Source organism: Lytechinus variegatus, chromosome 14 (assembly GCF_018143015.1).
Source record: "Lytechinus variegatus isolate NC3 chromosome 14, Lvar_3.0, whole genome shotgun sequence".
NCBI classification, from domain to species: Eukaryota; Metazoa; Echinodermata; class Echinoidea; order Temnopleuroida; family Toxopneustidae; genus Lytechinus; species Lytechinus variegatus.
The window spans coordinates 26,662,995-26,804,786 of NC_054753.1; the positions used below are offsets into that span (position 1 = coordinate 26,662,995).

Below are 141,792 nucleotides of genomic sequence, written 5' to 3' on the forward strand. Positions count from 1 at the left end.
GCCCACTTGTCATTTGGTCTAATGCCAAATGGGCTAAACCCATTTGGTCAACTAAATTGCCATTTGGTCTACACTTGGTCTAATTCTCATTTAGTGAAATGTCCAGTTGGTCTAATTTCAGCATAACCTACATAATTATATATTTTTTTTACTTTGTCAAATACTGGTACATAAAATTGGCTTTATATCATGCAGTTCCACATTGTAAATACAATGTATGTATATTCATTTGGTTCACATGCAATTTGCCCACTTCTCATTTAGTCTAATGCCGAATGGGCTAAACCCATTTGGTCTACACTTGGTCTAATTCTCATTTTGTGAAATGTCCAGTTGGTCTAATTTCAGCACAACCTGAAATTATTTTTTTTAACTTATATACATATATTTAGTCTTTATACATATACCAAATGGGCTTGACCCATTTGGTTTAAAAAAAATCTAATTGCCATTTGGTCTACACTTTGTCTAATTTACATTTGGTCTACACTACACTTGATCTAATTTTGAGTCCAGTCCAGGGTCTAATGTCAACATGACCTACATCATTATGATTTTATACTTTGTGAAATATATATTTTTTTCTTTATATAATTTCATTTCACCTTATAGTTTTAGCATTGGTTTCCAAATAAATAATACTTGAACAGTGGCATAATCATGATAATGGAGCCAAAAGTTTTGAAAGGTGTATCGGGTAAATTTATAAAGTTGTAAGCAGAAGCAAACAACAAAAAAAATGTTGAAGCGGGGGGGGGGGGGGGGGGGGGCGGTGTTAATTAATTTCCTTTTATTTTCCAATGCCAGATCAATCTTTGTTTTTGCTTGCTAAATTTTTAAAAATGATATGTTCTGTTCTATCTACAATTTTTACTAATGATCCTTTTTTTACTTTTTTTTTCAGACACATTCGCACCCGAACCGACTCTACAAGGGAAGAGAAGGAATTATTGAACCCCTTGAGAATATACAGGTCAAGGGCTGTAATAGTATACAGGGGCACTTCCTGGGAGTTTAATTTCATTTTAATTATGTGTTTTCAGGATTTTTTTTTAGGATATCTAACATTGCAGTGAAAATTATTGCCCCTGCTGATAGTTTTTCAGCTGTGCATGCCCCTCCTTAATTTCAGTGAATAAGGTGTGGCACTGCCCTCTATGATTCATTTTGAATTTTAATGGGCTCCAAAATGCAGTAATTTGTAAATGAGGGCATAATCTTATTTTGATAAAGCATTTTACTTAACGGGGGGGGGGGGGGTGAATTTGACTACTAAACCAGCCCCTCCCCATGTCAAGGATTAAATTTTTGGAAAAAAAAGCATATATAAAATAGATATAGTTATTGCATATCAGAATATTATTTTTTCTTGATGTTTTCTCAATAACTCTAAGCTGTTATTGATGAATTCTTTCTTGAAACAAAAATAAGCAATTTATCCAAACATGTCAGTTTCATTTTGTAGACATATGCATTGAATTTACCAATTCAGAATATAAGGTATGCAATCTTTCATAAATGTTGATTTTTATCACTGGTGGATCTGGGGGAGGGCACATCTAGCTCAACCCCCCCCCCCCCCTTTGAGAGCTAGAGTCAAGATGTAATGAAAATATGCAATTTTCATCAAAGAATTCCCCCCCCCCGTAAGGCCCTTTTTTGCTTGACAAATTTTCATCCTGAAAATGTGCCCCCCCCCCCCCCCCAGGATAAATCCTGGATCCACCACCCCTGGTTTTGATTAAGTTTACATGTATTTTCATTTTGAAAAAAAAAAATCCTAGAGATTTATAAACAGCATGATTTACACTGAGCATTTCATACAATTTGTGCAGAAGAAATATTATCTTGAGAAATTTGGTTATTAAATTATGGAAGATATCTTTTGGAAATGAAATTACTTTATTGCAGTTATGTCTTACATTGTATTTTCATTTTACTTGATAGAAATTCATTATTTTTTATAACCATGACAGTGTTATAAATTCATATTTGCTAAATTGTAATAATCATTTTGATGTTCCTTCATCTTCATGAAAGTATGAATTCTAGTCATCTGCTTCAGTCTGCCCAATGAAATGGTTACAAAGGGCCTAAGCATCCCTTGTCATTTTTCAATAATTAGTTAAGTCAGTAGTCAAGTAAGGGGTCAGACAGTTTGGCTGTATTATATTTGTTTGTCTTACTAGTGTCAATTTACTAAACTTTTTCTGCTTGTGATTGAACCACCAAATTGCCAGATAGTACCATTTTGTTGGGCAGACATTAATATTGACTAGAGGACTTACTTTCCAAACCAACCTAAAGATAATATGATACTTCATGTATTACAGGGGTATATTGCCTCCATTCCATTGTTGGGATGTATGCTATGGGCTGGGTAATATCATCTAACTTGTCCTGAAATAATCATTCTCTATAACAAGTTCACAGACAGAGATTCCACTTCAGCAACTCTCAGTTAAACATCAACATTCCTGGCATTGGTGGGGGAAGCCAAAAATTTTAGGGGGGAACCGCCAAAATCTTTTGACCCCCCCCCCCCGAAAAAAAGATAGTGACCAAATAATATCTTGGGGGGGACACAGGAAACAAAATTGAAAATTGACAAGCCAAAAAAAAATAAAAAATAAGGTTATCAACAAAAAATCGAGGGGGATGGAATCGTCCCCTCCCCACCTCAAATTTAGGGGGATACCCCCCCCCCCACTTCCGCCGCCTATGATTCCTGGTGCTTGGAGATCTGCGAAAGGCATGCTATAACATCCACTTAAGTTCCATTTCCTTTCATGTTTTTTCCTCTTAGTGAGCATCTCCAAGTGTTCATATTTTTTCAGTGTCCTTTTTTAGATTTATCAAACTCAGTTTTATTACCTGATAAAATTCTATCCCAAGAATTGAACACTTTGATCAAATTTGGAAGTTCAACTTAATGTAACTGACAATATATAACTGAAAATATATAATAAAAGGCAAAATAATAATTATGAGAAAAATAATAAAGAAAAACAGTTACTCAAATCAAATTCACTCAAAACCATACACTAATGTACTCTCCTCAAAAATCAGTTCTCACTTTTAGGTATTGATCATTCATTCAGTCAATAAAATAATAAAAACAGAGTCAGGAGGTCCTCCTCAAAATAAACACAAACACAGTGTCTCACATACACACTATACATTAAGAGTAAAATCAGTTTGTATCTTTCGTGGGATTTGTTTTTATGTAAATCTGGATTCTTCTTGTTAGTAGGGCCTTAGGTCACTCTGACTTGAACTTAAAACTTCCAATCTCAAGAAGGCAAGATATCTCAGTAGATAGTCATTGTCAAGATGTTTAGGAGTTCAATCTGGAGGTGAGGTTATTCATGATGGCATCTGATATTCTGGCAGAAAGAATGAGAAATAAAAAAGTGCATAAATACAATTATTTATTTTTTCAATGCAAATTAAATAAACGAGTCATTCAAGATAGTGTGTATTTTTTAGAGGGGGGGGGGGGGGGTTGATGGCATATTTTAGTCCAAATTATTTTTATCTTCATTTTTTTTCCACTTATTACCATTTATTCAAAAATTGCAATAAACATATTAATAAATGAGTTTTAATCTAGTTGGCAAAAGAAAAACCAGTGGCGGCGGCAGTGCAAAGAAAATGCCAGTAAAAGGCAGTAAAGCACTGTGTCTGAGTGACTGACAGTGACACCACGGGCACGGCACTGACAGTGAGGTGAATGGACTTCATTTTCCAGTGCATGCACATTATTGCCCCATCATATTCACTCGTTTTCAGAAAATATTTAGTTATTCCTCATATGACCATGATTATCTCCTTCATGTCATTACTCTGGTGTTTATTCATGATTTTAAATTCAGGAAATCATTTAGCAAACAAAGAAAACAAAGCATTTCTTGACTGTGATTCCGTGTGATTCAAGTTCTATTTCATTTCTGTGTATCACACGTACGCACGTACGTGACGTAATCTTGATCTCTAATCTGCTAATTGTTATGTTAATTAATCATCCCGTGCGCGCGATTAAAATGGCTCGAAATTCGACCAAATTCAAGGGCAGCTCAGCTTGTAAACCTCACTGAGAAGGGCTTCCACAGCCCTTGCGATTCCCCGCGCTGCAATTTAACTGCAAGACACAGAAAGGAAATCAATTCAAGTTTCACAATCAACGGAAAATACAGAACCCTTCGAGACCCATTTTGCAAGAAATACAACTAAATAAGGTAAGAATTGAGAGCAACTCACGACACTTTTGACTTACCGACACTTTCATGGTTATTTTTGGAAGATTTCATGGAATTTGCGGCACGAAAATGACTTCGGTAGCTCGCGAAAGTCCTATGCATTACGATGACATATTTTTCATCGCACGGGAGGACAGTCACAAAGAGAAAATATCATATTCATCCGCGCTGACAGGGGCTTAATTTTGACGATATCGCATCGCTATGCGATTTCACTCATTGACAAGCGGACGAAGCTTACGTACAAATTTTGAGCACTTCCGCGACAGCGCCATCTAGTGACTACGGCCGTGCCTAGCCTTTACCACACACATGACACAGCCACAGGGTATAGGCCTACAAAGAACAAGGTTATGATTCATTAAACTTTGTTCATTGAATGAGTGGTACTGGCAAGGCCATGACATTGGCAAATTAATAGCAATGCAAGGAGTGGGATCAGCGCAACAGGCAGCAGGGCCAGGGTGAGGCAGGGCAGGGACACCGCCCCGTCCGTCAGTCCTTCGCCTGGCTTGTCGGTGCCTCGTTGAGTGTTCTCCCGCTCCCGAGCCCGTTCGCTAACGAAGTCCGAGAGAGAAAAAGGCCTGGCCTTGCCCTGAAGTAGGGCCTCGCCGAGGCACAAGCATTTTGGAAAACATATCAATTTCGGTGTCAAACACATTTAATCAAGTTCAATTAATGTATCTACTATTCTTAGGTGGTTAAAATGCTTGTATTTTTACCTTGAAATTGACAGTTTCCGCAGTTAGCTCCTCACGTAAATTATGGTGTCTCTGAAAAATCAAATAAGGTGGTCGCGTACAGTACGTACCAACGAACGTAGAGGGCAGCAACACACAAGCGTGTTGCTCTAAGGAAGGTCAACTCCGCTCGAATTTTGTGACCACTCTAAAAAATAAGGGGGACTTTTCGGAAATTTGTCGAGTTGATTTTTTTTTCATTTGTTAATTTCAAATATTTTTTAATGAACAATTATTAGATCGGTTATTCTGGGTAGAAATATTAAAAATATTAATTTTAATTTTAAAGAAATTATTTAGCTTAAAGGGATCGTTTAACTTTGTGAGAAGCTGATTTAAAAAATTCTCAAACTAAGATGAAATATGTTTATGAGTTTATGTATTTGTTCCAAGAAACCCTAGAAATCATCTTTATTTCGGATGAAAAGTTGTTAGTATGTGGGAATATGTGATTATATTGGATCGCGTCTACTAGACGATTTTTCAAATCACTGAGACTTCGCCAATTTGAACGCCTCCCTCTGCCGTTGAGATCGTACTAGTATTAACGGCTACGCAAGCGAGAACTGTCAATCAACCAACAGTGAATAGTGGGGGGGGGGGGAGGGCCTCTACGGCCGGTATCGGCGGCTGCACTGAGAATTGTAAACATTACATGCAGCGCATGTTCCGCTGGCCCGTGCCGTGTAATGTAGCGCCTTGCCGGTTCTTGGGTGTCGAAGCAGAGAAATTCACTTTCAAAGAAGAGAAACAGAATCTGAGCGCAATACAAGATACGTACAGACCCTTTTAGATAAGAAAAATTGCGGACTTACTGATTCCTCGCCGGGATGATAGTAACGTGGCAAATTTGGGTCGATGTATTACTTGAAGATAAATCTAAAGTGTAGCATAAGAATATGTGCGATCCAAAACATATCACACATGTACTTGCGAATGGAATAAGGACATGTGGCCTCTCGAGCTCTGTGTAGTATGTCGTGAACTGAGGGGAGGATCCGGGGCGGGGGGAGAATGCCTTCATCCCATGCATGAACGTTTCATAGTTGATGTGGGTATGCAAATTACTTGGTATTACGTAAGACTCTTCTCATATCGCTCGAAAAATGAACATAATGCAGGACATGTTTTCATTTCTAATGCATGTGCAGTCATATGATTATAATATTTCATATATTTAAGACTGAGCTCTGATGGGCCGAGCACAACTGCGCTGGCTGGTCAAGGAGGGGAGGGGGGGGGGGGCAAATCCGACTTGCACCCCCTTTTTGAGAGTAGTAATCAAAACTTGTGAGGTAAATATGCCATACATTTTTCCCACGTGTGCACCACCCCACCCCTTGAACGGGAGGTCCTTTCCTCTTCTTTTTTTTGCTTGACAAATTTTTGGCGAAATACCTTTTAGATGAAAACCTTTTTATTTCTTTTGCCGTGTCAAAATTTTCTCAGGAAATGGTGCCCCCTCCCTTTAGAAAGTCCTGGATCCACCCCTGCACAACATAAAGCTGTTTATCTCCCCCTCCAACACATAACTGCACACAGCCAAACAACCAATGTAATGTGATTCCTAAAAAGAGTTAGTAAAAAGAGTATAATATATATATATATATATGTATATATATATATATATATATATATATATATATATATATATAAAGGTATATATTGGGCATAAAAAGGACATAAAAATAATTGCATTCTGCGGCCGGCGGCGAAAGTATAAAAATATTAGATTCTGGATTGGCAGCGTTGAAGCATAATCTTCCGCCGCCAGTGTCAGAATGTATATTTTTAGGTCCTTCGGGGATGGTAAGAAATATTTCCATCCACGTTTCACATCAGCAGATACAATACTTATTATCATTTAGGAGGGATGTCCCATGCAACTAAAGTCTGATTTTTTAAGTACATCGTAGCTTTATTTTTATAATCATGGACCTACTATGGCCTAAATTAATGATGCGAGCGCGAAGCGCAAGTTAATGTTCACTCTTATATTTCGATTTGAAAGGAAATATAGGAGCGCGAACTGTTTTATGTACATGTACATCTTAAACGGGTCATTCTACTCTTGGTAATCAAGCAGGGTATGGATATCTTAAACATTTTGATTTGATTTGGTTTGATTTATGTTCTCGCGTATAACATTGTTTAAAATTTTGGCATGAATCATAGAGTGTAATTAAACATTATGATTCAACTCACACACACACACCAAATTATCCATATCCAACTATTACGATAAATTAAAAATTAGCAAGATCGAGGATTGTCATATTGTAAGCATATTGCTTTTAAAAAAATGACTGAAAGCCGAGATTCAAACTTACTATTTAATTTGCATTGATTATACAACAGAATGGTGCGAGCGCGGAGCACGATGAAGGTGAAAATTGTTAATATTTTGACATGAAGAGCTGAATCGGGTCATTCTAAAATACGGTCTTATGGTAAGTGTAAAGATTATACGCTAAGCGAGCTGAAATTTGCTGAACATTGGATAAACTGTTCTGTAATATTGCATATTTTCCTAAATAATGATAAGAGCGCATGTAGAACGCAAGCTGATTTTTTTTTATATATTCGCGACTGAATTTTTTTGTATAATGATTTCTATTTTTCTGTTTTTCAAATCGTTCCTCTTTCCTTATTTCATTCACATTTATTCTTCTTCTTCTTATATCCTTTCTTATTGATCCTCTCTGTTTCCCCTTGCTCTATATAGGCATAGGTAGAAAAGCCCAAGAAACTCCAGAATCCTGAGACGTCAAGATGGTATTTTGTACCAAAAAATATGAAGTCATGCACCAACCTAAAAATATCAATTCAATCGGATTTAAAAAAAAATGTGGAAAGACACATAGTGTTCGGCGACAGGGCATATAAAGTTAAAGAATAAAATAAAGAAATGCTAGTAAACGCAGAGAGTTGAGTTTTAAAAGTTCCTCGATCTTATATTCAAACCCTATATTTTTATTTCAATAGCATTTTCGTGAAATTCCTTATATAAAATTGCATTATAAAGGGTTATACATGTATAAAGCTATTCCCGGGATGCACGGTTTCAAATCTCCCGAAATTTTCGGAATTTCGGGAGATTTGACCTTTTCCAGGAAGGGTTCTGAATGAAACAAATCAAGGAAATTTCGGGAAATCCGAAGATTACAAGTAAACAATAATTAAACATAGCAACTATCAACATTCATGTTATATTTTTCAAAATTGTTTGCTGAAAATTTTCTGTTCGCGCTAACGGATTTCATAATTATGTTCATCTTTCAAAAAAGGGCATGAATAAACGGGTTTTAAGTCCTTAATTTTGTTTCGGCTGGCTACATTATTTGTACGATTTTTTTTTAAATATCAAACTAGAAATTCCAGGAAATGTGTATAAATTCGAGAAGTTTGTTTTGGATCTGTGGAAACACCGATGCACATGACCCTGGGAAGCGGTGGTGCTAAATCACCTCCAAGATTTATATGGGGGTACAATGCTATAATGTACTGGTTTGATCCAAACACCTTCATTTCGGAGGGGATTTTTTTTATATATATATTTTTGATTGTATGATTATTTTGCTTTAAATTTTAATTGTTTTCCTTTGTCAAAACTGCTAGTTTGGTATCATTAGTAAATCGTAATATTCAACTTTTTCTTATTTTATTTCCATATTTATTCTTTCTTTTCTTTTTTTTTTTCCCTCTTCCTTTTTAAGGGGGAACTGCCCCACTTATTTAAATTCAGAAGGGCGTCCCCCCCCCTCGCTTCCATTTATCGATACCTTTCCCATTCCCTTCGTTGGTCTGCAAATCTTATTTCGACGTCAAAGTGTACACTATTATACAACACATGAAAGAGAGAAAATTGGGAGAGAGACGTAAAATGAAAGGACAAAAACGATAGTGTGACGTGGTTGAATTCTCTAATTATTCACAAAGTGCAACCCTGGACATGGAGGAATGGGGGGGGGTCTGAACATGTCGTGATTTTTGAAATCTTGAAATGAATATCATTACATCATTATGGGATATAAACAGGGGGAAAAGACACACAAGAACATAGCAGACATTTTCGTTTCTAAAATCAAAATGTGCTTTATTTTTTCTCCTTCTTCAATTTCTTGTCTTGTCCGAGGTTGGAGGTTGGTTGCCAGCGACCCCCTCTCTTCACGCCAGCACACTTACACACTGACGAAGCGGATCGGAGAGATGAAATCGTATATCTCCAGAATGGTCGATGAAAAAATTAAAATTATTGAAAGGGGTAGCGGGAACGGAACGCTACAGATTAAGCCAACCCGCGGCCCCCTGAAAAAAAGTGGAGACGAGGGAATTGGAAGGGGCAAGTAGCGTATTTGTTCTAAATAATGATAATGATAGTAATAAAATAATATCAGATTTATATAACACACGTGTCCATCTTGTTAGGTGCTCAAGGTGCCAATGTATCATTTTACTGCTTGATTCGTGTGATCAAAACGAACATACCTATAATCCTTTATTTGAGCCCCTCGCCCGCGCAAACGAAAAACACTATACGAACTTCCACAACCATGCAATAGAGAGAGAGAGAGGGGGGGGAGTGGTGTTCATTTTCAAAAGTGATTATTTTATTTCTTTATTCATTTATATTTTTGCTTACGAGCTACACTCCATCGTAAATGTTCAAAATGTTTGTCGGTATAGCCCTTGATTCTACAAACGTATACTACCGGTACCGACGTCAGACGACCATGAGTCTTGGAAGTGTTCGACACTCTCAGTCACATTTTCTTTCGCCATACCAAGGCCCAAGGGGCATTACCAGCTTTCTCAGTTTTGGCATTATTCATTATTCATTTCATATTGGAGGGCTTGACGTACTACTAAGGATCGAAGTTCTAATACAGTCTTATCTTACCATATCTCATAAGGTCTAAATATATCACATTTCAGCTCATTTTATTGTATACTTTTTATTTAGAACTGAGAGTTGAATATTCTGGGCAGTTATTGTAGTCATGAACAAGATGCGTATCTATGATTCATGCATGCGAGCGCGAAACACAGAAGTAATTTTTTAACATACTCACCTACAAAAGTATCCATTTTGCAGTGACTCATGAATAAATGTCATACAAATCTCACCAATCAATAAAATTCGAGCGCGAGTTGTACATTTTAAAAACCTCGGACATAAAAATGTATATTCGAATCACATTTTCAACCAAAAATTGGATGGATATATTATAAGCATAACTTTATGATGCGAGCGTGAAGCGCGAACTGAAATTCTAATTTTCCGCCCAAACTCGGACATTCTAAGCACTTTTTCTGTCATGTACAATAATTTTTTTATGAGTATTATTGAGAACTGAACATATTAACCACGTTTTTTGAAGTCATTAATAGGATGAGTAAGCAATCAATCAATGTGAGCGCGAAGCGCGAGCTGATTTCCCCACCCCCCCTCTCTCTCTCTCTATATATATATATATGTAACTCGACAATCGATGCGAGCGCAGAGCGCAAGCTGATATTTTTTCCGACATGAAAAGTGGACTTTCTTACATGGCGTATCTAGCAGGGGCGGCAAGGGAGGCACGTGCCCCGGGAGCCACTTTCAGTGGTGCAAAATGGAAAGAGGGATGCTAAGAAAAAAAAAGAAAAAAAATGAAGAGAAAAGACAAAGGAATTAAGACGCAGAAAAGGAATACCGCTGACGGTGTGATTAATACCCCCGTCCTATGCACCTTTAATGATCTTGCATGTCCTTACCCAGAGATGAATATTCGTGACAACTTTTGATTAGTGATCTACTTATATTCTCTCCTTGAATTCTAACAAACACTCCTTATAAAAATAAAATCCTTTTTCAAACGCAAATGTCATAACTTTTAATCTATAGCTACGAGTTTGCATAATTTTTTTTTATACCTTTTCATTAATTCTTGCAAACAGTTCGGAAGTATATTTTTTCTGGTTTGCCAAAAGGGAGATAAAAACTCTCCATTAGTTTTACAAACGATAATTAAAAGGACATTTTTAGGTGAGGATATACATGTTTGTGTAAAACAATAATCAGCTCGCGCTTCGCGCTCACATTAGGGCCTACCCCAATGAGATACGTATCCTTTTCGTGAATTCCTACAAAAGTCCTAAAAATTATCGATGTTTTGATTTCCATTCGTTTAGATTTATCAAACTCATTGTTCTGTAACCTCCCACAAAAAGATTCGACGAAACTTTAACGTCTACAAAACTTTAACGTCTACAAAACTCTGCTGCCCGTCTCCTAACGTACACTGAAACGTATGACTCCATCTCGCCAATCCTTCAGTCCTTACATTGGCTGCCTGTTGATAAACGAATCACCTTCAAAATTCTTTTACTTATACATCATTCAATCTATATTCTCTCTTCCCCATATATCTCCGAAGCTCTATCTCAAAATATTAGCATTCATGTAGCTCTGATCATCATCTGATGCTCTATTGCTCCCGACACCCAGAACAAAACACAAATGGGGGACCATGCATTCTCTGTTATAGGACCAAAGCTATGGAATCAATTGTCAAATTTTCATCAACAGAAACATTCAAGTCCCCAGTTGAAAACTAAATTTTGATCTCCCACTAACATTCAGGAGAATTCGAAATCTATACCCTTTCGCCTTATATTGTTGGTGTGTGTTGTGTTTATTTTTTTTTGAAGCGCCATGAGCACCGAAAGGTGGACCTGTGAGCTATATAAGCCACCATTATTATTATGAATTATTATTATTGTTAGTATTATAATTATTATTATTATTAAAATTTCCCCTCAATATATTTTTTCAGCTCACCCTCGTGCTTGCATGAGTTGCTTAATTATAGATACGCATCGTTAAGAATCATTAAAAATGTCCCGATTGTAGGTCTCAATATCAATTTTCGGCTCGCGCTTCGCGCTTGCTTTCATTGTCTGGATATGCATTATGTTAATCATTACAAAAATTGCTTAGAATATTCCTTTATACGATCTTAATAGGCACGTGCTTAGCGCTCGCATACATTGTTTACGCTAGATACGCATCATTTGCATGATTAAAAGAAACGGACTAAACTATTATTTTGTTTTGACTGGTCAACTGCCGAGTATATATATCATAGACCTACAATTTGAAAGGGGTGCGATTTTAGCACTTGCCTGGGCTTCGTTTGTTCTAGATACGTCACTGCTGACATGGGGGATATTCATTGAAACAATGCAAGCGAATAGCGCGAGCTGAAGTTTTCTATATTATGACCCGACAACTAAACATTCTAAGTAGGTTATTCTTTAAATGTAAATATCAAATTCGATGTACCTCAATAAAAAATCATTGCAAGCGCGAAACACAATAAGCTATTTTATCTACACGTATATACGAACTTAGTTATCATCTCAACAATATATTTTGTGATATAAATACTTGATCACGACTGGACGTTGTACAACAATAAAGAACAAGCTGTCTATATTGCGAACTAAATTTACTGATCTGAAAGGGACCATTTTAAAAGTGCTGCCCAACACGTATATAAGAATTTTGTGAATATATTGAATACTCTAATTGAATGACGACAATTTTCGCGACTGGGACCTACGGCCGGGCAATTTTAATCACTGTACGTAAAAAATGATGGGCTTAATTTTAAGGGATTTAGACGTACAACCTATACATTCAAAGCATTTTATTAGAACAGCCCTGTGTGCCTACATTACACTGATGGTATTTAGCCTATATACATGGAGTAGAGGAACATTCCTTCGTGACAATCAGTTCTATCATTTTTCCAGTAGGCGTCAGTCCGACAACCTCTTTTCTTTTAATTTTTCCCCCTTTTCCACTTTTCTTCTTTCTCTTCTTCCCACCCTTTTCCCTTCTATTTTCCCTCTCTTCCCTTATCCCGACAGTCTCGCATATTAACCGACGATAAAATATCCAGAGTGGTGGGGGGGGGGGTCTTACCCTGTTAGAGATGGCCTTTCAATATTGACGGAAATACAATTATGCTCATTCACAAGCATTTGTTTTAAAATACACGAATTCAAGTGTACTGTTACTTGATGGTTGTGGTGATGATGGACTAATTATTCCATGGAATCTAAAAATTACAGTGATTGGATCGAGCAGAAACGGGAACTTTCGTGATTGACGGTGTGACTAGTTTTGTTTAAAATTCTGACTCAAACTAAGATTTTTACATTGTTTCATTTTTCATTATTTTCCTAAAATGAACATGATATGATGATATATATAAACAATGCCAGATTGAAGGTAAAGGATGCTTCATATACGCTGAAATAATGAGGGGTTTATAAAAAAATTGTATAAAGAAAATCAATAACCAATTTACAGGTTTTCAGGTATTACGAGCTAGAAAAGAACACAAAAAACTATCTTCACGTAAGGTTCATAGGATTGTGTAACAAAAATCAGATTGCGTCTTTATACTGTAAAGAATTTACGGAAGGAAGAGCGAAGGGAAGCAGAAGCGGGAAAGAAATGGAAATTGAAAAAGAAATGTGATATGATTTGAAAGGTGTCATGAGCGGATTATATGGCGGAGAAATGTAAAGAATTATTGACCCCAATCATGGATAAAATTAAATACGGCTACCCCTTCCAAAAAACACACCGTCATACATGCAAATCAAATACACAAACAAACTTATGCATAATAATTTGTAGGTCTTATACAGTCATGATATTCCAGGGTCTCGGGAGTTGAGATGTTTGGGTTTGCAAATTACTACCCTATATCTAACACGTTCCAAAATAGTCTAAAACGGATAGGCCCCGATCGATCGGGGGGGGGGGGGGGGGAGCAACAGGACCCGGGAGTTTCTCACAAGTATCTTACGTGAAGATATGCCTATACCGAAGATTGTTGATGGGAACATAGGCGGCGGAAGCGGGGGGGGACGGCCCCCCCTAAATTTTTTTGTTGATAATCTTTTTTTTTTTTTGCTTGTCAATTTTTTTTCCTTGTCAATATTTTTTCCTGCGTGATCCCCCTAAATTCACGTGGACCCCCCTGAAACGTGTGTTGGCCCCCCCTAAAATTTAGGTTGATGACCTTTTTTTCCTTGTCAAAATTTTTAGGTAAGCAACTCCTAAAATTTAGGTTGATAACCCTTTTTTGTGGGCGCTTGTCAAATTTTTTACCTGTGTCCATGAAAATTCAGGTGGACACCCCCTAAATTTTTTGGCTTCCGCCGCCAATGGATGGGATGATCTTTGTTGGGGGAGCTCGTGGAGAACGTAAACACACAAACACGATGGTGGATGATGAAATTTCCATGTCAGGGGCACGGGGGGGGGGGTGGAGGAGGGGAGGTCACTGCCTTTCGGGCTGCCTTTATTCCCAGCTATGTTCCGTGCATGTAAACATGCACATCGACATATCATGACAAGAGTTGCGCTCGGATACATACATGGAGCTATATTCAGTGCATTCGCCTCTTTTATCGTCCATATCAGTTTATCTCGATCGAACCAGTCGACGGACGTTTGCTATATCGTGACCAGGTAAAAGATAATAATCAAGAACCACAAGGACGTATTGTAGTTTATGCAAAGGTAAAGCAAAGAACAGAAAGGTAATTTTGGGGGAAGGGGCACAATATAGCTTCTGGAAAATCACACTCCATCCCTCCATGATCCACATAACCAAAAAAAAAAAAAAAAAAAAAAACCTACTCTACACTGTACGCAGCTCTGTGATTCTTCATGTATTTTTCATGTATTTGTAGACCTGGCCGTTATTTAGCGTTATTTTCTGTTGCCGTTTTATTTGCTACTAATTTATGTCGCCAAAATATAAATTCATCAAAATCCCATGGTCTATCCATAAAGCTATTGGTCTATCATTCGAGGCATACATGTGGCTTGACCCAGGCTATAGCATATACAAAATGTACAGACCAAAGGCGGAATGGACACTCACGAGTTCGACACCTGACAGTACATTAGATTCCCCAATGAAATGCAAGCGATACACACACAACTAAACCCTTTCACCATAGAGCTATTACAGACTTCAAGGCACATGCGCTTATCACACAGAGCGGACACCGAGAGAACACAGACCCCCCCCCCCCCCCAACAAACTTCGAACACAACAGATCACGGAGAACTGAATTCCGCCGTGGTAAGCTCCGCCTACTTTCTTACATACATCACAAGGTGGCGCTATATAATATCGATTTAAATTGGACACAGAATCATGAATCAACCGTCGAGAAGTGCATTTTTCTCTTCAAACATTGCCTCAGATTTTCAGTTTTTAAAAACACTTCCCGAATATGTTATGATCCCAAACTTTCACATGGGTATTTTTGAGTTGTTAGTCGAATGTTCATAACATTTTCAAAGAGCAATATGATAATTTTTTAAATTGCTCACAAAGTTAAATATTCCCTTTAAATAATCATGATTTTGACATTTTTTGTCATTTTGGAATATTAAGTCTATGACGAGGATCCCTCTTATCTCTTATTTTCCTCTGCTGAATTTCGCTGCACCACTAATAAATGCATAGACAACCACCGTAATAATCGAGGTCATTTTTCTGGCCTGGGTGCGCCGAGTCTGGGCCGGTCGCGTAGCTAACTAGTGACGTTGATGATGCGCTGGGGCTTCAGTCGACTCGTCATAGATCTTCTAGCAACATAGACAATGACATCTAATTTGCCTGGTCTGATTTGAAGTGCAATTGCTTCAGGGCTGATGTTTATCAACGATGATTGTTCAAGGTCAGATTTCAAATTTTAAATTGCATTTGACTTTTAAGTCTATAAATCTTAATAGAAGAAGCTGCATCCCCGAAATCCGGGTCTAATTTCAACTTCGAGTCCGAGACTATGGACGGCGAAAAAAAAACCCATGCATCGGATGCATTGCATTGGCTGCGCGCTGCGCTGCAGCTGAGCTGCACAGCCATGCAGGCGCTGCGTCGCGTCGAAGGTCGATAATCATTGAGCAACCAAACTTCCAAAGCCAAATTAAAGCTTGAATAAACGGCCACCTATTCACATTTTCCCTGGTTTTCTTCAATAATTTCTAAGAAAATCAGCCAATTGAGGGAAATTGATTGCAATGTTACATCGTTTGCAGAGTGCCATCATCGACATTCATTTTGCGTTAGAAACCTTAGGCTTAGTTATAGATCTAGGCCTAGACTAGAAATGGGGGCTAGATAGATTAGACCATCTTAATTTCTGATTTTGGGTAGAAAGTAGACTTGATAGACAGCATCCATATCTTAATTTGACCATTGATTCTGTGCAATCAATGTTTAAATACTTTTACATAATTTGTTTGCCATATTGCAATTGGTAAATTTTCATGGGCCTGCATGGCCTGGGCTTGGCTGGCAGAACGCGTTTTTTTTGGATAAATTTCGAAAGTGAAAGAGCAAAGTGACTGAGCTCGTCGTGATTTTATTTTTATGCATTTTCTGACTGAATTTTAAAGATTTCATGCCTAACGCTAATGCCTAACGGTAACTTGTCAACCATATAATCTTCTAGTTCTAGATCTAGACTTTACCCTGTATGTAGGCATTTAACGGACTAAAAAATCATAACCTCCTAGCGGCTAGCCCATGCAGACTGGCCTTAATTGAACCAAACTTAGCTTGCATGGACCAACCCTCAAATGGTCTAGATTTAGGCGTCCTATACTTTAAAGACAATGTGGAATTCGTCTGTTTTGAGTTGATTATTATTTTAGTATTTTTTTATTGTTGCATAGACTCATCCCAACTCATACCAACAAGACGTGCTAAATCTATATATATTCTAGATCTACTTAGATATCCAGTGTGGAACAACATCTTCAACAAACAGATCGAGACTGGTCAAAGCATTTGTCTACAGTCTAGTTAGACAAATAAAGTTTTCTAGATCTTTAGACTTGGGTCTATCGATCAACTAGACAGGAATAACCATCGTTTCTGGGGATTTATTCAACAATTTCTGACATTTTACTTTAATCTCCATCGGTGAGTGAGCCAGCGAAGTTCAGCAGAGCAACCAAAATACAGAGACTGAAGCTTTTGGTCTATCGATCAACATGATCAAGATCTATGTTAGATGTAGACTTCACTTATTACTGATTGGAATGTATTTCTAAATTTATAAGTTTTGGGGAAAATGGTGAAAAGAAATGATAACATACTACTGATAGATACGTGAATTATTTTTTTTTAATACCCATTGGCATTGCTGCCTGCTCTAATAAATAAATAAATAAATGAGTCACGGCCTATATGGACTGCAGATAAATGCTGATCGACGCCTAGCAGAACAAGTACCTACCAGTGCTAGACTAGGGGGTTGAAATCTAAGCAGACGACGGAGCAAAATGTAGCTTAAGCATAGAATGATGATGGGTTCAATTCAGCGAAGAGCCCAGAGAAAATAAGGGGGACATATTCAATCCCGAAATGCTTTGCGAGTGGTCACAAAATCGTCTCGGCGCAAATCACCTAATTCAGCCGTCTGGTGAAATCGCTGATAACAACAATCACCGATTTGGTAATTATTTTAGTTTCCTGAAACTTGCATTTGTAAAGTTTTAAATATCAAAGTATGTTTTCATATTTATGTATATCCCTCAACATATTTTTTAATGTTATCTTTGATATCGTTGTAGTCATATTCTTTCATATTCGTTTCTTGATCACTACTAATTTGTTGTTGTATTGGATCGGCATTTGATTTCGTTGTCATGAACAATAAAATATGCGCGCAGCTCAGTTGCATGCGCGTATCGAGTTGACCTTCCTCCTTAGAGCAACACGCTTGTGTGTTGCTGCCCTCTACGTTCGTTGGTACGTACATAATACCGTATATCTCAGGCGAAGACGTATATCCCCCCCATGAAATTCCTTAGATTGTTTAAAATTCCTTGAATTGATGTTTTGAGCCTAAGTGTCCATTTGCGTCAGTAGCGTAATGACACAACAATTTTGAGGGGCCAAACTTCGATTAATTAATGTACATGCAAGCTAAAATTTTGACATTTTCCCTTTTTTTAATAACCTTTTATTCATAAAAAAGGGAATCAATTTACACGATAAAGGGCCAAGGTTATTATGATATGATTTGTGACAATACATTACATATAACATTCAACTTCACGTTTCCCTGTTTCTTTCCCTCCCCCTCCCCTTTGTGATGGATCTGATCAAGCTTTCTGCCGGTGGGGGGGGGGTGAGAAAATCATATTTCGCCTTTCTGAGTACTGAGTATGCGTTTAAAAAGCAAAGAGCTGGGACGGGGGACCGGATACTGACCAAGTATACTTTTTCACAAATAATAATGCCAGCTCAAAGCGCGAGCTAAAATTTATTGATTCATGCATTTTATCCGAATTTCTGTTACATTCTCAGCATCTTTTGCAATGAACCAAATAATCATGGAGAGAGCGAAGTGCAAGCAAAAATAGACCTACTGACCTGAAGAAGGAATTTTAAGGAATGTTTGCAGTTGCAGAGACTCGGACGCGAAGATGATATAGTTCTCGTCAATCAAATAATGCGAGCGCAATAACACAGCAGCTTGAGCTGGGTCCATGGCTAATACCTCAGTCACATTTCCCCACGGAGAGTCGATAACAATCGTTTTAACATTTTTTGTCGACCAGCTGAATTACTAGGTGGTTTGAATAAAATGTTTTCGACTCACCGCGTACGAGCGTCGGAAATGTGACTGATGTATTAAAATAGAGACATTTCCCTACAATCAAATCCTACGTGTATGGCGATTTGCTCGTCTGACAATCAGTTTATATTAAAAATGCAAATTTTTCATACTTCTGGTTTTAAAAAAAAATCCTTAAAATACCTAAAACAAGGAAATTTCAGTGACTGATGAATATTACTAATCAAATACTAGTAATTCGAGGGCAAAACGCGAGCTGGATTTTTTTTTAAAATTCTGACTTGAACATAAAACCAAAAAATTAACCATATTATAGGATGGGTATCTGATCAAATAATTAATGTGAGCATGAGGAATGAGCTGATTTTTTTTTTCAATAAATTATTTTCAGACATAAAAATTAGACGTTTTAAGTTTTTTTGCAATCATGAACAAAATATTCGATGCGTAGTCTATATTATTCGAGTGCAAAGCGCGAGCTGAAATCCTTAAATTCCCCAGATAGCAAAGTATCTGGGGCCCATATGGGAATCATGTGGGCCTACTGGGGCCCATATATGTACCATGTAAAACCCATATGTGGCCCATATGGTTTGTCGGGTTCCACCTAGAACCCAGATAATAAAAACCATATAGTATCTACATGGGCGATGTGGTCTTATTTCAGGGTCGACCGAGCCCAGAAAGAAACATATAAAACCCATATGGGGCCTACTAATACAGGGCAGGAGAGGTGGTCTTGCACAATTTCCTGGGAACTTTTCTTTCCTTTCTTTCTTTTACTTTTCAAACTGACATAATTTGAACAAAGAAATTATCATATTTTGAAAAAAAGAAAAGCATATTTATAAGGCAACAATAGTCAAAACTGACTAGTTTGCCTATTCAAAATAACAACAACAACAACATGGAACCCACATAATAAAACCATATGGGCCCCATGTGGTATCTATATGGGCGAAGTGGCATATATGGATCGACTGAGCCCAGATAAAAACATATAAAACCCATATGGGACCTATATGGGTTTTCCCACCTAGAACCCACATAATAAAACCATATGGGCCCCATGTGGTATCTATATGGGCGAGTGGCATAATCTGACCTGAAAGGGGACCTATATACCCTCCCCTTATATATACCCTGCGGTTTGCAGTAACTCATAAAGAAGAGGCATATTTATGTCATCAATGAGTTGATACGAGCTCAAATTTGATATTCCGACCTGAAAACTGGATATTTATTTTTTTTTATTTAGAACAAGATTATATTATGGTAATTCAGACCTCAAAATTTGATAGTCATTCGTTAAAAAAAGAACAAGATCCATGTATCTCAATAACCAATTACTGCTAGCGCGAAGTGCGAGCTGAATTTTACACCTTGGTGTCAGGGAAGTCGATCCAGTTTCCAGATTGGGGGGGGGGGGCAAAATCATGTCACACCATCACACGCGCACACATCCATTAGCGCCGGAAGCCCAAAAAATAAGAGGGGGTCTACCTGTAATTTTGTAATGGACACATGTAAAATAATTTGACAAGCAAAAAAAAGTCACATATTTTACCAACAAATGAATGCGAGCGCGAAGCGCTAGCTGAAATTTGTTAGTATACTGACATGAAAACAGGAAAAAGGTATATCTGTTTAAGACTGTTTGTAGTAACTCATGAGGAGAATACATATCTCACTACACAGATAATGCGAGTGCCGAGAGCGAGATGAAATTTCTTTATGTTCTAACCTGAAAGCTTGATATTCTAAGCATTTTTGGTACCAATGATGAAGATGGGTGTCTAAAATAACAATAGATGCGAGCGCGAAGCGCGAGCTGAAAATTTTGATATTTCGATCTGAAACAAATTTACAGTTTAATGAACGTTTTTAATAAAGAACAAGATATATATCCAACAAAAGATTATTGCAAATCGAAGCGGGAAGTCTTTTGTGGTTTAGATCTGAAAACGGGACATTCCATGCATTTACCTACATGTATTTAATCTTGAAAAGTGTGTTTTTTGCTACAGAAATGATACGAGCGCGAAGCACGAGCTGAAAAAATTTATATTCCAATCTAAAAAGTGGACGATTTTTAATAAAGAACAATTTGTGTATATAAATCTCCCTTGGTTATTTCTGTGAAACATTACAATCTTATTTTATTTTTGCACACATTTGGAATTATTGGGGGGGGAGCAAAATGATATGTTTGCCCCCATATTTTCATTGGTGGGGAGATCGCCCCCCCCCCCTGCCAACAGGATCGACGCTTCTGCTTGGTGTAGACCCCAACTGCATTCTCAACCATAGCGCAAGCTGATTTTTGGTTTCATTTTGACCTGAAAACTGGATATAAATTTTGTAAAGTCCTGCAGATCGAAAGTGATGGACATTCCAACCTTTCTGAGCACTCTTTATAAGCCTATATGCGATCGCGAAGCGTGAGCTGAAATATTTTATATACAAGTTGAAGGATTTCAAGGCGGACTATCACAATTTTTTTCGATGGCTTTATTGTAATGGATTTGGTGTGACGTAAGCTATACTGAACTTAGGTTAATATCCAAATTAGAGCGAGCGAAGCGAGTGAGTGAGCCTTAATTGGAAAAGCTGCATCAGTCGTTTAAAATTATATTATGCCTATAATCACAAACGATGACAAGGGTTATTTTCTATAACTTAAGGAAGTAAAAGAACTATATAAAAATAGTAAAAATGGATTAAATAATTGAGATGTGTTCAATGAAAACTCATTTTGCTAGCTGGTTAATGGTGAGATAAGAAAAAAAAGGATCATGATTGATTCATCGGGAAGGGTGCCATATGAAATGATCAAAGGCCATCACAGGTCACAATGTAGAATTACGAAAAAACGTGGAATAATGATTTACATGTACTAGTATTTGAAAAGGAAAGATTTTGAATAAACTTTAAGATTATCTTTATATTGAGAGATGATACAACATTCCGAATTTCGAGCAAAATTCATATTTGATTTATACTTTGTTGTGTTAATTAATGTGATTTAAAGTCCCCTAAAAATGGATGAAATCAATTGTTGAGTTGAGTGTTTCATTAACGAAACTGATTGCAGTAACTCTTTTGCGTAATAAAATACGTCTCAAGGTAATTTTATGAATTATTGTCTCTATTTCCGTTTTTTCTGTTTTATAATTATTGTTGATGGAGTTGTGATATTATCAGGAACTTTCTGAAGCCCCCCCCCCCCGATATGACACTAGAGAATACGGCAGGCCTATTGTATTTTTGTTGTAATTATAATTTGTATTAATTCATTATGATGTAAATATGTATTATTTCAGTAGGTCATGTGACCTAAGACTCCACATACTGTATTATGTTTATTATGTATATTATTATGTAAAAAAGTGGCTATATTCTATTATGTATCATATTAGGTATAAAAATATGCCTATTATGTATTATGTACATGTATGTCTATTAGAAAAGCGAAAGAATCATGAGTAATGCAACTAAATTTAAATTGCCAACAAATATTATTATGTATATCATTTAAATTATTTTGTTTCTGTTTGTGTTTCATTGTATAATTTTGAGAACAATCCAACATGTTTGTGAATAAATTTTGAATTGAATTGAATTGTATTTTTGTACCAAATTCATTATCCCCCGCTTCCTCAAAGATACTATGGTATGCCTCCTCCCATATTCACGAAAGTTTATTTAATTAAAGGGTGTTTTTAATTCGTTTATAATCAGAGATATGATCCCTTTTCAGTGTTTGAACTTTTCTCTTTCTTTTCAAATCAATATTTTTGTTAGTAGGAAAAGTGAACTTACCTTACAAGCCTTTTTTCACGGTCATCCGCATCAAGAAATGGTATATTTGTGTACAGGGAAGGGGGTGGTGGCGTGGGTTAATTAGGGGGTCCCCGTTTTTTTAATTTTTTTTTATTTTTAGAAATTGTCACCCCCTGAAATCATGAAGATTATAAATCATTTGGGTATGGTAAAACCATGCAGGAGCGGACCCGGGATTTTCCCCAAGGGGGGGGGGGTGGCAAATTTTCTCAAGGAAAATTGGACAAGCAAAAAAAAAATCAGCCAAAATAGTAATAATAATAATAGTGTATATTTGTAGAGCGCACACACCGTCAGGAGAACAAGGAAAAAATTGACAAAAAACTTTTACAATTGTGTTTTATTTTTTATTGGTGATATTAGGATAGTTTTGGTGCGATAATTCATAAGGGGTCCTGGCCCCATGCATGCCCTTTTAGGTTCTAGCTATTATTTACTTTAGTATTCAGCCAGAATCTTACTAAAGGACCCCACCCCCTTTTCTGACCAATAATAATAATAATTTACGGCTGAATAAAAAGCTAACATGTGAATACGTTCATCACGGAATTTTGATCTGCTATTTTAGTTTAATTCTAAATATTGAATTTGACTGCGTAAAACAACCGAAAAATCTGATTTCTTTGAACATTATTCAACATGTTTGTAATCTGAGTGTGGCGGGTGATCTGTAATTAAAAAATCTGCTGTTTTGAGTATTCGTTTTTGATGAAATTTGACGTTTGAAAGGGACCGTTATTCCGGTCGCAAGGGACGCCGTGGACGGATCGGATTCTCCAGCGGCAAAGAAGTACCGGTATCGAAAGCTCAACTCGAAATCGCCCGCAGTTCTGGCCGAGGCCAACTAGCGAGTGCTGGATAACGTTACAAGATGGCAAGTGCAATGAAGATGCATTGGAAAGATTTGTATTTGAAGCATTCAAACTATGTTAACCCACCGGGTGAAAGAAGAGATGAGATAGACTCCAATCCAACTGTTCCCTACTGTCTTCAGCTTCAAGCTGTGGAAGGAATTCATTTGGTAAGAAAATGAGTTGGCAAAAGTCAAAACTAAAGACAGTACGTAAAATAAAGTCAGTAGGCCTAGGCCTAAAAAAGTCAAAAATTTTCAAGTGTGTGACCTCTGCTGGCTGTATCCTTGTCGCACTCACACAACATGCGAGGTTAGTAATACTCGAGGACTTTAAGATGATATTTTTTAATATTTTGACATATATAGGCCTACATGTAAGTTACATGTATGGCAGTGAGTCCAAACTTTGTGTGCGTGTGTCCAAACTTCGCGGACGGTCATTATCTCCAAAACTAGCCAATATCCTTAAAATCGGACATCATCAATGTGAAAAGCGACCTAAAATTACCCTTCGCTGAAAGTTTCTTTAGGATTAGTCCAGTATTCATGAAAATATTGGCAAAAGATCGGCAAATTTGTCACCGTTAGCGCCCGTTTTGAAGAAAGCAACAAGCATAATACGATATCACCATTTTACAAGCAGAAATCATAAAAATGTGAGTTAAATGTGGTACTAACCGATTCCATAGCATTTTGCCATCAATCTGATATAAATATTTCACTTTTTGAGCTTGAGTCTTTGTTTAAATCTCCACAATAGCTTTGGTGCGCGAAGTTAGGTCACACTTTTTCTGTACGGTTTTCCAGCACAGCCCGCATTTGCAGATCGGAATAGAATTTTGAGATCGCGATACCGGCGAAACCCCGTGACCTACTTTACATTTTCGTCCATGATTTTATAGTTTACGATCTTGCCGTCAATGTGGTAACTATTTCTTGAATTGGTTTTGTATAAATTATCAATACTTTGTGGACAAAATTAAGCCTGATGAATATTTTTGAAAAGTGCGCGAAGTTTGGACACCCCATCATAATCACGAAGCCCTGAAACCCTTCCCCATATGGCATAAAGGCTCAGCGAGACACATAATTTATAACTACGGATGGATTTCCGTAGCCTAACTAAGGAAATCCAACCTAGAAATCACATAAATTTGTTGCATTTGATTTATCTGCATACCTTCATATGCCTAAAGCCTTTATAATGTCAATAATTATTATGATCAAGTTTCAAATTGTATCATTTGTTAAATAATAATTTTCATTTTAAAACTTGTTATTCAAAACGGCTTTTTGTAACATCGCTTATGGAAGCTTAGACAGGAATAACCGTCGTTTCTGGGGATTTATTCAACAATTTCCGACATTTTACTACATGTATCATCCCCATTCACCGACGGTAGAGTGTTAGTGTGAGCTTGCATGTGTTATCACGCCCTCCCTTTTGTCGATTGACTGTCCAGTTTTCGATGTGCTTTTTTACATTAGATTTACACTTTAAGGATTTATCAACTACAAGACATCAATTTATAATTTCTAATAAATGAAAAAATGTCAAAGATATATATTAAAAGGTATGAAAATGGTACTTTACCGATGTATTCTTGCGACTTGGATGCCCGAATCACTCCCAAAATAGCAGCCAAAATTACAAACGAACGGAGAGTGCATCAACAATTTAGGAATGTGATATCGATATTGCTTTCGATGTTGATTATAATGCGATCTGCTCCACATGCGAGCTAAACCGCTACGATCACAGGTAGCAGACAACATTCGATATATCGAAACATTAACTATAATGATGTCATTCAAGATGGCAACTTGCTAGAAAAACCGTCAACTCAGGTGAAAATGTCTAACATGTAGATGAAAGGTTTCTGGATCATCCAGAAGATTTTTGTCAATAACTCCGGTCCAAGGAACATGTACATGTACGCAATTACTTATATTTCCCTGATAATGAAACCCATGAAACTGTAAATTTTGCTTTAAAAACAGTTTTAAATCGCGACCTACATACATGTATAAAACGTTAGTTCACTTAAATACGTTGGCTGTATGTACGGGCCTCCAAGCTATTCAGTCTATGTATTGGCGAATGGAGCCAACGTATATGTAGTTCTGCGTAACAACCAAAATACAGAGACTGAAGCTTTTGGTCTAATCGAAGCTACGTCATAACGAAGCGGTTCAAGGCTAGGGTCAAGTCTATTGTATTTGCGGTGTTTATGAATGGATTGAGGGATCTACATGAGATCGGTCTGGTAAGAATCCTCACATTTTTCATATTTATACCAATATTTTTGGCGCCTTCATACACATTAGGCATATGAAGATTTATGGATAAATAAAATGCAAGAAATTTATGTGATTTGTAGGTTTAAAGATGGATTTCCTAGGAAACTCATCTGTGTCTATACATGTATCTCGCTTAGCCTGTGTGGGGAAGGGTTTCAAAGCTTCGTGATGAATATACATGTATGTCAAAATATCATCACGAAGTCCTCAAGGCTAGAGCCATGCCAGCAGGAACAAGTGTGTGAAATTGGCCAAGGCTGTTGTCCATACATGTAGACATATTTTCTTTTTAAATAAATTAATCCAATAAAATACTGTTTAATCGTCCACATCACAACCATTTCAGGGCACATAAACTGATGAACATCAATAATCTGCATACAGTAGTTGAGACTTTAGACATGCACTTTTGGGGGGATTTAATACCAAAAACAGGTCAATAAAGTCGAGCTTTTTTAATGTACTGTATAAATACTTTTCAAATATAACTATATAGGCACTGTTGCAGAAAAGTGTGATTACAGTACATGTAGATCTACATGTGCATGTGCACTACAGTATTTCCATCCGATGATAAGCGACTGGGAGTTAAACTTTGCAGGGCTCCACACTAACCCATTTTTTCTACTGGTCCAACCTATTCATGTCGGACCAGTAGATACCCAGTTTTTCAAATTTTTACTGGTCCGAACCTAAAATCTACTGGTCCCAAAAAATAAAACATTAAAAGAAGGACAAAAAGAAAGCAAGACAGAAGCGAAGAAGGAAAGAAAGAAAAAAAAGGAAGGAAGGAAAAGAAAGAAAAAAATAAGAGAAAGGAAGGAGGGAAGGAAAGGGAGGAAAAGAAAGAAAGAATAAAAAAGGAAGGAAACAAAAAAAAAGGTAAAGAAAGGATAGATGTGAAGGAAGGAAAAAAGAAAGAACTAAAGAAGGAAGGGAAGGAAGGAATAAAGAAGAACAAAAATAAGAAAGAAAGAAAGGGAGAAAGAGAGAAGAAAGAAAGAAAGAAAAGAAAAAAACAAATGAAGGAAAGAAATGAAGCAAGCAATACAGAAAGAAAGAACAAATTAATCCAGAAAGTAGTAAAGGAAAGAAAGAAGAAGCAATAAAAAAGAAAGGGTTAAAGGAGAGATGGAAAGAAGGACAAAAGAAAGAGAGGAAGGAAGCATTGAAAGAAAGAAGAAAGGAATTAAGGAAGAAATAAAGGAAAGGTAAAATGATAGATAGATAGATAGATAGAAGGAAAGAAATAAATAAAGGAAGGAAGGGAAGGAAGGAAATATGCAAGCAATATAAAAAAAGAAAAGGTAAAACAATAGATGAAAGGAAATAAAAAAGACAGAGACAGAGAAAAGAAGAAATAAAAAAGGTAAATAAATGATGGGTGGAAGGAAGAAAGAAACAAAGAAAGTAACGAAGAATGAAGGAAAGAAAAGGGTAAAAAGGAAGGAAAGAAAGGAAGAGAAGAATATAGGATGGATGGACTCAAGAATTAAAGAAAGAAAAATATCAAAAAAGAAAGGAAGAAGGAAGGAAGGAAAGAAAGGATGAAAGGAAGAAAGAAAGAAAGAAAAGAAAGAAAGAAAGAGAGAGAGAGAAAAAAAATAATATAGAGAAAAATATTTTTAAAAGGATAGGAAGAATGAAAGAACGAATTAAAGAAAAAAGGGAAAATAAAAAAGAAAGATATTAACAAAAAAATTAGGGAAGAAACAAAGAAAGATTAAAATGAAAGAAGGAAAGAAAGATAGGAAGAAAACAGAGGAAGAAAGCTAAAACTATCATCATAAATAATTTATCAATTTCTTTTTGGCTCAATTATTAAATAGCTACGAAAGAAAGTCAGAAACCAAGTGTATCATCACACACATAAATGCATATGTGGGGCCAACTTGTATCCAGACGATGTCACCCGAAACCCGATCTGTTTGAACCAAACAGAAGTGAAAATTTATCCTTTTACTGCTTACAAATGACAGAGTTACTCCAATTTTTAGGAAATATGGACATTATAAGAGCCTTTCATGAGTATGAACTTTGAATTTTGACAGTTCTGTGAGAGATTTCTGCCAGAGTTTTATAGCCAAGCTTCCTTTCGCACAGTCAGTAAAGAATTTACCACGTGAGTTGTGTGGCTGGCTAACTGTATCTGCTCTAGTAGCAATTACGTGCGATTCATTCCGTGTGTATTCTGTGTGTGAATGACAGAATTTAGCGGGGGGGGGGGGGATGGTTTGCAGTGAATTTGATCATTTCTGGAAAAGTTATTGGCCCAACAATGGTTTTTATTACTGGTCATGTCGGACCCTTAAAATCTTGCTATTTTTGGAAAAATTACTGGCCCGACAATGATATTTTTTACTGGTCATGTCGGACCAGTAAATCTTCCTATTTCTGAAAATCTACCGGCCCGACAGTGATTTTTACCGGTCTGGGACCGTCGGACCGCCGCTAGTCCCGACCTTTCGTTTGAGGACGCGGACGCTTATTTACAACGGTCGTTGACTTTGGAAGGGACTTTTTGGGCCCGTCATCATGGTCGTAAAACTCAGTCCTGCAATGCAAATTGTGTGACATGAGATTTTTTTTTCGTTTCGCATCTGCGACGGAAACATTCAATATGCGTTTCGTGTGCAAAATTCTGGTTGCTACTATGGTAACAGCGATTTATCCGATTGAGGACGACTTTCCAAAGCCACATTTGACTCCTAGAGCTCGAGAGTCCGCCGGGGGGGCCCACTTCCATTGATTAGTGGATACCAGTAGCGACCACCCGTAAAAGGGGACAGAGTGGGCAGGTACGTTACGTATATAGGCCTATGTAACGTTATAAGGGTGTCAAAACGATGTTTAAAATGCTGAAATAAGGGATATATATTCAATACTTGTAGGGTTTCACAAGCCAAATACTTGTTAAGAAATGCATTTTCATAATCTGGAAAAGAATTGCTTCCCTTGTTTAGCATGTTTAGGGTACTTTTCGAAACCCCATGGTCGTGCCTGGTATCCACTCATCAATGGAAGTGGTCCCCCGGAATTTGAATCTAATCCCCATTTCTGGGGAATGTAAAACATAATGCCCCTCACATCGTGTGCGAGAGGCATATCGTTTGTGTATAAGGAGTAAACAAAAGAAACAAAAGGAAACGAGTTCAAAGGTATCGCATATGATGTGTACATATCAACGCATGCGAAATGTTCGGCTGGAGAGGTTGATCTTATCCATGAAATCAATTGCCAGTGATCCACCAATAATCCACATTAAATGTAATATCGATTCGATGGACTGTAATGATCTATATTTAAGCCTTCATTCAGTAAGTTTTTCCTCACTCAATGTTCTCGATTTGTTTGAAAAACCACTTTCTTCTCCATGTCATAAATCTATTTTAGGTTCTGCATTTTGAATATCTCCAGCCATCAGTCGTAATATACATGCATGTATGCGGTACGGGTGTCGCGGAAAGGGATTTTGCACACGACAAGCAGATTTGTAGGGCCTGTAACACAAAGCTTAGCATTGATCGTAGAGCAGTTTTCTACGTTTGATTCTATTGACTGTAATGCACAATCAATCTTAAAAATCAAGTGTATGATTAATCGTTAACTTTTGTGTTAGGGGACCCTAATACTAGCGTCCGTGATGAATGCGAAAGGTCCCAAGTGTCGAGCCTAAGGCGCGAGCCTTTCGCGCCTTCATCCCGTACCAGGTGATGATGATGATGAGGTTGAGCCATTGGACATACACTGTACATGAAGCAAACATGCACTATATAAATATCATTATCATAGGCCCCCCCCAAAAAAAGAAAAGAAATTATGCACTACATGTATTGTTAAGGTATTTCTTTTTGTTTTGTCTACATACTTAATATATTTGGGGGGGGGGGCGTACATGGCTACATGTACTTTTCACAACCTGAGGCCTGAATCTGAAACATTATTGTACATGTATGGATTTTCCAGGGCTTTTTTTATTATTCAGGGCTCCTTTTGAGCATTTTGGGGTGAAATCTCACTTAATGCTGTGTAAAACAGATCAACATCTTTGTATGATGATACAATGTTGATTTTATTATCATGGAGGTACATATGAACATGATGAAACCTCTGTGATCTCTCATGAATACATAAAGGCAGTACATGTGTTTGCACTTATTCAGTGGGATTCATGTTCTACTTTGCTGCCATCTCTTGACCAGACTATGCCAGGTTCTTGTACATGTATGTGTACAGTAACTTGCAAGAGTAGAAGAATCAACAATATCAACAGGAATATTTCTAATCACTTTTACAATGTATCTGACTCATATGGAAACAAAAATGTTTGTTACATTCGTGAATGCAATATTTCTAAAATTTGGGCTGGTTGTTCAGAATATATTACATGTTGGTAAACTGAACAGTAAAATTACAAAGAACACACAATCAATTTTATGAAATATTTGAAGCTACAGAGACTGTGGCTTCTATGGCTACATGCATATTTTTACTTTGAGTGCTTCAGCTTTAAAATGTAACATTTTGGTGTGCTACATTGTATGGTTGTGGGTATAAAAAAAGAAGAAGGGTTGGTCAGTACATGTATGTAATTACAAACAGTTTTCTTTGGCCTAACCAATAGAGGCCTGTGGGCTGTGGTGGTATTCTGGAACACTGTCATAAGTTGTAATAAATTTTTGTCATTTCTCTCCAGGATGTGACGTGATTGTCACAAATCGATATTCTGAACATTGTCTTTTCCCAGTCATTTCTCTGTATTATAAAGTTGCCTCCTCTCTTTTTGAAGGCAAGCCAATCAAAATTACAGTTAGTTCTGAGTCGGAGCAATTCTAACCAATAGGAAGGCCCGGCGGCACTTGGGGCATACATGTATCCTCAATACAGAAGCTTGCATCGCGCAACTGCGCGTATATTGATGCGCTTAATTACAAAGGGAGACAGGGAGCTGATAAGGATTTTTTGCTTGTAAATTGGGATGAAGCACAATTATACTAAAACCACTTATTATAGTGTGCTAGAGAAGAGACAAAATTTCATGACGCCCACCAGAATACCGATTTCATCTCTGAGAAAAGACAAAATATCGAGAAAAGACAATGTTCAGTTCGTACTACCCTTGGTCACAATTATTATTCATGTCCCACTTTCACACATTAATAATATTTCAACATGCAGTTCCCATAATTTATGATAAAAAATATTGGATTCTGATGTATTCTCAGTTTGATTCAGTAACTAAAAACGTAGTGTATTTTATAAAACAAACTATGGTGTCATACCTTTACATGTACAGTAGTATCCAACACTTTTTAGCCTAATTCTACCTTATTTATTCTGCAGTCTATTGTGTATCAACAAATCCACTTTTGTCATTATCATTATAATCATGATGAACATATCAAATTTATGTAAACATCGCAATATACTGTATACATGTAAAAATAACAGATAAGGCTCACACAAGTAAAAAAAACATGAACGTTTTGCCTTGAATTTGAATATTTGTGAGAATTATGCGTCCAACCACCTGTATGTATGTAATGTGTTTTTTCTGTGCCAAATGAGAAAAGTAAAAAAGATTATCTGACCTCATGCATTTTCTGTCTTTAATTTTTCAAGTTGCAATTGCCTAACTTACACTTCATGTAGAAATCACTAAATTTTACTCATAAAAAATGTGACATTTTTTACAGTAGCCAGGGGATCCACTAGATGGGACATGAAACAAATACAATTCATTACAAAAAATAAAAAATAAAAAGTAAAACATACAGCATGACAGAAGTTCTCCCAGTTTCTTATAAAACAACAATATGATAATCCAGCTTCTCGTTACTGAGGCATGGATCTCTCCTTGGAATACATAGCTTATCATTCTTAATTCATCCACTCTACCAGCCCTCTGGCGCCCTATCAATTGAAGCAAGAGCTTTGGCCTGACTGAAAGCAATCAAACCACAGACCATCTATGTCGCCGTCACTCTGTTGATTATGACAAAAGCAATTGTGCGCTTCTTCGCCTCCCCTCAGAATGCGGACAAGACCGATGTCAAGTTGCATCTCTCTAGCCTTCGTTGTTCAAGGATGTTTTCTTGCATTCAATGTGTTCTTTATTCACCTCTGTGCCCATGCATGTGACGCCATTTGCATAGATGCGGTCTCAGTTTGCTATGACTACGCAAGTGTTCCCTCCTCTCTACGTGTAGCGCTATATTTTATGTACTTGGGAGAGATTTTGTTAACATTTTTGGCGGAGTTTATTTCATGACAGTTAATTTGAACCAATCTTCTGGTGGAAGCGACTTGGATTGATTACTTTTGCTAAGTTTTTGTGTCAATTTCGATCTGTGTGTGGATCCTTCGAAGTTTGTATTCCTTCAATGTTCAGGATAGGATTTGTGATTGAAAATCTCTGTTTTTTATTCACTTTGAAGCTCATCTTGTGGTTTGTTGGAGATGTCTCGGTTTGTATTTCATTATAGGTTTCATTTCACGTCGTCTGTTTATGAAATTGTGTGTAAGACTCAATATGAGTCCATGGATTGGAAGTACATGTATCTTGCATTAGGATTTCTTTTCTCTACATGTACAGTGTACATCTAAATTACAGTTTTTACAATCAGTGATTGCAGTGTTTATTTTTTTGCAGGCTCTCATAAGAAAAAAAATCTAAAATGATATGCAGTCCTGCTGTACTGAATATACAAACAGACTGAATGGGGACTGAAATATTTCAGTAATATGAACAATCTTGAAATTGTTATCTTTATATCATTGTGGTATAATACTTCTTTTTTCCCTACTTTTTTAAACATTTTTTTCTAGCTACAGTTGATTTTTACGTACCAGAAGTGCATTCTTTGTTTTATGCTTTTGAAATTTGAAATAATTTGCTTTTCCACTGATCCAGTGTACTACATACATGTATGTAGTGTAGTTGAATTAAAAGTTTTAAGACTGAAGAATTTCTGAAAATATTGCTTTGTTATTTGGGCAACCCATCCACCTACATGTAGTCTGTCAGAGCAGGCTCAGATACATGAAGAATGAAATGATTTTTTGAAATTCTATGCTCCTACATGGGTTACACTTCATAATTCCGAAGGTTCTTTATTCCGAAGGTTCGTAAATCTGAAACACGTAAATTGCCTATACCTCGATATTCGTTAATCCAAACATTTGTGGCGTTATTCCGAAGGTTCGATAATCAAAGAACGAAATAAGGTTCGATGATCCGAAGTTTCGTTACTCCGAAAACGAAATAAGGTTAGTTAATAATTTCGGACTAACGAACCTTTGGAATTACGAATCTCATTTCTTTTTCGGATTAACGAACCTTCGGAATTACGAACCTCACTTCGTTTTCGGACTAACGAACCTTCGGAATAACAAACCTTCGGAATATCTGAACCTTCAGAATTATGAATGTATGCGCCTACATGTATACAATAATTGCACATTTTCAAGAACTCATACACACATGCCTTAAAGTTTCTAAATTATCTAACGTTCCTAAGTTATTCAAAGTTCCTAAATTAATGGCAGTGCTCTCTGCTCTTTGCACCTTCCAAACACTTTGATTCAAAATGTAATTGAGGGTTGTAAATTTGGACAATGATTTTCCACCATTAAAGATGTCATTTCCTTCCTTTGCAGTCAGCTGTGTGTGTTTTAGGCATGTTTGCTGTCGCCATGCAATCTAGCTAGAGCTGCTGCCTGTTTGAACTTGAAAATATTTTGTTTGATTTGCTTGATATTCAAGCATCCCCTGTGTACATAGGAAGCCCGGGATCTCAGGGAAGAAATATTCAGCATTTCACTTATCATTATAATGCATGTAGATTCCAGTTTGAATCTGTGAATGTCTAGTGCAAAGAGTTTTGGAGTTGGAATCAGCATCACTTTATAGTCTATTTTTTCTAATGTTTGATTGGTATCGGATAATTGGTTTTCACTTCCAATTTACTATGATATGGATGATCTAAGTGCTAATATAGATCTGTTGCAGATTAATCACATACTTGCTCACTTTTCTTTGTCCCTTTTTAATCTCTTTTCATTTTTGTGATCTGCTTTTCATTTTAAGCATCAATTTGATTGGAAAGAATGACATTGAATTTGCTATATTGGATTCTTTTACTACATGTACATTCTCATTTGTTGATTTCTGCTCATCAAATTCAAGTTTTGTACATACATTGTACATGTACATGTGCTGTAGCCATGGATAAGGTTCAGAGAGGTTTTTTGATTGTGCATTGGATAATTTGATTCTTTTTAGATGACCAAGGACTGTTAAACTGGATTTTTTTTTACTTTGTGTGCTCTTTGGAACGAGGAAATATCTGCCATGGGTGACCCCAGTTGGTGTCAAATTTGTCAGAAGAAAGGGTGACTGATGGAGTATCAAAAGTTTTTGAAGATTGTATGGGTTCATTTTGAATCATTCATTGATGTTTTCTGTTTAAACAGCTCATTATAAAACCCTAGAGATCTCTACATCTTAAGAGATGTGATGCATGTACATGTATGCAGCTCTATTTTTATTGCCAAATAATGTACAGACAGTATGCTTTAAATCTTGCTTGCAGACTTTGAAGAAATCCTAAATCTGTTTGGTTGACATGTTAGAGTTTCTTCTCCTTGTTTGTACAGTTTGTGGCAAATTGAGACTTTTCTTTCTTTTTTTCATTTTGTTGATTACATGTTCTTCTCTGCATCTTTTAAAAAGGGGTACCAACAAGATTTCTGACAGAAACAGAAAAGTATGAAATTTGCAAAAGTACATGTAGATCTTTGATTTGAAAAAATCTGTGTTATTACACTGGTTGGTCACTATTATTATCAAATTGAATTTACATTGAACTTTCCAAGTCAAAGTTTTAGCATACTTTAATCAGTGGTTATGGATAGAATAAGAATTATCTAATGTTTATAAACATTATATCAGTCCCAATTTCCAATTGGAAATTTTAATTGTTGCCAATAAAACACAAGTGATTTTTCTACATGCACATGTATGATGTGACATAGATCTGTGACAGAAAAGAACGTTTTCTTGTATTCTTGTTCCGAAAAATAAGGCAAAATGATTTCACTTTTGTAATACAGTGTATATAAGACTACCACAGTATGTAATACATTTCAAATAATGAAATTTTCTTTTAAATGCCACCTACCTTTCTGTGTAACATCCATTTGAAAAATGATAAAAATTGAGAAATAATTTGGAGGCAAATGAAACTTTGCATTAACATTCTTCTACACTGTTGCTGTACTAGGATAATCAAACTCACTTGCGCCATGTGGAAGACCATAAGAGAATGTTTGGTAAAATGTCTGGTGCTTTAATTATATGACATCCTTGATATGATGAAGCATTTCCTTTTCTACCAGTGGCACAACTGTTATTGATTTTGGTTGTGCTTGGCATGGCCAACTTCTCAATAACTTCATTTGTAAACAAGTCCTGCCTTTGCATTTTGGTAACCATGACAACCAGGGAAACAGCAAGAAGATGCGTGTTCCGATCATTTTTGCCCCAATGAGGCGTGTAATGCAGGGAATCTGTTTTTCGTTTGGAGAGCGGGGGCGCATCGTGGTCTGGTATTGATCGGGCGGTAGAAGGTAACCCTGAGGGAGTAATCAAACTGATATCAGTTAATATGGAGTGCCTGTTTGATTGTCATCTTTCTGAAAAGAGAGTGGAGTTCTCCCTCGTTTTTCTCAAATGATCGCTCTTTCTGATCTGTACCATTTGATTTGAAGATTGGGATATTTGCTCCTGGATTTTGTTGCAAGGGGAGTACACTTTGTACAAGTTTTGTATTAATCTAAGTAAATCATCAAGGATCTGTTAAAGAATGTGATCTTCACTTACCCTTTTCCTGCTTGTGTTTCTTTAAGTGTCAGCTCTGAAGAGGAGGCTGTCAGATCTGGTTTAATCTCCTACATGAAAGCCAAAGACTTTCATCGACTGAAGATAAATTGTCGCTTACTGTACTTTTACAGAAAGAAAGGCAGAAGTAGACGAGATATCTTCTACATGCATGATCAACATCAGTCTGGTCTACACAGTTTAAATGTTGGAAATGCAGTGAGCGTGCTTGTTATTAAAGTCTGATCTACATTGTACCTTTGAACATGTGGGAGAACGAACAGTCTGGATTTTCATTTGTCTGTAATGGACATTACATGTACATGATGATAGATTAGCTTTAGAAACACACATCAAATTCCAAGACTACAGAGATATTGGTTAGAATACACAGATGAGGATTTTTCATTAGTTCGCTTCTGAAGTCCTCAGTTTATGAAACTCCTTCAGGTATACTTGTAGTAGAGAAGCCTACTGTGTCAATTCTGATGTTTACGTGTTGGCAAAGGAGCCAAGAGTTTTTATTACATCCATGCTTTTCAATATTGCAAACTTTAATACAGTGTTGGTACTACTCTTTGGAAGCTTTTACACTTGCCCAATCACCCAAAATACATGTACAGGCACCTTTTATTTTGCCAGTATGAACACAAAGTAGTATTTTCAGTATAAAATATGCACAAATTATTTGCTGCTTTTCAAAATTATTAGAAATTTGGCGAGATTTGTTCAAGGAAATGGCAAATTTGGCAATACATATATTTGAGGTGTAAAAGAAAATTAATAGAACTTGTGATACATGTGCATGTAAAAGACAAGAAGGATGTGAAAAACATAAAATGTGAGGCTTGTTTCAGGCAATTAAAAATACTAGAACTTTTAAACATGTTATAGTTCAGGGGGAGTATGAATGCACCCTTATCGAGGTCTGAACAAGTTCCATAGATTTTTTTTTTATTTGGATGGTGTGAAATACACCACCTGGGAAATGGCAGTGCATGCCTGTCGTCTACATTTGCATATTTTTTTTTTGACACATGTTCGTTTAATGGTTTTCCCAGACTTCTCGTGCATGCACTGAACAGCAGGTTTAGTATTCATTTGGAGATATTTATAGATGTCAATAAACTTTATGGGTGCAGTTTCTTGTGTAAAATTCCACCTTGCCCTTAGTTTTATTGCTTGAAGTGAAGAGTACCGCATTGTACATGCAGGCCACATCTCAAGAAACTACAGTGTATAAAGATTTGCCTCTTGCTGTCAGTCTTGTGTTCAGTTTCTAACTTTAAGAGTAATTTGTGCTAACAGATCTAATTTTAAGATTTTCTTGATATTTCTAGAATGATTTGTCTCTGCATTGAATATAGAGCTGGACTGTGCATTAACTGGTGAACTTTTGGTCCTTGTCAAATAACAACTGTTTCTCTCCTTTTGCAAGTTTGTATTGATAGTTTGCTTTTGGTAGGATAAGGTATCCATCATATCTACATGTATGTTGTGTGATTATAGACCTCTTGTGATGCTGTAAACTCCATTGAAAATATGAGACTTTGCTACCATTGCTTTTAGGAGTGGGTCATCTGTTCATATCTACTGAAGATAAGGCCAAAGTGCTCAGTCTCTTGGAGTAATGTCTTTACCCTCGCTATGTGAACAATGAAAGATCATGAAAGTGAAGAAGAATCTTTACACGCGACTGGAATCCATCCAGGTCAGACCACAAAGCACAAGGAATCTTCAACATGGACACCCAGTACTCTGATTCCCCCACAACCTCCGCAGTTACTGCTCACACCAGAATCCACCCTTGCCTTGTGGCAAACTACCCCAAATGTCTGGATCGACCAGAGCAAGCCGATTAACCAATCGAGCCACCGTTATCCGCAGCGTGCAACTAGTTTCAGTCAATTTTCAAGCCTTCCGCGTCACTTCCGTCTGTCCGAAGCAGCGCCTCTCACCCAGCACCAGCAGACTTGGGATGAGATAGAAAGTATTAAGCAGGAGGTGCTTGTAAAGCGGGTGATTCCCGCGGATTATCGTAGAACAGCTGTTCGTTACCATGGCGATGAGACTGTGGACCGAAAGAACTGGGTCCCATTTTTCATCTTGGTTCATTCGGTGGATAATGTAGCCCACGATGTCGAAGCTCAGGTACATGTACAAAAATTTTTTCCAGGGAGGTCAGTCAGTGCTGTTCCTGCTAGAATCCCATGTGCCTTATTGTTAGTCTTCTACAGTATTCCTTTTCTTTTATCACTTTAAGAAATTCCTTTTCTTTTATCAGTTTAGGAAATTATGAAATTTTGAAGAATAATCAATTGTTCTTTGTTGAAAAACATGAATCTTTCAAAATACATGTACATGTACATGGAATTATTTTCACTGTAGAAATATTTTGGAATGATATTAGTGAGAATCAAAAGTCCTGATACATGATGTACAGGTACATGTACATGTAAATTCTTCTGATCACATTAGACTAGATTAAGACCATATCTTGGTGGGAGTTTCATAAAGGTGTTTGTATAAACTTACGAGCTACTTTACGATCGGCTGGTGACCCTTCCTTAAACACCAAATCAACGCCTTTGGAAATCTGGTAGCACAAAAATGAATCCCCAGTTGTTTTTAAAATAGATCGTAGCTTAAAAATAGTTTTATGAAACATCCACTGGGATTTTGCGAGTTGGTAAAGACTTGAGCTATACTCACACATGTAGCAGTAATACCTTGGTCACATTTGTTTTATGGTGGCCGTACGGCGAGTCGAAAACGGCTGTTTTGACATTTTTGTACCAACTATATATAGGTGGTTTGAATAAAAATGACTGAATACCTTGGTCACATTTGCTCTACGGCGGCCGTACAGTGAGTCGAAAGCAGCCGTTTTTATCAGATAAAAACGGCTGCTTTCGACTCACTGTACGGCCACCGTAGAGCAAATGTGACCAAGGTATCAGTACTGTATATCTGCATATATGGACTAATAATGCAGATAATATCAGATTGTTCCAATTCCATTATCAATGAAAGTCGATCTTGACCGCAGTGCACGCCAGGAGATGGGCAGTAATTGCTTGATTCAAGGCTGTTTCATGCAGCTCTGGTTTTGTCACAAAATTGTAGGTTAATTGGATATGGATTGAGAATCAGATGGAAAATAGAGGGTACTTCACAAGCACTACAAAGAGAAAAATGACAGATAAATTAGAAAATGAAACAGAAGTGGGATGATTTTAACCAATGTATTGAGAATAATATTTTTTGAATATGAGTTGATCAGAAAGAGAGCAAGTTTCATTCCATTTTTTTATCACTTCATAAAAATTTACTGTTTCTGAATTCTACATCATCTCACACTAGTCCTTAACATAATTTCTATTCATAAGAAATAGTCAATTTTGTATTGCATGTATGTATGAAAGATAACATATTAGTTTTATGAAAGGACAAAGCTGGTAATTGCTGCCAATTGTGGAGTGAATATTTGATGGTATTAAAGCTCTGTACTACATTTGCATACACAGGTTAACATATGAACATTTTAGTAGTATAAAGAACCATGCATAATTTATTGAAGATTGAATAAAAAAAGATTTGTAGTTGGATATATTAAACTAAACTACACAACAAATTAGATGCATCCGAGAACGAATCAACAATGGTATGCCAGGCTTCTCGATCTGGCATGAGAGTTGGTAAATTTGTGAATTTTTAAACACTTGTTTTGATTTTGGAATTTGTAAACACTTGTTTGAAATTACTGTAAGGTTCATTGCATAAAACTGCGTGTATTTAAATTAATTCTGGATTTAAAACTTGTACAGGTACAGGTACATACAGTACATGTATTTATTGTTTTAATGAATTCATCAAAATGATCATTATTTCTTTTCTCTTTTTTGTTTATTTTTTTAACAGGAAAAGGCCAAGAAGCAGACCCAATACCAGCTACGGTTCAGTCTTTTTGACATCACTTTCAAACGGTTCTTTGGCCGTACCCTAGTTGGACCAAAGAAAGTTTGCAAACAAAGCGCAAGCCATGCTCCAAGACTGCAGTACAATTTAGTGAGTATTTAAAGATTATTTGAAAAATAACGCCCTTCCCATGTGCTCAAAGAATGTCATCTTTTTAGCCCCAGACCCCCTCTTAATTTTTTAAGAATAATTTTATCGCTAGAGATTCTTAAGGATGACAATATCCAAACCAAACTAAAATAAAACTGTATTTTTCTTTGTTTAGTTCTGAAGTTGAAATGAATGCAATATTCCACGATATAAACTTTGCTTTCAGCTTTAAAAGGTACGATCACTTTGTTTCAAAGGTCTTTTAAAATAGAAGACAAAAACCTTACCAGAGAGGGTGCTACAATTGTATATCATTATAAAGGTAAAACTCAATGTCTCACAAAGAATATATTGGTGACCACTACTCATCTTGTTAGATGATATTCCAGTGCAATTAAATTTATTAAGCCTTTTTATAAAAGTTTTATACAGGCTTTACATTATGTGAAGTAAAATCATGTGATTAAATAGAGTGTTATTTATTCTATTATTCTCTTAATATCTATCCTTATAAACCTTAAATGTAGATAATAGGCTTGTATTTATGCAATCAACTAATGAAAAAGGGTAATTCAATGCATTAATGGAGATTAACATGCTCTTCGACACGCATGTGGTCATTTTCATCAAGCTAAATCAATTCAACCAAAGTCAAGTCGATGGCCGTTTCCATGACAACATACAACAAAACAATTCCAAAGATCCCATTGATGAATGTGTCAACAAATGAGGGGAAACAGCACGTTTGACCTCAGCGTGTTTGCATTATATTTTGATGATGTATAGTGTATATTTGTGCTACAGCACGGATAAAGGTGTACATGCGTAGTAAAGGCATTTTTATTGATTTATTGACTAATACGGGTGTGCATTTATGCAGCTCAATAAAGCAACAAATTCATGGTGCAGCAAACTTTGCACTGTAGGAATATGTTTTCATTTTAAAGGACAAGTCCACCCCAACAAAAACTTGATTTGAATAAAAAAGAGAAAAATTCAACAAGCATAACACTAAAAATTTCATCAAAATCGGATGAAAATAAGAAAGTTGTGACATTTCAAAGTTTCGCTTCATCTCACAAAAACAGTTATACGAACGAGCCAGCTACATCCAAATGAGAGAGTCGATGATGTCATTCACTCACTATTTCTTTTGTTTTTTATTGTTTGAAATATTTTTGATTTTCTCGTCATTGTCATGTGAAATGAAGTTTCATTCCTCCCTGAACACGTGGAATTCCATTATTTTAACATTTTGTGCTTCAGGCAAGGAGGTCCAAATCATCAAATTCGTAAAAATTCAAACAATAAAAAACAAAAGAAATAGTGGGTGAGTGACCATTACGAAAATGTCCCGTTTGATTCTCGACCTCACTTCGGACTGCAAACTGCGGTTTTATACCCCGATTCGCGTTTGGAAACTTTTCCAACCCCGATAAACCCATCTTGGCCAGGTAATCCCCTTGTCTCGATTTCACCACCACGGGCCAGCTAAATGAGCGTTGAGCCAAGGACGAAATGATAAACAACGCTGTGCTATTACGTAAGACTTGTCTGCCTGTAGAAGGATCTTCGGAATGAAATTATTGTATTCGATATTAATCACGTTTTCAAAGGCATATTACATTCAGACATCCAATACTAGTCCATTTTCAATTTCGAACGAAGAAAATCGACCTTGAAATAAGGAAAGTAAGCGAATAAAAATTACGGTATGCTTAGCATGCAAGGACCGCGATGCATGCATAGTTTCTGTCCGTCCAGCAAGAAAATGGGTTCACTCGCGCAATGATACAGTCTTAACATTCGAAAAATAGAAGTAATGGCATACCAACATACAAAGTATAATAATCATGCTGCTGATATGCACAAAAATATGAAATCATTATTTTTTTTTACCCCAAAGTCTTATTCATAATTTAAATACAAACTATGCCTGTAACTATTTTTTAATCGCAAACGTATTATTGCACCATACGTGGTTCTCCGGTAAACTGCCCATGTGCGCTGCATCCATTCCACCGTTTGTTTTGGGTCGTTTTTACTTTTAGTTTCCACCATTAAATGTCTAACTTAGATATGTTGTGCTAATTTTTTTGTAAGTCAAAATGTTCATCGTTGGAGAGCGAGTTCAGGCGATTGATGAGTTGGGATGATGGAGTGTTGGAAAGATCGATCACGTGTCTTAGTTTACAAAACCGCGTGCCCGTTGAACCCCGATCCCTTCAGTGCCCATTTTTAATATGTTCCCCTTCCTCAAGTACATCTTGTTGAATAATCACTTTAAAAAAAGTTGTTTTTTTGCCCCCCCCCTTAGCCCCCTTTTCATAGTGAAAGTTCCTTTGCAGTGTCCTTTTTTATCTTTGATCAAGCGACCCATTTGAACATGCCCATATTTGATTGTGATAAATGTCTGTTTTATTTTCTAGTTCAAAATTTATCATTCTGCTAATATGAGGTGATTAAAATTAGCGCCCTGTCCTTTTTGTCAGGAGAAAGAGAGAGAGAGAGAAATAGAGATGGGGTGGAATTTCCACCCCATCTCTATTTCTCTATATATATCTTTAACAAGGGCGCCGGAAGCGAGGGGGGCAGGGGGCACTTGCCCCCCCCCCCAAATAAATTTTTTGGGGGGCAAAACGAGATTTTGCCCCCCCCCCAATGTGCCCCCCTGAAAGTAGAAAAATGATAAATTTTTAAATAATTAAAGGACAAAAGTATACGATGAAGGCACTTTTATGCCCAAAAATTGTCATTTCTATTGTCAAAAATGAACAATTTTGCCCCTGACGGAGCAATGACATTATCATAGTAAGCCTGGCGTCTTTTGACGAACAGTTCCTCTGTGAAACATACCTTTGAAAAGCCCCTTTTCCATCTTATTACAGTGTGATAACGTTTAACCTTTTAATGAATACCTTTCAGACTAAAACCGAATGGCAAGCTAATTTTCTTTAATATCTAAACCTACAAATTATGAAAAAGATGGATATCTTCTTAGATAAATGATTTGATTTTATATATTTCGATCCAAAAAAGTGAAAAAAAATCAAGCACGTTTTGAAATAAAAAGATGGCTGTGTATTTATGCAAAGCGCAAGCGATTTTATTATTTTTATAACATGTCCTGAAAGTTTTCTTTTTTTCCCAATTATTCACCTCCCTTCCATCATTCAACTTTCTTCCCGGTCCTATCTTTCTTCTTATTTTTCGCCTCACCTTCCGCCGCTTCGCCCCTTGATCTACCTATGATGACCCCTCCCACGGCAGGAATTTTGTGTAAAAATGGAGTATAAGTCTCGTTAATAGAGTGTTTAAAAACAAATTTGGGGGATAAAGCATAGTTAAAGTTCATTGTGAAGGATTAATCATAACTCATGAAAACTATTCTTTATACTGAGTACGCAAACAATGAAAATATTCTCAGTATATTCCAAGTAAATTTGGAATAAAGGGAAAGTGAATTGGATTAACAAAGGTATGATTTTACTGGGTATGGAACATTCTCGTCTAACCGTCTATGCACTAAATTCAGAGGCGATTTTCTTTTTTCATCATTTCTATTAGTTATGAAATTGACAATGGCCATCGATGTCATCAATGTCATCACTCTTTGGCTGGTATATAGGGCTAGATGAGAGTTGGAGAATAGTTGGGCCGGTATGCCTTTTCTTTTCCTAACCAAGTTCTTAACAAAAACTATCTGTTTATATATATTTCGAAATTCGAGGATATAATTTCGATTTGAAATTATGTATTTTTTCCATAATAAAAGAGCACAAATAGTAGGGGGACATTTGATATTATGTACCCCTTTCCAAAATGGTAGGGGGACGCGTCCCCCCTGTCCCCCTGGGATTTCCGCCCATGGTGATGGGGAGCTTTTGCATTTTCTAGAATAAAATTGAAAGATTTCGTGCACACTTTGGGTGAATTTTGCCCTCTCGATCGGTGGCCCCCGGATGCATACGGTCATGTTTGTCATCTTAAAGTCTTTAAAAGGCCTATATTACATTGGTTTAAAACAATAGAGTTTGCAATAAGGCTCGTAATTTGCTGGAACTGCGACCCTGATCATGAAGAAACACCAGTCTGGGTCAGAAGGGAGGAAACAGGATCAAAAAGAACCCATTCAAGACTGTTTAATTCTCAAGAAATTTATTTTTGAATGCTCTTAGAAACGCAACTTTTACACTCAATTTTTACACCCTCAACCACACCCTCTCCCGCTCGATCGCTTCCGTATCTCACGCTTTCAAAAATATTGTGCCCCCTTCGGGATTTTGCCCCCCCCCAAAAAAAAAACAAAAAAAAACTGAAAGTGTTCCGGCACGCCTTGGTGGAAACAAATCTGAAAGAAAACATGAAACCAAGAAAGGTATTTCAGAGGGAGGTTTACCGTATACACAGGCTATAGGCCTACAAAATAAGAACAATAATGGGAGATAAAGAAGATCACCTGCTAATAACGCATGTGAATTAGAAAAACGTTCTGAATAGATATGAATAGAACATTGAAATGCTATCCAAACATTGTGATTCATAATGCTGGTCTTTGTATTTTAATGTTCTATGTATAGGCCTACACCTCAGCTTTGAGAAAAGGACATTCATAGGCCTTACTACAGATATGATTGGCAAATGCACGTTCTTTAGAGGTGTAGATCAAAAGGGGGTGGATGAAGAAAATAAGTCTAGAAAGAAAAGAATTAGACAGCCAGACAGAGAGAAAGAAGGAAAGAAAGGAAGGAAGAAAATAAGTCTAGAAAGAAAAGAATTAGACAGCCAGACAGAGAGAAAGAAGGAAAGAAAGGAAGAAAGAAAGAAAGAAAGGAAGGAAGAGAGAGAGAAAGAAAGAAAGAAAAAAAGAAAGGAAGGAAGGGAGAGAGAGAAAGAAAGAAAGAAAGAAAGAAAGAAAGAAAGAAGGAAAGAAAGAAAGAAAAAACTTTCTATCAACGCGTGTATACATCCATGGCCATGCGCTCGCCGGAACTACACACATTGCAATCCATCGTGTGTGGCCCCCTGCTGTGACCGTAGATGCTGGGGTGAATTATCTTCGCGGACCGAGGTCAAGAAACAGGTGTTTCTATACTTAAATTTAATCTCTTGAGGGCAATAGGATTTGTATTACTGGGAGAAGATATTTGTTGATAAGGAAAAATGGGGTATACAGCCCTCAAACGAGAGATTTTCGTCATGCATCATCAACTCTCTCATTTGGATGTAACTGGCTCGTTCATATAACAATTTTGTTAAAAATAAGTGAAACTTTGAAATGTCATAACTTTCTTATTTTACATCCGATTTTGATGAAATCTTCAGCATTTTGCTTGTCTGATTTTTCTCTATTGATTCAAATCAACATTTTTCTGAGGTGGACTTGACCTTTAAACATTTTGTGCTTCAGGTAAGGAGGTCCTATCGTCAAATTCGTAAAAACTGAAATATTGTATAATCCAAACAATAAAAAACAAAAGAAATAGTGAGTGAGTGACATCATCAACTCTCTCATTTGGATGTAACTGGCTCGTTCATATAACTATTTTGTTAAAAATAAGCGAAACTTTGAAATGTCATAACTTTCTTATTTTACATCCGATTTTGATGAAATCTTCAGCATTGTGCTTGTCTGATTTTTCTCTATTGATTCAAATCAACATTTTTCTGAGGTGGACTTGACCTTTAATAGAGTCTGTAGAGTACAATTCTATGCTGGGTGCATTATGGAATCATGTACAGGTGTTTAAAAGACAAGAACAAGGAACATTTTTATTATTGCATGTATCAGTACAGCAGCAGCAAAAGGAGCATTTTATATTAAACAGAAATGATAATTTAATCATCATGATAGTTTAGATTTGGGGTGGCAATTGTCAATCAGCAGCTTCTCTCTTGTAAATAAATCAACATTAAAGAAAAACCTTTTTTTGAACCAATAGATGAATGATATTGTATTTGTTGTGTTTTTAAATGCCTTGCACAGTTTGATATAATCATAGTCCTTCTGAATAGTATTCTGCTGTTGTGTACAGTACTTGTACATATTTGATTCAATAATACAGGGGAAAGGGGGGGGGGGGGGGGTTAGGAGGGGGGCTACTGTTTACTACCTACTGCTTAAATCAATCTGCTAGAATGGATAAGCTCTTTTGCGGGAATAAGGATTTTCTGGGTGGGGCTCTTTAAAAAAAATTACAGGCCTTTTTTGAGCACTGAGCTCCTGTGTGCCTTTTCCCCTCATAATGGAATTATTAAAATTTTGAGAATGCCTACTATTTTGGGGGTTATTTTGCAGAATTACAGCAGGGTGAATAATGAGTGCCTTTTTTTGAAATATTACTTGTATTATTAATGCTCCCCACTCCACAGGGTGTAGAGAAACTGCATTTATTTCAAGCAGGCATGCCAAATCCCACGACTGGGATAGTATACCTGGTTTAGGTTTAAAGACTTTTTGAAGATGTATTATCGTGGGATATTATAGCTTTTGTTCACATTTTTCGTTATCCAGCCCGTTTACTTTCACACGTCATTGGCAGACCCTAACATTGTTTTGATCGTTGAGATCATTGCACTCATCAACGATGCTAAGACAGGCCCTCGTCAGATGTCATGTGGCTGGTGTGTGCTCAGGCTGTTCCAACAAGGTATTTGTTGTAATCATAGTGATACAGTATTGCACATATTTTGGTTCTGTGACATTTACTCCGGCGACAATTGCTCCCCTCTAAATTCCAACCACAAATTCCACCCAACAATCGAAATAACAACTTCAAGTCTTCAAACCTGGGTTTAACACTTTACTCTACCCTAAACCTAATCCTGAAAATCAAGCATAAAACCCGATTGCAACCCTAGCCCTAAAGGGCCTATTAAACCCTACATAAATGAAATTAAGCCTGGAGCAGAAACAAGTGTCATACCACCCTTATTTTAGTACATGTACAATGTTTCTGTTTTTGTTCCAAATGTTTGAATTGTCATCTCCATGAAAAATTGCCATGGGCTTTAATAATTACAACATGTGAACTGCTGTATTGAGCTACCAATGATATCTCATGCTTTCAATAAATCATACTCAGGCCCGAAAATCTGAATGCCTTTTATTTTTAGTCTTTTGTACCTGAAGACCTATCTGTTCCCCACTCTTAACTTTGTCGCAAGAAATATTGTAGCACTAGCTAGTAGAGTAAAACTTAGATGATTCTAAGCACTGTTTGAAGGCATTGAAATTTGTAAGACATTTTCTAATTTTTAGCAAGGGCCATGAGCACCCACCAGAGGTGTATAACAATGCTATACAAGAATCCATCATCATTTATCATAGGTACCCATTTACTACACTTGGGTGAAAAGGGGTGCAATTGCTGCATTGGGATTTGAACCCGAGACCTTTTGGTTCAAACTACAATATCCAGAGAGTAATCCACTGATCCACAATTCATGTTTAATATGGTAGTTTCCATCATTATAAATGTACAATACCAATTAATCAATCAAGCCTATTTGACGTATTTTAATATTGACATTACTGTTTTCAGCATATCATCTGTCATATTGACTAATTGATTTTAGAGTTAATTTTTCCAATTGCTTGGAGCCAGAAATGCATCTGTCTGCATATCAAAACAATTTCTACATAGTTTTTCTTCACATAATACTATTGTTGTATCAAAATATTGAACTTGAAGGTTTTCAGATTAAAAAAAAAATTAAATTTGCAGTCTTTTTTCCTTCTTTCTTTCTTTAAAATTCATGATAGTAATACAGTTAGTTTGCACTTTTTATTTTTCACTATGAAATGTTATTGTTTCACACATTTTCTGTGCTTCTATGTAGAAATTAGCTTTTTCATTTTAACATGGTTAGGTTTGTAATAAAAAGTCATGAAATAATATTTCATTCTATGTATTTTATTTTACCTATATGATCATGCTACAATGGATACATGTTTCCATGCAAAAGGACATTTTTTAAATTGTTGTCAAATACATTATATTTCATACTTATACATTATATCTCTTAGGTGATATACCAGACACGTCTCAATCCACGCCAGCTCCAGTGAGAAGGGCGGATGTCTACCATGGTTCCCCTAGAGCTCTTCTTTACCTAGAAGATGATGATATTGAAGGTAATGGTCAATATCTGTCACAATCAATTGATAAAAAAGACAATTTAACCTTTTAATATTTATCTGTAATGCTGTAAAATGTTCGAAATTTATTGTTATTTCCTGTATTCTGAGGATGCAGAGGAAGAGAATCATCAAATGTTCAAAGTAGTGACATCATATCTAGTAGATTCTCTATCAGAATGATTACTCTGGATTTAGCAGAGCAGCTGTTATATGCACTGTGTCTAAAAGGCACCTAACAATCGATACAAATCCTATGTTATTATTGATATATTCATTGAGAATAATGAAAAAAAATGACTTAAAGATAAATTCCAGTTTTGGTAACGATCTCAAAATGACTTTTTACAGAATCTAATATAATGACCACCCAAGTGTCTGTATGAATAAAAAATATGTGCCAAAGGATTCTGGAAGAAATTGTGTAATTGCTGAGAAATCAGCAAAATAAGCGCGGATTCGGTCACTTCCGTCGGGTCTTTATTCCAGCAATAATAATACACTGTCCAACGTGTGCCTATCTGTGTTGGTGATCTTCAGTGTGAACATTTTTCAGCGTAGATTTCAAGATTTCACAAAGTTCAGTTTATGTAACTGTACCGGATCTTGATTCTCGATATACTGACAATTAAGCCTGGTTTTACAGACATTCTCATAGAATCGGTGTTTACTGCAACTACTGGCATTTCTCTAAAGGAAGATGGGAGCGTATAGGCGATGGCTTCATAGTATCGCCAAATCAGACGTTTTGCTTACGTTTCGCATAATGGCATCATACCTATACTTGCAAAAGCAAAGACTATTTGGCTGCAGCCTTGGCCTAGATGATAGTCTAGGTCTTTTCATCTTTTATTGATAAAAGTTATTGACTTCAACTGTTTTCTAATTCTGGCACAATTATTTTAATCAAATATTTGTTCCTCCTTGGTTTTCTATGGTTATGTTATTAAAGCGTAAGTTGATTCCTTTTCTTGTGCAACCTACCTGTTTTATATTTTGTAACCCTATTATATGTAATGATCTTTTTTCACTCAATCGGGTGTGGGAGGGAAGGCCTGTGGGCCATGGCCATTAAGTTGACCTATTCCCTACCCAGGCTACCTGGTTGGGTGAGAAAAGGTCTAAAAACTATTTGTATTTTTGTAATATTTCTCAATCTTGCATTGTACATGTTTTCTTTTCGATTAAGTGCCGAATAAAATAATAATAATAATAAAATTTCCACCTTGTGTTGCAATCAGGTAACCCAAACATCACCTTTGTGTCTGACTGCCAGCTGTGTTTCACCATCAAGACCCACCGCTACCTGGAGAAGATCTTCCACCTACTACCAGAGAACATCCTAGCTCTAGGGACTGACATCATCCCTGGTGTGACCATTGTGGATGCCAACTCGGGTAAGACTTTGGAGAGTTAACAATTAATAGGATATTGTCCTATTTAGTAGGATTTTAAAAGGAAAGTGACACTAAAGAGGGTTTTTCCCCTAGAAATAGGATTTTTGAAACTTGTAAGAATGATAAACTTCGATGAATCCTAGTTTTAGTTTTTTTTAAGGGAAAGTGACAATAAAGATGATTTTTCTCCTAGAAATGCAATATTTGAAACTTTTGAGAATGATGAAATTTTTGTATGTCTTTCAAAATTTTTAAGTAAAATGGGATTAAGGCTTGAAAATAGGACAAAATTAAATTAAGAACAGGATTTTTTCCCATTCAAGATTAGCAGCTCTGGCTTTGTAATTATGACTAAGTTTTTTTTCATTGTGTGATTTGGCTATTTGGTAACTAGCCTGCCTACTTTGGAGCATGTTTGAAGTGAAGAAGGAATAAATCAATCCAAAGTTAATTACTTAAAAATTTGGATATCAGCAGTTGCCAGAACTCATTTTTCTTTCAATGTTATCTGAAATTGGAAAAGGGTTTGAGCTAATAATGTTGAAGCTTTCTTGAAGAAAGAGTGAGTGTTAAAAATCATCCTGAGGGTTGTAGCTTTTGCTTGTAATCCAGCTGCTACCAAAACTTATGAATTAAATCCATCTTAGGGCAAAGATTGAAATCTAAGTCACATCCAGTTAGTGGTGTTACTTGCTGATCCATGACATGAATGAATGAATTTGATTTATCACTGTCAGTAAAATTGTAATGACATTAATAATATCAATTGTTTGTAAAGGCCAAGTAGTCTGTCCAACTCAATTGCCATGTTTCTACAGAGACTCATCAATCAGTATCACCCTTGTACGTATCCAGAATTCTGAAAAACTTCCTTGTTGAAATAGACGCGATGCGGTTTATTGATAAACCGCGATATCCCGCGAAATACGGTTTCTCACAACCACCTCTGGGAGGTGGTTATTGCTGTGTTCCGCGACGCGCAATGTGAATAATCTGATTATTCACTCTGTACATGTAGACACAGGTTGGTTTATTAAGGGCGATACATTTTGGATTCTGGAAAAGATATACTGTTTTTTAACGATTCTCTATAAAAACACACTAAATGGTTATAAGTCATCTTTTGAAATACCATGAGGTGATTATTCAATTATTTTAAATCCTAAGAAAGGGTATACCTTATTTTGAATAGAAAATCATAAAAATTTGTATGGTTTTGAACCATGAATTCTTTTCCGCTCAGATTATTTTTTTGTGCTAATTTCCAATGTATTCTTTTTTTTGTTAATCTTGTTTCCCTCTATCTTGATACTTTTGCTAATTTTTACTGTATTCTTATTTTTTGTTGATCTTTCCCCTTTATCTTGATATTTAATGAAGGAGGGGACAGTTTGAGAAAACCTAAGCCATTGAAGAAAGTATCCTGCTCCATTGACAAGGTTCAAGTCACGCTCCATCCTAACGTAGAGAAGTTCGAGGATGACCTTTGTAAACTCATCAACTCTGATAGGACTCTACGGGTAAGATTTTTCAAACTTGTTATGTGCGTGCGTTTAACCCCACAAGCAATTAATTGATTTGGAGCTATTTTGATATTTTTTTGCATTTTATCGGGGCTGTGTTTTTATCTCGTCCGACCTGTAGAGCCAGATGAGCTTGTCCTGTTGCGTAGTGTTTGTTGGCTGTTGTCTGTCGTCTGTCCAAAATATCAAGAAATCCTCTTCTTTGTCATTTATGTCTGATTTCAATCTTGTTTGCTTTATATGATACAAAACTTGAGACAGAATTTTGAAATTCACCAAATATGGTAATTCATGTCTTTGTTTCAAAATTCACACAAAATGTTTCTTCTTCTTTATTTGTTGACCGATTTTGATTTTTTTTTGTTCATCTTGTGTATATACAGGAATTTTGTCAAACCTGAACACAGAATTATGAAGATTTCACTAGAAAAAAATTCCTATTTTTATGTGAAATTTACTTAAAGGTCACAACATTTTTATCCAAAGCAGTATACTCATATTTTCATCCCATAAAAATCAAACTTATATATCTATCCGTACGCATGTAGGAGGAAGTCACATCGGATAAAGGGGTCGTTCAAGTGGCTGAGAGGAGATTGCATGTTGGTATCCACAACGGCTGGGGGTACGTTGACTCCCCTCAGATTATGATGCTGGATGCTGATACGTTGAGCAGAGGGGGCTCCAGGGGGAGTAAGAGAATGGGAAAGAAGGGCATCTCTGGCTCCAGGTAAGAAATACATGTATATACATGTAATGTGATAAAGACCAGGAGCTGCATGAATGTAATGATGATGATGATGATGATGATGATAATGAAGGTGATGAAGGTGATGATGATGATGATTGCGGATAATGCTGCTGCTGATGATGAAGGTGATGCTTTTGGGAGTGGTGATAAAGATGATAATGATGAATCTGATGATGGTAACAATGATGATTATACTGTTGGTAATGATGGTTGTGATGATGATGATGAGGATGATGAATCTGATGGTTGTGGTGATGATATTGATTCTGATGGTGGTGATTATGATGATGATGATGATGATAATGGTGGTGATAATGATGATGATGATTATGATACAGCTAATGATACTGTTGATGTAAAGATGAGGATTATGATTATGATATTGCTAATGATGATGTTGATGTGATGATGTTGATGATGATGTGGTGATGACAACGATGACGACAGCAACAATGACAACAATAATGATAATGATAATGACAGCAATATTGTTTTTACATAGTAAGTGCATCTCATTCTCATTTTGTATTTTCACTACCAGGGAGAGTCTACAAGGCACATCAGTCCTGCATGTAAAGGGTAGTATCAAACTATCAGAGGTGGTCAACGATCCTCTCTTTAGCTTAGTCTTCATGATGGAATACATCGTCACGATACCAAACTCTATGAGTGACAAGAAGGTAGGTTTAATTCAGTCAATCATGTGCTTATCAAAATTTATTTTAAAATGCAATAATTGTCAGATTTAGGAAGAAAATGTCATTGTATCTATTTTATTTTCCTTTATTTTAACCAAACCATGAGAAAAGGAGTTCATTTTGTAATTTTTTGAGTTTTGACTTTATACAATGGTTTTATGCACAACACTTAAATCCACTCCAAATATATGAGCAGAATGAAGACAAATGAAGAGAAAATATCAGCAACAATAGTTAATTTCTTGAAGAAGTTTAAAAGTTGTGATTAGCCCATGCAAATTTGCATCTTCTAAACATAATTCATGTTAACTTCATATTCATTTTAGCTGTTCACATTTTTATACTAAAAAAATCTGTCAGTAAACTGAAAATGCTGGTGTTACAAATAAAAAGAAATGAAGTCCACTTCAAACATTCTTTTTACTGTTTATTCATTTATTCATGCATGTTCATAAGTTCTATTGGCATATATTTCTTTTGCAGCTGAATTCAAGCATGAATCGTCACCAAACCCGTAACATCGCAGTCCGCTGGGCTGCGTGGTGCCCTAAGTTCCAGGACTCCTTGTCTGAGGTCAACCTGACGTTCACCGGAGGGCCGGTCCCAAACCCTGACGGGATCCTTTTCTATAAGTGTGATGAGCCATCTAGCAATGAGATGAACAAGATGGTGGCTGGAAAACTCAAATTTGTCTTCAAGATTAAGGTTAGTGAGAAATAATTTTCATTTTTTAGGAGCTTTTTCTTTTCTTTGCTCAACAAATATTCATGCGCTAAATACAATAGGCCTTATGAATTGATCTAATAGCGCCGCCATCTCAGAGGCTGGAGCCATTGCCTTGCATGTGTTGCTGATCTGCAACTGGCTCATCTCTGACAACTCTGTTTATGCATATTCCTATATCCTCTGAGGGAGGGCACTATGAGGTTATGACATCATATGCGTAAGGTCTGTTACTATCATTGTGCTGTATATGGGATATTGAATTTCTAAGTATTCTTGAATACATGACTGTACAGTATTGCTTTTGGCGGTTTGGGGTGCAACTCCAAAGTAGATGGTAACCCCAAACCTTGTCTCTTAGGGGCGATTGTGACTCCCATGTATTTCCTTCTTGAGAAATGTCTTGATCTTTAGACATGTGTTCAGACAGTGGTTGTGAGTCATATGTCTTGTCTTGGTTCTTGAATGGTAATGTCTTGGACTTTTGTCTCAAAGGAAACTGTCCTACATGAATATCTTGGAGGCCAAGATATTGAAGATGAAGAATCCTTCAGCAGCTCCAAAGCTAGCCAAAGATGAAAACCTGGGACCTGTTGCATAAAACTTTGCCATAAAAAATCTCTGATATTTTTCCCCAGAGTTTTTGTCTCACCTGCGAAGCAGAGTGAGACTATAGGCGCCGCTTTTCCGACGGCGGCGGCGGCGGCGTCAACATCAAATCTTAACCTGAGGTTAAGTTTTTGAAATGACATCATAACTTAGAAAGTATATGGACCTAGTTCATGAAACTTGGCCATAAGGTTAATCAAGTATTACTGAACATCCTATTAAAGTTTCATGTCACATGACCAAGGTCAAAGGTCATTTAGGGTCAATGAACTTAGACCATGTTGGAGGAATCAACATCGAAATCTTAACCTGAGGTTAAATTTTTGAAATGTCATCATAACTTAGAAAATATGTGGACCTAGTTCATGAAACTTGGACATAAGGTTAATCAAGTATCACTGAACATCCTGCATGAGTTTCACGTCACATGACCAAGGTCAAAGGTCATTTAGGGTCAATGAACTTTGGCCGAATTGGGGATATCTGTTGAATTCCCATCATAACTTTGAAAGTTTATGGATCTGATTCATGAAACTTGGACATAATAGTAATCAAGCATCACTGAATATTTTGTGCAAGTTTCAGGTCTCATGAGTAAGGTCAAAGGTCATTTAGGGTCAATGAACTTTGGCCGAATCGGGGGTATCTGTTGAATTACCATCATAACTTTGAAAGTTTATTAGTCTAGTTCATTAAACTTGGACATATGAGTAATCAAATATCACTGAACATCCTGTGCGCGTTTCAGGTCACATGACCAAGGTCAAAGGTCAATGAACTTTGGCCGAATTGGGTGTTCTGTTGAATTACCATCAAAACTTTGAAAGTTTATGGATCTGATTCATGAAACTTTTACACATAAGAGTAATCAAGTATCACTGAACATCCTGTGCGAGTTTCAGGTCACATGATCAAGGTCAAAGGTCATGTAAGATCAATGAACTTTGGCCATGTTGGGGTTTTTGTTGAATAACCATCATATCTCTGTAAGTTTATTGGTTTCGTTCATAAAAAGTGGACATAAGAGTAACCATGTATCACTGAACATCTTGTGCGAGTTAGAGTAGTATTCAAAGTCAGCACTGCTGCTATATTGAACCGCGTGATGCAGGTGAGACGGCCAGAGGCATTCCACTTGTTTCCATATTCATTGAAAGTGAGTGTGCACCATGGAGGGAAACTGCAATGCGCTCAAAATCTTTAGCGCTTTACTTCAATCTGTCAGTGTTGAGTGTTTTGAGACGAGCTTGGTTTTGGCAAATTCTTACCACAAGTGTCTATGAAAGATAATTGCAATCAATTGCAAATGTGCAAATTTACAAGTGATAGATTAGTTTTAACTAATGTAAATCAATTAGTTGATGCAAGAAGCAGACCATCAATCAATTGCAAATTTGCAATGAAATACGTGAATTTGGATTGATTTCGGGCCTGGAAGGTGACTTGCGATCAATTGAATGGATTCGCAATATGGTTCGCCATCTATCGGATGCAGCAAACAGGCCAAATTTCTAACGTAGTATCAACGTCATGGGCAGGAACAGGCAGTGCACATTGTGATGCTTCAAGAATGAAAACCATAAGGCAAGAATTCACCCCAAAAGGTCTAAATTTCGCAAAGAAATATGTGGGCAAATTTCTCTACCACCTCCTGGAGCCTAGTAAACAGCATATATCAGGTCAAGCCACACCGGCCAGCGCTTCATGTGTCCATACACTGTACATGTAGTATCAGCACGCACAACAAATGTAAACTTTTTCCTGTGAGGCATTGCGAATTTCGGCCGGTCCGCTGCAACACCCCATACATATGTCTTGGTCTCTCTCTGGGATGTTATTGTCTCTGTCTAAAGGCCTGGTCACACCGCCTGAGCGTTGTTGGAGCGGCCTTGTAGCGGTAGGGAGAGAGGGTCAAATTTCGCTCACAAAATTGGGGAAAAATCGAACACAAAATAAAAACAATCGAAATCGAAAATGGTGGACGGTAGCGAGCGGTGATGATTTTTTTCTCTCCGCTCCACGACTGCTCCAACACGCTCGGGCGGTGTGACCAGGCCTTAATATTCGAGGCTATCTCCCATCCAACACTGACATTGATAATGATATTATTAGTATTTCACAAACTTATGTATTTTATTTCAATTACAGAAAGAAGAGTCGAGGCGCCCTCTTAGTCCGCAGTCTACATCGGTGCCGTCAGAGGCTCCCAGGTTACATAGGCCATCGGTAAGTTCACAGTTCAATACCCAATGCCATAAAGGATGATTTGAATATACTTTCGTGAATAAAACTGGCCTGCTTGCATTATAGTATTATAATTATCCCTGAAACTTTTTTTTTGGAGGGGGACGGTGGAAGGAGGGTGAATAATAATTCAGTCGTGATTGTTGCTTTCTGATACCCCTTTCATAAAACCAATTATGTGGCTAATAGCAGCATAATTTGGTCGTAAAATTGGAGTAGGACAAGAGTTATCCGCATTATTTTGATGCTGCTATTATCCGCATAATAGCAGCATCGGGACAAGATTTTGAGTTTATGAACGCATTTCCAAATAATGTGGATAATCGCCATGGTGCAGTCACAAGGTCACCCTTTTCCAACACAACCGCATCGGAGGGGGCGTGTCCAGTTGTCATGATGATTATCCGCCTTTTTCAGGATGGGCGCTCGTAAAAATAATGCGGCTTATTTTCGGAGTTTGTGAACACAATTTTTATTGAATTATCCGCATTAGTCTTAGGCGGCTAATTGGAGGATAGGTTTATGAAAAGGGTATGACTTTTGACAGAAGTAGATTTTCATATGCCCATTGAATAAGATAAAGATAGAAGCTATATATATGTGTACATGGAGTAGTACATTTAATTATTGGTTTGATTAGTTTCAAATTCAGTTTAATGTACATGTAAGGAATTCACATTATGACCCAAGAAGCAATTGAATTTAATTAGATTTCTAATAACAGTTATGATATACATGTAAAATGTCGTTATGGAGATTTTTGTGTATATTGTATTAATTTTTGCTGTGCCAGCCCATTAAAAAAAGTGTGGAGAAAGCATTAAAACAAAATGAACATATATGTAAATATGAAAAAGATGGAGGCAAATAAAGGGATAAATTTTTTTTTTCATTTTGTTTCCCATGCACTGCTCATAAATTTTTCCCATCTTGAAATTTTTTTCCCTCCCATAGTTGGATACTGAGGTAATGTATCACATGATAAACAATGTTATTAGCACTGTTTTAATCTACTCTCACTGTAACAGACTCTGTGTAGTGTGTATACATGTTTGATATGTGAAAGTGACCAGGGGCCCGTTGCAGAAAGAGTTGCGTTTAAACGCAAGTCAAAAAATCAAACGCAAGTCCCAAATGCGGGCTGTTGATTGGTTGAAAATCAAGTTGCGCATGATTTTTAGAGTTGCGATTGATTGCAACTCTTTCTGCAACGGGCCCCAGGGCCCTGTCTTACAAAGAGTTGCGATTGATCCAATCAACCACAAATAGGGAATGATAACAGCGTCAACATCTAGGATGCATATTTGTTCAAAATATTTTCTAGATATAATGTATATTCAACCATCCATCATTTTCTTGAAAATTAAGTGGACTTCTCTTTGCTTACAACTTAGGACTTTGTGCAAATTTCCTGTTGGAAATGATTATGAAATTGATGAATTATGGAATATCCGTATCATTGAGGTTGATAGGGATGGATCCAGGATTTCCAAAAGGGGGGCACAGTGTCTTAGGAAAAAATTGACAAGCAAAAAAAGAAAGGTTTTTAACCTAAATTTAGGTCTTCACTTTCAAAGGGGGGGGGGGGCGCGTACACTTCATAGTCACAGCATTTTTACATTAGAAGTTTTAATTACGCCTCTCAAAAGGGGGGGGGGTTACATGCCAGGTTTGCCCCCCCCCCTGGATCCACTTAGTCTGATTAGTGGTTGAGTGGATCAACTGTGACTAGAGCTTTGGAAGTCGAAAGCCCTGATCTAGTTTACATTCGGAATCCATTTCACAAAGAGCATACAATCGTAGTAACTACCTTGGTATTTTGGGTTAGCAGTCAATATCTATGTTTCCATGGTAGCTGCTATAAATTTGAATATCCATGTTTTCAAAGTTATCATAATTCGAATTCTTAGTGAAGTGGGAGCCTAGATCTTGTTTCTTGAATCTTGTTTAATATCATTGCTCAGATGAGAGGCAATTTATCAAGATTAGAAATGCATTATTTGTCAGTGATAAGAAGCTTTCTGAACTGGGGGCCAGATTTTCTGTGAAACCGGGCACTTGGTTTTGAATATAAATTTAATGATAATCTAGTGTGTATCACGTCCTTTGTAAAGTCAGTCATAACTTTATACAAAAAGCTTTATGAACTTCCCACCTGATTCAGGAAGAATGAATCTATAATGTTTGCGCTCACTTTTTATCATTGAAAATATCTTTAAAACCGATCTCTCCAAAATATTCCCACTGACAAATGCATGGTTTGATACTTCACATGTGTATCAATTATGCGGTCGATGTTAGCACTATCCCTTTAAACAAAATCTTGCTCTTCTAAAACAGGTGTAACCGCCTCTGTCTCTGTCTGTCTCTCTTTCTCTTTCCCTGTCTGTTCTGTATGTATATATGCGTTATGTTGAATAATAGCATCTCTCTAAAGTTGTGTGGTACCTACATTATCTCTTCTCTTCTCTGTGCCATGTCAACTGACTGGTGGTGATGTAGATCACTTGTGTTTTATAACGGAATTAATATCTGTCTAAATTTTCTCATTTTCAGTGTCGTTTCTTGTTCGTAGATGATGTTTGCAGCAAATTAAAGATCTTTGTGCATCTTATTATTTATTTATCTTTGCTGTCACTCTGGGATGCATATATGTTAACTAATAAGTACATGATTTAAATAACCACTGAATAATAACATGATTGAATTTCTTTACCTTCATTGATATCAATCCCATAGAGTTTATTTAACCATGTTTCTTATTTTCTACTGGAAGTACATGTAAGAACGACATTTAATTCTAACTCTACACTGCACAAGAAGCTAATGTCAACCTTTTTCCCTTTTCTTTTTTTTTATCTGAAATTTTATTCCATTTGCTTTGCATTGCAACAGTGGATTTTTTTCTGTTATTATCCAAATTGAAATTACGTAGCTATGAGGGGAGAAATAATGACAGCAGTGCATTGCACACTTTACAGGTTGGGTACGGGCATTATTTTGATTTCTTTTAGTTTTATATATAAGAGATTGAGCACTATTTAGCTTTTTTTTACATTAGAAATGTATAATAATACAAGATTCAATAAAAGATACGATCAAAGGGGGAAGCAGTGTTTCCTTCACAATAGTTTTTAATCATATGGGGTATCAGAGGGAGTCAAGAGTTATCAAATGCTGTTTACAAAGTTTGCCATGACGAAAAACTTCCATTTGAGATCACTATACCCTGGTTTCCCTTCTCATCAATTCTCTTCTCCAAATACGACAAACCCTAACATGCCCCAAGCAAGCAATTTAAGTTTCAAAACACCTGTTTCTTGACGTCGGTCCGAAGATAACGCAAGAGCCCGGCATATACAGTCACAGTAGGGGGCCACACACGACGGGATGCATGCGCAGCGCTGAGCTCGGTTTCTGCAAAACATGCCGTCATTTTTATTCGCTTACTTTCCTTATTTCGAGGTCGATTTTCTTCGTTCGAAATTGAAAATGGACTAGTATTGGATGTCTGAATGTAATATGCCTTTGAAAACGTGATTAATATCGAATACAATAATTTCATTCCGAAGATCCTTCTACAGGCAGACAAGTCTTACGTAATAGCACAGCTGTTGTTTATCATTTCGTCCTTGGCTCAACGCTCGTTTGGCTGGCCCGTGGTGGTGAAATTGAGACAAGGGGATTACCTGGCCAAGATGGGTTTATCGGGGTTGGAAATGTTGTTTGAGAGTTTCCAAACGAAAAACGGGGTATCCGACCGCAGTTTGCAGTCCGAAGTGAGGTCGACAATCAAACAGGAAATTTTTGTAATGCATATTTGCTGCAGGCTCAAATGTTTGTTTATGGTAACTCCCTAAGGAACTCGACAGGACAGCGTTGTGCTGATAAACGCCAAGCTGGAATATAACCAAGAACCTAAATGGATACCCATTTAGAAAAAAAATTATCACTTTATACCCATGGATTACTAGAAAGTGCATTTCATTATTGATTACAATATCATGATGATGATAATGATGATATCCCTCTTTAATAATAGACCTTGATGCATGGTGTCTCAAATCACTTTGCAGATATACGCTACATGTTCATGTAAATTAATATACATATACATGACTGAAATGTGAAGTGCAGTGACTTTGCTACTTGTACATGTACATATGCCACTATGTTTGTCTTTGTGTTTGTTTCCAAAGGACTTGAGACCCAACTCTAGAGGGCAGTATCCGTCCATGCAATCGCTGCCGTCCCAGACGAGCGGAACAGAAGCCTCTATGATGAATGAACTACCCCCATCGGTAATGGGTAAACCGCCCATACCGAGGTCCCCTAGGTATGTTAACCCCTTACCTCCCAACCAGTGTCTGAGTAAAAATCAAATTGAACTTTGAAGAAGTAATGAATTGAACTGATACATTGTTATGTGATGATAAGACATATCTCACATATTCAATGTTATATCTATACATAATCAATACTTAATCAATACTTCTACAGGAAGTATACCAGCTCCAACTTTCATAAGAAAGTATTACTCATTCTTCTTCCAGCTAAACTTCTGACGCACACACATTTTATGGGTTTCTTATTCACTACATTTCATGTTCTCCATAAAAGGTCAACTCCCCCAATTCAGAGTAAAGTTATGACGTACAAATTGTTTTGGTCAAGCGTCCAAGGTTGACCAACACCTGTTTGATCGTAAAGAGTCTAGACCAGACCATTCACTTCTGAACCAAAATCAGATTACTTCAGAGAATGCAGATTGGTTAGAGATTATTACAGATTGGTTAGAGATTATTACAGATTGGTTAGAGATTATTACAGATTGGTTAGAGATGGCTTTACAGATTGTTCCAGCATACAGATATATTAGAGATTGGAGTTTAGAGAGTACAGTCACCATCAGACTTACTCATGTTCCTGTATTATTTGTTATCATCATCTTCATCAAGTATTTAATAAATGTATGTATGAACTATACATTCTACATCTTGCATTGATTTGCCTCTTATTAAGTCTGGTTGAAAGTTAAAGTGCAATCGATCCAACCCCAACACAACAACATCATCGGCGGTCATCAGAACCGTTGTATCACACATACGATGGTGCAGACCCATTTTAGATGGTAATCGACTTTAAAGTTTACTATAATTTTCACACTTACTTTCCCAGCTTTACAACATATTCATTGCTAGAAAAATACCTGGTTGCAAAGACCAAAACAATTGCTTGACATCGGTGTCTTTATTTTCACACAAAACCAAGGACTAGAGGAAATATCGCAAAAGAGCTACATGCTTGTAATTTCAGTTTCAGTGGTTTAGATTTCCCCTGTGCAGTAACGCGAGAAGGGATGCAACAACACTGACCAAGATTTCAAGTTTTCCTGACAAATTAGGGAAGGTCATTTTACTTGAAAGTAAACAATTTATCATACTCAGTGGTTTCTGTTCATGTATGTAGGGAGCATTTTTTAATTGAATATTCTGTGCTCTCACAGGATTTGTGACCAATGATTTCAATATAAATGATATCAGTTTCTTGTCATAAGCTAACATTCGGCCTATTGACCGTGTCTGAAATCTTACTGCAGATTTGAAAAAAGGCTAAGATAAATGTATGAATGATGATTGCATTATAGTCATGGCGTTTCTCATTTTTGAAAATCACCTTGCCATTTGCAGAGCTGCCAGGTACATGTATATTTCGTACTCATTTTCCGTATTTAGTACTGAAAAACAAGAAGAATACTGATGGTTTTATGCAAAATACTGATTTCTAAAGTTCCAGTTTTATGTGTTGTCCTATGGTATTTCTTTGAAAATACTGATTTCCTTACTAAAATACCAATTATCAGCTTTTAAAATACTGAAATGTTCTTGTTCAGGTTGGCAGTTCAGCATTTAATGTCCTACATGTAACTACTCCTTTTCTGCTTGTGCACACATGCGAAATAAAATCCACAAATTGGATTATTGTTCTTCCTGTACAGCACATGTATCAATAGTTTGATTTTAAAGAAACTCAACGTCTTTGTTTTTGTTATTATTATTCAAACTTTTGTTTTTTTCTTAGGTTGCCAGTTGGAGCCAGCCATTCCAATTTCAACCATCTTCAGCCGCACTCCACAGCCCCAGACCGAGGCCCAGCGACCCAGCAGTACCTCATGCCTCAGATGTATGCCACCGGTCCCTCCACCCAGCCCTACATGGGTCCCCCTGGTATGAGGGGGCAGTACCCACCCATCCAGGCCCAGCCCATGACGGCGAGGGCGCCCTTTGAGATCATGCACATGGAGGTGCGTTCTTTTAGAATTTACTATTAATGGGGTACTCAAGACTGAATCAAATCAGACTGAAATTCACCAAGCAAAATATTGAAATTTTGATCAAAATCTGATTAAAAATAACAAAGTTATTGATTTCAAGTTTAGCAATATTTCGAGAAAACATTTTAATGCACACTTTCAAAAAAAGTTGCAGCAATGAATACCTTACGCATTAAATCAATTGTCAGTCTAAATTTTATTATCCTCAGTGACTGGTCCCCAGCTGGTGAGCCTCTAGACAATTCTAGTCACATGATACCAGTTGACCAATCATTAATAAGTATCTATATAGACCATGCAATGTAACAAACTATAACCTCTTCTGTGTTTTGTAATATTGATAGGCACAGATCGGTAAGCCAATAGATGAGATTCCATTCACCCCTGTACAGTTCTAATGATAATGATAATAATGATAATAGTTATAATACTCTATATTTAAATAGCGCAAATTACAGTTCAGACCCTTAGCGTTCTAGTTTCATAACATAATGTCATTTGACTAATCAATAATTAGTATAGATCATGCAATATAACAAAATATAACCTCTTCTCTGTGTTGTAATATTGATAGGCCCCAGCTGGTGAGCCAGCTGATGAGATTCCATTTACTCCTGTACACGCACCTGTCATCACAACTGGTCCAGTGCAGCAAGGGTAAGTCTTGGTTTCTCACACACCTAATTTTTTGCTCATTAATCAGTGAGAAGCAAGTGCCGCCACACAATGTCAGATAAGTAAGATGTAACTTTTATCATATCGTACCTTGGGGGCCGTTTTATGAAGCTGTTTGTAAGTTACGTATATGTTTACACACGACTGGTGACCCTTTATTGTGGTAAATGATGCACACCCAAAAAACATTGGTGTTGATTGAACTCACGAGAAAGGATCACAAGTCGTTCGTAAAGTTGCTATACCTTTATATAAACAGCTTCATGAAACACCCTCTCCTGTGCTGTATATTGTAACATGCATCACCACTCTCCTGACCAATTATGACTTCCTGGGGGGTGTATCACAAAGATTTGAGTATGACTTGAGTCGCACTTAAATGCCGAGTTGCATACAGTATGAAAGGCTTGACCGTATTAGTCAGATCGTGCCATGGGGACGTGCACTACTGCGTATCTATCAATAAGATCGCGCGTTGATTATCATGTGCGCGTCGGCATTTAAGTGTGACTTAATTCATACTTAAATCTTTGTGAAACACAGATCGGAATTTAAACTATGAATATCTAAAGAGAGCATGACCTCGATGTTATGTATTGATGATGGCTTCATGTTTTTGCCTTAATCTTTAATGTAAGAATTGTTTAACCACGATTAAACCTTCCTTAGATGTTGATTTGTAATAAATCCAGATAGATTTGGACATTGTCACGCAATGTCAGAGATCTTCTTTCTCTAATGACTAGTGGGAAGTTGTAGATAGTCTTTGTGGCCTTTAGGTATGCTTATACAATGGCGCATGACTATTTGTCCCCACTCCCCCACCCCTAAACAAAAAATTAAAATTGGAAATAATTTTGAAAATGTGTTTTATCCAGTTTGATTTATCAATTGATTTTTTTTGTTGGTCTAACTCCTACAGGGGGTCAGGCCTAAGCCGTGCAGCCTATGCCAGACTCTTTCAGGCAGGCTTCCCAGAGATCACAGACAGACGAGGGGAAGCTCCGGAGGTTGTTGATCCCAATGATCACACCCGTCTTAATCCACAACGGGAGATTAATGATCCCCTGCAGAGCAATGAGATTGTTATTCAATTTCTAGCTATGTCTAGGTTAGTAAAGTGAATATAACGCTTTGCCCGCCGTGGGCAGGATCGATCCTGTGCCATATTAATCTCAAGGTGCAACTTCAAGCGGGCAAAGAGAGTTTAAGACCCAGACTGAAGCTAAAAGTAAGATTGACAGATGGAAAATATGTAAACTGTATATAGAGTAAAGATTATCATAATTTGTACTGCTACATTATATATGACAAGACAATATATAATTGCAGAAACAATCATACAATCAGGCAATACCATGATTTATTTTAATGATTGATTTTATTTAGTTGATACATGTATATTTATGGCTCCATCCACCATTGATCTGTTATCCAGTATAGAGACATTGCATTTTTGTTGACTTTCTCTCTACATCGTAAATCTTGGTTTGTGTGTAATTTAGGACTAGATATACGATGCACAGGTTTCCTTCAAATATGGGCTTTGATTTTTCTTTGTATTTTATGTTGATGCAGAATTCTGTCCTTTGAAGTGAATCAGAAGTCCATGCCAAAGACTGTCTTCTTCACATTCCAATTCTACAGGTATCCGCCGGTAACGACAGAAAGGTATATTGAACTTCAATCATTCTATAATCATGGAAATATTTTATTGTTGAGCAACAAAAAGCTCTAACTTCCCCTCCTTCAAAACACTTACTTTCAATTTGGAATAAACAGAATAATGTGTCGCACGGGACGCACATTACCATCAAATTATCAATCAGATTACGCATTCAATGACATGTGCGTGTTGGTGTTTAGGCATGACACTTCACTCCCTGTAAACCATATCCATGGTGTACTGTTAAGCCTTCACATTAATACATACATGTACATGTATATATATTTTTTCATTGTTTATAGATTATTACTTGGTGAAATCGAAGGGAAGTTGTCGGCTGATCCCCAGAGCCTGCCGTTCATCTTGAAGAGGTTGAAGAAAGACGGGGAAGAACCGGATGATGGACCTCCTGGTTGGATGGTAAGAAGGAGAGGAGGAGGAGGATAGTGATGATGATGATGTTGATGATGAAGATGATGATGATTATGATGAGGATAATGAGGAGGAAGATGAGGAGGAGGAGGATGATGATGATGATGGTGGTGGTGATGATGATGACGATGATGATGGTGGTGATGATGATGAGGATAATGACATTGATGGTTATGGAATGGGAAAATTGTTGCTGTTGGCTGTGGTTATGCTGTTGTTGAAGGTTATGGTGATGATGGTATTACTATAACATCAATTCTCTGTTTCTTCCATAACCCACCTCAGGTCCGGTACAACGTTGATCCGTCTTTCTTGAAGCCTGGGGAAGCAAGACTGTTTCTGCATTACCTTGAGAAACAGACATTCCACATCGATGTATGGGACGGTGACTCTCTTCTACTCCTCGGATCATTGGCTGTTGATCTCAAGGTAATAATGATAAACGATAATGAACAATTTTTTTTGTAGGGCATATTAAAAATGAATTAAGTGTCTAGGTACTCAGAAAAAAAATAAAATGGGAAAATGAGTATGTTGATACCTAAGAGAAATCATCACTTAGGGGGTGTTGCAAGAAAATATTTGCAATTGATTGCAAATATTCTGTTGCAATTTTACAATTGACAGATCAAATTTAGCTCTAGCATAGCAGATTACTCTGCTTGTTTCAAGATGGTGAGTAGCAATCAATTGCAAATGTGCGATTAATTTCAAAAGTTATGATTGATTTAGTGTCCAAAAACAGACTTGTAATTGATCGTGAATGGGTACCCGGTAGGATTTATTCCTTTAATGCTTTAGCGCCTATATGGCTGCTCAGCTACAGCCGGGGTATTAGTAACATACCAAGTATATTTCAGCGCCTTGAGAACATAATGTGGATTTGGCGCTTTAGAAATATTCTATATTATTACTATTATTATTGCAAGTTTCTTCCAACCCCCCTTTGGTATACTCTCTGGTTAGTCTCATCGAATGATAGGTGAACATTTGCCCTGCTATTTGCTTCCATTCCTAATTCTAATTTGTATCTTGTTATTTTCTAGCATCTCCTTCGTGGTGGTAGAGAAGCGGTCCAAGTGACTCATGAAGTGGATATCTTGACAACGGAGCACAGCGATGAGGATTATGTACTCACTGGGGATATTGTAAGTAGTGCATCCATTCTTTTATCTCAATAATAATTATACTTGCTTATATAGCGCTTAATACTTACTTTGTCAGAAGTCTCTAAGCGCTCTACAGTATGCAGCATAATTACCCTGGCTTTAGCAGTGCAGCTGTTACGCGCGCTGCGTTTCAAGGAATAAATTCCTGCCAGGTACCCATTTACCTCACCTGGGTTGAGTGCAGCACATTGTGGATCAATTTCTTGCTGAAGGAAATTACGCCATGGTTGGGATTCGAACCCACGACCCTCTGTTTCAGAGTCCGGAGACTGATCCACTGGGCCATAACGCTCCACTCAATAGTCATGTCACCGTTTGAAGATGTTTTGAAGATTGGGGTTCAAAATTGAACTCTGTAAAATTTTTTGGTGTGTGATCTACTCCCATATCATAACGCAATTTCTTTCATCATTTTATCAAAAGGTTTGATCAGCAAGTTTTACGCTGATGCAGTTTTGGTTATGCTTTGGATTTTTATGGATTTCGTTGTATTTTTTTATTATTCATTTTTGGGGCCTGAATTTTTTAAATTTTCTGTGGAATTCTGTAAATTCCATGTTATTTCTTAATACTGTGGAGACTTTGATTTTAGATCATTGATGAACTTAAGTGATATTCAACTGCTCTTCTATTAGATTATATTAAAAAAAAAAAATCTTTGATATTTCAATATTTTGTAAATTGTTATTTTGCTAGCAATCCACAATCAGATCTAGATTTATCTTACATTTGAAACGATTTCTTTTCATGATAGTCCTGTATCATTTCACTTCTCTCTCTTTTTTTTTGTTGAAATATGAACAGCAACGAGGGGGAAGCATCCGACCTGTAGGATCACGGAACGTCACAAGAGGGCGCCTTCACTTACGACTCGCTAACGTAGGTCAGGAGGTTGATGCGAAGGTCATCAAGGCCACGACCTTGCCTCTGCAGGACACAAAGGTCATCGTGCAGGAGGACGGGAGTGGGGCGTTCCTTGGGGGCAGTCTTCATGCAGGCACCAAGCAGACAAGTGAGTTGTTCTGGCTTGAGAAGGAAATTATTCACAGTTTTTCTATGTAATTCTGGGCCCCGTCTTACAAAGTGTTATGATTGATCAGATCAATCACAACTGTGGACGGCCAGCAATGTCAACATCTTTAATGCATGTTTCTTCAAAATATTTTCTATGATGTATATATTTATGCATTGATTCTTTTCTTGAAAATTCACTATGCTTCTCTTTGTTGACAAAGGACATTGTGCATATTACTGTAGTAAACTGGGCTTAGGTGGTAGTATGGGTTGGGGGTTGGGTACTCAGTCAGGACAACCATAGACAAGAAATAGGGGTTGGTCAGCTATTTATTGACAGCCAGGTAGATCATATAGAAACAAGGAAAAACAAACCCCCTACTATAGGCCAAGAGAGAACAAGGGTACATCCACCAAGTCACCCTCCAGAGATTTCACTCGGCATCGCTCGGACATGGTAGATGTCAATGAAATTCCATGCCTCCTTGTCGAGCTTGACTTGGAAGAACGAACATGTACCCCTAACGTGCACTGTCGTCACAAATTGCTTTCTCATTTATCCTACCGCCGTAACAACCTAAACGCTTATTCTTTCGTGCCAACTACACTTGAACGCTATCTGATGTAAATATCCTTCCACAACATTACAAATATTTATGACATATCACTAGATTTAGTATAAATGAAAACTATAATGACAACAACTATAAATCTAACATAAACATCATTCACATCATAAATTTATGAGAACAATCAGCTATAAGTCTGAGGAACTTCTTTCACTTCTTTGACGTTACGTAATAGGTGAGTAACCAACGGAACATATCGACCAAAAAGAAATACATTTTCGCTTTAAATGCTCGTACGGTGTCTCCGCTAAGAAAAATGATTTTGCAATAAAATAGAAAAAATTATGCACTGATGGACTTCCATAGAGTTATGATTGATTGGATCAGTCGTAAATCTTTATAAGGCAGGGTCCAGGAGTCTGGTTCTGTAGTAGGCTTATTCATTTCAAACCCGTTTAGTCAAACTTTGTAGATACAAGGGCTGCCTACTCTCTCACACTGAGCAAGCAACTTTTGCAGTTGGCCCTTTCCTGCTCAAATAATTTTAGTGTGCATTTCTATAGGAGTGCTTTGAGCACCTAACAAGCTTAATACGTGTGCTTTACAAATCCTATATCTATTCTTTTATCTCACTCATCTGTAATCTGCAGTAATAATTACGAGTCTTTCCCAATTGATAGCCAGAGATAGTGGAGTGATTTGATGTAGAATTATCAGATTTGTCTTGTTTTAATAATGAAATGTATTCAAGTCATATCAAATTGATATGTAAAATACACTGTATTTGATTTTAAAAATTATATTTGGTCCTTTTCCTCTAAAGTAATTATTGAAGTCATAGTAAACTTATTGAAGTCATAGTAAATTCATGTATAAAATATTTGATTGAAAATTATATGGACTATGATCGAAGCATTATCATTGTATAATAGAATTATCTTACCAAACTCTAGATATGTCACTTTCATATATCTGTGTATTCTAAGTAGATGGAAACTAATTTGAATATTTATTATTCATTGTTAATTTTCAATATTTTAAAATCAATAAAGAATCAATCGGAACTACATATGAAAACATCAGTTGTCATATAATAAATAATATTTCAACAGATGCAAGCCTAGCTAGCCTGAAGCAGAAGCGTAGTTACCTAGCATCTCACATGGCGGAAGCAGACCAGGAACTGGCGACGGCGCTCTTCTCTCGGCGTGACAAGACTACGGTAGCTCTGAAAGAATCAAATAGGGAAGGAGACCACGTAAAGCAACGTAAGCTAGCTCGTATGGAGGCTCTACGACAGGCCCATGGAAGAGAGAATAATGGACTAACTAATACCTTAGTGGTGCGTAGACCGTATTCAAGATGTAATTTCCAACTACTGTTTAAAGCCTGTGTATAGCTTTGGTAAAGGGTCAATAATGTGATTGATAATCGAATATCATCTAATATGACAGTCTTACTGAAGCGTAGAGACCGTTAGATATTTTTCCAACTGCACTTCTCTGAGAAAATTTCAAATATTCAAATCTTGGATATATAGTGATCAAGTTAAATTTATCCTGTAAAACACATTTTCATTTCATATCCTCCACATCATAACTGTTATAGGGCATATCCATTCATATTAGCTAGCAATGAATTGGAATAGTGATAGGTGCATTTTGGTGGATTTACCAAAACTATACACAAGCTTTGAGGTTGTTCCCAGATGTACATGTAATAATTGCATCTGATTGATACACCTCTGTAAAAATGGCCCTATACACAAATGATGTCATGTGTACTTGTCATAACTTCTTGGTACTCTTGTTAAACATTTTCAGAAAATGTTGAGTTATGGTTGAAATAAAAGATTTGCAATGGTTGTATGTGCTGTTGTTTATTTGTTCGATTTCAATTAAATTTCACTTGTTGCTTCATCTATCACTCTTTATATTTTACAGATGAAAAAAGAAGAAAAGACACAGAGGATAAGAGATTTGAAGACAATAGAGTTATACAGGTAAGGAATAATATTTAAACAGCTTTCGCATTCGGTGAAAGAATGGAACCATCTATTCAACTCGGCTAACGTCTCGTTGAATAGAGCATCTTTCTTTCACCTCATGCGAAATCTCGCACCATTGCACTCATGCCTATTCGCTATTTGTATACTGTTATTCATATCTCCTCTCCAGGGAAAGGTCTAAGAAGGAAGGGATCATGAACATGTTACAGTCTGTCATCACAACGGAACACACCATCAACCCGGCCTTCGGAAGGGCGGAATTCTTTGAGTTTGTCCTAAAGAACCCATACAATGCTGCTCATACCATCTCTATACAGTGGGAACACTCAAGTCTTAGGTGAGTTGAAAGCCTATTTTAAGTTATGGAAAATCAACCAAAAGTGCCTTGTTTTTTTTTTGTATGTAACTTTGCATATTTTGGAAATGCTGTTATTTTTATTAGATTCTGATAGAATTCGTACTGTTTTCCCTTATCAATTTTAGTACTTTTTTCATGTCAGCCTTATTTAATGTTTTATTCATTTATTTTCATTATATTCTTATTTTATTGCTTGATAATGACTGATTTGTCCATTTATTTATTAGTGTATTATTTTGTTTTATTTATTTATTTATTTGTTATTTATCTATTGATTTTATTTCTTTTATTCTTTTATTTATTTATTTTATTGATTTTATTAATGCATGTACACAATGTTACAATACAAATAAGATATCACAGATTTATACACAGAATATATAAATGAACGACACAAAGAAGAACATGATGAACATACTAAGATGCTGCAACATAAACTTAATATTTGATTGGCTGTGAAACACCATTACACTAATTCTGTATCAGTTTGATGACAAGCTGCTTTTTTTCCTCATAAATCATCCAGTTGTCAAATAGGTCTTGACATCCCTAGGGTGATATATATTTTATTTTCATGGTTCCACGACAGTTGCTCCTGTGGCAATTGCTCCGTATGGAAATTTACAAATAAAGCCTAACACAAGACAGAGCTTTGAATTTTCCTCTTGTTTTTCTTTATCCGAACCTTCACGTGATTCTGAACTCGAGACCCTATCACAAAAAAAAAGGAAGCGCCGTGGTGTAGCGGTTCTGACTCTCGCCTTGTAATCAGAGGGTCGTGTGTTCGTATCCCACCATGGCCTAGCCCCCTTTGGCAAGGCGTCAATCCACACTTTGCCACTCTCACCCAGGTGCTAATTGGGTACCGGTAGAAAACAATCGTCATTGTGGTTGGTTTAGCAAGTGTGCGCCTAAAAGGCTGTTGAAATGCTATGAATCCAGTGACCAGGTAATAATAATTGCGAACCGCTTTGAACAGTCGTAGATTGATGAAGCGCTATATAAATGCCAATTATTATATACCTTGCCTTGTATCGTCAGAGAAATTAGCAGAGGGGCATCTCTTGTAAGACAAACTGTCTTACATGTAAATTTCCACGGTTATTTTCGTTTCATCTCTACAGTGTGATTACGAACCCCAACGAGTGGCGCCATTTCAAGACATTCTATGAGATATACAACACACCGGTAGAAGAGGGTCTGTTTGATGTCAGTCAGGGAGGATCGTCGACGGGGAAGGGTGACGTCCCGGGAGTCAAGGTGTTCCTACGACCCAAGGAGGAGGTCAATATACCTTTCAAGTTTCAGACTTTCGAGGCTGATGAGTCCATCACTTCAAACGTGAGTTTGGGGTTTAACAATAGGGAAGGTGGAGGGCGATATTCATGTTACATTGGAGGATGCATTAAGTGGCGAATGATGATGATGGTGATGATGATGGTGATATTGAGGATGATGATGGTTAGATCATGATGTTGTTGATATTGGTGGTGAGGATGAGAAGATGATGATGATGGTGAGATTGAGATGGTGATGATGATGATGATGATGATGATAATGATGATGATGATGTTGATGATAATGATGATGATGATTATGATTTTGATGATTATAATGATGATATTGATTATTATGATAGTGGTGATATTTATAGGGCTTTTATGGTAATAGTAATGCTGTCGCGAGGTAATTTCATGATGAATCTTGATGATGACAATGATGATGTTAATGCTGATTCTCAGCAGTGAAGGATGCTGATATCAATAAGAGGGATCGGGCAATGTTGATGAAAGTCACTCCAGTGAAGTGAATCCAACAAGAAGGCTAATAAAAGAAAGGATAAATTGCTAATTCGTCTACTGCCAACTCGTCCACTCACCAAATGGGCTACTTTCATTTGATCTAATGCCATTCCGTCCATCAACACTTTGTCTAACAACCATTTGGTCCATTAACCATGTGGTCCAATCATCACTTCGTCTAATCTTCACTACGCACTAATAAAAATCTGACGTATCCTAGAATAAATCAACTTTGGTACGCCAGGCTACGCGATCTGATATGAGAGTTTGTACATCATGTAACAAATTGTTTGTATCCCTTCACATGTATTAAATAAAATTTAAAGTCTGATCACTATTTTGTCTATGACCATTTCGTCTCAAAACCAGTTGGTCTAATGTCAATTTCATTTTCATTCATTTTGCACAATTAACACTTTGTCCAATTAGACCAAATGGTATATGGACCAACTGGTTATCACACAAAATAGCACTTGGACAGAATGTCCATTAGACCATGTGGATAGTGGATGAACTGATGGTAGAGTAGTAGACCAAATGATAGTAGACGAGTTGGCAATTGGACGTATTGAAAATAAACTGAAATAAATTATCACATCATGTCTTTGCCTTCTCACAGACACCATATGTCGGTCCAAGATCTCAATTCCAGCTACGAGGGAAGGATAACAAAATAAACTCATCTTTGGAATCACAGCTCATTAAAGTAAGTGATTGTTGATCTAGGGAGGTGTTTTACAAAGATTTAAATGACTTACAGTCGCACTTAAATGCCTTGTTGCGTGCATTATAAAAGGCATGACTGCATCGGTCAGATCATGCGATGAGGATGCGCGCTCTACATATTGATCGATAACATTGCCCATTTCATATCACGTATGCGTTGGCATTTAAGTGCAACTCTAAGTCATACTTAACTCTTTGTGAACCCCCCCCCCGTTTTTTCCTTCATAATCGCTTGAATCACATCCAAGATGAATTTGTAGGAGATCAAAGGTTAAAGCATGAGTCCTCTGACTTTTTCCGTAGACTCCATCTCAAGTTTGATTAAATTTTCTCTCTTTTTTGGCCAAGTCAAGAAAAGAAGTCCCAAAGTCTAAGCAAGTTCAATATCAACACTTCTTTAATTCATTTGTGAATTTTCCATTGGCATGAAATGTAGTTTTATGGGTATAACAAAGAAACTTTATTCTTGGCGTTGCCAGAATATGATCCGGTCTCATATGCCCATATTCATTTTAGTGGTCTAACGTCAACTGAAATTTCAAGAAATATGTTGGAAGTCCAGAGAGAAGGGAGTATTTCTCCTTTTCATGGTAACTTACAACCATATCAAAATACTTTAATGTTAATTTGGATAATAATCCGCATTTCATCGATGGAAGGAGGTGAAATATGAATTTCAAGCACGTTTTGGCAAAGGACTTTTTATCCTGATGGTTATGCATAAAACTGTTTTCGAAAAGCGGATCAAAATTATTCATAACGAAAGAAATGACTCACGCCTGCTTAATGTCAATTGGTATTTAATACAGTCTTCAAGTTCAGTACCTTATTTAAATATTTGTCTGGAATTGTTTCTTGTTTCAGGTGTACTTCAAAACTCAAGACAATAAGTCAATAGCCGTGCTATCCCTCAACGTAGACCCCCAACCTCACGTCATCGATCAAACATTCAGACTACAGCAGCCGGAACATTCCTTCCTCAGGAAGTCTATCCGTCTTCCAATGTTTAACCAATCCTCAGGTAATTTTGTTTATTCAGTTGCCAATTTGAGATTTACATTGTCTTAGTGATCTGATTTTCCAAACAGCAATATTTTCAGTTCAGTTCAGTTTATTTATTTTCCCATCAATATAAAAAACAATATACAATATGTACATGAGTAAAAATTAAGCAAAAAGAGAAAAAAGGAAAACTACTTAAAAGTTCATGAGAACTTGTGAGTTGTAGCTCCCAAACAATAACAAACAATACATATGAAGATCAAATGAAAAATAAACACACAGCATCAGCAATCACCAGCATACATACAAGGGGGGACAGTCAGGGGAAGTGTAAAATTAGGCAGAAAAAATTATTTTGAATATTCACTGATACACACATTTTCTAACTTGGCTTTAAATGAAGTTAATGTAGTTGAACTCTTGATAATATTAGAAAGATTGTTCCATATACGAGGGCCACGGTGCCTTAATGAATTAAGTAGAATTTGGGTTTTAACTTGAAGATAATGAAATTTATTTATTTCTTCTTTGTATTATCCTTGTCCAATTTTGTCTTGTATATTCAGTGAATAACAATATATAATTTTTGTCATGTGGCTCTGCATCGATGTATGGAATAAGAATGAAGCTCTAAAAACGCAGCTTAAAGCATTTTTAAAGTTCCCAGTTCGAGGTTGGATTGCTTAGTTTAATGAATGTATTCTTCTGAAATTCTGTGTACGAAGAAATATGTAAATATAGGATGTAAACTAGAATGCAATACAGATCAAACATAATCAAACTACAAAGGAAGAAATGATAGAATTAACTGGGTGAAATTGATGGAGATGGTGATTTTCCGTTTCTGAAAATCTGTAATTCTGTTTCAACTTGACCTAAAAATGGAAATTTCGTTTTGTCACTGAAAATGTACAAAGCAAAACCTGAATTCTGTTTTGCAAAGGTGAATTCCATTAATTTTTACATGAAAAGTATGAGAACCAAACAGAATTTCTGTTTTATTTATCGGTAAAATGGAAAATTTCTTTCTCTAAATTGATGAAGCATCTTTAAGCACTGGAACACTTAATGTTATTTAATTAGACTCAGTTACAGGAAAGTTGTGAAAACTTGCAAAACATACATTATCAAATCAATTTGACCATTGCTTGCAAATTTTGCTCAATTATCTGACCTCTAACCAATTACAAGCTTTGGTACATATTTTCATTGGTGAGCAAGACTTTGTGTTACTGAGCACAGATATGCTGGAATTTTTCATTGATGTACATATAAAAACTAATGCCCTTAACACAGAATGTTTTCTGTGCAGACAAATATTCTTTGATTTATTTCATGTTTACATTATGTTATGTTTATTTCCTGTTTACATGACACTGGCCTGAATTCCTAACAATGACAGTAATATGTTGCATTCTATTTTTCCCTCTTTTTCTTGTAATACACATAGGTGCTACATCTGTTACCAGTATCTATGTCAAGTGCAGTGATTCAAATGTCATATGTGATACCAAAAATACGGTAAGGTTCGGAAGTCAAAGTTCTTGCGTGTACATATATGTGAATGATAATAAATATGAATGCAAAGGCACCAAGTCCATTTTAATGTAAATGTTCAAGGCACATACTATTTGGTGACCTACAAATAAGTGTTCAGTTTTACTGTAAATCTGGATCTGTCCTGGGAGTGAATTCCAGAATGGAGTCTAAGCATGAACAAACGCTCTTTCCCCCATTTACAAGTATTGCATTTTTACATTATGTTAAATATTACATATGTTGTATACTTTTGAGCCACTTACCAAGGCATGACTTTCAAAGTATTTCCAAAAGACCAACTTCATGAAGCATCATGCCAACTCCTAATGTTTAAGAGCTTCTCAAGTTTTAGATTTATCATGAATAGGTTGTGGAAGGGCTTGTACCCCCCCCCATTCCCGGTCCCTTCCTTATTTACATATATTTATCCCTGTAGATGGTTTGTTTGCTTCAAATTCTGTTAATGATCACTAAAAAAACCCGGCAGTGATGCATGTTTTGATTTTTGTTTTTATGTTTTTTCCAACATAGCGTCCGGGAGAACCCTATGAAATCTTCATCAAAGCAGCTTGTGGTGCTTCGCCTGCTATCAAAAAGTTCTATCTTCTAATCTACTCGTAAGTAAACATGCTTTGTGTTCGCGTGAGTCACTCATAATTGTTATGAGAAGAATATTTGCGCACCCTTGAATTCAGGGTGCTGCATTGAACAATCCTTACATGTATCTTCAGTCCCCTAATTTTTTTTACCTAATTCAACATGTCATATCTGTTGTCCACAAATTAATGGTACTCAATATTGCTCAGTTTTAATGCTTCGCTATAGACAATGTGCATGTGACGTCATAATCTCAAAGCGCCCTCCCTCAGAGGATATAGCAATACGCATAAACAGAGTTGTCAGAGATGCGCCAGCTGCAGATCACCAACGCATGCAAGGCAATGGCTACAGCCTCTAAGATGGCGGTGCGATGTCAATGCATAAGGTCTATACACAGTATAACTTATGTGAATAAATATTATAAATCAATCCAGTGTGTGGAGGTGCCGTGGCCGAGTGGTTTAAGGCGCCTGGCTATACATGGAAAGTCCGGGGTTCGATCCCCGGGTGTGGCACCTATGCCCGTGAGCAAGGCATTTAAATCTACAGTGCTCTTTTATCCTGCTTTCATATAAACAGGCCTGTGAAATCTCCGCTATTTAGCGGAAATCCGCTATTTTCATTTTTAAGACCGATTTCAATTTCCGCTTTTTTCCTGTGTTCCATTTCCGTTTTTTCTTAGTCAAAATTCCGCTATTTTATCCAAAACGGCTGGAAAACAAGTCTAGGTAAATGGATGTGAGCAGAATGTGTGTGTTGTGAACTTTGGTTGTGAATATATATACACGTTACGGGGCCTTGTATTGAAACTGCTGCGGATCACACCGTGCACCGTTGCCGTTGTTGGCATACAAGCGCAAAGCAGCGGCTCAAATCGCGATATTTTGCGACTGGTAAATACGTCTGTAAGGATGATGACGTCATCCAAGATGGCAACTTACGTTGACCAACGAAAGGATCGAAGATGACGATGTTTCGATCATTATTTCAAAGGAATTAGCGGTAACTGCGGTCTAAGGTACAATATTTCTGAATTTTAAACATTTTTTCGTAAATATGGATGTGATTTCTTTTTCATAATGTGACATTTCATGTACAAAAAAACGATCGGAAAATCAGGTTTCCACTGTTAGATCCGGGGTTAGATCTAACTTTACTGCTAAAATACGTTGTCTGTACGTACGGGCCTCCAAGCTCTTCAGTCTATGTATTGGTGAGTGAGCCAACGCAGTTCAGCGGAACAACCAAAATACAGAGACTGAAGCTTTTGGTCTAGAATACACCGTGAATCGTGATGGGCAAATGCAGCGGCTTGGCGATAGTATAGTAAGGTAAATTTTAAGATTTTTTTTTTTTTTTTTTGAAACCCCACTCACAGGCCTGTATAAATGAAACTGCTATATGCATTATTGGTAACTAGGTGTGCACTTAAAAAAAAATCAACACAATATTTTAATCTTTTTTAGGAGCCAGTACTTAGCAAGACCTCTACAGACGTGGGAGTTCTACATCCACACTCTACAACGGGTGGATGTGACCTGTGTAGAAGGGCAGACGGCACATATTACACTGGTGCTAAAGGGTGCTAGCTCTACAAGACATGTGCAGTGCTTTACCTCGCATCCCGATGAAATCAAGGTATGTTGTGGGAGAGGTAGGGAAGTAGGGAGGGGGGGGTTAGAAGGGGGAGGTAAGACACCACTCATTAACCTGGTGCTAAAGGGTGCTAGCTCAACAAGACATGTGCAGTGCTTTACCTCGCATCCCGATGAAATCAAGGTATGTTGTGGGAGAGGTAGGGAAGTGGGGGGGGGGGGTTAGAAGGGGGAGGTAAGACACCACTCATTAACCTGGTGCTAAAGGGTGCTAGCTCTACAAGACATGTGCAGTGCTTTACCTCGCATCCTGATGAAATCAAGGTATGTTGTGGGAGAGGTAGGGAAGTAGGGGGGGGTTAGAAGGGGGAGGCAAGACACCACTCATTAACCTGGTGCTAAAGGGTGCTAGCTCTACAAGACATGTGCAGTGCTTTACCTCGCATCCTGATGAAATCAAGGTATGTTGTGGGAGAGAGGGAGGGGGGACAGAGAGGGGGAGGAAGAGGGAGGGGAGGGGGTAAGGACTTTATGAACACCACTCATTATCCTGGTGCTAAAGGGTGCTAGCTCAACAAGACATGTACAGTGCTTCACATCACATCCTTATAAAATTAAGGTATGACTTGGGAGACAGAGAAGGGGGGGGGGCTCAGACGGACTACATTACAAGCGAGCGAGACAAGTGCATTGTTGACATCACATTCTGATGAAATTAAGGTTTGTCATGGGAGAGAAAGATAGGGAAGGCGAGAGAGTGACCAAGAGATTGATGGGGGGAGCGGGATTGTTGGGTTTGGAGACAAACAACTGTCATTTACATTTTTCTTGAAAAAGGCGCCAGCTCAACAAAACAGGTGCAGTTCTTGACTTCCAGTCAGATGAGACTGGGAGATGAGATAACAACGAACTCCACTCTGACATCAAATTGGTATGATTTTTTTTTTCTAAATCTAACATTTTCTAAAGAGAACATTTGTTATTATGATTTGGCAGAAATATGTCAAAGAATAACCAACTCATGAATTTGCAAGAATAAATCAATGAAGGTTGGATAGCAAAGATACTTATACCAGCTTTTGAACTGGGGAAAATTAGTACATGCATTTACAAAGAAGGTAGTGGGGGCATTAAGATTTGTTTAAATTTCATAGTTTAAATCAATTTATTTATTTCCCATTTAGGTTGCCCCTGGTGATCCTTTCATGCTGCTCTCAAACTCGGTCCATGAACTCAACCTAGGAGTGCGCCCTCGTGTGAAAGGAAACAAGTTCATGTTCATCAATGTTGTTGGTATCCTTTCCAATGGGGCGTTGACCTTTTGAAGAAAGAAAAATAGTCAATGTTTGTTTAAAAATATATATTTTCCTTGTTTGCTTTGATTAATCCTATGGATACTTACAGTTAATGACATGATTTTGCTTGCTTGCTATGAATTTTTGAACTATTGTTAGTTTCTAGTTGTTTTACAACGTCTAGCTAGTAGCAACAAATCAGTAAATTGTGTTTGTTCCGGGGTATAAAGTTGTTTGAAATAGTAATGTTTATCATCCTTTAGAATCATTTGCCATTATTTATGGTTCTAGTTGGATGAAAATTACTCATTTATTTAATGAAAGTGTCTATGAAACAATGTTCGATCATGTATTGATAGCACAAGTACAGTGTAACATTTCCAACTTTCTGAGGAAAGGAGGTGCTGTGGCTGGGTGGTCCAAGGTGCCAGACTACACGCAGGTCTGGGGTTCAATTTCCATAATGGCACTTATGCCCTCGAGCAGTGCTAGGAACTGCATCTACATAGATGCTCTTACGTTGTACTTCAAATAAATGAAAATGCAACAGGCATGGTTAATACATACATATGCATTTGTCGAAAATGATAAAGAGTTGATTGATTGTCTGGCAGTGTCAGACCAAGATGTGGTTCCTGCCTAAAATCCAATGCATTTCTGGGTCTTCTCTTACAAAGAGTTATATCATGATTGATCCAGTCATCCTCAACTATGGAAATCCAATGATGGCACTTTTTTCAAACAGGAAATTGATACAACGTCCCTTTGTGAATAAAGGACAATGATGCGCATATGAATATACATCATATTCAGAAAACATTTTTTTTTTGGAGTGGGCTTGACCTTTAAACATTGCCTTTGAGTTACATGATCTATTGCAGATTCGGAAGAATTGTCTGCCATTCGCTCTAAGCTAGCAGCAATCCGCGCCAGAAGCATTATTCTGCTTCTTGAGCAAGTCAATGTGCTGAGAGTCAAGGATCACCGGCTGTTTGGATGCAGTTAGATTGGGGAGTTTTGATGTTTCCTGTGGTGACAGTTTGCTTGTTGATGACTTGATTTGATTCATATATACACATCATTGTCAACATTACATTACATTTGCATTGGTAAAATCATTCATATTACATATATACATGTATATATACACACACATGAGTCTATCATCATAAGCTTTAAGAGCTTGAAAGTAATGTCCAAAAAAGAAAAATACATGAATTATACAATGGCTAAAAGATCACAATCAATGATGCGAGCGTAAAATTAAAGGAGAGCTAGAGAGAAAGAGCTTGACTTATAAACATTGCCTTTAAGTTGCACAAATCTATTGCAGATTCAGAAGAATTGTCTGCCATTCGCTCTAAGCTAACGGCAATCTGCTCCAGAAGCATATTCTGCTTCTTGAGCAAGATTGTTGTGCTGAGAGTCAAGGATTACCAGCTGTTGTGATGCATGTAGATTAGGGAGTTTTGATATTTCCTGTGGTGGCAGTTGTCTTGTTCATGACTTGATTTGATTTGATTCATATATACACATCATTGTCAACATTACATTACATTTGCATTGGTAAAATCATTCATATTACATGTACACATGTATATATACACACACACATGAGTCTATCATCATAAGCTTTAAGAGCTTGAGAGCAATGTCCAAAAATGAAAAATACATGAATTATTATTATACAATGGCTAAAAGATCACAATCAATGATGCGAGCGTAAAATTAAAGGAGAGCTAGAGAGAAAGAGCTTGACTTAAAAACATTGCCTTTAAGTTGCACAAATCTATTGCAGATTCAGAAGAATCGCTCTAAGCTAACGGCAATCTGCTCCAGAAGCATATTTTGCTTCTTGAGCAAGATTGTTGTGCTGATAGTCAAGGATTACCAGCTGTTGGGATGCAGTTAGATTAGGGGGTTTTGATATTTCTTGTGGTGGCAGTTGGCTTGTTCATGACTTGATTTGATTCACATATACACGTCATTGTCAACATTAAATGACATTTGCATTGGTATATACAAGAGTGGATCATCATAGCTTAAAAGCTTGAGAGCGATGACCAAAAAAAAAAAAATACATACATAGATTATACAATGGCTTCAAGATTACAATCAATGATGCGAACTTCATATTAAAGGAGAGCTAGAGTGAGGGATGATGAGAAACAGAGGCGAAGAGAGAGAACTGAAAAGTGGGAGAGAAACATGAAGAGAGGTCTATTTCCATGTATATAAAATACAAGACATGTTCTGAAGACGAAGACTTTGCTTGGGGCTCGGTACTTGTTTTTGGCTTGTTGATGGCTTGCGGATGGCTTGGGGCTTATTGATTGTAGTTGGCTTGTTGTCGTCTTCATCTGGCTTGGTGTTTGTTTGGTTTGATGTCATGCCCCAAAGATTGTTGAAAGCTGAGCAGTCCTCTGGGCCTGTTGTTTTCTTCATGTGGCTTGGTGTTAGCATTTGGGTTGAAGTCATGCTCCACAGAATGTTAAAGGCTGAGCTGTCCTCCTCTGTGTTCTGAAAGGGTAGAATTACAGAATATCAATTTGGTGTAATGCCCTTGGCTGTTGTAATGCCATCATCTGATCGTGTTTGTCCTTCGCTGGCAAAGACAACAACTTCTAAAATTCCTGTGTGTTCGGAGATGGCTAAATTAAACCAATCTTCACCCGAAAAAGAATGTTGCAGTGTGGGCAAGCAAAAGTCGGCATTGGGGCAGGCACAGCGATGGTGCTTGCTTTGTATTTTCAGCGTTTTTGTTCTTGCTTGTCCGCACGTCTTGACTCGTAGCCCGACACACCAGCCTTAACCATGGTGCGCCAGGCAGAACGGTCCTCAGCTAGCTCCTCCCAGGATTTATGCCACAGTGCTTCAGGGAATCATCTATGTGCAGCAGCGATGTCAGTTTTTTTACATTCAACTATAAGACATTATTTTCTTTTAAAATTTATCCTTGAATGTGAAATTGAGTTATCCAAGGCCACCAAGTATCATGGCAGTTGATATCTTGTTTAACTGGCCTCAGTGTCCTACTTTTACCCTTGTAAATTGATAAATGGGCCATAACTACCACAATTTCCAGTCCTCTTTCCCAATTGTTTGGGTTTTTTTTCTCGTCTTTTTTTTTACATTAGAGGTAGGCTATAAATGGGTGATACATGTAATTCAAAACCAAGTTTACATACCTCATTTGCAGCAGATTTTTAACCTTATCAATATGACACTTCTTTCAAGAAAATCATTTGAAAAATTGGACAGTGTGCCCCCCCCAAAAAAAAATTTGATGGGGCATGGCCTAAAAGTGCTCAGTCATCATCAGTTGATAACAGAAAAAGTCCTAATTTTAATTTGAATGCCTGTAGAGCTGATTCAAGTGTCTGTTTCTATGTTTACTAGTTTGATAAAACTATTAGCATTGTCAAAAATGCTTAGAATATTCTAACAAGTATTGCATGACATTGAACAAAAATCAGTCATCTTACTTACTTGGGATGAGCTAAATCCAGCCTCTTCCTTAGGGCCCAGTACACCATCCTTTGCCTCTCGGGCTATGGACTCAAGCACCTTTTCGTGTAATGGATCGACTGCATGTTCTTCTCCTCCTACATAATGATAATAAAATAATAGATACACTTGGTGAAACATAATGACAGAAAATCTTATGCAACATGTCAGTAGTACCCCATCCTTTGCCTCTCGGATTATGGCCTCCAGGACCATTTCGTGTAATGGGTCGACTGCATGTTCTTCTCCTACATAATGATAAGAAAAAAATAGATACACTTGGTGAAACATTGTGACAGAACTTCTGCCTCATGCAAAATCTTGCACAATATGTCTGTAGATTTCCTTTTTGCAAACTGAAAATATATTTACCTGTTTTCATTTTAACAGCTTTATAACGGAGTGCAGCCATTTTGAGCATGCTCCATTTGCTCTGTAGCTTGGCTGAAGATCTAATGAAGCCGTGCATTCTAAGGAGTTCTGCCCCCTTCTCCCACGTTTTGTGACGAAGTTCTTGAACCTGAAAAGAAGTGTTATCTATTCCAATTTCTTCTGCCTCCTGCAAAATCATGCACAATATGTGTGTAGATTCACATTTTGTAAACTGAAAATTCTGTAGTCACAACAAGCATATATTTACCTGTTTCCATTCTTGCAGCTTTATAGCGCAGTGCTGCCATTTTAAGCATACTTCATTTTCTCTGCTCTTTGATTGAGGATCGTATGTACCCATGCAGAGGGTTTTTTTTACGAAGTTCTTGAACCTGAAAATTCTGTTGTCACAACAAGCATATATTTACATGTGAATAAACATATTCAGATACCTTTTTTTTGAGTGGGCTTGACCTTTGAACAGTGCGTCTTACACAAATCTATTGCAGATTGAGAAGAATTGTCTGCCATTCGCTCTAAGCTAACATCAATCCGCTCCAGAAGCATCGTTCTGCTTCTTGAACAAATCATTGCACTGAGAGTCATGGATCACCGGCTGTTGGGATGCAGTTAGAGTTGGGAGTTTTGATGTTTCTTGTGGTGACAGTTGGCCTGTTGATGACTTGATTTGATTTTGTTCATATATATACACACATCATTGTCAACATTACATAACATTTGCATTAATATATCATTCATATTATATATGTATACATAAGTGGATCATCCTAAGCTTTAAGAGCTTGAGAGCGATGTCCAAAAAAGAAAATAAGTGTTATTTATTCAAATTTCTTCTTCCTCATGAAAAATCTTGCGCAACATGTCAGTAGATTTACTCTTTGCAAACTGACAATTCCGTAGTCACAACAAGCAGATATTGACCTGTTTTCTATCAGTCTTGTGACTAAGCGCTGCCATTCTCAATGTACTCCATTTTCTCTTTATTTTGCTAGAGGATCTTATCAAACCATGCATCCTGAGGAGCTCTGCCGCCTTCTCCCAGGTTCTTTGGTGCAGCTCTTGATCCTGAAAATAAGTGTTAACCATTCCAATTTAAGTTTGGTGTGTGGTTCATTTAATCATCAGTTTTATGCAAATGGGGCACAGTTACAAGTTCAATTCTAAACGAGAATGTCCCTTGACTGCATCTGAAATGTACAAATGTCATTGGTGCTGTTAAGGGACCCTTCTTAGTGCTGGTCACTATTTCACATCAATACCCCAAAAAAATGTTAGGCAGAGTTAGTTGTCTTCAAGTCGAAAGTGAATAACAACCGGCCATTAGAAAATCTTTGAAAAAAAAGTAGCTATGGACAAAATGTGTGATAATGAAGTGTAGATTAGACCTAGTACTTACTTATGGCCGTCACTGCTACTGGAGCATAGGACATTGACGACAGTGCGCCAGGGTCTTCGGTCCTGGGCTGCGTTCACTACGGTTTGCCACCCTATTCTAAGCTCTTTGTAATTGGCATCAGGATCCCTTCTCCAGGTACATGTATTCCTGGGTCTGCCGCGATGCCGCTTCTCCTGAGGATTCCAGGTTAGGGCCTGCTTTGTTATGTTGTTGTTTGATTTCCTCAGTGTGTGGCCAAGCCACCCCCATCTTCTTCTCAGGATCTCTTCTTTCATTGGTCTTTGATTTGTTTGTTGCCAGAGATCTGTGTTGGAGATTGTCTCTGGCCAATGAATCCTGTGAATCTCCTCAGACATCTGTTGACAATCTTGTGCAGAATAGCTTTGGTGTTCCTCCAAGTTTCTGCACCATAGGGCAATACAGACTTGACATTTGTGTTGAATAGATTAAACCTAGTACGTAGCCTTGATTTAGGACTGCTTCCAAAAATCAGCGATTGGTGACGATATCAAAGATAGATAGATCTAGACCAGGCTTAGTATTGTGCGTCATCTTTTAAGTTCAATTCAATGGTTTCAAGTTCAATTTTATCTCATGAAGGGTTTGGAAAAGATGGGTTTTAGCGAGTTTTGTGATATTCTCTTCTTGGGTAGGCCTAGATCAGGATCTAATGATCTTTAGAATATCCACCCACAAATTAGAGAAGGACGTTCTGTTCAAACATTCAAGTTGTCAGGTTTTATCGTCTAGAAACAAAGTACAAAAGCAAGCTTTTTGTCACCATATTATGCAGGAATTGCATCATATTTGGTCTTTCAGGATTGTCAGACACCGAGACTCCTGACTAAGATTGGCGGTGTTGTGTTGCTAATAGCAGCCGGAGAGTATCTGAGCAATCATTGCTCAAAATATACCTTGATTTCATCAGATTTTGAAGCAGCCGGGATGAATACGAAGCAGTAAACCTTTTCTTTAAAACTCTTCACGGCCCTGGAAAAAGTAAAAAAAATTGCCAAGATTACGTCATTGGGCTCATTCATTACTCTTCATTTGATGTCATGACGTTTAAATCACATCATAACTTGACATAGCTCAAAACAATACATATAAATATTTTCATGCTACAGAATTTATGTCAACGACATAAGCTGTGTTTGATTTTATGTCATGATCAAGGTATAAGTCATCATGACAAATTTTTATGTAATAGGGCCCTGGAGCATTATGACATAATGATAATGGAGGGTGGTGCTGGATGATGTCCCAGTTTTATCCTTAACATCAATCATTTGTGTTCAGACATAGAGTACCATGTCTTGGTTAGATCTTGGTTGGTTTCAGTGATATGCAGAGCGCCATACATCACCAAGTCATTCGAGCTTCAGCTACCGGTAGGAGGAGGCAAAGGATCAAATAAGGTACATTAGAGGGGTTTTAATGTGGATGATGATGATGATGATGTGGAAGATTATGATAAGATTAGCAGGTGAAGGAAGATGGTAGGTGATGGTGGCTGTGATGATGATGGTGGTGGTGGTGGTGATGATAATGAAGGTGTGTGCCTGGACTATGATGGTGGTGGTAATGATGGTGATGATCATGACAATGGTGGTGGTGATGATGATGTTGATGATGATGATTATGTTGATGGTTATAATCATGATGATGGTGGTGGTGATGATGATGGGGTTGGTGATGATGATGATGGTGACGATAATGGTGATGATGAGGATGATGATGGTGATTGTGATGATGTTGGTGGTTATAATCATGATGATGTCGGTGGTTGTTGTTGTGGTAGTGATGGTGGTGATGATGATGGTTGTGATGATGATGATGATTTTGGTGATGGTGGTGATTATGGTGATGATGGTGTTGGACTGTTGGTGTTGATGATGTTTTGATGATGATGATGGTGGTGGTGGTGGTAATGTATGTGGTGCAAGTAATGGTGGATGGGGGTTGTGATGATGAATTTAGTAGTGGGGTGACAATGATGAAGGCGATGAGGATGATGACAATGATGATAGTAGTGATGGTGTTGATGAGGAAGGGAGTGATTATGATGATGTTGATGCCGCTTCTACATGGATGGTGGTGGTAGTGGTGGTTTTGATATACTGTAGATGATGTTTGGACTTGTTACCCATAATATATGTCTGTTGAGAGAAAACTAACAACTTGTATCTAAACAAATGAAAAAAATTTTGCCTTGAAATGAAACAATATTAATCTTACATATCCAACCCTCCCACTTTTTTCCGATCTACAGCGTATCAGCTACACCAACCGTTATCCTCAGAGGAGAGTCTTTTTCATCAGATGCAATAGAGATGACTTACTCCAGTTCAAGGAAACAAGAATAGAGGTACATCTGAATAAGCCCTTCAATCTAGTACAGTGTATATAAGGGAGGACGATGCAAAATCTATGCTATAACTAAAGACTTTTGAAGTTATGAGTTATTGTACAAGATTCATTTTTATTCAGATAATTTTGACACATGATGGTAATTTACTAGTTTATGTTCATGTTTTTTTTAAATATTCATGTTTTTTTATCCTATTTACAGCATAACTATATAACTGCTATTTGTGTTCATCCTATAAAAATATAATCAAATAATAATAATAATGATAACAACAATAATAATGATGATAATAATGATAATGTGATAATAATAATAGATTAGATTTGTAATGTCCCAAATCCACTCTGCAGCAGGAGTGCTGAAGTGAGCTGAATAATTATTGTAATCAATGAAAAATATGTGAATTAGTGATTCATGATATATATACAGAACCTACTTTTGAGTTAAAATTGTTTAGGTTTGAAAAGTTTTGTTCTTCTTTTTTTGTCTGCAGATTGGTGGAGGAGAGGCCTGTCCGCTTGGACTTCGCTTTGCACCTTGCCATCAACCTGGAACCGCTGAGATCCTCATCTTCATTAATAATGAGGATGACAAGAATGAAGAGACATTCCAGGTCACTGCTATCTATTCATGACACCCTGCTGACCTTTGAACTCTGTTTTTGACCTTAGCCTACCTGCTTGGACTTTTGCTCTAACTTTGCCATCAACCTGGCATCGCAAAGATCCTTATCTTCATTAATAATGAGGATGACAAGAATAAAGAAGATATTCCAGGTCACTGCTATTTATTTATGACACCCTGTCGATGTCTGAACTCTGTTGAACTTTGACCTTAGCCTACCTGCTTGGACTTCGCTTTGCACCTTGCTAGCAACTTGGTACTGCAGAGATGCTTATCTTCATCAACAATGAGGATGACAATAATAAAGAGACTTTGCAGGTCACTGCTATTCATTCATGACACCCTGTCGACCACTGACCTCTGCTGAACTTTGACCTTAGCCTACCTGCTTGGACTTCCCTTTGCACCTTGTCAGCATCGTGGTACTGCAGAGATGCTTATCTTCACCAACAATGAGGATGACATTCCAGGTCACTAATATTCATTCATGACACCCTGCTGACCTCTGCTGAACTTTGACCTTAGCCTACCTGCTTGGACTTCCCTTTGCACCTTGTCAGCATCGTGGTACTGCAGAGATGCCCATCTTCATCAGCAATGAGGATGACAAGAACTGAGAGTCATTCCAGGATCATGACCTCCACCCATCACCTCCCCCACCTCTCCATTCGTTGATGGGTCAGGTGGTATCCCATAGCATTGTGTATTGCATTCCTGGCTAATTGATTTTTTTTTGCACACCTAAAAGAAAATATAAATATGACTACTTTACCAAATAATCAAAATCACCTTGATTTGTACAAGCCGAGATCAGTCTGGTCTGCTTCTTTTCAGGTACTTTTTTTTCTTTTTTTTCTTCATATGCATTTATCATATGCAGTATGAAATTACGTTATACAAATTACATTATCACCTTGTGAATAACATGTACCAAAAGTATTTATAATCATTACACATTTTGATTGCACATTTGAGAAAAGGCTCAATATATTCTAGTACACGTACAGTGTATGCCAGCTATGTAAATTTTAGGATTGATAGTAACTCTTTTTGAAGCTTGAGATTTTCCTTCCAAGGCATGAAATCTTCCATTCTGGGGAGATCAGCTTCAATAGTGGAGGAGCCGTGGTGTAGTGGTTCTGACTCTCGCCTTGTAAACATAGGGCCGTGTGTTCGAAGACCACCGTGGTCTCGCGTCCTTTGGCAAGGCGTTAATCCACACTTTGCCACTCTCGACTCAGGTGCTAAATGGGTACCCGGTAAGATGTGAAAGTCATTGTAGCTTGTCCAGTATTGTGTGCGCCTCACAGGCGACTGACTGGAATACTCCCCAGGGAGTGGAGGATGTGCACACATTGTGTGCGGGAAATGACTGATTGAATCCAATGACCGGGGTAATAATATATCTGTGAAGCGCTTAGACACGTCGTTCCGATGTATTAAGCGCTATATAAAAGCGGATTATTATTATTATTAGGTATTCCAGTCTCAAAAAATGATAACAGTTTTGATACATATCATTCAACTCAAGATTTCGTACAGTGTATGTACTCTGCATTCTGTACATGACTTTTTGACATCTTTATGATATCAAGCTTTCTTGCAACAACAAAACTATCACCTATCAATGAATATAATGCAGTACACTGTATGCAGAAATGTTTGAAAGGGAAAAATGTAATCGAAATATTTCCTCTTCAAATTATTTAATTTTGAAGTAATATGATCACTACGAAAACAAAGGTAAACATTCCAAAGCGTATTGGGTCGTTTCTGATGCTACCTTGATACTGGCGAAGACCAAAAGGATCTGTTGTAATTGTTGCTATTGTCATTGAATGAGGAAGTATGATATTTATTTGTATGATAATTTGATGGTTTGTAAATAAGAGTAAATGCCATTTTAATAGTGACGTCACATTGTGTGAATGTGGGAATAAAATGAAAAGAAAACGTTCATTGTGTTCACTAGACTGTGTCTGTAATTGTTTTGTTCTATTTGAAATGATTTTCTTTGGGTTGTAAATGATGATTTAATCAAAATTGTTCTGCATTTCCACAATTTCCTAGGCAGTTAAAAAGAGACAGAATGAAAAAGAATGAATAATATGCAAAGAGTAATAAAAAATGCCCAGGAACAAGAATAAAATGTTGATTGATCAATTGAGAGAGAGAGAGAGAGAAAGAAAGAGAAGGTAGACATGAAAACGGAGGGAGAGAAAGAGAATGAAATAAAGAAAACCCAGAAAGAGCTGGCGAAAATGTCCTATAAGTTTCAAAGCAAATTTCCTATCCTAATTCTCTTCATCTGTCCTCTTTCCCCTCATATTCTCAGGTATTTTAGTTCACCATTTCTTCTATTTTTTTCGATCAATCTCAACTACAGGGATTTAGCGCATCTGCAATAGTCAGCCTCAAATTAGACATAAAGGCCCGAATTCACGAAAAACCTAGCTCCTGGTTTTTGGTTGTTTAAACCCCCTCCTGGTTTAAACCCCGTGCTGGGTTTTTCATTTGTGTTTCACGAAGGAGGTTTAAACCCCGAGGGGGTTTAAATGCGTCATAAAACGTCATGAAACGTCACATTTTTTAGTCAGCTCTTAGGTGTGGTTTAAACAATGGTTTTATTTTAAACCATGGACTATAAAAGAAACCATCGTTGGTGAAACAGAGAGGGGGTTTAAATCCCCTCGGGATTTAAACCATGGACTAAAAAACCTAGGAGGTGGTTTAAACCCCCTCGGGGTTTAAACCTCCTTTGTGAATTCGGCCCAAAATGTAGACATTTTTTGCAGCCACTATGCAGATGCAGACTCTTTCTGTAACCTTGAGTATCTATTGTCACAAGAAGCCCTTCTTGAGGAAGGAGTCTGTCGAAAAATCGGTGAATCGGTGTCATCTTGGACTCTGGACAAACGATATATTTAAATTTTCGTCATGTCAGAATCTTAGGACGATCTGCTGTCCAAATTAAAGTGATTGGTTAACATTGGTTTGACTTTTAAAAAATCTGAGCTAGAAGGTCACACTTGTCACCTGTGTCTGTGATATGGTACAAAAATGAAGCCCAGAAAAAATTGCGTTCGAAACAAATTATTTAGTGCTTCAAAAACTGAAATATACAGTGACTGGAAACACCATCTTAATTTCATCCCATACACCTATGTGTACTATTTAGGTGTCTATAAGACGCCTATTTACAAAATCGGGGTTTGCCACGTAGTTTTAGCTTTTCATTCTCAATAATGGTTGTTTTCAGGGTTTATTAGTTCTAATACATGCACTTATACACATGTTTCATCTTGGTTTGATAATTTTTTTAAATCCGCTCCTCACAAAGTTAAACAATACCTTTAATCATAATTCTGATAAAGACCTTTAAGCTGTGCAATATGATTTGACGGGCATTCTCTATGGATTTACTGTGTCGTAGAATTCGTCCCGTTTGAAATGTCGAAACCTCGCTGTTTTCTAAACAGGGTATAGGCCTACCGGGCATGTGTCATGGTTTGGCCTCTCTACATTTTTTTGCAAAGGGATGGTGTGGACATTTTCAATTCAAATAATTATGACATTGATGCCTTTTCAAACTGACAGTCACTGCTCTCGCGCCATATGTACCAGACCCATTCACTGTTGCTAGCAATGTGAAAAATATCATTCAGACTCAAGATCAACAGAACATTGATTCAAAACACCTTCGGCGCTTACCATAAGCGAACAAAGATTTATGTTGAATATAATGTTTGCTCAATGCACCACTTACAATGCGATTTGACTGAGAGAGCATTTGGGAGAAAAGGCGGGCACTCATGAACAAAGGACCACGGGGATTTTTTTTTTTTTTGGGGGGGGGTTCTCTTATTTTTTTAAAGGATTGACATGCACATACGACTATGATTCTTGTTCCTGTCTAAGTATGTGATTTCTCCCCTACCCGATACTAGTAAATTGCCAGTTCGTCTACTGCCAACTCGCCCACTCACCGCACGGTCTACTTTCATTTAGTCTAATGCCACTCCGTCCATCAACATTTCGTCTAACAACCATTTGGTGCAATGACCTTTTGGTCCAATCATCACTTCGTCGAATCACCAGTTCGTCTATGACCATTTCGTCTCATAACCAGTTGATCTAATTTCCATTTCATTTTCGTTCATTTTGCACAATTAACAGTCCAATTAGACCAAATAGCATATGGACTAAATGGCCATTGGACCAACTGGTTATTGGAGGAAATGGTCAGTGGATGAATTGGCAATTAGATCAAATGGATAATGGACGAACTGATAGTAGACCAAAATGATAGAAGACGAGTTGGTAATTGGACGAATCGGCATTGGACGAATTTGAAATACCCCCTCTCTCTCTGAGCGTGTTCTATGTTCCTCTCCCGCCTCCATCTCACCTCTCATTGTCTCTGTCTTGATCCCCACACTGATGATCTCTCTTTCCTCTCTAACCCCACCCCTCCAGGCTCATCCCTCCCTCCATCTCTCCCATTTTATTATGTTATTCCTCTTTAGCTCTCGGTATTACAATAAATACATCACTTAGATAGCCGCATGACATTATGAACAAGTTGATTTAATTTGCCATGTAGTCCACGGAGTGGAATCTCGATTCGAACACCGGGAAACGCGCATCAATTTCACACTCAAAAAGACAGTGAGTCAAGTTTGCTGGTTACTGATTTACGAATTTTATTATCTGACGCATTCCAAAATAAAACGGTTGAGGCACATAAAACATTTAATAAAATTGTTAAGCATCGAACGTGGTGGATTGTGAGGTGAGGCACCTTAGACATACATGTATTCTGGATGTATGTAACATGAAAGATACGATGGAATAAAGCCCTGTTAAAGGGGTTACTCCAGGCTGAAAATAATTATGATATGAAATAAATGAGGTAAAATAACACAAACAAACCTAAGATCTGGCAATGAAAGTTATGACATTTTTCAGGTTTTGCAATATTTCAGTGAAACAATTTTATACATTTCCTCAGGAATGTGCAATGAACAAAGATGAAATCACCCCCAATCACCTCATCACTTTTTCTTTTGTATTTTACTCTATGAAATTATATTTAGTCCAATTTTATCCACCAAGAATAAAAGAAAATAGATTGAATAGTGATTAATGCGTAAAATAATAAGTATATACGACAATTTATTTTGTTACGAGGGAGGCACATCATAAACACGTGTATGCAAATATGAAAACAAGATTTAATACAATAACCAATAACATCCAGGAAATAACTAGAAAAGGGGAACATAGGGACATGGCATCATCAGCCCACCTTGTGCATATTCGTGACGGCATGCAATATACAAAAATCCACTACAAGTGGTATTGTTTTCACCAAGTATTACCCTCATGGAGCATTTTTTGTATGTGAGCTTTTGCTTGGACTCAACTTTCAGCCGAACACCCCAAAAAGAGGCAAATGTAAATGAACAAACCACAAATCCGTTATAATGTCAACAAATTCATGAGTGCTTCAGCGTCAGCATATCAAGGAACTTTTACAAAAATGTTGGTCAACTTTTATTAATCTTTTCGACTAATGTCGAAAAGATTTTTCATCGGTTTGTGAGATACAATTTTGCATCTTTATCTCTCGTTCTCTATATAAATTATAGCTATGTTTTGCTTTTGATACTGTAAATTATTTATTTTATAACAAGACTGTATATTATCAGCTATTGTTGTACTACTGTTAAACACTCACTATCTGATTATTTCTGTACATTGACTGTGAAAACAAATGTAAACTGGAGCCATATTGACTGTGAAAGCAAATGTACATGTAAACTGATGGTCTATTGAATAATACACCCTACTGTGGGTGAAAAAGAAATTGGAAAAAAATATCAAGGAACTTTCGCAATTACTGCGCAGGTGTTTTCCGGAACGTTGAGAATCTGTTGTCAAAAACCCCGGCATGGCAAAGCAGCCATAGTAGAAAATCGGGGAATCAGAACAGAAGTATCGCCCGTGTCTCTGGACAAACAACATATCTGCAATTTTTCGTCAGCTCCGAAGCTTAATTAAGACAATCTGTCGGTCACCAATTTTCGACAAAGACCTTTAAGCTGCCCACTGTGATTTTACGGGCATTTCCGATACATATACTATATTTTGTTGAAATTGCGAAAAATCGCTATTATGTAATAATAATAATAATAATTAGACTTATATCGCGCCAAATCCACTCTGTAGAGTGCTCAAGGCGCTTTATAGGAAATTATAAAAGAAATTATAGAAGAAATTAAGAAGAATTGAACAGAAATGTTTTGAGGTAATTTTTGAAAGTTTCCGAAGTCAAGCACTGTTTGATGTTGTGAGGGAGGCTATACTATAGCTTAGAGGATGAGTAAACAAATGATTTACCCCAGGTCTTGGAAACTTTGGGGGTAACAAGAGAATTGGAAAAGGAGGAACGTAAGGATCTTGAAGGGGTATAACTTTTGATCAGTGAAATAAGGTACTGGGGAGATGAGCCATGAACACAATGGAAAGTTAACAACAAAATCTTGAACATAATGCGCTGTTTTACAGGGAGCCAACGTAAGGATCTTAAAATATCAAGTTCAACGGTCAGGGCCTTGAGGCCGACCGAGGCCCGTTAGTAAAAATTGTTAAAATAACATTTAAAAAATTAAATCGACATAAAGACACGGAAATCATGCGATTTGATTGGATGATAGTGATCTTTTTATAGAACTTGTGCACTTGTTATTAAAAAATCTTTATAAAACGGAACCCATGCGAGGTTTAAACACTTGTCTTGTTGTCAGGGTTACTGAAAAATGACCACCCCTTCGGGTTTATTAAGCGTATTGTTGTCGGAAATTTTGTATTCTGCTTTGATTATTTCTGTGAGTCCTCGGGATTATTATTTTAATCGTTATTGCTTTCGCACTTGTATTTCAGTAAGCAGTGCCTTTTCAAAAGTATTATTATCTTGCCCTTCTGGTCCGAATACGAAATGACACCATAATTTTTCACTACCTCTGTTTCCATTACTACTTGTCATCAATGAGCCCAATGAGGTTAGGCATCATGAATACAATCAAGGGGCTCCCACACAATAGATTCGCTGATAGAGCGACCGGGATAGCGACCCGCAACACGTATATTAATATCGAAATCCATTATCAAAGAGCGGGCAAAAAATAATAATAATAAATGGGGGTTGAGTTGCGGAGCTAGAATCACACGACAAAGGGCACTAAGATGGAATTGTTATAAACGATACGACACGCGTTCGAATTACAATTGAAAACCGGGCGCCATGCGATAGGGATTTGAAGTGACAGAATTATTAACGTTTCCATCTGAAGCTAGTTTAATTCTGTAACGCTCTTGTTGCAACTGCCCTTGTTTTCGTCGTCGTTCAGATTTATTTTGTTGTTGAACCAAAGCCGAGAAAATGTACCAGGAAGTGGTCGTTTTATATTACGCTTAGGAATACTTCCATCGCCCCAATGCAAGTCGATGATGAGCTTTGGGTTTTCACGGCACTGTGAGGTTTTTTTTAATAACCACGCACGAATCCAGCTAGCAGACGGCTGAAGGCGACGAACAAAAGGCGCGCGGTCTCATATTTTCATCTGGGCGGACGCCTGGAGGGGCCGAACGGGTTTCTGACGAGCCTCCAAGAACATTTTGACATCTTATTCAATACCACGAGAAGAACTCCATGCCGGAACATCACTCGTAAGTAAGCTCTTCTATTTTTCTTTTTATTCTGTAAAGTCATGATATTGGAATGTATTCGTTATGGAGGTTCATAATCTGGAATTCATGTTATTGGGGGAAATGTGCAATGTTCTATACCTTAAATTGATTAGAATTTCGCTGTTATATAACCTCAAATTACTAAATGGTTTTTTAAAAAAAATTATGTGATGTGTTTTCATGTAGATGTACCTGACAATGGGATATTTTGTAAATTTAAATTCATGATTGTACCATATAGGCTGTATACTGAATTACCGGTATGTAGACTCTCTGGTTTATTTTTACATGATCATATTTTGTTTTAGTTTTCTTTCTACAGTATAAGAAGGAGAGTGCCTGCACGCAGGCAAGTTCTTGCAATATAGTTTCTGAATTTGTGAATTTCAATTGTTTGAGATTACGCCTATTTCAATAAATTGATTCATTTGTTTTCAATATGTAGCATAATGCATTACCCGAACCCAGCAAAGTTATTGATCCGTAAGATATGAACCAGGAAAATGATTCACATTCCAGTTATAGACAAATAATGAATTCATAGTTTAGTCACACTGCAAAAACTCTGGTGTTGAGTTAACACCGGCCCGGAATCTATATATGCCCACACCAAACAAGTGTTAAACAACACCAGTTTCGTTTTGGTCTATAACCCCAGATAGGTGTTTATACAACACCAAATTAGTATTAAAACAGCATCGGTTTGATTCCAAACTGGTGTTGTTTCAATACTTCGCTGGTGTGGTTAGATTCCGGGCTGGTGTTAAATCAACACCCGAGTTTTTGCAGTGCAATTGTTTTACGTTCCCATATTCTATTGATGTTGAAATGAGTGGGTCAACTTCTTTTGACGTTGAATATGACTGGTTTGAAACGTAACTTGTTCCGTTGACGATATTAATTTCATATTTCAAACACGACATTTGAACTTGAATTCGAAAGGTAAACTTCGCACTGCACTCGTGGACACTCATGTCGTATTTTGATGCACAATGGGTCTTAAACAATATAACGAGAAATATGTAATTTCATTTTGTGGCAAATCCACAGCCTATATTTTATATAGGCCTATCTTTTCGTAGTATAAAGTCTTTTTCAAATGATGTAGTCCCACCCCATCGCTTCAAAAGCATGGTAAACATGGTAAATTTAGTCTGAACAAAATCAATTTATCTTATTCGTCCTTGGCAGCTGTCGTGTCTATTGAGCTATATGGTAATTTCATAGTTCATCGTGCGCAAAATAGTGTACTCGAGTAATGGCTATATACACCATCATGCATTTTATGAGTAGATCTCGTGTGGAAGATCGAGTTATGATATTGAACTTCCTTGTCTTTCCCCTCTTTCAATAACCCAACCTTCTTCTAGCTTCTGACCCACCCCCTATACATCAACTCTTTCCAAACAGTTTTCTTTGCAGGGTGTCACGCGATTGCATAGCCAAAATTGTTCCGTTGTGAATGTTTAAGATTATTAATACATAAATATGATAATAATTATGTTATTTTTTTAGAGTCAGGGGTTGAAAAGGTGAACTTTAAAGCGATTCTTAGGTTGGCTAAGGTTTGATGTACACCCTCGTGGTTTTTTAGGAAACAATTCGGCCAACTTGCCATTATCGATGCATCTGTTGTTTCTGTGTAGCATGTTACAATAATACATGCAGTAAATATTTAAAGTGACCTTCTTTGAGAAAGATTCTACCCTTGGTACAGGGAAATGACATGAGGTCACGTAAAGTGATATAATTCAATGACAACAATCTAATATATACAGTATAGACATATTTTATATCACCCAAAATCATCTATTGCGGTTTTCGCTGGACCGTAAATAACTAATGATGATTCATTGTTTCATCCATATATTCTGCGTCATAAAATGAGACCTCGATTTCCTTTTACACTAAATCAATAAACAGATATTGTCAAACGTGTAGATTATGATTATAGGGAAATAGGTATGTTGAACAATATTATTGATTCAGTTACGCGAGATCTGATTTTTTTTCTTGATTGGAGGAGAGAGACTCAAAATCGATTGGAACATCTGAAGCCCCGCCCCCCCCCCCCACACACACAAGAACTAAGTTTCAGTTTTTGTTTGCCAGGGAATGGAACGATCAAGCGAGACAATATTTTCATAAAAGAAAACCTTGCATTTTATACACGTTATGCCATCGGATAAATTACGTGTAAGGTGATATGTGATGGATCTCCTCCTCCGAAAAATCTATCGCATGTTTCCGACTTAGTGTAGCGGTCGAGCGAGAAAATTTGATATTTTCAAATGAAATTAGTATTTTGACAAAGGTAGGCCAGCACCTATTTTCAAATCATAAAATGTACGACGGACTAAAACGATAGACAGGGCTTGGAGTGAGCATTCTGCTAATTCAGCCAGAAGACTTAAACCGATTTATTTTTATAGAGGTGCTTTTACTTATCGGGGAGATGGGCAAGCTTTTTGCGTTTTGCTCACCCCCCCCCCTTCCCGTCTCTCTCTCTCTCTCTCTCTCTCACACACACACACACACACACTCATATTTCGTTGATGCATACTGCATGCATGTCTAGCATTGGTTTCGCGTATACATGGTACACTGTAAAAACTGTGGTGTTAAAACTGACACCAATTGGTGTTAATAGAGGACCACACACTGAGGTGTTAAATTACACCCTATAGATTAAACATAACACCAAAGAGTGTAAATGTAACAACAAAGGTGTTGTAATAACACCTATAGGTGTAAAACTAACACCACCAATTTAACACCGGTGTAAAATAACTGGTGTGGTCCTCTATGTACACCGGTTAACACCACAGATTTTGCTGTGTATAGTGTAAGACGAATCATACATACTCTTAAATGATAGTTGGTCAGAATAGTCAATCTCTTGTCTGATCGCAACTAGAATGTTGGTAGATAATAAACGACAATTTGGGTGATTTCATATTTTTGTTCTAAATTAAGAATGTCAGATATATGATTTGTTCATGGGGACGTGCTCCCCTCCCATCCGATCCTCGGCCCTGGTAATTCAAACTCACGGATGCGGGAAGGAGCTTACTTGTAAATGTTAACTAGTCCCAGGTGCTGGTGAATTATGTTCACATTGTTAAACACTGTGAGAAACTCAGCGTGTAATCATATTGTTAAATTCGAGCATGTCTTTTGTCAAGGGTGCGAATCCAAATTTTGAGTAAGAAAATCCAAATAGTGCGATGAATTTAAACCCTTTGCCGTCGTGTGAAACAAGGTGCACACTACAAAATTCAACTCATTTAAACTCATAGGGGACATAAAGTTATCTTTTTTTTAATGTTATGTCACAATCTATTCCAAAATTCGATTTCTGTAGTAAAGAGGACGAAAACTGATTGATCGACTGACTGACTGATTGGCTTACTGACTGACGAACTGATTGACTAGCTGACTGACTGACGAACTGACTGATTGACTGACGAACTAATTGACCGACTGATTGAATGACTGACTGCCTGACGAACTGACAGATTGACGAACTGACTGATTGACTGACTGACCGGTGGAATGACTGACTGATTGAATGACTGACAGATATGACTGACTGACTGATTAAATGACTGACTGATTAAATGACTGACTGACTGAATGACTAAAGGCCATCGCATATAATAAGCCTGGTCGACGATCCGATTTTGGAACAAATCTCATTTTCCTTATTTTGTGAAAATGTAAATGCATGGAACATTTCTTATTTGAGGTTTAAATTAACTTTTAGAATACAAATATTATATGATTACAAGCCTTTATTCTGAAGTATAGGTCAAATTTGATTCAAATCGTAGGCTGCGAAATTGCTGTGACGTTATTGCGATTAGACATTTTAATTCACACTTATTCTATTAAGAATGGTAGTATATTGCCTGGAATCTGATCGCGTGTCTAGATATTTGCAGACTAAGTTATTCCATCTAGAGATTCGGCACAAATTTTACTTGCTTTATTCCACAATCGGGTCGCAAATCAATCGTATAAGGTGCACGTAGGCCTAAATTTATTGACTGACTGAATAAATGAATGAATGAATGAACGAATGAATGAATGGATGGATGAATGAATGAATGGATAAATGAATGAATGAATGACTGAACGAACGAACGAATGAATGAATAAATGAATCAACGAACGAATGAATGAATGAATGAATGAACGAATGAATGGATAAATGAATGAACGAATGAATGAATGAATGAATGAATGAACGAATGAATGAATTAATAAATGAATGACGGGATACCAAAGGGAAGTCCCCACGAGTGCAAATCCGTAACTGGATCCAACGTCATGGAAATCCTTTTGAAATGTGAATTCAAAAAGGGTATGGTGCGCTGAAAGGTCGCGATATTGTTAAAAACTTGTTATGTGTCATGTAAGAGTAAACAAATATTATATCCTACAATACCCTTTGATTAAAATCTTCCAATTCGATCCGTTTGATGTAGTCTTCAGGAGCAGACCTTTGGCGTTCGCAATTCGCATAGTGCATAATGCTGAGTCTGGAGTAGTGAGACTATATTTAGTGGCTGCCTTGACAAAGGCAGATAATTTGGAGTCTCGTCTTCCTTTTAGAACATGCTACACTGTAAAAACTGCGGTGTTAAAACTGACACCAATTGGTGTTAATAGAGGACCACACCCTGAGGTGTTAAAATAACACCCTAGAGATTGAACATAACACCAAAGAGTGTAAAAGTAACAACCATAGGTGTTGTAATATACCTATAGGTGTAAAACTAACACCACCAATTTAACACCGGTGTATGGTGTGGTCCTCTATGTACACCGGTTAACACCACAGTTTTTGCTGTGTATAGTTGATAAAAAGTGTCAAATTTGAGTCTTTGCTTTGAGACTATTAGATGGGCATAGTAAAGTAGTCTGTTTTGGATTATTGAATATATCACCATCATCATTATCATTGACAGTTATTCATTTTTCTCCCCACCCTCTCCCTTCATACGTTCACATGCCGCGGTCATACCATTGAAAATGAGTCCAAACGGATCGATGATATGTCATTCGAAATAACGTAATAACTTTGATCAACCTGGTTTCGATATTGTTGATATGACTGTGACAAACATGATGGATGAAGAATGCATCGTGGCTTGAATGATGTAGTCCCACCAACGACCCCGACTACAATAAACCGTTGGTAATATTAGATCATGGCAGCACACAGATTTTTTTTTGCCCGGGGGAGCGGGGGGGGGGGGGGCAGGATCGACTCATAGGCTAAATACTTTCGATGAGGAAATTCAAAAGCGAGGGGGCGAAGAGCCCAAGTTTGTCAAGGGGGCTATTTTTCATTTTCTAGTCGAGGGAATTGAAAGATTCGTGAACATTTTGGATGATTTTTTTTTTATTTTCAGTAAAAAAGAAAATTTGGGAGTTGGGCAATAACTGCTTCCCGGTCCCTTCCCACAACAGCTGCGTATTGTCACACTGTAAAATCTGTGGTGTCAAAACTAACACCAACTGGTGTTAATAGAGGATCACACCCTGAGGTGTTAAAATAACACACTAGAGATTGAACATAACACCAAAAAGTGTAAATGTAACAACCATAGGTGTTGTAATAACACTCATAGGTGTAAAACTAACACCACCAATTTAACACCGGTGTCAAAATAACTGATGTGGTCCTCTATGTACACCGGTTAACACCACAGTTTCTGCTGTGCATGCTTGGATATGACATTCTATTCGGTCCGTCTTGAGTCGGTTTCGTTGGTATGACTGTGGCGTACGTGAAACATGCAGTGACATTTTCTCCAGCGACAATTGCTCCGATTGAAAATCTGCACGATGAGCTAAATATAAATTCTAATCTCCTAACTAAATGAACACTAATCCTGATATTTGCCTTTACATTATTCTTGATAATAATAATTATTATACTTGCTTATATAGCGCCTAATACTTACTTTGTAAGAAGTCTCTAAGCGCTCTACAGTATATGCAGCATAATTACCCTGGCTTTAGCAGTGCAGCTGTTACGCGCGCTGCGTTTCAAGGAATTAAATTCCTGCCAGGTACCCATTTACCTCTCCTGGGTTGAGTGCAGCACATTGTGGATCAATTTCTTGCTGAAGGAAATTACGCCATCATTGGCTGGGATTCGAACCCACGACCCTCTTAACCAAAGACTCAGTTACAATCCTAACTCTAACCCGATATTCCGCCTTATAGATCCGGAACATATGTCGCAGGAGCTACTGTCGTGTCACTGAAAGAGAAATACTTATTTTAGTGCCCATAAGGGGTATATAACCAGAGGTTTATAGGGGGGGGGAGGGGGCAAGCCAAAATAGGTTTACATCATTTATCTCCATGGAAAAGCAAAATAGGTACACAATTGGCCTGGACACCTCTATTTAATATGGCCTGCTTTCTTCATTCTTCTTCCCCCTTTTCCCCCTTTTTTATTTGAAAATCCAAATACTTGAATATTATAGGCATGATGGGGTACCCTGTAACCTCACCTTGCATGTGCACATTAAAAACTGGTAATTCATTGAGTTGTTATTATAACCAATCATTATTATTACAGTTTTTTGCATCATTATTATTATCATTACTATTATTCATTTAGCGACACCTGCGCCTGTGAGACGAAAAGCGATTTTAGTCATTTTGACTCACAGGTCATCAATTATAGTTTTCATTTATTTATAAATTATATATTATATTTATTTTATTTATCTATATATCTATTTGTTTTTTTGTCTATTTACTTAATTATCTTTCTATTCATCTATACATATTTTCATTGATTCATTCTTTAATTCAGAAGAGTACAGAAAAGTCTTCTCAATTCGAATACATTCAAACTAATTTATCGACACGAGGAATGGTGTATTTTTGCATTATATATGGACTGGAATTCGGTTACATTTAGATTACATAAATCATCGTGGACAAAGAAGGAGTGGGGGGGGGGCTGTTTGATTATCTCCATCTCTTTAATTATAAAATAAACACAGGTGCAACAAAGATCATGCAGTTTAATCAAATTTATATTCCACTGTCATACTACTGTACTAAAGAGAAGAATTTCGTACTATCCACGAACAGGCGTATGACAACAGATAATCCTATTAATCAGCTAAACATCCCCCTCGATATTCATTTCATTATTTCGCGATGGAAGGAGGTCGCAGTCTCGTTAATGAGAAACGTGCATTTAATTTGACACGACTCGACGCACACAGAGATCAACATAATTGTTAATTCATAAATCATTCCGGTTTATTGTCGGGGCAAAGGGTGGAAGCCCGGGGTCCTATATAGTCTATTTTAATTCCAGATTTGAGCTTGGTCATGAAGTCGCGCTAGAGACATGAAGCATGATAATTAAGTTGATTAATAATATATTGGCGATCTATATATTGCAGGTCTAGGCCTATTCATGATTTGATTATAGCAAATATCCCTATAAACTTTGGACATGGATAAGCTCTCGATTTAGGTGCATTTTGGTTTGTGATAGGATTAAACAAATGATTAATGTTATTTATGAAAATGTGATGACCAATTGTTTACAAATTTTGCGTTTTTAGACGCCACATAATGTTGTTCATCGTATGATGTGGAATTGAGGGATTAACTGTGTATCTCCAATTAATTTCAAATATTAAATGTTAAAGTACTGCACGTAAGGTATACACTTAAAACAAGTCAGTCAAATTGACTAGACCAGTAGTCAGCTGGGAGCAACTGATATGGCAATCACTGATATTCACATTTCTGACATATATTCTAGTCAGAAATAACTCTTTTCTAGTAAAATATGACTAGTCAGAAATAACTCTTTTCTAGTAAAATATGACTAGAAAATAGTCAAATATTACTAGAATAACAGTTGCACCCAGCTGACCCTATTAACTAGTAATTTTTGACTGATTTGTTTTTAGAGTGTACACTTGCCTCTATAAAGATTAAATTCGTTTTATTCCGAATGAAGTCTAATCCTAGAAGATGCATGTGCGCGGTAGCATTCTCATGCGTAAGAAGAATTATCCGAGCTACCACCATCACAAATCGGAAGCTCCCCAATATATATATATATAATGTAAAAACTGTGGTGTTAAAACTGACACCAATTGGTGTTAATAGAGGACCACACCCTGAGGTGTTTAAATAACACCCTGGAGATTGAACATAACACCAAATTAACAACCATAGGTGTTAACATAACATAACACCTTTTGGAGTAAAACTAACCCAACCAATTTAACACCGGTGTAAAATAACTGGTGTGGTCCTCTATGTACACCAGTTAACACCACACTTTTTGCTGTGTATATATACATATAAGTCTGCATATCTTTCATAACTTTTCATTTCTTTTGTGTGTTCACAGAAAATTCTGTCATCACTCTACGTTGGCAACAATATGTGACTTTACACCAAGAAGCAAGCTGTCACTTTCTCAAGTAGAACCACCGGTTTCATTCGTACCACCTCCGTAAAAACTGTGGTGTTAAAACTGACACCAATTGGTGTTAATAGAGGACCACATCCTGAGGTGTTAAAATAACACCCTGGAGATTGAACATAACACCAAAGAATGTAAATGTAACAACCATGGGTGTTGTGAAAACACCTTTTGGAGTAAAACTAACCCAACCAATTTAACACCGGTGTAAAATAACTGGTGTGGTCCTCTATGTACACCAGTTAACACCACACGTTTTGCTGTGTATATATACATATAAGTCTGCATATCTTTCATAACTTTTCATTTCTTTTGTGTGTTCACAGAAAATTCTGTCATCACTCTACGTTGGCAACAATATGTGACTTTACACCAAGCAGCAAGCTGTCACTTTCTCAAGTAGAACCACCGGTTTCATTCGTACCACCTCCGAAAATACAATCAACCATCGAATCGACACCAACGGACATGTCAAGTGACCACTCACCTTGCTGTTTCCCTGTCGCTGATTGGCTAGACTATACATTCAGCGAACTGAGCATGCGCATCGGCGGATACAAAGAACTCCGGGACGAATCGCCGCAACACCGCACGCTCAACATCCGTTTCCACGACGACGACCGTGAGTGGGTGGACCGTTACCTCCGGCCGGTGGTCCAGGAGCAGTTGCCATTCTTCAACGCGGTCACGTACGGCGACAAGACGTTGCACCGGGACGCCTTCGTATTCGATCACTTCAAAGACGACCTCGAAGTGAGCTTCAAGACCGTGTTCGTCGTGAGCAAGTCATCTCTGGACGATGCCGACTTCGTATCCATGGTGCGGCAATCGTTTCATCACACCAACCGCGTCAAGATGAAGAAGGTACTTCTGCTTTTCATTGACCCTCCTGAAGTCTTGACCCTTCCGTACGGCGTCAAGTATTACGTGGACAAACATATGCCGTACCTGGTATGGCCAGAGGGTGGAAGGAAAAGGGAATATTTCTGGAAGAAGTTTGTCAAGTGCGCATCGATAAATAAGAGATTGGTGTCTCCTCTTCCTGAGAGGTGCTACCTTCATTCCCCATGGCGCCAGTAGATCAAGCCCGAAGACTAAAAATAACCTTTTCCATTATGGACCCGAAACAATTATTACAGTGGCCATTATTCTAACCCTAACCCTATAGTCCACACACTTAAACAAATCAGTCAAATTGACTAGAACAGTAGTCGGCTGTGTGTAACTGATACGTCTAGTCACATTTCTGTCCTATATTCTACAGTATAGAATACAATCAGAAATAACTGTTGTAGTAAAATATGACTAATAAAAAAGCAGTCAAATATGACTAGAATAAGATTTGCACCCAGCTGACCCGATTAATAGTCATTTTGACTGATTTTTTTTTTGAGATTTCAGTTAAATTTAGTCCTTGGCCCAGCTGCATGTACTAAAGTTACGGGATACCGAAATGTCAAATTTATGTTGTTGTTTTTTCGTTTACTCCTTGGTGAGACAAATGTTAAAGGACAAGTCCACCTCAGAAAAATGTTGATATAAATCAATAGAGAAAAATCAGACAAGCACAATGCTGAAAATTTTATCAAAATCGGATGTAAAATAAGAAAGTTATGACATTTCAAAGTTTCGCTTATTTTCAACAAAATAGTTATATGAACGAGCCAGTTACATGCAAATGAGAGAGTCGATGATGTCACTCACTCATTATTTCTTTTGTTTTTTATTCATTTCAATTATACAATATTTCAATTTTTACGAATTTGATTATTAGGACCTCATTGCCTGAAGCAAAAAATGTTAAAATAATGGAATTCCACGTGTTCAGGGAGGAATGAAACTTCATTTCACTTGACAGTGACGAGAAAAATAAAATATTTCATATCTCATATAACAAAATACAAAAGAAATAGTGAGTGAGTGATGTCATCAACTCTCTCATTTTGATGGAACTGGCTCATTCATACAACTATTTTGTTGAAAATAAGCGAAACTTGAAAATGCCATAACTTTTTTTATTTCACATCCGATTTTGATGAAATTTTCAGTGTTATGCTTGTTTAATTTTTCTCTTTTTATTCAAATCAAGTTTTTGTTGGGGTGGACTTGTCCTTTAAAGTAACTATTCTGAGACAATGATTGTGAATGATTAGGGTGCCAAGCGAACTGATAAACCGAATCTTTTGCTTATGCTTTCAGAGATTTGTTTGGAAAATGTAAGCAGGTACTAAAGGGCAGTGGATTGAATTTGAATGGGGGGGGGGGGGGAGGAGGGTTCGACATGAATAAAATCACAATTCGATCGTACCCTTTTTTGTACACATTTGCTGATGGAGTTGGGGTGAAGCCCTTCTACGACCGACCCCTCCCCCCTGTTCCGGGGGCCCCTGTTGTTAACTCACCACTAATTTAGCATGTTTAGACTATGCCGAGTTTAAAATCACCCAAATTCACAATACGAGTTTCTCATATTCCATTGTTTCCTATTTGAGCGATTCAACTTACAGTCAATTAGTTGGACTTATTTTCATTTTCGAGAATGGAAAAATTAGGAATGCTCAGTTCCAAGTTCACTAAACAATATTCTAGAATGGATATAGGCCTATTGCCTCGCTCACAATTTTAATATGTATATAGTGTAATATGCATTCCACAAAAACCGCGCGTTGTTTTTAATAGATTAGTTTGCCGATCTTGCCAAAATACTGTGCACATTTAATGTCTAAAATAACATTGACGGATTTATCCCTTTTAATTGGATTTAGACGAGCACATTGAAATGAGTAAAAAGTGATATTTTTTTAACTGCTCTTAATTAAATCATTATTTAATGTTATATCATTATTTTTAAGACAAGAATTTTTGCAGATAAGTAGATGTAAATCATTTTTGATTGCGCAAATGTGCATTTTTAAGTGAAATAAAATAACGCTACATTTTAATATGCAAACTGTTTTATTGGGGGAAAATATAGATTTCATGTTGAAGGAAAGAAATCCAAATATTTTAATATTTTAAAGAAAAATAATCTAGTAGAAGAAATAGAGGAAGAAGCATTGAAAGTATAATTATGCGGAAAAGAGTAGATAAGAAATGCATGGGCGGTTATGAAACTTAGAAAGTAAAACCGTATTTCACCCTTAAGAAAGGTTTTTCTCAAATTAGCCGAAAAAATACACAATTTTAGTGAAGTTTTGAGGAAAATCCATCAAAGTTTTAAAAAAGTGATCAGAATTCTTTCATTTGTGACGTCATATGCGAGAAGCTTTTCCACATATCGTATGGTAAAAAAATCAACAAAAATGTGCATTTTCTTAAAAAAAAGCAAGAAATAAACAGTTTTTATTTTACCTTGAGTATATCAACGGACAAGTCAGTTCACACCCGCTTCTGAAAGAAAGAAAAACCATGAGGAACCATTGCAGAGCAAAAACTGTGGTGTTAACCGGTGTGCATAGAGGACCACACCAGTTGTTTTACACCGGTGTTAAATTGGTGGTGTTAGTTTTACACCCATAGGTGTTACTACAACACATTTACATTTACATTCTTTGGTGTTATGTTCAATCTCTAGGGTGTAATTTTAACACCTCAGGGTGTGGTCCTCTATTAACACCAACTGGTGTCAGTTTTAACACCACAGTTTTTGCAGTGTGAAATTGAAATTTATGCATTCTATATTACGTAACATATGGGGCGACAGCTCGTACATGACGTCACAAATCCAAACCGCAAAGTTCTATTAACTGCCCTAATCTTTGTAGGGTTTTCCTCACAGCTTGACCAATATTCTTATATCATTTTTCTGTATTTTTACAACAAACTTTCGTTAAGGTGAACTTCCCCTTTAAGGAAAATATGTGTCAGTATAGTGGATAAAAATATCACTGACTGCATGCATGTTGTATTATAGCATCATTTGTATGATTTCATTATATGGAAGTCAGACAATGTAAATGTCTCTGATGCTATACTTGATTAATTTTGCTATGCATTGTACTCACTGTGTGGTATTAATACCAATGAAACAGTTTCTGTTTCAAAGCAAAATCATGCATAACTATGTATTCATTCACCTTGTATCTGTTAAAGGTCAATGCGACTTTGTATTCCAATGAAAATAAACTTGAATGTTTTTTAACTTTGTATTTCATTGCATTTTTATTCAGGTATGTAAAAGTAGGCAAGTAGGGTGTACTTTCAATTATTGATTTTAATTCGGAATTTTTATGACGTATAAATGATTGGATGCATCTCTTCTCAATTTGAAACAGTTTCTTCTCGGTTTGATCCATTTGGTCTACTAGCAGATGGTCTAATTCTAATACTCATTTGAAACAACATCATCCCACCATCAGTTGCCCCGTTGAACACTCATTGTTAGCCCGTATTCAGAAGTCAGGTTACTTAGATCGTGGTCTAACTCTGTGCTAAAATTATGGAAAGATAAACATGTCAAAATTTTCCTTATATTGTATGTTTCTTATCTTAACTGTGCCTTTTTTTAAACTTAATTGTGAATGGTAAAGAAAGCTATTTTATTCTATCTTTCGAAACAGTTAAGAATGATTTGAGAGAGAAATGAGCCTATAAATTGAAATTATACTGGTAGAGAGATTGATGCCATATTTTGGCTGTCGATAGTTAAACCAGAGTTTAAATTAAACCCGGCTTCAGAATAGGAACTAATAGGTATAACTTTGCCCATGAGTTCTTATTTCCACTTTGTTTTATTGTTTTGCACTTTTGTCAAATCAAATTTGATCCATAGACAGTTCCTCTAATTAAATGAATTCATAGATTTATTTATTTTTCGTCAATAAAAAAAATTGCAAACATCACAAAGTTAAATATGGCCCTTCATGAAAGGAGGGTGGAGAGGGGGGTGCTGAAGCACCCCAATATTTTTCTTTAGGGAGCTGCGTGTCTTATTTTCCATAGGCAACACTCCTAGAATTCTGGGTGGTATGATAAATGGCAGAAATGTGGCCAAAATTACGTATTTTTTTTTAAAATGAAAACCCCTTTAAAAATATTTTTCATACAAAATATCACCTCTTTGTAACGAAACTCTTTTTGTTTGTTTGTTTTCGGTTTAATGTCAACCAACACCCCTGTATAAAAAAAAGAATTCCCAGGGCCCTCAATAATGGAAATTTTTAACCCCCATTATATATTCACAATGTTAGAGGAATGTTTAACCCTAAATAGACTGGGCTATTTCGATGCCTAAGAAGACGGGAAGGGGGGGGGGGGCTGATTCAGCCCCCCTTATGATCTCGGCCGTCGATCGCGACGAAAATTGGCACGCGCGTTACCCATGGCATTATCTACAAAATTGTAATATCAAATTCTGCAAAAAATCTCATTGCTCATTAATTATGCTAATTTATGCGTAAAATCATAAGTTCGCTCTAATTAATAAAATAATGCCCCTAAAATGCTAATTTTTGTTACACATACTCTAGATAGGCATCTGATCAAATTTATTTCTAAAAAAATTCAACATCCCATTTATTTTCTTATGTATTTTATTGTTTTCTAAATTTCTTATGTATTTCATTGTTTTTCGACTTTTAGTTTTTTATTGTTTTTTCAATGGAAATTGTTGAGGACTTTATTTTGACCATAAAAAAGATAAAATTAATTAATTTTAAGCAGTAAAAGGAAAAATAATGATACATTTATGAATTTTGGCTAAAAACACTATTTGCATTGGATTTGTACACAAATTCACGTTTTTGAGTAATTTGGGGTCTGCATGCACTTACGAAATGTTGCGTAATTTCGGAACCGCGTACCCGGGGGTCACAATTTTGGTCTCAAAAGTTGCGCGAGACTTGAAAGTAAAAAGTCAGTGAGCGACGCGGTCAAAAAATTTCGCGCGGCGGATTTATCGCGAAAAATGTCAAGGGGGGGGCTGATTCAGCCCCCAGTCTTTTTAGGGTTAAATCAAATGGGTATAAGACGAAATGGTAAACTGACTAAATGGCGATTAAACCAAATGGATAGTAGAAAAACTGGTTGCAGACAAAATTTGGATTGAGTCTACGCAATGAAAGGAGAGAAGGAGTTGGTCCTCAAGGGGTTCTCAATCGATGATCAGCGGTTCACCAGTTTGCCACAGAGCTCAAGTCGTGTTGGTCAAGAACCGCATCAGCCGAATTAGAGAGCCTGAAAAACGGAGATTTGATTGTCCAATAATGTTTTGTGGCACACGGATTGTTATCATGAATCAAAACTTACTGTTGAATTAGAACAAGGAGAAGGGGGTGGGAGAGGGAGAGATTAGTCTGCTGGGCAAACCCTTCACTCGAAATAAGGTTCTGAATGTGCAGCCTACTCATGCCTTGTTTACTGAAGGATTGGAACAGCAAGTTTTGTATGTGCTAGTCTTTGCGTGGAGGCACACTTGTTGATCAAAGTTCCAATGAGGGTCTGTGCCTGCAGACTAGGGAGAGATGGGGAGTGGGCGGGGGGGGGGGCTCAGTGTATGAGGATGTTGGAGGGAGGGGAGAGCGGCGATGGAAGTAGAGAGAGGGCGGGTTGAGAAAGAGAGGGGAGATGAAGAGAGAATGTGTGTGAGGGTGTGTGTATGTGTATGTGTGTGAGAGAGAGAGAGAGAGAGGGGGGGGGGGACTAAATAACTGACACGAGAGAGCAGAGCGAGCTAATGAATAATCGTTTACAATCGTATACCTCAGGATTATTAATACTGGTGTAACTGTAGTGTCTTTTTCGGGGGGGGGGGCTGTATATGCCCAATCTGTGCAACAACATTTCAGATTGTAGTTTTTTGTATAACCATGCATCATAGGGTTCAAGCAATTAATCACAGTTTCTTTTTACCTGCTAACATGAACATCAGAAAACAATTATTTGATTTTCAACGCCCATTGCGTGTGCATTTTAATTTTGTCAGACGTGTTTCAATCAGATATGATTATTTAGGTCTGGGACCCGACATTTTACGTCACCGTCCGAAAAACGTGATCAGGGCTCGAACCTCTGCATCAACTTGTAACTTCCCCACATAGCTTGGATTGCAGGTACATGGCAATTTCCTCAAAATACTATCAAGAGGTGGCGCTATGATAAAAAGGAACCGCCGACGAGATAAAAGGGATACTCCAGGCTGAAGATATCTCAGTAAAATTCACAGAGCAAAATGATGAGAATTTGATCAAAATCGGATAACAAATAACAAATTTGTTGAATTTAAAGACTTGCCTTATTACGGTGAACCTGTTCTTGGCATGTCTTCATGAATATTCATTAGGTGGGCTGATGATGTCATATCCCTACTTGTTCTTTTGTATTTTATTATATGAAATAAGGTTCATTCAAAATTTGTATACCAAGAACTAAAACAATAATTGGATTGACAACTGATTAAGTACATTAAATATTCATTGCTGCAACTTTTATCATTATAATCATGGCAACACAGCATAAATTTATGAAAAAAATGAAACAATTATGATTTCATTTAATAAGTATGATAAAAAGGAAAGTAGGGATGTAATATAATCAGCCCACTTAATGAATATTCATGATGACGTGCATATAACTGTTTTCACAAAATATTGCTTAAGTTTATATTTCAATAACCTCGTTATTTGTTATCTGATTTTGATAAAATTTTCAGTGTTTTGCTCTATTGATTTTACTCTATTTATTCATATATAAATATTTTCAGTTCGGAGTTTCCCTTTGTTCATCTTTACATATAAATTAGGTAACTGCTCGAGGTAAAAAAAAAAAAAGCCGGCACCGAAACCAACACCGACGTTGTCGGCTAGAAGTAGAAAAAATGTATCATTTCATTGAAAATGGGTACCCCGGGCTGAAAATAATATGATTTGAACAGATAAAGCAAAAATCAGACAAACAAAGCACTCAAATTTCATCAAAATTGGACGAGGAATACCAATGTTAAGGCAACACAGAGAAAAACAAGCAGTAGGAAATACTTTACGATCTAGTACATGATGATTTGGAGGCTAACTCTTTTATGTAATTAATTATATTCTAAGAAAAAAAAATCCTGAGACAAAATCAGGACGGATATCATGAAATTTCTCACACTGACAAATTAATTGTTATTATTCGACAGTTATAGTAAGTCAGACAATTCAATTCAAATAAAACATTTGTTTTCTTCCATTTCCATTTTTCTTGTAAACATAAGTACATGCATAAATCAATAAAAAAAAATATATATATAAGCATTGGCGGCGGAAGCCAAAAAATTTAGGGGGTGTCCACCTAAAATTTTGGGATGGACACAGGTAAAAAATTTGACAAGTGCCCCTAAAAAGGTTATCAACCTAAATTTTAGGGGGGACAACACACGTTTCAGGGGGGGGGGGGACGCAGGAAAAAAAAATTGACAAGCAAAAAAAAAAAAATAAAAAAAGGTTATCAAAAAAAATTAGGGGGGGGGGCTGTCCCCCCACCTAAAATTTAGGGGGACACGTCCCCCGTCCCCCCTCGCTTTCGCCACCTATGTATATAGTTTAAGGAAGAAGGCGTATACCCTAAAAGCTGCCAGGCTTGTGGCAGGATACGCCTGCACAATAAACAATACAAAGAAATTAAAGGGCAGAGGAAAGAAGAAAAGGAAAGGGAACAAGAGAGGGAGCCGTGAGCAGGCAGGCGGGCATGTGTTACTAAATAAAATAGAACGCTCAACAAAATATCCGTAGGGGCAAAATCTACATGCCGCAACAACAATTGTCCATGGTTCATGCTATCATGTTTCAAGTCAAAAGGAAACGTAAGATGGAAAATATTTATATATAAAAACGACAGAAGCATTTTTTTTCATTTTATACTTAAAGTTGGTTGTCGATAGAGATTTTTTTTATGTAATCCAGAATTTTGTTCCATATTTGGGGGCCAGTGTAACGAATGTTTTGTTGGAAGATTATTTTTCTATGTTTAGGAATGAATATTTGAGCGGGTATCAAAATGATGAATGTTGGAAACATGTGTAAATGAATGACGATATTTTTGTGGAATTTGAGAATTTAAACACCTGTGCTCGTTATCCGATCACAACCAAGGAAAGTTGTCTGGACTTCCATCTTGTCAGACGACTGTCGTTCCACTGAGAATCAACTAGGGGGGGGGGGGGGAGGGTAATATGACTCAAAGTTGACGAATGTGGGTGTGACAGAGGCTCGTCAAAAATCTGCAATGTCATTGGCCAGAGCGTGTTTTTATGTGGCCTACTTCAAATACTTGCATATTAATATCATTCTATTCGTTTATTAGTTTTGCGATTTAGAACAAAAGTTACTTTAATATATATATTGATTCATATTCATTTTATATAAATCTTATTTCCAAACAGCAGAAAAAAGACGGTACGACCCTTTACAAATTTCCATTCAACAAAGATTCTTTTTTATAAAGGAGACCATGAAACTCTGACAAACTAGATCGAGACTAGTGTAAAAGCAGTGTTACATACAAGTACGACAATTGTAGTCGCCTGAAAGTGAACTTCACTCTTTTAGAGCATGGATTACATCAATATCATTTGATTTTGAGCAGTTTTTCGTCGACAGGAACATCAACTTCATTTGCAATAAAGTTGTCGTCCACTGAGTTGATTTCTTTGATTTTCCAGACGCCATAAACGATGCCTTCGAACGTGGTCGAATTTTTCTTGGGCGGGATCGCAACGTGCGGCGCGGGCCTGTTTACCAACCCGCTAGAAGTGGTCAAAACACGCATGCAGTTGCAGGGGGAATTGAAGGCCCGCGGGACGTACCACCGCCATTACCGGAACGTTTTCCACGCATTTTATACAATTGCTCGTGTAGATGGACTGCTATCTCTGCAGAAAGGACTCGTCCCTGCTCTCTGGTATCAACTTTTTATGAATGGAGCAAGGTTAGGGACATACCAATGCCTTGTAAATATGGGGCTAACAAAGAATTCGAAAGGGGAGTTGAGCTATCCGAGAGCCGTGGCCGCTGGGGCGTTTGCCGGATGTTGTGGAGCTTTTGTTGGTAGTCCTTTTTATCTTGTAAGTTGTGGAGGTCAAATAATTGATGATAATGTCGTAAAGACAAGGGAACAGGAAGGTCAAATGATCATGACCCATGAATATGCAATTAAATGGAGCTTAAACAAATTGTTATTGTTATTAAAAGAGTAATCGGAATTGGTTCATGTCATTGTCAACTTAAATGAAGTTCTTGAATTTGAGATCAATCTGGATTTAATATTTGGGAAAGAATCAGCTGAACTCATTATATATTTACATATTGGATCATTACTAAATAAGATACTACTTTTCATTTTAAAAAGGTTTTGTTTCCTACTTGTCATTGATCTTAATTCTTACTTGTAGGGGACCTTCATTGCAAGAGAGTTAGATCTACTTTCTGGTACGTTTAATTTAAAATCAAAGCTAGTCATTGGTGGAAAGCAAATTTTTGGTTTGTATTCAATTGTAATTAAACTTTCTTGCCATGCCACATACATCATTTGCATTTGAACATAAGTTCCTTGCAAGAATCTTAGTATCTGAGTTTGATTTAGAACTTTGATAAAAAAACATGTTTTTGATGTTGCATTTCTCAGTTTATTTTCCCAAACTGGTGGCTGTTTCATAAAGCTGTTCATACGTGTACGTTAAGAGCGACTTAAAAAAAGACTAGTGATCCTTTCTGTTGGTAAATGGTATACACCAAAATGTTAATTGGCGGCAATGGTTTAGTGCCTAAGAATGGTTCACCAGTCATTCTTAAAGTCGCTCTCAACTTACGAACTGCTTCATGAAGCGGCACCCAGATCTAGTAGTACTAGCACCGTGAAAATGCATCATAAATGGTTGTTTGTTTTTGACAGGTAAAAACACATCTTCAAGCTCAGTCTCATGAGGCCATTGCAGTCGGCCATCAGCATACCCACCACGGCATGACGCATGGACTGCGTCTTATATACACCGATGGGGGATTCTTTGGGTTATGGAGGGGCGTGTCAGCAGCCATTGCTAGGGTGACTGTAGGATCAGCGGCCCAGCTCTCGACATTCAGTGCAACCAAAGAATTGGTTAGAGATAGCAAGGTAAATTGACAGGAATCCCTACAATTTGAAAAATATCTTTTCAGAGAGTCATATCTTCATTGGAATGGGAACTGGATGATGATAATCTTGAATCATAGTTCACAGTTATTAGGAAAAGAAAATGTTTCAATTTTATTTTTTTAACCAATCCGGTAACTTGTATTCTTATTGACTCAACTTAATCTATTTATTTTTTTTTTAGAAAAAATACAGTGAAATATAAAGTAGTACTAAGAGCATCAACATTGTAATTAAAGGTTTAGGGAAGTCATAAAAAGTCCCCTGCTTGTCAGGGATGACAATTAAACCAGATAGATAACAATGTAAAAATATATTGAAATATAAAGTAGTAAATAAGAGCATCAACATGGTAATCAAAGGTTTAGGGGAGTCATAAAAAGCTCTTGGCTTGTCAGAGATGATACTTAAACCAGATGGATAATAATGTAAACTACATATGTAGGCCTTCAGATATTATCCCCATTTGAAAATGTTGCTTACTATTAAAAATGCCATATGAAATTGTTTTTTAAATGGAACACTTTGACAGTATATGTTGACAGTTGATATTGACAGTAACCCTGCAATGTGTTTAGGCAGTTGAACATCTACTCTTGTATTTCACTTGAGATTGGTAAATAATGTAATGAGAGTTCCAATTGCTATTTTTCTTTTTCAGTTTTTCCGAGATGGCAGCATCCTCATACCGATCACCTCCAGTATGATCAGTGGCGTTGTCGTCGTGTGTTGCATGACACCGTTCGATGTGATAAGCACCCGTCTGTACAACCAAGGGGTGGATGGGAACGGGCGTGGTCTTTACTACCGAGGGTTCCTGGACTGCTTCTGGAAGGTGTTAATGAAAGAAGGACCATTGGGTTTTTACAAGGGCTGGTCTGCATCGTGGTTTAGGCTAGCGCCTCACACAGTTCTTAGTCTAGTCTTTTGGGATCAGACTAGAATGTTGTACCAGCATATTCAGGAGTCATTAGCGAGCTGATGAACAAGGTTCGATTTAGATTAAAGACATCAAGTAGTCCCAAGTCTAGGTTTAGTTACGTGGGAAGCAGTTCACACAAAGCTTGGGTTGTATGACCAAGGGCGGAAATCTCTCCCCAAAGGTAGGAATTAAGGACCAGGGGCTAGAAAATTTGACATGTCCTCCCTGGGATTTCCGCCCATGACTGATTCTCACTAGAGGCTGTATCTGTTGTTATGTGCAGTTAATCATAATTTTGAATTTATATTACAATCGATGACAAAAAATGTGTGACAGGACATAAAGGAGAAAGTTTCACCAAAAGCTATAATTGTTAAAGAACCTGTACACCAATAAATATCACAATGAATTCATTTTTTTTAATTTGATTCTAGTTGTTGGTCAAATCACCCCTTGGCCTAGTGCCCCATGTTATAAAGAGTTTCGAAGGATTAATATCAGTTCAAATGTTGTCTAAGAAGTCTAAAGGCTTATGCAGTACCTGGTCATTGTGGCATGCTTGCATAATCCAAACCAGCATACATGGAATTATGGAAGTATTACATATTGATGCTTAAAGGGGAAGTTCACCCTGACAAAAAGTTTATTGTAAAAATAGCAGAAAAAATAATAAAAAATATTGCCGAAGGTTTGAGAAAAATTCATCAAATAATTAAAAATTTATTAGAATTTCAATTATTTGATTTGTGACGTCATATGCGAGCAGCATTCCTACATAGCGAATGGTAAAAAATCAATGAAATGTCATTTTCTCAGAAAATCGAAAATGGTTTTCACTGTAACTTTTGTATATCAATAGACAAATCATTTCATACCCGATCATGAAAAGAAAACAAAATTAAGTCATCAGGAACCATACAAAATTTGACATTCATACATTTTATATTACATAACACATGGGGCAGCTTCTCGTTTATGATGTCACAAATCCAAAATTTTGAACTCTAATAACTTTCTTACTCTTTAACGGATTTTCCTCAAACATTCACCAATATTTTTTACTATTTTTCTGCTATTTTCACAACAAAGTTTTCTTCAGGGTGAACTTCCCCTTTAACTTTGAGCCCTTGCTGACTCTTTTGGACGATTGGTCAGTTTGATTTTGGAAGCGTATTTAACATACATGTGCATATTCTGTTGGTAGATTGCCAATTCATCCACTGCCTACTTGTCCACTTACCACATGGATATGTTTTACCTTCATTTCATAGTCTAATGCCACTCCATCCATCAACATTTCGTCTAACAACCATTTGGTCCAATAACCATTTGGTCCAATTGTCACTTCATCTAATCACCATTTCGTCAATTAACATTTTGTCTATTACCATTTCATCTCATAACCAGTTGGTCTAATACCCATTCATTTTGCACAATCCACACTTAAGTTCAATTAGAACAAATAGTATATGGACTAAATGGCTATTGGACCAACTGGTTATTTGATGGAATGGCATAAGACTAAGGTGAAGATATATGTACTTACATTCGTTAGACTCATTGTATGGTTGACATACAAGATTAACCAGACCAGCAACTTGAGGTTCTTGGTGAATTATCCTTGGGACCAGGATAAATATGATCCAGGTGTGGAAGGGATCTGCTGGCTGTTTGGTACCCTTATGTTTAACTATGATAATTGATACATTGCTCTTGGTCCTGTGGAACATTATGCAGTATAACAATGTTCTCTTTTCTCACATGTATTTTGCCTGAATCAGGCAAAATTAATTGATTAATTAAATTAATTTATTAATTTATTTTGTATTTCATTTATTTATTTTTTAAGGGGGGTGGGCTACTTTTTACAACTTAATTACCTAAACCTGCAATATTTGAAAAGCTTTTACATTGCGATGAATGGGGATTTCCAGTACTCCTTTTTATTTTCCAGGGCTCTTATGAGCATTTTTTTTTGGGGGGGTAAATCGCACCCAGCCCCCATGTAATTTTTTCCCCTGTCCTGAATGCTCTTGCTAAAGGGCATTATTTTCATAACAATGCATCATGTTTTTGTTCCAAGTTGAAACTACGTCTTGGTTGATATACATGTAATTGTGTTCATTCATTTCATCTCATAATCTCAATGATGTCTTTTCTAATTTGAGTATGGTGCTTTTATGGATACAGTTATTTATAATATGTTCACAAGTACATGTACAGTACCAGTTGATTTGGGGTTTAGATTTCCACTTGTAATATCATGTCTAAGTAGCCCTATGTTATATTGAAATGCACCCATATATTCAATTAGTTACCTATTCAAATCAAATACCCTCATATTCAATGAGTTACCCATTCTGATTCAGGTCCAATGTTATACTTGTGATATAATCAAGTAGTGAAAACCAAAAAAAGAGATTATATATTAATAATAAAAAAACAAAATATTGTTGGTACATACAAGAAGTTTTGGGAAGATGAATATTTGAGATGAAGCATTGTTCACTTGAGAATAGGTTTTATCTTCAAAATCTGAAACAAGCACTGAGAAGGAGCATGTTGAATGCACAAGATAAAGTTTATCTTTTTCAGGGCCATTTCAAAATTCTGCCGACACGCACGAGACTACATGTAAATAATTTTCTTTTTTTTATTTTGATGTATTTTTATTGTACCTCACTTGTGAGCATGGACATGTATTTTTGTTCTTGCCAGTATGAGAAATATAATTGTTATGTACGTTTTACATTATATTATTGCTTACATAATTGGAACGATAATATATTGCTTTGGGAACTTACCGGGGTGCATACTATTTTATAAAAGAGGAAGAGTAATATCTGTTTCTTGTAGGTGTTTAATGATACTAATAATAATGATAACAATAATGATAACAATCCGCTTTTATTTTATGTAGTGCTTAATTCAAGGTAAAGATGTCTATAAGCGCTTTACAGATTGTTAACCTGTGTATCAAATCCTGACATGCCTGCATACAACTAATATTCCTTCTCCACTCTTTGGGGAGCATTCCAAAAAGTGTTCCAAGACTCAATTGCTAGGCATACTACATAGGCTTTCACATCCTTCCGGGTACCCATTTAACACCTGGGTGGAGAGTGGCACAGTGTGGATTGACGCCTTGCCGAAGAATGCTAGGCCATGGTGGGATTCGAACATTGTCTAAATACCTTCATTTGAATTCGCTGAGGGGATGTTCCTGTAAATTGTTGAAATATCTGCCTTGAAAAGTACCAAAAACTTGCATGTACAGAGATAGCATATTTTGTCCTTTTTTGGTGAGAGTCACTGTGGGAGGGAGGGGGTGTCCAAGGGCCTAAAAATGATGTCATGAAGATGTCATTTTTAATACAAAAAAAGTTCTCTCTCTTTCCTTTTTTAATTTCATTTCCCTCTTTTTAATTTGTATATCTCTTGTTATAGATTACTTGAAAAATCATAGGGAGAGAGTCGCATCTGCCCCCCCCCCCTGTGATGCTCCAAATGTACCCCTCGCATATATACAAGGCATACTGTTGACATTAAGCTCTCGCTTGTTAGTAAATTTTAGTGACATACATGTACATCAAACACAATTCCATCCAACTCAAAGTTCAGTTATCACTAATGATCAGTTAAAGCATGTCCTATTGTTTGGCAAGAAATTCGGGTAATATGTTACTCAGATCGTCCTCTCAGGAAGCCAGTGCCAAAGAACATTAATATTTTGCCAAAATGACAGTTATTGTGACTTTTAGGGGCTTCGAATTAAACACATGTCACATGTATATACATGCTTTTCATCTCGTCACGTTGCGTCGGGCGAATGCAGTGTGCAATGCCATTCTTTTAAGTGTAAAGATTTGAACACTTGTTTGCTGGAGTTGAATTTATTTCTAGAAGGAACTAATTGACTTTGCATGATAACTACAGTACATTATCAGTGATGGATCTACGGGGGGGGGGGGGGTAAATTGTTCTTTTAAAAGTAATGACATACATTTGGAACCAACCCAAAATACCTTTTTTCTTTTTCTTTATTTGCTTGTGAAACTTCTCAGTCCAGTACCCTCCTTGAAAAAAAGCTAGATTCACCACTGATGAATAAAGATTACTCGTCTCATTTACCGGGTATATTGCATATTTTTAAATGCAATATTATAAAGTCAATAATTGCATGCATCTTCCTCGTAAAGTGCTTGTATATATCAATGGCATACAGGTGGGGTGGGATGGCCAAGGACACCCCCTCCCCCAAAACAACTTTTCACTACCCAGAATAAAATTTAAAAAAGAAAGAGAAATAGAGAATTATTATTTTGATTATACGATTTTATGAATATTATGTAAAAATCTATCAAATAAAAGTTTCCTCGCTCGCTTCGCTCACTTGCATATTTTTAGAACCTTTGCTCCAACTGCCATATCTGGCCGCTCAAAACTTTTGGCTCATTACACGGCCACTGGTACACATGTATGTTTCTTATTTTTAAATAGAATTATTGTCGGCAAATGATTATATTTGAAGGAAATGCAACTGGTGTGTTTAACTCATAGAAATAATTTTTTAACCAATGTACTATTATGAGGGTAGGAGATCTCGCGAAATCGTAGATTTTTAGAAATTTATTCCATCCAGTGAACTAAAGCACACTGCGAGTTTATTCAGGAATGTATCTGTTTCTGATATCTGAAATTTTATTATTTTGTTTGAATAATTTTGTATTCAAGTCAGATAAAGGTATTTTACTGCAAGTAATTAGAGCTAGAAATAATGTTTCTATCGGCAACAAATTACTAAACAAAGTTGTTTTTACGAATTCGGCTTTGGCCGAATGTTAGATTGTATATGAATTAAAATGTAAATGTTGGTACAGAGAATACTATGATATCGGTCCTGTGGAATATATAATTATAAATGTAATATTGTGAAAAGTTTTGTTTATATATCGTGATGTATTTTATGTGGTATTTTAATTGTATAAGGCATGAGAATTGTGAGATTGGTAGGGGAGGGGGCGAAGAAAGGGAGAGAGAGAAACTTGAGATTGGAAGAAGGATGCAAGAGGGAGAAGAAGGGATGGAGGTGGGGGGGGGTGGGCTTGAGGGTCTAGAAGGAGAGGGAAAGAGAAAGAAATGAGTGGCAAAGACATGCGAAAGAGAAGGATGGATATAATGGTTTATTAAAATTCATTCGCAGCCAAAGGCTGAATTGCAGAATGTTTTACAAAACAAGTACAAGAACATATGATAATCAATTGCATGATGACACAATGCTTTAAAAATTAGAATAGTTAGAACAAACTTGACTAAATTAATGGATACAGGATTTTCTTATCCAAGCATAATCAAAATCAATATACCGGTAAACATTTGGCGTTATCATATATGAAATGAGAATATTCATAACAAATACATACGTCAAATTGACATTCGTTGTTGTGATAATTGAAGGGGTGAAAAAGGTAGAGCGAATTACACCCTCAACATAAAAGATGAATGGCATGTGAGTTATACGAGGAGAGACTGAGAGGGAGCACTTTAGGAAGGGGGGGGGGTGACGGAGAATAAAAGCCAGTCTATCATCCCCTCAACCAGAGGTAGCGGAGTGAAGTTGATAATTGGAGGGGGGGGGGGGGGTTGAAAAATCCCCTGTTGAAAAGAGTACTATCGTAAACCCCAAATATAACAGCATGTGCATGGGATCAAGGGTGGCGGCCGGGATTTTTATTTCGGGAGGGGGGGGGGCAAAAAAAAGACACTTATTTCGAATAAAGGAGATTTGGGTGTAAACATATATTCTTACCATCAGAGTCAGAATACGGCTCTGTCCAAATAGCTGTGTGTTTCTAGATATATAGGTCAAGTAGAACACTTTAAAAAGATATTTCTGATTATTTTATATAAAATATATACATGTATAATGTTAACTATTATATTCCGCGTGAGAGCGTAGCGAGCGAGTAGATTGGAATTAAAAAAAAAAAAAAACTTGAAGTCGTAAAATTTGGTGTGTGGTCCAATCTGACGCTAATTACAACTCTTCTAATACTGAGCAAAAAAAATACTTGTCCTTGAAATTATTTTGTTTGTTAAAGAAAATGAGATCGTCGGAAAATCCCCCTCAAACTTTTAAATGACACTTTTTTAGTTTAAAGGGAACATGTACATAGTGCCATGTAATAATGGAATAGGGTGAAGAGGGGGCATCAGTATTGCCTCACTGAATGTTCTATTAGGTTAGGGGGCCAAATGCCCGCATAACCATGGTAACAAAGTGGGCAAAATGCAAGTTTAAAGGGTATTTCAAGGATTTCGACGCAATATAATTGCGTAAAATTTACACAAAGTTATTTGGTATCATTTTACCCAGCAAGCATACATGTTCCCATTTTACCAAAAATTGGGTAAACAGTTTTAACTGGATTGCATAGATTCATTCTACAACCGTGAAGCAGTCAAAGTTCAAATTGAATATTGTATACAGATGGGTAAGCCTATTCGATTTCGTGTTGGGTTGGCTCGAACAAGTATAGGTCCATGGCTCGGAGGACTATGTTTGCATGCTTTTATCTTATAGGGGGCGGGGTCATCATGCACTTTGCCACGTTTTGCCGTAAATCATTGCTAGGTGCTCTCTATTTATAAAGGCTCCTAGTCTGTAACGTCCTCTATAACCAGTTGTTATTAGGGCATCGAAATGGTAAAAAGCGAATTAAGAAAGAACCTGTAACATCGAGTCCTCCCCTGAAATCTGCAACCATAGCCAGACCAACAATGATATGCTGGATTGCATAGATTCATTCTACAACCGTGAAGCAGTCAAAGTTCAAATTGAATATTGTATACAGATGGGTCAACGTATATCAAAGGGAAATGAAATGTGACAGCGGACTCTGATCAGCTGCAAGTCGGAAGGCATATACGTATTGTGACCGCGGTACCGGGACAGGAATACATTTCAACACCATCGAATACTTGTAGGTATAGTTTATTTTAATAATTAAAAATAATAAGACATTTATAAAGCGCAAACACATCCACCCTATTAGGGGTGCTCAAGGCGCTTACAATAAACTTAACTCACTACTGGTACAACTTACAATTTGGCCATTAGTAAAGTTTTTAAACAGGTCTTGAAATGTTCTACTAGCTGATCTACAGTCTTTAGTTGGAAAATTGTTCCGTAGACGGGGAGCTGCTGATGCAAATGCACGATCTCCCCATCATGACCGTCTGGTTTTTGGAATAGAAAGATCGAGAGAAGAAGTCCTAGAAGAGCGAAGACCAGAGCGACCAGGTTTGCGAAAATCAAGAAGAGATGAGATGTATTCTGGTGAAGAGAAGGTCAGCGCATAATTATATATGAGTTTGGAGATTACCCACATAATAATGATATAAATGTATTTAGATACCGCTAAACCTATCTCTATATAATTTATTGCGTTGCATGAGCTTCCCCGATGACGTATATATACTGTTAGAATAGATTGGTTTTTAATATGAATTTGAAATTATGTAAAGTTATCGATTCCTATATGTCAAGGGGAAGTTTAATTTGTTCCATATAGTTGTGGGGCTGATATGGAAAAATTACCTCCCAGTATTGCTTTAGTCTTGCTTGAGGCTTGCCTGACATGCCTGAGGGTACTTGCAGTGTGAGTGTATCTTGTGTGCTACGAAAGTGATGGTCATGAGATCCGCATTCTGATTTTTAAGAGATCTGGGAAGCGTTTCATGAACGGATTTGTCATTTGTCGGACGTTTTATCCGACAAGTACCATTTTATCCGACAGTTACCATATTAACAGTGCCTCTTAGCAAATCAGAATCAAGGAAAGATGTCAGATCTGACAACTTGTCGGACGAAAATATTGATGAAACACTCCCTGAGCTGCAATAACTTGGGGCCTGAACATTGAGAACTATGTGATTCTTTACCGGACCGGAAAAGTTGGCATGATTTCATTTGGGGCTAATCTTTAGTACGCAGTCGGAAGAAGTTTACAGTGGAAATTAGTCCTCTATATTCCCGTCCATCAAGATTTTCACTTTGTGTTATAACTCCTAAATTCCATGGTTATAGGTTCGATGTGCCGGAAATCGCGAATGCTTTCAATACACAGCAAAAACTGTGGTGTTAACCGGTGTAAATAGAGGACCACACCAGTTATTTTACACCGGTGTTAAATTGGTGGTGTTAGTTTTACACCTATACATGTAGGTGTTATTACAACACCGTTACATTTACACTCTTTGGTGTTATGTTCAATCTCTAGGGTGTTATTTTAACACCTTAGGGTGTGGTCCTCTATTAACAACAATTGGTGTCAGTTTTAACACCACACGGAATGGTCCTTTTATATTGGGTATATTCTGAAGCAATAATAGACAGCAAAAGGAAGGAAAATAATATTTTCAGTGGTACAAAGAATGCCAAATGTACACCGGAAATAAATGAAGTGCTAATTTAGCACTTACAGTGCTTGCATAGAGACTGCACTACGAGTGCTGATTTTTTTTTAGTTCAAATTTAAACTAGAAAATCAGCCCTCGCAATGCAGTCACTATACAGGCACTTTAAGTGCTAAATTAGCACTTCATTTTTTATAATGTATATTGTACTTAAAGTATTAATGCACCTTTACAACGGCCGGAGGAAGTTCCCGAAACGTCGTTAAAGTTCGGAAGAAAGAAAAATGGACGTACAGGTCGTACGCTTCGTTGTTTTCAAAGATGTCAATTCCGGGCTCCCCCGGGCCCCTGGATCCGCCTTTGGCATGACTCGGACTCGGACACATCACTGGCTTAAAACCCTCTTGTATGAAAACCTCGATCTATCATAATAATTTATCTTTCATGATAAATATTCAAGTAAACCAAATATATAGAATATGCACCTGATACAGAGGATAATTTATCAAAAAAGTTGGAAAAACGGAGTGGTCCACTGAAAAGCAAGGCTTGTAGAGTGTGGACCACTCAAGAATCTTTACAAGAAATTTGTACGCACACCAGTCCTAGAACCCTATGTTCGGATGAATACCACCTAAACTGGTTTTATCATAATAATCGTAATACATCAGGGGCCGTAGAGCGGTTTATTGAAAATGGATGGGCTGACCCGAGAGTAGGGAATGGGGGAGGACTGAACATGCAAAAAAATCACAATAAGATGGTAATTGTTACGTTTTTGACACGGCTTTTGGAAGAAGTGCAGGTGCTAAAGCCCCGGCAGCCCCCCCTGCTCCCCCGTTTTCGCGGCTCCTGTACATGGTGTTGTCCCTGTTCTCTCCAAGAACTTGTCCAAATTCATAAAACCAAACGTAATCTCCGTTATGGTTCACAAAGTCTTCTCTCTCTGTGAAATTACTGTCCAGGCCAAATCATGAGGGAATCGGGCTTTCCAGAAAGCTGCATCAGCACAAAGGAATTCTTTCCCCCAAAGAAATATTATATTACCCAAAATCAGTGTAGTAAAATAACGAGAAATCGTCATTACGGTGTAGCGTTAATTTCGGTGAAAGTTACGTAATCTTCGCACACCGAATTCGCATAGCGGCAGCATGGTCGAGTGATTTTTGTAGCCTGTTATTAGTCGTTTCGCGCGTATTTGACACACAAGCTTGCACCGTGCAATGATGCACACAGCACCCACGCTCTTGACCGAAGAGACGACCCAACATGCCCAATTAACTTACACACAAACTAATGCCTATACCTCGGCTATCTTTCCTTGTATGCAAACGTTTATGCACACACCAAACCCCATCTCCCTGGTATACACATGATACATGTAATGATAAGCATGATAAGAGAGAATTGAGATGAATGAGGGAAATTGTTCTCTGACCATCGACGTGATCATTGTGAATGTAGGCCTACAAACATGCATGCTAACTGACCACGGGACCATACAGCCAGTACCAAATCATTCACCGTTTCCCCCTTTTCTGCACTTAACAGTCATAAGCCAAAGGAAAAATAAGGGATATTAATGATTCATGCGATATTGGACATGTTGGACAAGTCATGTAAGTTTTATAATTTCATCATGTTCATCTGTTTTGTAATTGACGATCCTGATCCTTCACTGTGTCGGTGAACTGCATCAAGGACTCATCATTTTTAAATAGTTTTTACTGGTTTTTTATTGTACATGTCAATCTTATGTTCGCCGTTGCTATCACCTATGAATATTAATACTATAACGAACCTTCAAGTACGACGTTGTGTGCATATTGATCAGTACACGTTACGTGTAGACTGAAAGTTTACATATCGGATACAAAAGTTTACGTGAATGACGGCTGTCATAAACGCCTATCAGTCGTTTTATTCAGCTCGGCAAAACTGATGTACAGGTTCTTTTGGTAATTTATAACAAAATGCCACGGTAAAAAAAAAATCGGCGCGGATAGATCGAATGCTAATAAAGTTGAAAAACAAAGTATCGTACTTTGCAGAAATCCTTTTGTTTTGGGACAAATCGCCGGGAAGGGAAAGAAGGGGGAAGAGCTCGTGGAATCGTTCGCTCTCGCCCGTTTCTCATAGGTTTGCGTGCAAATCTCCGTGAACCGCTGGCAATGTGCAGCGCTCTCGCTGTTATCGATTCACTGTGGTGACCTCATTTTATTACATGTTTGCGTAATGACGATTTCGCGTGATTTTACTACACTGAAAATAGGGTAATGTTATTTTCTATTATATTATACCTACCTCTTTTAGAATGTTCGATTAAAGACCCTGACCGGTGTAAAAACAATCATATATTAAAAGAAAGGCAATGATTCATACAATACAAATATACCAAAGATATTATATAAGAAAGAAATATTATAGATAAAAATCAAAGAAACTGCTCCTCCAAAGTACGCTTCGATTGAGCACCCCACGTCGCCTGGAAAGGATGACGTCATGTTGTGTCTGGAGGGTTGCGATTCCATAGGTTTGTGTACAAAAGCATTGGGTATTTTCTTCCATTTCTATATTATGAATCCAATTTTTTTTCCGTTTTCAGATGAAAATGGCACTCACAATTATTCACTGTTGAAATTGATGGAAACCTACAACTATTCACTGCCTTTTTTGTGACTTCTTTGTTTGGCTCTTATTGGGCCTAAATTGCTATGTCAGGAAAAGTTGTGATACATAATCTGAATGCAGACAGATTTGAAATCTACGCCAAATAAGCAGGAAATAAAATATGGCAAAAACTAGTTCAAAATTGTAGATTTCATAATTTAAGCATGTAGGAAAAAATATATGTGATATCACTCTGTGATGGAAGTGAAGAAAATGAAATGCATAATCTGGAAAGCAAAAAAATAACCCAGTTTTTCTGTGTACAAACCTATGGAATCGCGACGCGTCTTACACAACGTGACGTCACGGTCTCGAGGCATATGAAAAGCACAATAAAGCCTATTTTCTAAGCCGAGTTCGAAGCCCGATAATTGGAATATTTTTAAGCAAAATACTCAGCTGGGAAGGGTGAAAATGAATAAAGCTCACAATGCTGTATTTAGTAGCTTATAAGCTTTCGATTGGTATATAATTTGTCAATTTCATTTTTGGGTCCGGTCTGGGTCTTTAAGATACATATTCTATGATTTTGTTAATGCATATGTAATGTTTAATTCTTACTTAATTCTTTGTCTACGAACCACATTTCCAGCTTTTCCACACGCATAGAGATCTTTAAGTTTTATGCGTCTATTACGAACTGTACTGCCATTATTATTTATGGATATTTATGCTTAACCAAAGCCCTTTGCTGAAAACCTTGCAATTAATTGAACCTCATGACTACATAAAACATACTGCTTGCAGTAAAACCTAATGTATAAACAAACATTATGCGTGAAACAAAAACCTCATGCGGAAAACCTTATGTTAAAAAACCTTAATTATACTTGACCAAAACCTATGTTTAAAAACCTTGTACTTGACCAAAACCCTATGCTAGAAACATTGTCTAAAAATCTTATACTTGACTGTAACAATATGCTCAAAAGAATTTACTTGACCAAATCACTATGCTAAAAAACCTTGTGCTTCACAACCATATGCTTGACCAAAACCTTATGCTTACAAACCTTATACCTAACCAAAATCTAAGGCTAAAAAGCTTATGCTTGACCAAAATCCTATGCTAAAAACCTTACCCTCGACCAAAACATTGTCTGAAAACCTGATGCTTGACCAAACACGTATGCGATAAAAAACTTATACTTAATCAAAACCTAATGCTTAAAACCCTTATGCTTGACCAAAACCTTATGCTTAGACACCTTATACTTGACCAAAACCTTATGCTTAAAAACCTAACTTTTGTGTCATTATGTCATTATTGCATAACCCCCCTTTTATTGTATCGAGTTAAATGTATGAAACTCGGAAACGTGAAGTATACATTGTTTTGAATATCTTTATCAACAGATCTGATACTGCCAGTGGGAACCTTGGAAGAATGAAGAACGAGTCCACAGACAGTTGACAGAGTGATCTTAACGGCCTGACATGCCTGTCGATGTGATAGAGTATGGCCTTGGGGGCGCTGCAGCTGCCTGTGCAGTTCTTTTCACAAACCCTTTAGAAGTCGTCAAGACTAGGTTCCAACTGCAGGGAGAGTTGAAGGCATGGGGATCCTACCAGCGTCACTACAGGAATGTCTTCCATGCCTTCTACACCATCGGTCGATATGATGGTCTCCTGGCCTTGCAGGCTGGGTTGCCTCCGGCTGTCATCTATCAAATCTTGCAAAATGGGACTCGCCTGGGAACTTACCAGATGTTTACAGACATGGGACTAACGAAGAACAAGACTGGGCAGGCGAGTTTACCCAAGACGATGTTGGCCGCAGGAGTTGCGGGTTATTTGGGAGCTTTTGTCAGCAGTCCAATGTATCTTGTGAGTTTAGATTAATTTTACGGGAAGTCATGATGACCCACCATAATTCAGCTTATCATTTCGTATTAGAAAATATCGTTAGTTAGGACGTTGATTTGTCTCATACAAGATGAAGAATGATGCCTTCTCTATGTGCATTCCATGCAGCACAGGCCTTTAAGGGGCCTGTTTCATAAAGGACTTGCAATTGTTGTAACTTTGCCATAATGGCAACTACCATGGTAACATGGCTCAGCAGCCAATTAAAATCAAGTTTTCCATGGTAGTTGCCATAATGGCAAAGTTACAACAGTTGCAAGTCCTTTATGAAACGGGCCTCTGGTGATTGCCTACTGAGTAGCAGACACTATAATCTTATTTCCAATCCCCAAATTCATAGTGGTGTAATGTGGTTTCTTACAATTTAAGTGGCATGAACTAAGATCATATTAATCTAATATGCATTTTCTCCAATTCTTAGTGAAGTCACCGATGATTTTTTTTTTCACGGTGAAGATAAATACATTTGGACCAGGGATCGGCCTATGTTGTTCGGGATGAAACTGATGGGAGGGACTATTGGTTTGATATTCTGAAAAAAAGGAACATAATCTAATTTGGGATTAACTTGCAAAACGCACCTGTGATTCAGAAATATATATATATATATATATAGAGAGAGAGAGAGAGAGAGAGAGAGGGGGAGGGAGGGAGAGAGAGAGAGAGAGAGAGGGGGAGGGAGGGAGAGAGAGAGAGAGAGAGAGGGGGAGGGATGGAGAGAGAGAGAGAGAGGGGGGAGAGAGCAATGTTGATTTCATCACATACTGTCAAAGATCCCCTATATGATTCCTGATACGCAAGCTTCTGTCTCCTGGGTGATGATCCCAGTCGCCCCTACCGATATTGCACGTTCATGTTCATCAGGATCATAATAATGATTATTGTCATCCTCGTCATCATGATTATCACCATCTTGATCAATATTGATTATCATCATAATCATGATCATCGTCATCATCTTCATCATTGTCATCGCCGTTTTCATGGTCCTCATCTTCATTTTCATAGCAACGTACCATCAACACCATAACCATATTCATAAGCATAATCACCATCAGTATTTCCCACCATCGTGATAACAAAATGTCCCCAGTATCACACTTTCAGCATTTACCAACATCAATTTCAGCGTCGAAGGCAATTTATCTCCAGATGCCAGAATGTCGGGCTTGCGCGCTTGCGCATTTTGTACTTCTTGAGCACGACCCAGGGTCGTTGTTTTATTTAAACACAAAGTTCAGAATAGTTTAAATGTATATCAAATCATACAGATAAAGACTCAAATGCAATCCCAGTCTCACGAAGTCATAGCCGTAGGTCACCAGCACGCTCACACGGGTTGGCTGCAAGGCTTGAAGAAGATCTACGTAGAGGGCGGCGTCAAGGGTTTATGGAGAGGGGTCAATGCGCAGACCATGAGGAACGGAATCGGTTCGGCAGCACAACTTACCGCCTTTTCTCACACCAAAGATTTCATCACAAAGACAGAGGTATTCCTTTCCTTGGTTAAATTTGACTCTGATTGTTGTAATGTTGTAGAAAGTATATACCAACATGAACTCAGTCATGTGCTCTTAATTCATTTTGCTTGCCACCATTTATTCTACCAACTTGGAAGCATAGGCTAGTTGAAACGGGGAAGTCCAAAGAGCACAAGTGCATTGACACCTTACAAGAGTTAGTTATCCAGGAAGAAGACTTATTGTCCAAAGGGTGGTTGGGTTGGTTGTTTTCCATGGTCGGTTCATCTATTTGCAGGATCACTTTTCGTTGAGCATAATAAAGATTTGTAGAAATCGGATCATCATCAATGATCTTCTCAAGTTATCATGTTTGAAATTGACAGTGAAAGGCTTTCATCAGTTTATTCAAACATCTGTGTCTTTGTGTCTTTTCGCTTACAGATGTTTCACCCTGGAAGCTATCTTATCCCCATCATTCCCAGTATGGTGGCTGGTGCCGCTAACGTCGTCGTCATGACGCCATTAGACGTCATCAGCACCCGGATGTACAATCAAGGCCTAGACGAAAGAGGGAAAGGGCTCTATTACCGAGGCATATGGGACTGTGCATCAAAGGTGTGGAGGAAAGAGGGTCTAATAGGATTCTACAAGGGATGGTCTGCCTCCTGGTTTCGTCTGGCACCCCAAACTGTTCTCAGTCTTTCATTCTGGGATTTAGGACGAAAACTCTACTATCGAAATGTCAACAAAAACTGAGTCAATGATAAAAAAGAAAAGGAACGAACGTCATTGATACGAAATGGTTTTTCCTGTGAAACATGACAATATCATATTAACTCAATATACAAGATCTGTTCGAATATAGAAAAGCAACTGACATAGACAACAAAATGTTCCTTATATTTGTGAGTGATTTTTTATTTTACCGGAAGCAGGAAATATTGATGGTCTTCGTCAGCATGATTAGCATAATCCTGATTCTTGACTGTGTAAGAAGATGACAAAACTATCAATGTCCCGTTGTGAATATCTTAAAAAGTGAATCATCAATTTAATAGGGAGTTTTCGCAACATCTATACAGACGCTTTCTGAAACGTAGAGAATCTATATTTAAAAGCCCTTCATGACAAAGCAGTCTTTGTCGAAAATCGGGGAATCAAAACCGCAGTGTCGTCCGTGACTCTTAACAAACGACATGTTTCCAATGTTTCGTCAGCTCCTAAACCTAGGGCCTTTGCACGCGTGAATCTTTCAGAATCATCATTGTAATGATGATTGCAGGCGTTCGTGATTCTAATCATGTTCTAGTTTGGTCTCACACGTGCTAAAAATTCGTCATTAACCTTTATGGACTTTTACCGTAACTGCTTCTAAATATTGGAATCGCTTACCTTTTACTCTTAGACAATCACCATCTGTTGCTTCATTTAAAAAGGGACTTAACCTTTCTTTTTTTCCAATCCCAATTTTTAGGATTTTAGGATTGTAAGGTTTATCTTTATAGTTGTTGTAACAATTTCTTTTCTTGTTGTAAGCGCTTTGGGCCATTCTGGGAAAAGCGCAGTATATAAATGTTAATAATAATAATATTATTTTTCACTGGATTTATCATTCAAATTGCGATTTTTTTTACCGTGTGAAAGGGCGGTTTGACGATCTACTGTTCTGGAACACCTAATTTTGACAAAGACCCCTCAGCTGTTCATTGCGATTTGACTTACAGTTTCAATACATTTACTATGTTCTAAATTTCGTCCCGATTGCAATTGTGAAATCTCACTAATATCAGATCTAAAACGCATGTTTCGTGTCTCAAGATTTTTTTTCGACCATCATGCTACGCTTAGTAACCATTGGTTGGGAAACAGTTCAGCACCATCCTGAAGACTTGGATATGGTATCTATCATCCATCCCTTTCTTTTCCACAGACTGTCAGAATTAGAAAGTCACAGTGACGAAATCAGTCATCTCAAACGCGTCAACAGATCTACAACCTGGATAAACAACCTGAATCAGGAAATAAATGGTCTTCCGAAAGGAAGCAAAGTATTATGACTATGGTGACATTTTTATAGATGCCTTCCGAAATGCGCCTGATCCTCATTTGCATCCAACTGCCACAACGGCTGTATCACATTGACGCCATCTAGGGGCAATGCAGAAATGGCGTCGCCAATGAGGGGCCGAATACAACAAGCATGACAAGTGGCCGTTTGATGGATAAATCTGAAACTCCTTTTCGTTTTCTCGTTTCTCATATTATCAAGTTGAATTTATCAGGGCAAGATATTACATGTGTGCTGGTTTTTGTGTGTGTTATAAACGACCTACTGAACTGAACCCGGGTCTAATTCAAACTCTGGTTGTGGTTGAACTATAGAGAGACAAATATTACAAATTTTCACCACGTATCGTACTTATTACACTTAAATCATTCATAACTGGTCTAGGAAAGATAACTGTAGTATTTTTCTTCACCATCAAATTATGATGAATGTATTCAAAATCGTAAAAATAAAAAAAAAGATGGCGTCGCCAATGAAAACATAACGAAAAACATGTAATTAAAACATGTCATGTTTATCTTTCCACAAGTTAGACCATGGCCTCAATACTGTACACTGGATGTAATCATCCCCTATGCATATTTTGTGTTTCAATGAAATAAAATTATTTTGATTATTTAAAGTAGTTCAGGACCCTCCTGTGCTGGTCGCAGTTTACTAAAGAATGTAAAAACCGACGACGATGTCGATGATGGTGGTCGTGATAAGGGTGACGGTGATGGTCATCGATTTAAATGTAAGAAAAAAATAAAATAAGGAAGAGCAGTGGATGTAAATAATGTTTGATAATGTTCATTAATTTCCAGCTTATTTTTTTAATGTGTAACCCAAACAATCTTCTTGGCTCCCCTCTCCCTTCGTTTGAGAAGTGAAAATAGAAGTCAGAAATAAATCAGAAACCCACTAAAAAAAACCTGGATTTTCAAGTTCTTATGAGCGAAGAAATTGGGCCTATCCACACAGAGACACATCAAATGAAGCGAATGATAGAATAAGCAACAAATCGAACATTCTATGATTTGCTTTATTTGTTTTACATAGCAAATAAATACTTAAGAGGGCCAAGTGCCGAATTGAAAGCTTTTGCAACCCAGTGTAACTCTGCTTAATTCTTGACCATCATTTGCTCTTCACATTATACATTATAGGAAGATGGTCAAGGGATTGATACAAATATCCACACCTTTCTCCCCCCCCTCTCTCTCTCTCTGACTCCGTTTTCTTCATCTTATTCTCTCTTTATAATTCCTCTTTTTTCACTCATGCTATCTCTCCATTCACGTGCCCCCCCCCCTCTCTCTCTTACCCCCTCACTCTTAGGTATAGTCTCGATATATTCCCTCTCTGTCACGTTGTCCAACTCTTCATAACTCCTCCTTTTTAATTCTATTATAAAAAATGTTCGTTTGTTCAAAATAATATATGGCTCAACGATAACTTCATACTACAATAACAAGTGTCAATCCATCACAAACTTGCAATTTAAAACTAACGTTTGTTACCACGTTGATGAAGATCTACGCAGATATGTACGGAAGCTCTAAGTTGCCATCGATTTGTCGGGTTGGCGAGAATCGTTTTCTCGCCAAGTCGACATGCAAAATGTATATATAAAAAAATTGTGACGTCATGTACAAGCAGCAACTCCATAGTTATCTGGCATGTAATACATCAATTTTATTTTTTCAAATGGTTCATGATGACTTTTTTTTTCCTTCAGGATCGAGCAGGTCTGAAATAATTTGTTTGTTGACCATACTGAAGGTACAATAAAATTCATTTTCAAGTTTTTTGTAAAATGGCATTTCAATCATTTGTTTATTCTATTATACAATGGGGATGCTGCTCGCATAAGACGTCAACGAATAATTAAATAAAAAAAAGAATCTAATAACTTTAGTTTATTCCCCCCCCCCACTTTCACTCTAAAAAATGAAGTGCTAACTTAGTTCTTAAAGAGTGTATAGTGACTGCACTACGGAGTGCTGATTTGTCTAGTTCAAATTTGAATTAGACAAATCAGCACTCCGAAGTGCAGTCACTATACACGCTCTTTGAGAGCTAAATTAGCACTTCATTTTTTAGAGTGTTGAAATAAACTTCATGTCAGCGTGAACTTCATCTTTGAAGCTCAAGTAAACGCGTATCCGTGTTAATGTATAAACAAATGATTTTAGTCGTTAGCTCTACCCGATGACAAACTTTGTCAACGACTTCATTCAGAAAAGATTTAATGTGCACTAAATGTCAGGGTCCCGTCTTATAAAGAGTTGCGATTGACCCAATCAATCGCAACTATGGAAAGCCAGCAAAGTCAACATCTAAAAATGCACGGTTATTTAAACAAATAGATATGAATGTATATTCATAAATTCATTGATTTCTTGACATTTTGGTGTGTTCTCCTTTGTTTACAAAGGACATTTTGCAAATTTCCTGTCCAAAAAATTAAGACACTGATGGATTTCCATAGAGTTACGATTGATTGGATCAATCGTAACTATTTGTAAGACGGGGTCCAGGTCTTTGGCGCCTTGATTTCTCACATTCTTGGAATCAGATTAACACTGTAAATAATTTACCTTTAGGCTACGCCTACAAAAAAAATCTGTTACGATTTTATAATGGTGCGACTGGTACTAAAGTAAGTTGCTTTTATTGACTAAAAAAACAAAAGAGTGAGTTTCAAACGAGGGACCTGTTGCTTGGTAATTCACGACACCCTCGTTTTCTCAGCCGAAGTTTCTTACAAGCTCATAAGTTGTTTGCCATTATCAACCGCTCAGGTACTGAGTTAGCACTACTTCATCATTCCCACTCAATATCCTGCCACAAAATGCGATCATTGTAGGCCCATGATGCAAACTATACCGTTCAACCACTCGCCACCGAGACGCCATCTCAGATCTATATCCATTCGGTCGCGTCGTCCTGCACAGACTCATAGCGTTTGATGGTATATAAATTCAGAAAGAAAGAAAGAAACAAACAACAAAGCAGAAATCCATCCTGCGTCAAACAATCTCTTTAGACACATAGGAAATGGTCGATCAGATATTTGATGTACGAATAAGTAATTCCTTTCAACTCTGTTGTTAAACATCAAACCGAATATGAACCTCAGGTTTGAGCATCTCTAAGGTTATGAAGGGTTTGTGGGAGAACCATCAAACTTGCAGTCATATGAACTGATAGATGAGGTATATAGTCTCATGGATGCCTGTTCTAATGTTAGAACGTCTTTGCTTGGTTACGACGTAAACGAGACATATGCCTCTCTCCTAGGTAACGGTAGTAGCCACTTTGCATCATATTCCAGAAGGAAAGACTCAGGATGGTTTGTGGTGCGAACCGGAACCAGGAGGCGGACCAACCCTTGTAGAACCCTACCGGACCCTCCCTTCGCCAGATCTTCAACGCACAATCCCAGAAGCCCCTGTAATACACCCCCTTCCCCGATCCTGCGTCCACCCCTTGGTTGTACAGCCGGATACTTATGACGTCAAAGGGTGTCACAAAGACGACGATGGCGGCGCTCGCCACCATGCTCGAGGTGATGGGGATGTAGCGACTGCTAGGCACAAAGATCTATGTGTAAAAAAAGGATAAAAGGTGAATTACCAAATATGTTACATAACAAAAAAGTAAGAATAAAGCCAAATTAACAGCCACAAAACAAGATCATTAGGCATGCTGTGAGGAGGTGGAATTATTATCATTATTGAGTTAGTTTTCCTGTGATATATTGGCGTAGTCATCCTAGGGATAAAGTTTCCCGCATGAAAGTCGATGCTCTTGGTCTAGTCACTTTCTGAAGTCTAGTCTTCGTCAGTCTAGACCAGTAGCTACAGGTCCAGACTGATAAGGAGAAGTTGCCCCGAAAATATTTCACGGAGGATTGTTCAGGGGTATATGGTAAAACAGTCCTACATGTAGTTTGGAGTAGATGTCTCCAGTCCCTGATTGTTGTCCCAGTCATTCGCAAAGAATGAATCAAAACAATGTCTCTAGTTAAAAAATGAGCAGTTATTGGTCCTACCTCTTTTTCAGTGATAAAATCACTCGTTAAAGCAAAAGCTGTCAGCTGCGATGCCGAACCTACAACATTGCGTACAGTCTGGGCGTGGACCCCTCTCCATAAACCCTTGACGCCGCCCTCTACGTAGATCTTCTTCAAGCCTTGCAGCCAACCACTGTGGGTGTGCTGATGACCTACTGCAATGACCTCATTAGACTGGGATTGAAGATGTGTCTTAATCTGGTTGGACAAAATATTTTTGGTTTAATACTGCACGTACTACAAAGACGGTTTATGTGGCCTTTTGTTAATCAGTTTGGGAAGAATTGTCATAAGCAATCGATGCAGTTGCTCCGACATTGAATCTTTGACCCGGAAAGATAAGGTTTACTCGATTGCGTATATTATATTAAAAAAAATTATAAATGTGCGCTATTTAATCGGGTCTCACTAATAACCATTCCGTGATCTAAGGATTCAAGTCCTCTGCTTTTTCATGCATTCCTTTTTATTTTACTATGTTCTTACTTCGTATTTTGTTTCGGGACCCAGAACAGATTCCCGCCAAATTTCTACTGTTGACGTTTTCCATCAGGGACCACTGAGACAGTATTAAAAAGTTAAAATGTTACAATAAACTAATCGCTTTTCTTTAAAAAACGTCCACATTTGAAGTTTCTTGCATTTTACATGTTTAGGATAAAGGTTATCCTCAATGCCATGCATTTGCAGTTCAACATTTTATCAGTGCTACACAGGTCCTTAATGGTCTGTAAATTTATTTGACAATTGTCTTACTTGCTTACTTCTCGTGATTTGATACTCATTACAGACCTACATACAATATAATATATACATCTTGCCAAAGTGTCTTGATACCTTCGGAGCCTTACATTACATTTTGTCAGTGGTGTCCTCCAAAGAAATCAAATTCAACGACTTCAGAAGCAATTATGACGACAATAGCTGGTGAGCTCGTTGCTTCATGAAACATTTCTCTTGTTCAAACTGCTTAATACTACAGCCACACCAACGAAACCGATTCCACGACGACCGTCATTGGAAAACGATGGGTCATTTGAAATAATGTAATTGCTTCGGTCTGTCTGGAGTCGGTTTTGTTGGTGTAACTGTAGCCTAACTCACAAGGAACAAAGGACTGCTGATCAGTGCCCCTACATAACCACCGGCCCCTGCTGCACAGATTGTTCTTGGAAGACTCGTTTCGCCATCCTTATTCCTCGTTAGTCCCATATCCACTAAAATCTGATAGGTCCCGAGTCTTGTGCCATTCTGAATGGCAGTATACACAAGAGCAGGGGCCAACCCAGCTTGCAGGGCAAGGAGACCGTCATATCGACCTATGGTGTAGAAGGCATGGAACACATTCCTGTAGTGACGTTGATAGGTTCCCCATGCCTTCAACTCTCCCTGCAGTTGGAACCTTGTCTTGACGACTTCCAATGGATTTGTGAAAAGGACAGCACAGGCAGCTGCGGTGCCCCCGAGACAAAACTCCACCACATCGATAGGCATTTTTGCCTTTGTAGAGGTTGAACCTTCTTACAAGCAACCAGGGAGGTATATCTTCAACACAGGCAGCAGATAAAATATATATTTTAATACGTGCCATAACATCGATCAGAACAACGTTTATCACAAGCAATGTATAAACAGCTTTTGCAGTTAAGGGTGCAAACTGCGTATTTATCTTTTATAAAGGTGGGATTTTTTTTTTCTTCTAAAGGTCAGAATGCTCTTGCAAAACGTATTTTTTTAGTAGATAAAGGCCGTCATTCGTTGACTTTGAACTTTCCGGTATCATCAAAATATGCTTATGTCATGCAGTCATGTATGTCAGGAAAGATTTTGTTCTTTCTTCTTGTATATACGACCAAAACAATTAAGGATATTTCAACACTTACGGACCTAAAATTAAAGAGAACTTTATTATCATGATTGCCACACACACCTAAAATGTTGGGGAACATACTGTCCTCTGTTTTTGGTAATGTATGTTGGTAAAAATATATACATTCTAGTAAATAATCATCCAATTGAGCAAATTTATTATAATAATTATTAGTTCTTATTACCCAGATTGGGCAGATTTTAACCAACAGTTGTGTGGACAGTATGTTGCTCAGGGTTGGTCAAATGTTGGACATGTTTTGCCCAACTATATATTTCGATAGTGTAAGCTAACCTTCAAGCAGTAAGTGACATTGTTCTGTTTATTACAGCATTAAGGAAATCATATAACCTTCACTCTGACGATAGTGTTTATTTTGGATATAGTCCAAACCACGAATGCTCTATGACATACTTATGGCTATACCATGCTGCCGGAAGATCCATTACCCGATCCCGGTCAAATTTCACTCTCCCCAAATTAAAAATAATCTAAATGAAATAATTAATGTTGAATAAATCAGCAAATAAATACAAAGGTATGGAATAAATAATAAATATACAGATAAATAAACAAATAAATGATTAAATAAAAAGGTTAATCAAATATTCTAATGAATGACGAATGAATGAAATAAAAATGAGCAGATAAAGAAAAAACAAAATAGATAAATAGACAAATAAAACTGAATGAAAAAATAAACAAATAATAACAGATTAATAAATAAATGAATAAAAGTATCAGGTCAGGGAGGAAAAAACAGCAACACATCAATGGAAAAACAAGAGAAAAATAAAATTAGACACAAAACACGGAAATATATAAAATAGCTAAACTATATTGGAGAAAAAATAGGAATACTATTGCTCGGTTGCGACCCCCACCCCCTCCAAACCATTCAGTCCCAAGAATTTGTCTTCATGTCACATTTGGAATATAAAAAATGCCTAAAATTTCACTTCTGGAAATACATGATCTTTCTCTTCAGTACCCCTTTTATAGCCATTTTATGCACCCAACTACCAAGCGAAAACATATAGTATTTTCTTGCTTGGTCGCTTCATTCCTTCGCGTGCCGTAATTTTGGTTCAAAAGCACTGAAATTTTATTGACAAAAGCTACAAAAATGATGTAAATATAGCTGAAGAGGCAAAACAGCAAACAAACAAAAAATGCACAAATACCAACAAGCGTCTTTCTTTCCGCCCTTTCACGCGGTAAAACAAATCGTAATTTGAATGATGATTCCAGTGAAAAAAGGCAAATAACGAATTTTAGCACGTGTGAAACAAGACTAGAATAACGAACTCGAATCACACTCACGAATTCAAATTCTACTCCAGAGGTGCATTCTAGTTGAGTCTCATTACATTACGGTTCGAATTTTGCGTGTGAAAGGCTTGACCTCCAAAACATTCTTTTGGGCGCGGAGCTTACGTGTCCTTTATGCACTTTCTTAGTATAGATAATACTGTACATTTTATGCACTTATCGTATAGATGCGGAGCTTTGATTGACAAGTCACCAAAGACACATGTATACTTCGCTCGGGAATTCAAATTGAAATCCGTTTTGGATTGAGTCGTGAAAGTTCAGATGATTCTTAAGACGAATTGCAATTATAGTTACAGTGATGGTTCAAGGGCCCTTTCACATGTGAATCTCTATCATTATGCGATGGAGCGTAGCGACCGAAAAAAAAATCACATATCCAATGTGCTTGTTTTTTCATAACCATTTCATCTACCTATAATCACCCATTAGGCTCTGAAGGGCGTTGTAGATGTAGATGAGGGCACAGGTTCTTAGTGACGATTTCTTACGGGGGTTCTGAATAAAAACGGTGGACCTTTTATATTTTTGGATCAAGCTGTCTTTCCAATATCAGGGCCAGAAATATTTTCATCCACATTTCCCCTGATCGGCAGCTAAAATCTTACTAAAGACTTAAGGTTTAAGACATCCTAACTTTAATTTTGGATAATGTATCTCATAAAAATAAACAATGCGAACACGAGCTCGAATATTTTGATATGCCCTGTATTCAGACCTGGAAACTGAACAGTCTGAGATTTATTTGGAATCAAGATCAAGATGTGTATAACTAACAATTGTTGCGAGCGCGAATCGCGAGGAGAAATGTTAAATTTACTCAAGTGAAAAGGGACCTGTTTAGGACTAATTGCAGTGGCTCATAAAGATGCTACATCTCACCAACCAAATAATGCAAGCAAGAAAAGCGAGATAAAAATCTTGATATTCTGACCTGAAAACTAGACATTCTAAGCACGTTTTGTAATCATGATCAGCGTGAAGAACTTGCTGAACATGTAAAGAACTGTTTAACCATCGACCTACTACTCTCATAAGCGGCGGGAGCGGGGGGGGGGGTGTCCCCCTAATTTTTAGTTGATAACTTTTTTTGCTTGTCATTTTTTTCCTCTGCGTCCCTCCTAAGATTTTTGATTGATAACCCTTTTTCTTTTCTTTTTTGCTTGCTTGTCAAAAAAGTTTGGTGGTCCCCCCATTTTTTTTACTACTCTGACAGAGTATAATAGGTCCATGGTTTAACATATAGGACTATTGCCATGATTACGAAGAGGATGATTGTTTTTACTATAAATGTTGCTTACGCGAAGCGCGAGCTGATTTTTTTTTCTTTGGGGGGCGATTTATATCTAAAAAACGGGACATTTTTTTTGCACGCTGATGTTGCAGTTTTGCACATTCGTAAAATAAAGGTTGAACAATCGTAAGAATTAGTTCCCCCTACCTTCAAATTAGATAAGCTAATAAAAGGCAATAGTACTTGGATTATAAATCTGTATAATGATAATAAGTATGAATGGTGCAATATGGAAACCTTGAATTAAAGAAAATAACATGGAAACAATTTCCATCATTATCTCCCCAAATTAATTCAACGTACAAAGAGTAAAGCACCTTCTGAAATCATGAAGAGGATGAGTATCTAGCTAAACAATTAATGCAAAGCACGTTTGATATACAATGTTGAGACCCACTGACCAGAGAAAGGGACAGATAAAGGAAAATTTGATGGAATTCCCGAATGGGATACATAATATATCTCTAATCAAATAATGCAAGCTGAATGCTTTTAATATCTCAAAACTGTAATCATGAACAGGATGCGTGTCTGACTGGAACAAAAAAAAAATCGTACTCGAATAGCGAGGAGAATATTTTGTGCATATTATTTTGAGGAAAGTCTTCGAAATTTGGTAGCATAATTTCACTCTCATTCATTCAACAGTTTTAGGCTTGAGGACCCAGTGAAAGGTTATATTCGAAACATAATCTATAACAACACATGAGAAGCTTATAGGAAAGCCATTCTCATGAGTAACAGTCACACCAACGATCCCAGAGTCCAGACCGATCAAAGCAATTACGTTATTACCAATGACCAAAATGTTAATGTGTTAACTTGAAACAATTAAGTTTTAATGATGTCATGTTATATATATATATATTTTTTTTTTACATGTGATATGAGGAAGAAATAAATATGATTTAAAACAAAAAATGACATACCATCGGTCAGTTTAGAGTCGGTTTGTTAGTGTGACTTAACATTATAAGTTCACAAGATGAAGCTTTGATCGTGAATAGTAAGATTAACTTTTAAATCCAACTAAATCTGTAATCACCTTTCACGGATATAGTAGACTTGTTAAGAGGTTGAACTCTGCATTTTTGAGTACAAATGTCCCACTTGGCACAAATGTTCCTTGAGTCAAAAGAAAAAGATTCATCCAAAGAGACACGCTGTATCTATGCAAATAAACAAGTAATTTGCATAAATTTGCATATTATGTCTATTTAGTAAAAACAAGTATTTCAGAATATATATTTAACCAGTTTTGCCCTAACAATGGAAACGAAGACTTAGGGTAAGACAGGGAAGAAAATTGTCATAAAATAATTGGGATATCCTTGTTTATTATTACCTAATTTACATAAATTATGCAAATTATAATTTAAAACATAGTATTTTTTCATGAATCCTGAACTGTTTTAAAAAAACAGCAATACACAATGTCAACATTCTACATGAGAGAGAATATATTAGCGAAAACATCAATATGCTTCATGGCAGTATGAGAGTCTTAATTTGCTTAGAAAGAGGGCAAATATGTCAAAATGTATGACGTGATATTGCGCTAAAACGAGACCAAAACAACCTCTGAAGCCTCCTTGGATTCACTCACTTTTTAGTACCACTGTAACGGGATGCACCCCTCTCCCCTCCTAGGAAATCAATCATAATTTCACATCTTCATTTGCATTGATTATTGACGTTTTACATAAGA

General features: G+C 37.2%; 6 protein-coding genes across 9 annotated transcripts in view; 4 read left to right on the forward strand and 2 right to left on the reverse strand.

Moving 5' to 3' along the window:
* The window catches only part of LOC121427549 (protein LZIC-like), a 13,162-nt gene extending 8,096 nt beyond the window's left edge, over nt 1-5,066 (reverse strand). Inside the window, exon 1 of the mRNA XM_041623999.1 lies at nt 4,982-5,066. The gene's annotated coding sequence lies outside the window, so the exon portion shown is untranslated. The remainder of the gene's footprint in view (nt 1-4,981) is intronic.
* A 17,982-nt stretch (nt 5,067-23,048) lies between these two features.
* On the forward strand, nt 23,049-87,714 carry LOC121427208 (nephrocystin-4-like). 3 transcript variants are annotated; one of them, XM_041623486.1, is made up of 33 exons: nt 23,049-23,537; nt 39,472-39,618; nt 46,133-46,268; nt 47,648-47,755; nt 49,000-49,155; nt 50,536-50,675; nt 51,227-51,408; nt 51,971-52,109; nt 52,611-52,832; nt 55,608-55,685; nt 56,658-56,669; nt 59,903-60,039; nt 61,785-62,007; nt 62,612-62,694; nt 63,635-63,823; nt 64,291-64,383; nt 64,681-64,798; nt 65,096-65,239; nt 65,857-65,958; nt 66,784-66,991; nt 68,675-68,904; nt 69,506-69,564; nt 69,740-69,907; nt 71,053-71,269; nt 72,350-72,436; nt 73,321-73,477; nt 74,909-74,979; nt 75,529-75,614; nt 77,064-77,235; nt 78,377-78,485; nt 85,083-85,201; nt 86,056-86,151; nt 86,648-87,714. In XM_041623486.1, the coding sequence occupies exons 1-33, from the start codon at nt 23,388-23,390 to the stop codon at nt 86,786-86,788; spliced, it is 4,479 nt and encodes a 1,492-aa protein (XP_041479420.1). In that variant the 5' UTR covers nt 23,049-23,387; the 3' UTR covers nt 86,789-87,714. The 3 variants fall into 3 exon arrangements, with proteins under 3 accessions (XP_041479420.1, XP_041479418.1, XP_041479419.1); XM_041623484.1 differs by lacking the exon at nt 23,049-23,537 and adding an exon at nt 36,753-37,701; XM_041623485.1 differs by lacking the exons at nt 23,049-23,537; nt 56,658-56,669 and adding an exon at nt 36,753-37,701.
* A 15,630-nt stretch (nt 87,715-103,344) lies between these two features.
* LOC121428149 lies at nt 103,345-104,524 on the forward strand. The gene has a single exon (XM_041624740.1). It carries the CDS (start codon nt 103,487-103,489, stop codon nt 104,096-104,098), a length of 612 nt encoding a protein of 203 aa, XP_041480674.1. The 5' UTR covers nt 103,345-103,486; the 3' UTR covers nt 104,099-104,524.
* A 7,975-nt stretch (nt 104,525-112,499) lies between these two features.
* Nucleotides 112,500-115,433, forward strand: LOC121427536 (solute carrier family 25 member 35-like). The gene is made up of 3 exons (XM_041623981.1): nt 112,500-113,057; nt 113,885-114,103; nt 114,783-115,433. Exons 1-3 carry the CDS (start codon nt 112,668-112,670, stop codon nt 115,101-115,103), a joined length of 930 nt encoding a protein of 309 aa, XP_041479915.1. The 5' UTR covers nt 112,500-112,667; the 3' UTR covers nt 115,104-115,433.
* A 6,271-nt stretch (nt 115,434-121,704) lies between these two features.
* LOC121428067 (solute carrier family 25 member 35-like) lies at nt 121,705-131,050 on the forward strand. 2 transcript variants are annotated; one of them, XM_041624644.1, is made up of 4 exons: nt 121,705-122,030; nt 127,488-127,958; nt 129,269-129,487; nt 129,902-131,050. In XM_041624644.1, the coding sequence occupies exons 2-4, from the start codon at nt 127,569-127,571 to the stop codon at nt 130,214-130,216; spliced, it is 924 nt and encodes a 307-aa protein (XP_041480578.1). In that variant the 5' UTR covers nt 121,705-122,030; nt 127,488-127,568; the 3' UTR covers nt 130,217-131,050. The 2 variants fall into 2 exon arrangements, with proteins under 2 accessions (XP_041480578.1, XP_041480577.1); XM_041624643.1 differs by having other exon boundaries at nt 121,705-122,026.
* Nucleotides 131,051-134,202: 3,152 nt separating this feature from the next.
* LOC121427887 (solute carrier family 25 member 35-like) lies at nt 134,203-137,253 on the reverse strand. The gene is made up of 3 exons (XM_041624459.1): nt 136,693-137,253; nt 135,568-135,786; nt 134,203-135,116 (listed from the first exon to the last, which is right to left on the reverse strand). The coding sequence occupies exons 1-3, from the start codon at nt 137,080-137,082 to the stop codon at nt 134,760-134,762; spliced, it is 966 nt and encodes a 321-aa protein (XP_041480393.1). The 5' UTR covers nt 137,083-137,253; the 3' UTR covers nt 134,203-134,759.
* Nucleotides 137,254-141,792: the final 4,539 nt, after the last annotated feature.

Coding starts and splice junctions, on each gene's coding strand:
- LOC121427208 (XM_041623484.1), top strand. CDS start 37,207: ATGAAAGATCATGAAAGTGAAGAAGAATCTTTACACGCGACTGGAATC. Junction 65,240..65,856: donor CATTGGCTGTTGATCTCAAG/GTAATAATGATA, acceptor GTTATTTTCTAG/CATCTCCTTCGTGGTGGTAG. Junction 86,152..86,647: donor TCAAGGAAACAAGAATAGAG/GTACATCTGAAT, acceptor TTTTGTCTGCAG/ATTGGTGGAGGAGAGGCCTG.
- LOC121428149 (XM_041624740.1), top strand. CDS start 103,487: ATGTCAAGTGACCACTCACCTTGCTGTTTCCCTGTCGCTGATTGGCTA.
- LOC121427536 (XM_041623981.1), top strand. CDS start 112,668: ATGCCTTCGAACGTGGTCGAATTTTTCTTGGGCGGGATCGCAACGTGC. Junction 113,058..113,884: donor TTGGTAGTCCTTTTTATCTT/GTAAGTTGTGGA, acceptor TGTTTTTGACAG/GTAAAAACACATCTTCAAGC. Junction 114,104..114,782: donor AATTGGTTAGAGATAGCAAG/GTAAATTGACAG, acceptor TTTCTTTTTCAG/TTTTTCCGAGATGGCAGCAT.
- LOC121428067 (XM_041624644.1), top strand. CDS start 127,569: ATGCCTGTCGATGTGATAGAGTATGGCCTTGGGGGCGCTGCAGCTGCC. Junction 127,959..129,268: donor TCAGCAGTCCAATGTATCTT/GTGAGTTTAGAT, acceptor CAAATCATACAG/ATAAAGACTCAAATGCAATC. Junction 129,488..129,901: donor ATTTCATCACAAAGACAGAG/GTATTCCTTTCC, acceptor TTTCGCTTACAG/ATGTTTCACCCTGGAAGCTA.
- LOC121427887 (XM_041624459.1), bottom strand. CDS start 137,082: ATGCCTATCGATGTGGTGGAGTTTTGTCTCGGGGGCACCGCAGCTGCC. Junction 135,787..136,692: donor TCAGCAGTCCTTTGTTCCTT/GTGAGTTAGGCT, acceptor TTGTCCAACCAG/ATTAAGACACATCTTCAATC. Junction 135,117..135,567: donor ATTTTATCACTGAAAAAGAG/GTAGGACCAATA, acceptor TTTTACACATAG/ATCTTTGTGCCTAGCAGTCG.